General features: G+C 46.1%; 1 protein-coding gene across 1 annotated transcript; it reads left to right on the plus strand.

Annotated features, from left to right (window-relative positions):
* Positions 1-235: 235 nt before the first annotated feature.
* Positions 236-64,460, plus strand: LOC126530656 (uncharacterized). The gene is made up of 9 exons (XM_055070695.2): positions 236-653; positions 13,356-13,557; positions 16,861-16,964; positions 38,725-38,927; positions 40,580-40,748; positions 47,913-48,194; positions 60,953-61,097; positions 62,237-62,506; positions 64,258-64,460. Exons 1-9 carry the CDS (start codon positions 531-533, stop codon positions 64,374-64,376), a joined length of 1,617 nt encoding a protein of 538 aa, XP_054926670.2. The 5' UTR covers positions 236-530; the 3' UTR covers positions 64,377-64,460.
* The last annotated feature ends 40,095 nt before the right edge of the window (positions 64,461-104,555 follow it).

Raw genomic sequence — 104,555 nt, forward strand, 5'->3', positions numbered from 1 at the left:
ACCACCATTCATCATTGCTTATCGAACTTTTTCTGCCTCCGACATATCGCTCGTCTCGGACTTATCGTCTGAACAATGTTAAACGCACTTGCTGTGGCACAAACACGTTTTCTTAAGCCTCAATACCACACGAACCGAATGACTGGAGCCTCCTTAGACTGATATATCCCTAGCCTCCCCCCTTTCCTCCTATTTTTGTGGTACGTACTTCAATGTGTACAGTTTGCTCGATATTTCTTTTCTGTTTTATGATTTGCTGCTAATTTTGGATTATATACCTTCTTTCTTATTTTATTTTGTTTCACATTAATATGCCATGTAACCCCCTCCCCTCTGCAATGCATGGACGCTTCAGTGTATGTCAAATAAATAAATCCAGTCTATGGCTACGCGTCCTTCTGTATACCCTGTTCTGCAAACTTTCTGTGAAATGTTAAATTTCATTTATTTATTATTTGCTTCAAAAAGTGGGTAGTGACGTGCGGCATCTTTTATTCCTTAGTGTGATTTCAACGTGTACAACTGTGAAGATGAAGGCTCGCATTGAAGATAACGTCATCTACTCGCCCTATCCAAACATCGAAATTCCGCTGTGTTCTTTCTACACTCTCGCAAGACAGAGGCTGCTTGTGGATCCCGACAAGATTGCCCTGGTAAGCACTTAATTTCTTTTACATGAACGCAATATAAACAGCACGAGCTTTGCTGCCCTGTATGCCAGTTGTAATACAGAATATAAAAAAGTGTGCGATTTCGTAAACCATATGAGCTAGAATAAACAGTCAGTGAAAACAAGACACCGTGCAATGTACTGGGATGTTGAGTGTTGATAGTGGAAACTGAAAAAATGGCTGATGATAAGATGATGCAGCAGTGCAGGAAGGCAAGCTTGTTGAGTGGGCGTGATCTTTTGAACTTTAATTTGTTTTCTTATATTTACATCGTCTTCAGTATTGTGGCGACACGACCGCCTACTGAGTGAATGCGTCGAATATGACCTCAGTCGGTCAGCTTACCACAGGAAAGGTGATGCAGAAACCGGATGACATATGTGACCCTCAAACATCGGTCTGCGTATCTCTATTTTGCCTTGGCCTAGAAAACGCATGCTCGTAGATAAATGTCTGCATTGGCGTCGCTTGCAATGACCTCTTAGTTGAGTGGACGCCGTAATGTCTGACCTCATTGCGAAAATACGGAGTCCGATAAATGTGCAAGCACTTGTCCTATCTTTCCCCCCGACCCCACGTCCCAAAAGAAGAAGGCAAAAAAGTACTATTATCTATACCACAGACATGTGTGTTGCAGGCGTATGACGTGCGGTACGACCGGTGCGCCATGTTTCGGTGTATTAGAGCATGCTCCTGCGTGGATTTATTAGAATATCTGGCCGGATGTTTGGCCACGTAACTGAAGCTTCCTTATTCTTCCATGGCGGTGCATTGGAACGCAACAGACGGTATGCACAATGTGCAGATGTATTTATTTAAATACTGCAGTACATTGGCCTCGAAATGTCACAGCACTTACAATGTGAAACGCACCGTGAGTGTCGGCAAGACGAAGACTTAACGCAACTTCTATCCTGATCGTCCACCGGAAGATGCACGCCCACATTTATGTAAGTAAGTAGTTGCTATCGCTGCTAACGCATGAAGTGCGTCAAGGTACTGGCCTGGCCGACGGGCCTTCGCAAGAGTGCTTCATTTCTCCTCTTTAGGCATGTGTCCGTGGCCTACATGCCTGAAAAGGTGGAATGAAGCAACCTTACGAAGTTCCTTCGAGCAGGTTTCAGGCCTCCTTTTAAGGCATACATGCATGGCTACGCTGCTCTAAAGACCAAGAAACTTATCCGTGGTTTACCAGTTGGAGCATCGGGTGTCTGAGCATTGCAGACATGGTCTGAAGCCAACCCCTGGCAATGTAGTTACTGTGCAAATATAAGACTACACCTTTTCGAGCCTATTTCGGTGATTTGAGAGGGCGCACCATTAGGACGCCAATGTGAGCCTGCGCATTTAATCGAGGTTAGGTAGATTTTACGTATATCGAAACTATAGAAACAAGTGAGGAACTCCATCTGGAAACAGGCCCCCAGTCTATCCTGTCTTTCCTGTGCTCTCAGACGGTGTTTATTTATGCCCTAAAGTGCTGTAGATGCCTCGTATATCAGCTTCACCTAACGGCACTACGATAAATGTTTCAATGTGTTATTCACTTGAGCATGGCCTAAAAACTCCCTTACATTAACTAGTGCAGGGAGTTCAATTTCACAACTCAAACTAACCGCAGTAGACAAGTACCCGGTACAGTAGTACCTGGTAAAGTACCCGGTTCGAAAAGGTACAGAAAATAACTGCCCTCGCGCCCTGTATTGTAGCCATAGTAGAACTTATTCAAATGACACTTGTGTTATTGCATGGGAGGAGTACTTGGTTTAAAAGCTATACCAGGGATGTTGGGGAGAAGTCTAACGCTACGCTACTTTCGCCGTTTTACGGCACCATAATTTCAGGAACTGTGACGGAAGCGACCGTATCAATCTTTTTAGCGCCTGTTCTCATGTATTTATTTGAGGAAACACTGCGTGCCATCGCTGTAAAGGATTATTACATGCCACGTCATTCTCATGAAAAATAATTATATTACACACAGCTCTGAGGTTAGTCGCTAATAATTGAGTGGGACTTGGGAAAACCCTTGCAAATATTGTAGGAGTTTAATGTCAGCAGTTGCCTGATATATCACATTATTCCGCTTGTGATACTTTATAAGATACCCTTCACAGAACTGCATAAACCATTTTGGTGTGGAGTTAGGGATCTGTAAACTTCGTGCTTCTATTTTTTAGCTTTGTGGTTTCGTCAATACTTATAAAAAAGTTGACCTCTGTAATTAGAAATGTGATTCAAGAGTTCATAAAATGTATAATCCTTTGTAAACTGCGAGAAACCTCACTTACATCATTATTTACCTCATGAAATAATCATTCTCTTTGAATTGTCCTTTTAAAAATGGGAAATCGTAGTCAACTTCGAGCTTTAAAGCTCCCTGCTAAACTTGCTGACTACAGCCGTTTCAGTGTCTTCTTTATTACTTTTATTACAGGAGTAGAGGGCTTTGTGGCTTCCTAGCTGTTTCGCCGATTTTAAGTATAAAATTGATGCAGGTAAAGTACAGCAGCCGGTCACAGACCGTAAATATCAGCCAGAGCAGGTGGTTTATTTCTACTAGTTGACATGACTGTTGAGTAGACCTACTACGTATTATGTCATTACGTTTCCGCACATGCGACGCCCATTTTAATAAAAGAAAGTGCTTCAGTTATTTTCCTGCTTTCCCTGTTTTAGTAGCGTGTACAATGAACTTTATTCAAAAGAACTCAAATGGGGCTCCAGTACCCGAACGCAAGAACCTTTCGAGCGATACATTAAGAAGTGCCACGCTGGAATGCGCTGTTGCGCAATGTAACGCTCGAGCATGAGTATGGTCAGGCAACGTCCAGCCTATCCAATGTATACATATTTGCATGACCGTGAATTGCAACAACTTACATTGCCTTTATTATATATGGAGTCATTAGTGAAGTCGGGTGTTTTAACCCGGCCGTGGTGGAATCATGTAGTTGTGCGGGGACTGCAAAAACGCGCGTTAATGATCATGAGGTGATCAAAGTAATTTCGCAGTTCCCCACTAAGGCCTACCTGACAATCGGAGCCTGGTTCTGGCAGGTAAAATCGAAGTGTTTTTATTTATTGATATAACGTGATTATGTCATTTACCCCCACAAATTCGTAGAAACCAGCAATCTTAACTTCTGTTTTGTCAATTTGGCGGAGTTGCTGAACATTTTAAGCAAGGAAGAGGCAACATTGAACTTTCTGCCAAAGTTTTTTTTTTATTCAATGTTAAAGTGTATGCCAGTATTCAGTGATTGCAAAAATATATCACTTAAGCTTAAGGGAAGAAGATGAATTATTTTTTATTACATGTAATGTATTTACTGCCATAAATTGGACGACAAGTGGCGGTGGATACTATTATGTCAGTGGCTTCGTTCTCAAAAACCACTGTCGTGCTTATGGAAGATAATCAAGTGTCTCTGTTAAAGGGGTACGCACCAAATGCAGCCTTTTCATGCCGTGTCCACTAGCAATGCCACTGGCACATGATGTCTCGCAAGAGTTCTTCAGACTCGTTGCTGCGGCTATGGTCACCATTAGTGACGCAGTTCCGAATGTTTTCGCTAAGGCCCATGTTTAAGGAATGAATGTGCCGTTTTCACACCAGCAGCTTGAGGCTGCATTGGTTACCTGCTGGCATTTTCGTCACCAAGAAAAGCCGCATCACCCACGTTGTTATACGCCACCTTGCACGTGGCGCACGCGATGAACTGCTAAGTACCGCAATGAGAACTGGCAAAAGTGCCTCGTTTTTAGACAATTGAATTCGAGCCGCTTGATCCCCATTCTGAGATCTACGAATTCTTCGCTCGAATTATCATCTTCCCAGCATAGGCAGAATGAAGGAAAGAATGATTGTTCCTCCCTTGGAAGGTCACCTAGAGCGTCTCAATATCTGCCCTAAGGTAATGGCGGGCTGTTGGAGAGCTCGCTCATTCATCAACAACGTTATTGACTTCGTTGCCTGCGCCAAATAACAAAAGTCTCAAGTGCCACTCAATGGAACATTTTCTCGATGTCAAAACAACGTACCACGACGTCGCTCATAAGGTCCTACTCCGCTTACAGAAACTTGCTAATTTGTTCACCGGGTGTATAATTGGATACGGGAATATTTTACTTAGAGGTGCTTTTCCCGTTAGACCAAGCATGGCGCAAGCGCGAGCACTACCTCTGCTGCGGTGTACCACTGAGTGGGGTGTACAGCATACTTTTCAATCTTATCCTTGTAGGGCTTTCTGAGTACTTTCTGCAGACAGTTAATACCTGAACATGAATTTTTCCGCCTGCGTTGACTCGCCATCAGTTGCGGGCCAGGCTTCAGCAGGCAGCCGCCATAAAGGCGACTTATTCCTGACGACAAGGCCAAAATGTGGGAACGGAGAAGTACGCGTTCCGTGCGTTTGCGCGAACATAATTGTTGCATACCATTTCGATCAACCGCCAACCTGTGCCCTATGTTAACACGCATGGTCTCCTGGGTGTCATCGTGGCGCCCCCAGCGTTTCGTGGAGCTCCCACTGCGTTTATATACGGAAGGAGTTATCTGCCATTACTAAGGTATTTGAATTGTTCTGCAAAAAAACTTTGGCTACACCTGTGCATTCTTCACTGTGGTTGTACAAGACGCTCTTCCTGGAACTCCTACTTCCAGTCTGCCAGTCTTGCCAAACATTTCTAAGGCGAAAATTCGCGCTATAGTAAGTATACTAGGAGCACGTGTTAGGCTACCTCTATGCACAACAGCACCAGCAACAATCGCCACCGTGAAAGACCAAATGAATTAGATACCCGTAGCTGTCGAGTCTCTCAGAGAGCACATTCAGCCTCTAAGATTCCCCACCATCACTTACCTTCTCCACGACCAGAGAACCCTCCGGTGACATTTTTACTAGCAATTTATGTTTATGAGCAGGGCATACGCACAACGCAGGCACCTGTAACGAAACCTCCACTGCTCTGTGGTGGCTTTCGCTACCGCAAGTCAACCTAGCTGTTTCCGGAATTGAAGGGAGGGCCAATCATCCATTGCTTGCTCTAAAGCAACTTACGTTGCTATTACTGCACCGAATGTACTGATACCGCGTAGATTGACAATATACCGAGAATTCGATCTCGCCTAAGACCTCAGCAGCCACTTTTGTTGTCCTAATAAAGTTGGTCGCCGTAGAACTCAACGAATCCCACATAACGACGTCTACTGTGGCACAAATTACAGGCATGCGGGTCGTTACTGTTGAAGCCACAAAGGAATGGGTCGTGTTTTATGATTTCCAAATATCGCGCCACAGATTTTTGTCTGCTTTACATCAGATAACATATGAGCAGATGGTAGCCGACATCAGGCAAATAAACCGTCATGATCTGAAAACAGGATTCGAATTCAGCCATCACAGCTTTCTGGCTGGCTGCGGCATTGTCATCAATAACTCTGCTCGAATAGCTGCCCAGTTTGTCCACGAAGAGACCCAGGCGTTTGCAATACCTTTGGTGAGGACGAATGCTTCGCGGAAGTTTCGCCTGCTCGGCCTCAAAAAGGTACAGTTTACTTGAACTCTCCGAGTCTCTCTATTTTCCGACTGCGTAAGTTGGACCCCGCACTGCGGCTACAAATGACGCCTATCCTTTTGTGCAGCGAGGTTACCTCGATTTACTATAAATGGCGGACCGTGACGGATAACTGGTTGGCTTCCTTTATGTTCATAAATAGGAATGTATCATATCGCCTTCTAGGCTCTGAGTCTCGTTCTTGAACAAAGCAAGCACTCTTGGCAAACTTTCGCAGTAGTTCGTCCTGTGACGGTTCAAGAATTTCTCCTCTAGCGCCGCCGTACGTATGCACCTGTCTGGCCTCCTAAATATTATCAAGTATTTCAGGAACAAATCGAACATAAACGAGGTCTTCTATTATTTCGCACACCTTTACTCGGGATACTCTCCCGCAATGACAGCTCATTTCTACCCCGTAAAAGCTTCCGTCATCTTCGGGGCCCCCTAATGGGCTTGAGGAAACGACCGTCCGGATGTTGAGTCTCAGCTGTCACATCTGGTAGATCCACTGCTCGTCCGCAACTGACAATCAAAGAACTAGTTTTTTAGCCTCAGCAGCTTTAGCATGCGCTATTGGAGCTGAATTACAGCGGCTGGGAGTAACGGAGCTGTACCCAATATATCATAATTATAGCGATTTTAATTGTACCCGATCTATTTACAGAGCCTCAAAACAGTGCCGTATTGTTATTTTTTGTCGCCTACATCCCTGTACCGAGAGTGAGTAATTTCAGCACTTTCGGCCTCCCGTGGATGTGGCAGCCGTGTCTCAGGCTCCCTCTCCGGAATCGAACCCTGATTCTTCATTGCCCGTAACAACCAAAGAACGCGAGTGACCTAGCATCAATAGTTCATTATATAAGACACGGCAGACAATTGAAAGAAACATCGCCGTCTCGAGGCCATGCTATCAGCAGAAAGTCATCTATAGACACCACAGAAAACGCGTCCAACAAGATTGTCCTTGGTCAATCTAGTACCAGTCGACCAAGAGGATTCACGCTCACAGATTATATCAGCTGTAGAATGGCCACAAATGTCGAAGTCGGTAGAAAAGATTTAATGAACTATAGCGGATTTAATAGGCCATTCCCAATTCGCCCAATTGCGAGACACACTTAAATGTGAATGGCTGAATGTTTGAGAGAAGTATATAGAAGCGAAAGAATGCGATGAGTTCGAATTCGGTTTTGCTTATCGTAAGCAAGGAGAACCGCTTCGTTATGTACGCCCTTCCGCAATTACCTACTCAACTACTAGATAATAATCTGCCTATGGAATTTATTAAAATACGCTCCGGTAACTTAATATATTGCTACGCTTGCGAATGTCCACGACTAGTGGCTAAATATAGGCAGTTATTTTTTTTTCTTTACACAACGCAGAGTTTTTGAAATCGCCTGTGGCAGATAGCATAATTCTTGATCTTTAGTTGTATTATTCAAAAAGACGCCCATTACATGCAGAAGAAATGAAAATGCATAACCAACGAATTAAGCGAAATTTGGTAATTAGCCCAATAATTATATTTGTGGCACATATAGTAATTGAGGAATTGTAGCCCGCGAGATCGCAAGAATTCTCATGCGACGAATTCTTAGGATGACACCTGTTTTGTGCAGTTGACTCCCAAAGCGTGCGTAGAAATGCATAACCGTTCCAGGTACATATCCGCTTCAATCTATAAAAGTACATTATGTTCAATGATAACCGGAACAATGGTCCACTTCTGTGCCAAACCTGATGGTAGAAATGGCGGAAATACTACCATTTTGAAATTTCGTGCCAAGTGGATATGCCTTGTGTAACATAGCAGCGGCAGCGTAGCTGCCGTCATGCAAGAAGGGAGACGTTGATGACCCAGTGGTTAGCCGAGAAGAACGCACAAGTGTTTAATGCACGTATATATAAAGCAAAAGGGGAAAGGGAAAAGGAGGAGTGAACATAGAAAAGAACTTGTGCGCGCTGGCAGTGTGCAGGCGCCAAGTTCTTTACCACATTTCTTCCCTCTTAAATACGCTGCACTGGCTTGCGGGATCTTGTGGAGCGTCGAACAGGTTGCATGGGTACTTGGTCTGCCCCGGATGCCACGAGTGTTGGAGCAGGTATCTGGTGGTCCAGGTCTCGAAACTCTTCTTGGGGTGAAGATTCTCCCGCGTCGTCGGGGCTCGCGGATGGCTCTTGGCAGAGTGGCGGTGCGCTCTGAGTACGGTCTCTGCTGATCGAGCCTGGGTCGGTTCCTGGTGGTTCATCTGGAGAAGATTCAGTGCGGGTGCGCACTTGGTCGATGTGACGCCGCACGATTGCTTGAGGAGTCTCCACTGTGACCATCAGTCCTACCGATGTCGCTGTTACCCGTCCTGGTATCCATTTACCATTTCACCCGTAGTTGCGGACACGTACACTACAGTCCGTTGGAGGCAAACACTCGTCGTTTCCCTTTTTAGAATTAGACACAGTCGCCGCAGGGAAGCAGGTGTCCAGGCGCGATCGTATCTGGTACCCCAGCAGCATTTCCGATGGCGACTTTCCGGTTTTCTGGGGAGTCCTGTAATTAAGCAAAAAACGCATAAGGTTATGCTCCAGCTTTCCGCGTCGCATCTTCCGGAGACCACCCTTGATTGTCCGTACTGCCCTCTCCACCACTCCGTTTGATTGCGGGTGATAGGGGGCGGTTCTTAGGTGTGTAATGTTCCTGTCAGCAAACGTTGCAAATTGCTGGCTGGTGAACTGAGTTCCATTGTCGGATACGAGGGTTCTTGGTACCCCGAAATGGCTAAATATATCCCGTAGGCAGTCAATGGTGGTTGCCGAAGTAGCCTGCTTCAGCGGCACTGCTTCTATCCACTTAGTGTGGGAATCTACTACCACGAGAACCATTTTACCTTCTATTGGTCCTGCAAAGTCGACGTGAACCCGCGACCATCTGTCCTGCGCTTGAGGCCAATTTAACGGCGGGGCCGCTGGTGGCATAGGCAAATTGGCAATGCAGTTCTCGCATTGAGCTGCCGTGAGCTCTACTTCGTGGTCTATGCCTGGCCACCAAAACAAGGACCGCGCAACTGTTTTCATTGCCGAGGACCCCTGACGCGTTTCATGCATGCAATAATTGTAGCAAGCGCTCACGCGCTGCGACAGGTATGAAGACACGGTGTCCCCAATAGAAGAGGTTGTGTGCCAGAGATAGCTACAACTTGCAATCAGCAAAGGGGACCAAGGAAGGGTCAAGTCGCCCTGCGCCTTTCGGCCGCCCGTGTAACACGTTTTGCTTTACGCGAGCTAAGGTTGAGTCATTGGCGGTCGGCTCCTTCAGCTCACGTGTTGTGACTATCCCTTCATCGAGGCTTTTCAAACAAAATACGTACTCTTCAGGGTCAGGTGGCGTGACGAGATCGGAGCCCTGCAGCGGCAGTCTGCTCAGTGCATCCGCATTCAGTAGCAGCCTTCCCGGAGCATATTCGAGCTTTTAACGGTAGCCTCCCAGCTAGAGGGCCCAGCGTTGGATGCGAGCTGCAGCTATGGCAGGCGTCTGGCGGTCGGGCCTCAGCAGTCCTAGAAGTGGGTGGTGGTCGCTAATGAGGACGAACTCTCGACCTAAAAGGTAATCCCGGAACTTAGTCACCCCAAAAACAAGTGCCATTGCTTCACGTTCCAATTGAGAATAATTTCTTTCGGCTTTTGTCAGGGTTCGGGAACGGAACCCGACTGGTCTGTTGGTGCTTCCAATTCTGTGAAAAAGAACAGCGCCTATACCACGAGCGGATGCGTCACATTCCAACTTCAGTTTCCTCGGTGGATGAAAATGCACAAGGACCTCTGCGTCCTTAAGATGCTGCTTTGCTTTAAGAAAGGCAGATTCCTGTGATAACTTCCACTGCCAGCGTGCGTTTTTTTCTAGCAACTGGTACAATGGGAACAATGTATCTGACATATTTGGCAAAAACTTTGAATAGAACGAGATCATACCAAGGAACGAACGCAGCTCACTTAGGTTTTGGGGACTAGGGGCATTCATGATAGCATCCACATTCTTCCCAGTTGGCTGAAGGCCGGTACGATCAATACGATGCCCAAGATAAGCGACAGATGGCTGGCTAAATTTACACTTATCGTATCTGAGCTTCACACCGTGTTCTCTGAACCGTTCTAACACCATTTGGAATCGAGCTCCGCACTCGTCAACCCTTTCCGCGACTAGAACGTCATCCAAGTAAGCCTGAACGCCAGGTAACCCAGATAGTATGGTATCAAGTTTTCTTTGGAAAATTGCGGGAGCCGAGGAAATGCCGAACGGAAGCCTATTGTAACAAAACAGGCCTTTGTAAGTGTTGATAACGCAAAGCTTCCGAGAGTCTTCGTCCTAACGCACCTGGTTATAAGCATCCCGCAAGTCGAGCGTACTGAACAACTGGCCTCCTCCTAATTGCGCAAAGATATCTTTAATTACTGGAAGTGGGTACTGCTTCGTGGCGCAAGCAGGATTTAGAGTAGCTTTAAAATCACCGCAAATTCTGACCGAGCCATCTTTCTTCAGAACGGGTACAATGGGCGTCACCCAATTCAAATGCTTGACTGGCGATATTACACCCAGCGACACTAACCGGTCAAGTTCTTGAGATACCTTCTCACGTAGAGCATATGGAATAGGTCTCGCCTTACAGAATTTGGGAACAGCGTCGCCCTTCAGCAGGAGGCTGGCTGGTGGTCCCTTGATCAACCCCAAGGTTTCCGCGAAAACGTCCTGGTATGTGTCGCAGATGGCATGGATTCTGTGACAGTCCACTTGATTCGCCGTGGCCTCGCCTTCACCCGTCACTTGTAGTACCGGAACGCCCGCTTGTTCCAGGAGCATTAGCAGGTCTCGGCCGCACAAGCTTGGTCCGGGGCAGTCTAGCACTACAAGGGCACAGTTAACAGAAATATCGCGGTATTTCACACAAAGTTGAAGCTCGCCCACCACCGGAAATATTCCGTTGTAGCAGGATAGCTTCACGTGTGAAGGCTTCAAGCTTGGCCAGGATTTGTGATGTTTATCAAAAAGCTGTCGCGATATTACGCACACCGGGGAACCAGTATCTACTTCCATGGATAAATCCACGCCTCCCCAACTAAACGTTCGCCTAATTGGTGGCTGAAGAGCATTCTTTCGTGCTGACGCCAACGTCCAGATGTGCGCACTATCGCTGTTGTCCTCTTCTGAAACGGCGTCTTCCACCGCCAAGGCTTTCGCGCGATGGACTCTCCGATTGCTGGGAACACCGTTACCATTGCGGCTGCGACACATTTTTGCCAAGTGACCCCTCTGACCACAAGAGTAACATAGGGCTTTAGCCCATCGACAGCTGTTGCTGTCGTGTCTAAAACTGCCACACCTTCCGCACTCCAGTCGCCCTGCGCTTTCCGCGATTGATCTCGATGGTAGCTTGCGATGTGCTTCCACTTTAAGCACAGGCGGTACGTCTACGAACATTGTCCTGGCGTCTTTTTCGGCAGTTTCAGCGGCTATTGCTGTCGACTCCGCTTCCTCCAGCGTTAATTCCTTTGACAGAAGTTGCTTTTGCACAGCCTTTGAACGCACGCCACAGACAATTCTGTCTCGAAGTAGCCTGCTCAGCGAGTCGCCAAAATTGCAATTGTCTGCTATGCGCCGAATTGCGACGAAAGAATCATGAATGGTTTCATTCTCCTGCTGACAGCGGTTGAAAAACTGGAAACTTTCAGCGATTTCGTTGCGCTTTGGGTCATAGTGGTCATTTAACACCCTGACTACTTCGTCATAGCTTAGGGCATTGGGCTTTGCAGGTGCTATCTTTCCCATTAGGATTTGGATCGTCGACGTGCTAAGTGCAGCCACTAGAAGTGCCCTCTTCTTAGAATCCGAAATGGCATTAGCTTCAAAATACGCTTCCACTTTGATGAGGTAAGGCTTCCACTTATCTGCGACGTCGTCGAAATTCGGAAGCATGTAGGAGGCCATCGTGGTCAGCGGTACGGCTGTCTGCGGGTACTTAGCGTCGGGTTCTGCCTTGACTGCGTGGGTGCCTTCCTGGCTCGTCGCCACTGTAACATAGCAGCGGCAGCGTAGCTGCCGTCATGTAAGAAGGGAGACGTTGACGACCCAGTGGTTAGCCGAGAACAACGCACAAGTGTTTAATGCACGTATATATAAAGCAAAAGGGGAAAGGGAAAAGGAGGAGTGAACATAGAAAAAGAACTTAGCGCCTGCGCATTGACAGCGCGCACATGACGCGGCGGTTTGATACCACAGTTTACAACACCTTGTATACTCGCTGCATACATTTTCTAAATTACAACATCTGCAGTAAAGTAATTAGTTATTTTTTTCCTATTTAGCCGAGTATGCATGTCGGTTGGTTCCGATACTAATGTCCACCTCTTCGAGTAATGCAGCTCAAGTACTTTAATTATGCTGTCTGCCACAGCTAATTTTTAAAAATTATGTATAATATAAAAATTCGTTCTGTGTGTAAAACCGCAGCCCTCACCGCTTCAAAGCCCATGCTAACAGGTATCGAAATCCAAAATACAGGTATTTTGTGAAAACACAGTGATGCCCCTTTCCATCGCGGCACACAACCGTTTTTTTGTCAAGGTTACAGAGCCCACACACCCTAACCGCGCCCCATTGGCAATTTAAACGATCAGTCACGCGTTCTCAGGATTTGGTGTGAGCCCGCCTTTCGAGGATGTAAGCGTTGTTCTTGTAAAGCCAGTTGAGAGACAGCGCCACCCTTGTGAAGCTTGTGTTTTGTCTTCTTCCACACTAGCGCTGGAACCACGTATCATAATCATCTATAGTAAATTGCAGTCATCCTTTTGTACCTTTTCAATGGCAAGTGCCTTGTAGAAAGCCCTTTTTGAAGCAACATTAAAAAGTAAATAGTGCTATTGAGCCACGAAAATCTGATTACATGTCGATCAAAAAATGTCGCTGGTTCCGCAACACTTTATAAGGAGCCCCACTAAATCTTGCGCGAATGTAAGGTAAATAAATGTTGTGCTCCTGAAAAAGGCCTGCAAGAATATCAGAAAAATCTCGTGGCTTTGGAGGAGGCCACAATGAGACAAGGCGTCAGCTTCCCTTCTTCCAAATACCTGCAGGTTGGTGATGGCGTGACCCTCACGCGTGCTCAGGTGTTGTCTAGCATGGAACGCTACGCTGTGGGTTTCCGGCAGCATGGCGTGCTTCCAGGGGACCGGGTGTGCATTCACATGGACAACGGAGTAGAAAACCTGTTAGCCATGTATGGCTGTGTCCTGGCTGGAGCCACCATTGTGTTAGCCAAGACCTCGCTCACGGAACGTAAGTAGGGAAATTATACGGCGTAAATTTCCAGCGTATTCTTTTTACTAGACACATGCTTTCTATACTTGCTGTCTTAAAGAGGTGTCGTTGGAAGCCATTTGCTGATGAGCGCGCCAGGAAATATTTTGGCAAACCAATGCTACAGCTTGTACGAAAACTTCATCTCATACGCTAAATTGTTGATATGGTCAAGACCTTTATAAGAATAACCCTACTCCACATTGGGCTCGTTCGTTCCAGTTTTTTTTCCTAGCAGACACACTCTGTTACCCTTTCAACAGCAACATATTCAGCTATACGTAGCTCCTTCAACACCCGTCTATTCAAGTGCGTAGTCACCGGAATTCCCTGAATGTGTCTTGGAGGGAAATTATGTTGAAATTATTGAAGTGCTACGATGGCGGGAAGAGTGTTCCAGGGTATTTAATATACAGGAAATTCCAGGAGAGAAACGCTTGGAGGTGGAAATTGTGCTTTCAAAAATAAAAATAGAAAAAGCAAGTCAGGAGCTTAGCTTATGTAGTGGATGCATGGTGAGTGACTTCAAGTATCGAGCGATCAATTCCAGCAAGCGTTCAACTAGCGCTCCTTATCAAGGGTACCACTTCTTTCTTATGGAAATTGTGCAAATTACAGTGTTATGGGATGTAATTTCTTCCTTGCTATTTATCTATTAACAAGAACAACATTATTGTAGTAATGAGCTTGAATATGTGACATTGTTTACATTACAAAAAGGCTGTGCAATAGATGCCATCGTAGCGGCGATGCACATATTAATCAAGAAAGTTCGTAAATTTTATGGAAGAACTGCCGTATAAAACAGGTGAAACCCGGTTACCCGAAACAATGTGTTAGCTGCTGCTAAAATATTCACACGCACTGACATGCGCTGACACGTGCTGGTCCTGTGCTCTTCCATGTCGTTTTTCTTTTCTTTTTTTGACGCTATGTAAAATGAATGACCCGTACCAACTAGGTCGCACCCAAAACCTTTCTACTCATATGTTATCGCTGCTTCTATCTGTTGTCCACGTTCTCTCCGAACCGTCTGTAATCTGATTGCGTCCGCAACGAGAATTGTGCTGCACCTTTTGGAAGCCGCGCTGGAACCTTAGACGAATCATGTATAGATAGCCGACGTGATTGAACTGCAGATAAGATGTTGCCATCATCAATTGAGCATGATGCCAAACTTGCGCTTTAGTGTTACTTGCTTTTCTGTGCTCAACATCAACCTGCAATGCACACTAACAATTGTGCGAATGTTTCTTTATTTCCTCCTCCCGACAACATGGCAAAATGTTTAAATACCGTTCACTATGAGAGGTCCAATGCTGTGATGAGTCAGCAATCTTAATGCAAGAACATTATATGTCACATTAGCTAGAAAAGCCGGCGTTGTCCGTAACGAGTGGTAAAAAAGATCATAATTAGTGACGACCTTAGCGTCTCATTGTTAGAAGCTAACAAACAAATACACCAAGGACAACACAGTCGAAATTACGTCTACCTAATAATTGAATTGAAGAAATGGTATATTGATGCAAATGAATGTGGATAAAAAACAACTTGCCGCAGTGGGGGAACGATCCCACGCCTTCGCATTAAGCGTGCGATGATCTAGCAATTGAGCTACCGCGACGTTGTTTTCCCATCCACTTTCTGGGGTATTTATGTGTTATTACAAGCAGTGCTAGCCAGCGCCGCCACTCACAAATCTTGGCTGCGGAACATCCTTTCTCTAGCAGGCATCACTAGTACGTGATGTTTTTTTAGTGAAAGCAAGTGGTGAAGAAACCCACACGTGCTATTTGAAGCTATTAACCTTGCCAGACTCGAGACCCTGGTTATGTAATGAACGACAAGAAAGGGGTTTAGCGAGGCGGTCCATTTTCAATATTCATATAATAAGAACCGAACAAGCAAATACACCAAGGACAACACAGGGGAAATCAGGTCTACTTAATAATTCAATTAAAGAAATAATATATTAATGGAAATCAATGTGGATCGAAAAACAACTTGACGCAAGTGGGGAAAGATCCCACCACTTCGCATTACGCCGCTCGAGGCACTTTGCGTGTATTCGCGGACTTCTTTCACGCTCGGAAAAAAAAAATGTTTGGCACGTATTGAGTAACATAAGTAACTATCGGAAGTTTCTCGCGCTGCTCTATAATTTGCTAATTCACACTTTTCATCCAATTACCAAAATTCGCAAGTTGATTAAATAGTTGACTCATTATCTTATTAGGCTGATGCAAAAACTAATGTGAATATCTCCAAGCGACGGCAAACAACATCACCTTGATTCTGTTGATCTAAGTAACATTTGCATATTTCTTAATTTTAGTTCAAGTGAAGTGAAGCACCCTGTATATGTAGCAGTTTTTATCAGCCGCGCTCTTGGACGCAAAGTGTTAACTTAAAGCGCAGCTCTTAGGCGCCCGGTACTGTGTTGATCGTCGGTTTCGTCGGCGTCCCTCAGCGTGGCCGAAAGAACGAGCACAGTGAAGAATGAAAGAGCGAACGCGGAGTCCAGCGGTGGATGAAAGACGGCGTGAGCGAAGAGAGTGCGAGGAGAAAATGGGAAGTGGTAGGTGCGATGGCAGCATGAGGAGGAAAGCGGAGGGCGAGCGTACGGCGACAAGGTGAGAAGGAAAGTTGAAGGCCGCACTAGACATGGTTCACGGCGGCGACGAGGCATGCGGCGAGCGTGTCTATTGATACCTTATATGGAAACAAAGCGCGGACGTTGGCTTCGGGCCAATTTCACATGCGCTACAACCCTTGCGCCGCCGCCGCCGCTAGAAAATTCGCTCCACGCGAGCCACGCGTTCTCGTGTCCAGGCTTTCATTCTGAACAATAAGCAACACAACCGGTAGAATTGCTTTTTCACCGGCGGCTGCTAAACGAGCTGCCCGAGCAAAGGCGAAACCCCGCTACAGAGAGAAACCTGTCGGTCAGAATAAAAATGGTTGTCATATTATATCAGGGATTCAAAACACCTGAAGAGCTTCGCCCAAAATTTACATTACGTAGTATCCTAATCATCGGTGAAATATTTTGTCGCTTCTGCCTCCGTAACTTTGCTACGACCTTTAATAGCTCATTAACAGGCCACAAACGTTTATATCTTTGCCTTGTGACCCCGTCAGAAAGCAGCCATCGCACACGGCACTCTTACCCGCCTGCTATTTATCCGCTGAACAATACGCAAGCCACTTTGCGATTCTGGAAGGTGGGTAGTGACGCACAACTGGGGATTTGTATGGCGATGTGTCGCCTTTTTGCAGGAGAACTCCGCTATCAAGCAGAAGACAGTGATTGTACGCAAATCATCACTGAAGAGCAGTATACAAGGAAGGTCAAGGCAGCAGTTGGAAATATCAATATGAAAGTAAGTACTCACGCCTTGAAACTTTTACTCGCGTGCTTATTTTTGAAACAACACTCTAAAAACTAAGGGAGTGCCGGGCACTCTCTTTGAGGGAGTAGCTGCTTGTCCCATATTTCACTCTCTTTTCGAGAGTAGATCGACCCTCTTTGAGAGAGAGTAGGTCAACTCCTCCTGACAGAGTTTTGTTACTCCACCGCAAGGGATTGCTAGTACTCTTCCGCAGAGTGATAATACTCTTCCCACAGGGAGTGCTAGTACTCTTCCGCAGAGTGCTAATACTCTCCCCGCAGGGTTAATAGTACACCGCCAGACCGAGTACTTCTACTCCCCCAGAGTGCTTGTACTCCTTCAGAACAGAGTGCTAGTACTCTTCCCAATACCCTCTTAGCCAAGTCCTGGTCACGCATGCAGGCAGGAAATCAGATCAAATTAGGGCCGCTGATATACTGTTCCCTAGGCGGCTCCTCAGAGACACTGGCCCGATTCCAAGCGGCCTTCAGAATAGGCGTGAGCAAAGTTATGCAGGATTTTAAAGTCATTTTTTCCTGGCTATTTGCTGCCTACCGTGAGGCGTGACTGGTCTGAAGCGGCCTATGCGTATGCGTCACGAACGCCACTGAGGAGAAAAAAAAATCGAATTAACACTTAATCTGCAAATATCTTCGCAAATTTCACAATCAGGAGTCACACAATCTAATTAGAATACAATTGTCAAGGGAATCATAAGAATCACAATGCTCTATACATCATGTGAATTCGAACCCGCGTACACTCGCATTTGTACAATTCAAAACGCACATGATAACCATTACACCACAGCGCCGCCACGCCAAGTCGTGTTCTTTTAGAGGTTATATATATACCAAACGTATTTGACGAATCGGCTGTGGTGGGTGGGGTTTCTCTGCAATGTGCTGTGCTGTTGTGTACTGGAATACGTGTGCGTTTGCATCATTTCCATTCCTTGCTACGACTAACGAAGGAAGACAACGTAGACGACAACGTGAGAACTATTCACGGCTTGTCGTCACCGCAGGAAAATAACAAATGTGCCGTTCAGCTCATGATCGAGTGCTTCTCCAGTCCATGTTCTCCAAAATACGCGGATACAAAGTATTGCGCCAACCATCCACGTATGTGAATTTAATTCGCGCGTATACTGGTGAGCAACTGCGACGCCAGTACCAGGCATTTCGACGTGCCTCACGCTGCCGTGTAGGCGTTCTTTTCAAGTGCATTAGTTTAGAGTTTGGTTCAGTCCGCTGTGAGCTGTTGTCCTGCATTAGCAGCGGATCGTTAGCGTTTTGAAGCGCATGCATTCCAGCATTTGGAGACTGCTTATGCCGATAGCCGCGTCAAATGCATTGGCACGCATGTTTAAATGACTAATGTGTCCACTTGTTACGCGTGCACTGCCCGTATCCTGTGGCAGTGCTCGTTCTAAAAGCTTCGAAGACCATCTACACTCATGCGTGTGTTCAATTTATATATGCACAGGATGGACTTGCCGGCTAGTTGGTTGAGCATTTTAGAAGAAACAGCGCAACACAAGGACGACGCAAAAACATGCCACACCACGAAGCGCTGGTGTGGTTGATGCTTTTTTTCGTCCTTGTGTTTGCGCTGTTTCTTCTTCCACGATACACGCACACCACAGGTACGCGAAAGTTTAGGAGCATAAGTGGTTAACTCTGTTTTCCCCGTTTTCTCTCAGTGTCAATGGCACAGTGCGTTGCCCGGAATTGTGCACGCTTACCCCCATATGCAGACATGCATCATAACTTGAAGCCCATGCTTGACTTGATCTAAACGACGCAAGTCGTGAATGCACCAAAAGAAAGGCAGTGAGCGTCTTGGGGGACGTTCGCACCAGGCGTCGTTTATATCAAGTCAAGCATGAGCTTTGTATTAAGATACATTTCTGAATACGGGGGCTAGACATCTGCTTCTTCCAGAAAATGTCGAAGAAACGCCCGCCAAAACCAGGCACATTCGTAAACTTAACTAGGCAATACGAAGCTCCATAGAAAAAAAGAAGAGTGGTATTAAAAGCTTTCAGTATTTTTCTTTACTCCAAAATAATTGCGCTCTCGTGGCTTCACTGTACAGAGATAGTGCAGCGTTAGCTAGAAAGCATGAATTTCCTACCTCCATGCCAAAATAAGCTTGTAAAATTATTTAGGTGCTAGAATCCAGGGTTTGTAGCGATGCTTGAAAATCCTTTATTTCTAAAATGCCATTTTAAAGGCATTGAAAACCCTTGAATTTTCAGAAGTACTGGAAAGTCCTTAAACTTGTACACTTGGCTAGACTTAGCAGACATTGCCAAGCGGTTTTTTTCCCATCTGTGACACTCTTTCACATGTCCCAGAAAATTGTCTCTGGAGGTAATAAAAGGAAAGCGACATCCTTAAAGTTGAAATTACAAAGGAGCTGCAGATACCAGTTTTATGCACATGGAACCGGCGACAAATGTGCTTGGAGGAGTAGAAGCAGAAAGCTCAACAGTTGAGGCATTCGAAGAGAAGCCGTGAAGAGTAAATTGAGAGCGACAGACACAATAAAAAGAAATTTGAAATGACTATTGCTTATTTGATGGTGAAAAAAGCTGAGGCAACAGATGACATCACATACACTGTCAAACCAAACAGTATTCAAAAACTGCAAATGTTGCAGGTCCAAGTAGTTAACTGTGCTATTGCAGAAAAACTTTGAGCGCTTTCTTGAAATCCTTCCTTACCCGCCGTGGTTTCTCAGTGGCTATGGTGTTAGGCTGCTGAGCACGAGGTCGCGGGATCGAATCCCGGCCACGGCGGCCGCATTTCGATGGGGGCGAAATGCGAAAACACCCGTGTACTTAGATTTAGGTGCACGTTAAAGAACCCCAGGTGGTCGAAATTTCCGGAGTCCCCCACTACGGCGTGCCTCATAATCAGAAAGTGGTTTTGGCACGTAAAACCCCATAATTTAATTTTTTTTTTAATTTGAAATGCTTCCTTGTGTGCGTTTAGTGGTGGGCGGTGAAAGGCAAATTAGCAGTCTTTCAAATGTTTGAAATCACAGAAATGCGATTTGTTTTGTTTTCTTTTGTTTGCATTAAAGTTAACGGTGTTCTTGAACAAGTTATTGCCAAACTACTGTCCAAACTACTACACACATTGCACGAGGTCCTTGAAGTTACTGTGTCGGGGCCTCGAAAGTCCTTGAAAACCATTGAATTTTTTTCTTCAATATTGCTACGAACCCAGAACAACTGTCATGGAGTAAAACCTTGGCTGAACAGGGGCTTATACGCAGAGCACAGGAAGACTAGAAATGCAGTAGTAGGCATGGAGGGCCCTGAAAAAAATGTGCCACATCCGCTCGTCTGCCTTATGTTTCTGCACCGACTGTCGCATTTTTAATAGAAGTGCACTTTCTGTTCTACTCCAATAAACGCAACATTACAAACTCCAGTGTGGGGCAGTCCTTCAGCCAGTAGAGAACTTTTTCTGTACATCCGAGTCAGCTCTGTCATTTTTCCAGCATTGTAGTACAAGATTTGTTAAACTGGTTTAGCAGAATATGAGCAGTATACTCTTAAATTAGCTGTTTATTTGTATGCACATGTTCAGGTCCTCAGTTTGGTTGCATGACAAATTGCCATACCTCAATAGATACAAGAAACAATTTTATTACAGTTTAATAAAATCCAAACAGTAATAATCACAACAATATAATGACATACATTTCTTTTGGTACGTATACAGCCCATGTCTTGGCAGTGTATAAATTCAACTATACACCGCAAGTACTGTGTCCTGACCGCTATTATTCACATGTGTAAAACCATCACAGCAATTCAACAAATATCACAGTAATTAGTGACATACACTTTGTAACTGCTTTACATGAGCATAATGTATACAAATGGTCCCTGTGTACCTACACATGACTAGTGCCACCCGAGTACTATTACTCACAGGTGTAAAACCAACAAAGCAGTTCTTTAAAAAATATCACAGCGCTTAGTGACGTACATGCTGTAACTCCCTTGTAGAAACTTAATACAAACACGTGAGGACACAGAAAGCTAGCAGTGGGCATACATGGGAATACCACCGCCTCAATACTAATTCACAAGTGTAAAACCAACCAAGCAGTTCTTTAAAGAATATCACAATGCTTAGTGACATACATTTTCTAACTAGCTTATATAAGCTTTATACAAACATGAGAACATACACAAAGCTAGCGGTGCACCCGCATAGAAGTGCGGCCATCTGAACACGATAATTTGCAAGTGTAAGCTCAACAGAACAGTTCGTTATAGTGACGCACATTTTGTAACTGCCTTATACAAGCTTAGTGCAAGCACAAGAATGCAGAAAAATATAAATTAAAATCTTGCTCTATGCATACACAAACAGATCAACACAAATGGTAAACACCGCTTTGAAGACAAATGTGACTGTGGCAAAGCGCAGTGCTGTGCCGGTTGAAATTGCCACCCACAAAAGTATTGAGCAATGCTTAAACCACCGGCAATAAAGTGCTGAAAGACTGCGTCTCTAACGTAACTATTTTAATTCAAATTTCTTGAATATAGGGCTCGCTTGCAGATAAGGCATCTGATCCAACTGACCTGATTTTACACCTGCTACATGCATACAATGCACTCAGATATAACTGGTAATAATAATTATAAAAGGCATTTAAAAACTTTATAGTATGATGAAGATGCATGACTAGAAAAGTTCTGTCCCCCTCGTACTTGTTAAAAAGGTGTAAGTACGACACATGATCTTTCTTTCCTCAATTTTTGCATTAATGGACAGCCGGGAACCTCGAACCGACACAAAAAAAAGATACTGCTATGTTAATAGTGTTATAAATAATTTTTTGTGAAAGCTTTTTTACAGACAAGTTGCAGTCTCGTTTCTGGAGGTTGAGCTGTATCTTGCAAAATAACTTGAAAAGTGGTCACATGGGAGCATGACACTATATAATAATGTTAGTTTCAGTTGACTCTCTTGCCCTACAAGTCGCTGCTCACTGTGGCCAGTGATGCAACAGCAGTGTCTGCGTGATTTTCATCACACTTCTGTCCTATGCCATTCTTACCAGAATTGGCGGCACATCGATACCCAAATTTCGATAGTGTTGCTTTCTCAGGTGGTTGCTTTTGATTTGCTCAATATCAGTTGGCACTTCAGCTGCATCAAACTTCTTTTTTACCTCTTCAACAACAACATCAACAACAATCTTATGACACCTGTGTTGTCCTTCTAGTTGCCTACAAAGACCAGTCAATCTAGCAACAACACTGACAGTCTCTACTATCTTGTAATGGGGGAGAGGTGTGTCCCACCATGTGTTCCACATTGTTGTCACTATGTGGGCTGGCTGGGGAGGCAACAACTGTAATATGTTTGCATTTGCATGTATTAAAGTGATGCTTGTACTGTGTTATAACACCTAACTTAGTCTTGCACTTGCTGCACAATAACACTGGCTCACAGTTGTGGTGAAAAGCTTCTGTATGTTGAGCAAATGAGTTGTATCCACTACAAAAAAAGTCAGTGATAGCACACATGTTGCTCTACCAGGCCTGGTGTGGTTCCTTCTGACACTGCTGCTGATGCTGACGCGCTGCTGCTTGCCTCGTACACTGTTGCAGCTGCAGTAGACATGGCAGTCTCTGTATCTATTGCTGCCGTGTCATCTGTCATGGTAACTTCCAAGTGGTATCGGGCTCACTTCTGCAACAGAGATTTTGTTTGCCCCTTGAGGACTCTCATGATCAGGGCCAATAATTTCGTAGGCATTGTCTCCTGCATCGAAGAACCAATAAGAACAGCATGAATTAATAAACATAGCTCTATAAAGTACGGACATCAAGACTTGACCACAAGCTTTGCACATAAGTGACCGGGCTTAATGAATAATACTTGCAGGAGTTACACAATTGTTTGTGTATATTACAGTAAAGCCTCATCAGAAGATATTCAAGAGGCACGGGAAACATGTCTCTCGAAACCAAACATTTTGAGACACTGAGGAGCCAGACTAGATCACTTTATTATGCATCATCACTAAAGTATGTTTTGATATATCTGAAGGAATAAATGCTCAGGGTGGCTTAAAGGGCCCCTAAACCACTTCTCGACATTTTTTTAACATTTCAAGTAAACACGCGTATCGAAATCAGAATGCCGTCACGATCGACGAAGCCAAATGCCAGAGTGCGTAGCACTGCCGGAGCACCACAATATGAAGAAAATGACCCCGTGCGCCTCTCTGGACCTATCCTGCACCCCCCAGTTTGTCCTGACGTCACCAGGCTGTCTCTGATGATGTCACCAGTTTCCGGTGCTGTCGATTGGTCGAACGAAAGTGTACGACTGCCGGCAAGGCCTGCAAGCAAATACACACACTCCTTCTTCCTCGTCGCGTTGCGCGCGATGCCATTGTGGGCAGCCAATGGGGGCAAAGAACAGAAACGCCAACAGAAGGGTCTCTCTATGAGGCTCTTCAACACGAGTCACCATACAGTTCCGTTGTATTAGCGCCACCCCTCGCAGGACGACGGGCCAGCGCGGCAGCAACAGAGCTCGTTGGTGTTGGCCTGTCCCGTAACATTTGGAGGTGTACTAGGCAAGGAAAAGACGATACTGTCCATATGGCGTGTACCAGATGAAAGAGTAAAATGAGTGGGGACTACTTTCCGATAATCAAACACACGTAGCTCCACTATTACTGCACCGTTTCGAAAAATTCTCGTGGCTACCTGCTCATTGCCTTATTGTGTAGAACTGCAACACCGCAACTAAATTTCAACCTCGGTGGTTTAGGGGCCCTTTAAAGAAGACATTCACAGCTTTTTAGTGACTGTAGATTGTGTTAGCTTCCTTCACAACTTCTGGAATTTAAACACTTCACTTTGCAAGCCTTGTTGCTCACAGTACCTTTGAGGTGCTCTTAGACGCTCGTCAGCTTCAACTGCCGACACTTTCTGCCCTGCACTGTCCTCATTGCCCTCCTTTTCTGGTTAATGCTAAAAGAGACATGCGCGATTGACTTGTGTAAGGATTGCGTTATCTTTACGCCCTTCGGAGCACACAAGGTGCACAAAGTGAATGTGTCTGGGTTGTGTCCCTTCGAAGTAGTGAATACTTAAAAAGTCATCCTTAGTAACAAAGGTGTCTCTTGTATACAGTATTGTTAACGTGGCAAACATCGGAAAACCAACCAAACCATTTTCAGATGTCTCTTACAACCAAGTGCATCTTGTAATGAGATTCTACTGTACTGAATATTTTTCAACTATGGATCATCTGCATGTACATATAGTCACAAAGACATGTTGTGTGGAATGGCGAATCGGGAAACAGTTCGTACTCTTACTTTTTGTCCCTAACATAAGCAGCTGATAACAATATGATAAAAAAGCAGGCAATGAGGCTAGAATGGAACATAATCCTTCAGCTCTAAACAGATTTTTGGGCCCACATCATTCCCTCATATGACATAAGGAAACAACTTGATTGCAGTAATGGCTGCATGTGATCTGAGTTGATTGAAACAAACTATACGTAAGGTTGTCCTGTATGTAATTTTATCAGAGTGCTTTTTAGATGTCCTGCTGGTGATCCTGGCTGCGCGATGCTTCTCATGCTTTTTGGCACGATTCCTTTTTTTCCACTCCACTTTTTTTCAGATTTTCTCCCCTTTCCCTTCCCCCTTGTGTAAAATAGCACACTTGAAGTATCAAATCTGTTGAACTAATGTGTGTATCAAACCTGTTAACATGTGTGCTTCTCTGTGGTCTGTGTTGTATTTTTGCGCTGCACAATTCAATTCAAGATGAAAGATGGAACGTCCCTGCCTTTAGTTTAATTGTGTGCGTGTGTGTGTGTGTGTGTGTGTGTGTGTGTGTGTATGTCTCTCTCATGTTTTGAAATATATGTACATTCAGGAGTGCCTGCATGCCCTTCTCTCCTGCTCCAGTGACGAAAAGGACAGCCTGTTTATGTACCATAGTAAAAAAATTCAAAGGTTTTCGCTGTGCCCATTACATCCCTTATCATATGGATCTGTCACAATACAGAGTAGCAGTGGTCCATAATACTAGCCCATCCCAACATAACTATAAATTAACACATACCGACATGCTGCGAAACAGCTGTTGCAAAGCCGCTGGTGAAGGCAATTTCCGCAGCACTGCAGTGGTACAGCCGAGTTCCACCTGTATAGTGACAAATCCATATGCGTGTTAGCAACTCAGTAGTTGCTGATGGTTTCATAAGCTTTACACTACAAAATAAAGTAATCTAGACAACTTTGTTGGAACACATAATTAGGACACCACTTAAACACTAACACGATTAATTGCCCCCAATCTCTCACTCACTAAGGGATAATACTACTGAAACATCGGTGGAGAGCTCAGATTAACACAGCCCATAAAGGACAAGCGTTCTTTGAGGAAAACAGCTATAACAGCGGTTAGTTTTCTTGATCATTTTATGTGGTAGCTTTGATTTAAATGTCATGCAGTACTATAAATTACGAAGTGCCGCATTTCTAGCAGCAGAAGGCGTCGTCAGGCTCATGGTACAACAGATTTTTGCACTGTTTGTCAGTGAGCCGACACATACAAAGAAAACCGAATTCACACATACATATACAGTGTCAAGTGCACTTCTCCTTCTGAAAACGCAGCCACCAGTTCCAATGTTGCTGAAAGGAAAGGTTATATAAAGCGCGAGACTGCATGGAACTGCCACTTATGACTGTAAATGTATGGTCTGCTGATTGCAGAGGTAGTCACATGCTATTTCTAGTCTCTTTTAGAAGCATTACTAAAGGATGAATTAAAATCGATTCTTAAGTCACGAATTTCACGCATCCACAGTTTGGTTAAATAACTTGTGAGAAAAAGACATGTTTACCTGGAATAGCAACCTTTTTTCCTGCTGCAAAACTTTCCTTCGAATTAATGAAATAACTTTGCAGCGTCATAATATATTGCTTCTCGCAACTACTTACCGGCAGTGGCGAGTTATAGTGTTTATATCCGACTCATTGGGCCACAATACTGCCAAACACAAATGCTTCACGAACACGAGAACACGTCCCTCGCAGAGAATAGCAACCATATATGCCTCTGTGAGACATGATCGCACCTTTGTGGTCAAAATGTACATTAGAATGACATCAACATCTCATTAAAAAAAAAAGCCTCCGTACAAGGCAGCCGCCAACTGCATAATGTGAAATTGCAACTGATGTCCACTTACTGATGGCCTGTGTTTGAGTCACTTTTGGCAGTTGACTGGGTGCTGAGAAATGCACGTCCTGGGTTGTCCCTGCAAAACATACAGGGTTATGTCAAATGTTGAAAATATATATATGCCGGCATTTCATCAGTCGCAAAACAAACGAGTAAACTAATAAACAACTGTAATGTAAACAGAGTACACATCATAAGATAGGCTGTCAACTGTGAATGCATTACGCAAAAAACCTAATGCATAGGAAAGACTATATGTATACACACGAAGCTGACACACAATTTAATTCGCTCTAGGTTCTTCCGTGCAGTATATTCAAATTATTATGTCTCGTGGTTAGAGCAAAATTAGTGTAAATTACGAACTAAATTATCTACCCTGGAAACTTTTCTTCAATATGCACCTGTGCGCGCTTCGAACGAGTAGCGTTGTAAAATTTACGTACATGGCATTTAACATAGTTCCAGAACACGGATTTCCTTTGCCCTGTGTCGTGTACAGTGAGCTACATATATCTGCCCCCCCCCCCTTTTTGTACTAGCCATACTGCGTGCCACTGCACCTATACGCACGTCAATAAACCTCACGACACAGAAATAAAAAAAGCGCCAATCACGCATGCCTGCATGTTGTAGTGGGCCTAACCTAACCAAGCATTGGCTGTTGCTTTTTATAGTAAACACAGGCACCGTGCTCATTGCAAGTATGTATCATGTCGCTAAGCAAATATGCAATTTCATTGTACCACTATTTTTTTATCACATGGATATATCTGTTGAGAGGCAAGACAAAAAGCAGTCACTTCTCAGAACTAATCAGCTTTCTTAAAACACATTTTTAACTTTTCAATGACACTTGCTGCTATGTGTTTGTCTCCAGAGAGCATACTTGATTTGACTTTCCAATCAGAGACATTACATAAATATACCATGTTAAGATGACTGCCTGGAGCACGTGAGAATTTTCATCTTCGTGTAACATACTGTATCTTGATTTTGTTGACATTTGGTCAAATGGTACAACCAATATACCCACATACTAGTTTTCTTGTCCAAATAACATGCCAATGTATTTTGATTTTTTGGCATTGGCTCCTCTGCACTACGTGAAGTCGCGCTGCACTGGCTCTTTCACATCCTCGTGTCCTTGCAGCTGCCTTCTTGCGTTATATAAAGCGGGTGCCTGAAAAATATCGTATGCAAAAGTCAACACAAGGGCATGGTGCAAAACAACATCAAGACAGTCAAGGCCATGGCAATAAAAAAGTCTTAGCTCTTAGTCTTCCTAGTGAAATGCATGCAAAACGTCCAAATGACTGCAACAGTCAACTGCTAAACTAACTTCAATTTTTAGATTTAAGCAAAAAAACAAATAAGCCACAGTTCATCCTTGTTTTTCATGAATGTTAGAATACTCCTGCTAATGAATAGAATATTGGTCATTTTCAGACGTCATAGGTCTGTCATGAGTCTGGTGTATCGCAAACACCACTTGTGACACATCCTAAGCACGTGCCCAGTGGCCCGTTACCATCCCTGGTTGTGCCACTGCTGAAGCCATAATTTGAGGATTATAGCTGCAAACATGATGCTCAGTAGGGATGAAAATATTGTCCTTCAGCTCAATGGATATATGGATGTGCCTATAAAAAAGGGCAACAAGGCTTGTTATGGCAAGCTTACCTACATTTCAATACTAACAAGTTCACTGCGGCCTGCATCTAAGCTTACTAAAAGGCATGAACTTATTTTCATGCATGAGGTGCGCAGTGGAGTTCATTTTTGACAGACCCGACTACTGCTGCAGTTTGAAATCTAGCATTTTAGATTCTTGTAGGCATGTAAAAGTTGCAGTTAAACCGCTGTTATTAGTTTATTACACCAACCTATTGTTCTGTGTACGACAGACTGGTAACACGGAATTAAAGCAACATTTTATTTTGATATTTTATTTCTCTACTAAATATATTCAAGCGATAAACACATCTTGATCTGCCATGCTATAGCAAAATGCACACATTGCGCTTGTAACCCCCAGAGGAAGGCTGATTTAGCTGTTCATATGACATAACTCTGACACGCCAACTCATACTAGCAAATGCACAGGCATGTCCAAAACAATAAGCGTATGCAAAGCGCCCCTGCAATTGTAATTCCACACAGCAGCCGTTATATTCGATGCCGATGCCTAACTAGCTGCTCGACAATTCACCGAGTTCGTAGACATAAGCATCCTTTCAGTTTCGCACCGTGCACGAAAACCGCAACAGGAGACAAAACCAGACCTATAATCACACCATTTCAACATGAGCAAAAACAGTTCAGTCTTAGGGATGAACACTGTGAGAGCGATTTAGTGCGTGACGGCGACGAGCGACGGCTTCGAGCGACAAAACGGGCCGTCGCTTGAACAGCTGGCTCGGTTCTGGAAATCTAGAAATCGTCGCTCGTCGCCCAGAAGTGCTATGAGCGACTAGCCAATAGCGCGAAGCCGGAACTGGATGTACATACATTGCTCAAATACTACCGATTGTCGCGCGGAACGAGCAAATGATTCAATTTTTATACGTGCAAGGATAAGAACGTACTGCAAGACCTCCGGAAATATTTTATGCTACTTTTTATAGTAAAATACATCAACGTAAATTACTAAAGCACGCGTCACACGTGACTGCAGCCCTCATGCCGGCAACACCGGGGAGGCGTCGCTCAAAACCGTCGCTCGCACGGAGTACGACTTGTAGGCGACGAGCGAACGCGACAGCCATCTCCGTCGCGTCGCTTGTAGCTGCCGCGCGCAAGATCGCTTATATGGGGTTTATACTTTTTTCAGCATAAAACATGGATTCCTCATGCGTTTTCAGTAAGTTCAAGATAACGCGCCCAACTGACCTCTTGCAGCATTCAGCTGAATGCCTGCGGCAAAGTTTTTAACTAGCACTGGTGCTGCACGTAACTTCAGTGGTCGCAGATTCCCCCTGCGCGAGACACCGTCAAGCGCGCGGTTTATTTATGAAAAAAAAAGCATGCTGCCAGCAAAATGACGCCTTCTGTTCTGTGATTCCGTAGTTCAACAGCGTTCCGTACACAGTAGACTGCCAAACTGAATAAATTTAAACACACGAAACGCACGCTAATCACGCTCCGCATAGGCTAGGAATCACGGGCTGGTGAACTAACCATATTAAGCGTCCTCTCGCCTGGTGTCTTATTGAACATACCACAGTTCTGGCAGCGTTTGCGATTTTTAAAGCTCTTACGGACAACGGCAAAGTGATAAAATCACATGCAGTTATCGCGACGACTGGCTTTTTCGATTGACATCGAGAGACTGCGCGTACGCCTAGTCCTTTGTCAATCGCGTCGGCTAAGCGCAGCGACGACTTCCTGGCGATAGCATGATATATACGGAGAATGTGCACCTAAGTTAGAATTCACTTACCGTGGAGGATTTGTTGTTATATCCAAGGCATGACGAACGACTGTCGTGTTTTCGTGGCGACGCTAGATGGCAGACACACGATCTCCCTCGGCTGGCCTTTGCTCGCTGCACGGTTCACCTTTCTCCGGTGCTGTGTTGTTCCGCGATCTTGAGCGCGCGCGCGCGCGGTGGAGCTACTCCGAGTGAAAAAGTAGAGCGCTCGCTACGCGTTCCTTTGAACTGCGGCGGCCTGTTCTCTTAGAAGCAAAACGATGTGTTCTTTGCTCAGCGTGCATGAATGATACATTGCCATGTTCGGGGCCAGCCACCTACAGTTGAAGCAGAAGATTACGCTACGTTTTGTTTTCTATTGCCGCAAGCGTCTCTCTTTTCTATTGTCGCAAGAGTCTTTTCACTCCCTCTCTCTGAAGGGGAGAGTGGAAAGCACATTTCACTCTCTCCTTGGTGACAGAGTGAACAATGCATTTCACTCTCCTCGACATTTGGCGAGAGTAAAACGACGCTTTGAAGAGTGAACCGGCAGCTTCACTCCTGCGATACCCTTCCTAGTTTTTAGAGTGAAGTGCATAAATGCTTCTGTCCGGTTCAACTAAATAAAACTTTCAAGTTAAAGTTCAGTTTCACAGCAAAACGGTTTGGTTCCGGAGAATATTAGCGGTTTCACCTCTCGTTCAATTTAACATGACAACATGAAGCTCTCGCTTACGCATAGAAAATAGTTTTCAGTAGTGCAGCTTCATAAGTTTTCTAGAATAATTAGGTTAGTTACAAACTTGTAGCAAATAGAAAAATAAATTTAGTTGTAGATCACATTTCTAGGCATTGTATTCTACACCTGCCAGAAAGTCTGGAGACTGCAAATCTCAAGAAATTTGCATTTTTTCTTCTTGTCAAATAGACTTGTGGGCGGTAATCGAGTCTATCGCATATGCGCGCGTGTTCAACCAACGCATGAAGAAAATTACACATTGCACGGCTGTGCCAGAAGAAATTTAAATTTCAAATGGCTGTGCTCTCTTCATGTTCCCTACCGCCGGTAAATCACTGTTAAAATCACTGGGGATTATCATTATGATCAGCTTTCATATTTATCGCTGTGATGTACCAATTAACTGTGCATTGAGTATTAAAGGGCGTCATCTTAAGCCTGGAAATTTTTGTGCCACACCTAATTCTGTACCTCCATGGACGGCATCTATTTTCTGTTGGAACCGGTTATATCACCTTTATTGGCAAACATTCACCTGCTCCTCAGTGAATGGCAAAGGTGACAAACATGCTTAAGCAGAATGTGTAAGATACGGTGGCATCATTGGCAAACGGCAACACCTGCACAATCCGGTGGAAGCGTATTGTTCTACTTGTTTGTTTGCTGTGGTTTTACAGAGGTTCCAGAAGTTACGTTCTTCAACACTTTTGGTCGTGTTCATTTGTCGAATAGTTCGTGACCGGCTCTAGTTTACAGCAATGTATAAGAGCTCTCCTATTTAGTCACGCCAGGCGTGATGGGCTTCTTGGGACAAGTGCTAAAGGGATAGGTTTTAAGTGCACTCGGGGGAAAGAGCACTCGGTCGAAATATGTCTTTCCCTTGTAATGGAAGTCTACCTTTATTATTTAACCAGTTTAGTAGATGTGTGTCCATTAGGGATCTATTCTCTGCGAACTGTGGAATTTCAAAAACAATTGTAGTGACTTTCAGAATTGCGAAATTTATTTTCTATAGGTTTAAAGACAAATGATACCAATACAGAGCGCACGAAAGTTGAGATATTTTAGGAGATTCTAGAACGTTATAGATGTTCCTTCAAACCGCGCCTTCATCGGGCGATACTTTTACCACTCCTGTGAATCAATTAAAATTATTACACTCATATTTCGTCTTCGTGTATTACGAAAGTGAGAGGGCAAGCGAAACATTTAAAGACCAGTACATCTGTTTGTAGGATATTTCGCTGGGGGAGTATACTTTGATGACGACGTAAGCGCACCGTCCAGGGCGGCTGCCGGAAGTGGTCGTGTCAGCGAACACCACCTGCAGGAAACGCATCGGGCTCCAGACTGTCTAAGGCAGCGATTGTATCCATGTCTACTCGTTCAGCAGCGAGGACCCTTCCCATGATGATGACTCCGAACTTGTGCGGAACCGAAAGGCGAAGAGAAGGAACACAAGTTCCTGTCCGTCCTCCAGTACATAAACTGTTGGGCCCACCTGGAGCGCCGAGGCCAACACCATCCTGGTTGTGCCTGTGATATTCAACAGTAATATGAAGCGGCTTAATAGGCAGTCTGCCTCGACTCAGCTGGAGACCATGGCGCCGTATGAAATCACGGACATAGTGAATACCCGCGAAAATGTACCAGTCGCTTATGTTCTGCATGCGGGTGCACTTAGCCCTCCGCGCAAAGTAACAGATCTTGATGGCATGCAGTGGAACTCTCACATCCTGCATGGCTCTGATGTCATCACCGGTGTCATATACGACGTTGACTTGGTGATCCTCAGCAATTACTCGTCGCTTCTGGTTAAAGCAGCGAGTAGTCGTGACGACATTGTTGATTTTGTCCACCTGGGCAACTCACGTTGCGTGAGGATTGGGTTCAAGGGCAATAGTCTTCCGTCGACCGTTAAGATAGGCCAATTTCGACATCCTCACCTGCCTTTCATTCCGAAGCCTCTGCAGTGCCTAAAGTGCCTGAAACTAGGACACGTCAGCAGGGTCTGTGAGGGAGAAAAAGTGTGTCCCCTCTGCGCTGAGTCATACGCCGTTGATAAATGTGTAACCACTGTCATGAAATTTCCAAGTTGCCGCGGAACTCACAACGCTTCATCGAAGGACTGCCTAGAAATTAAGAAACAAATGGATGTCTTAAAAGAGCTGGCAATGGATAATTGCTCTGATCACGAAGCCGTCGATAAAATTAGGGAGCGGTGCTCCCGTTGCCTACGTTCTTCAAGAGAAGCTTCTACGGATATGACACGTATCCCACGTCCACCATCACCTCCTCCACTGCCACCACGGCAACGCATATCAGAAAGGTTTACGAAGGACAAGGGCGCCGAGAAGAATACGGATACCGAAGCCTGGTCCGCGATGACAAAACGGCAACGCCACACAGAATCACTGTATTCCGATGGAAGTATACCACCCCGGGCATCTCCAGCTGGTTAATTGACTAAACAGTATCGGCAAGTTGTTGTGATGGTGCAGTCACTAATGAATACGATTCCAATTCTACTGAATAAGCCGACAGCACAAAGCCTATTGCAAATTCTGCATGCAGCGAGTCTAGAACTTGCAAGTCACATACAAGCACTGTGGCTCCCCCAATACTATCTTTTCGCACTGAAGTTAGAAGTGCGACGAATTTTAAATGGAATACCAGAGGCGTGAAGACTCACGTCTCAGATTTGCGCCAAATTGGCTTGAAGAATAATTTTCAAATAAAATTTATTCACGTACTGAATCTATCAACTCCTTACAGATTTTCTCCTCATGGGAGGAACAGAGCCACGTCCTCATTTACTGCAGAACAAACTTGATTTATCTTTCGCATACTGTTCAGCCTCATGAATACAACGAATACGTTTGCCTCCGCATTAGAAAAGAAAGCGTGCGCAGCTTGCACTAGTGGTGCAAGGCTGTAGTCAACAGCGGAGCTTGTGATCACTAGCTCTTACGTAGCTTGCCCAAGTTATTTGTACGTTTTGCGAGAATATGAAAGGTTTGGTAAGTTGTGAGTAGGCTTGGCTGAGTCGTTTCAAGGCTCTCTGAGGTTACGTAGCCTTGCTTAAGTTATTTCTGGGTTTTGCACATTTATGCTAGGTGTTCCTAAGTTGTTGTTTCGACGGGCTTTCCGCTGGAAGTTTTCGAGCAGTCGCAGGCTGGGATCGCTTTCTCGGCAACGTCGAGCGTTCCGGCGCCGACTGTCGCGTTCCCTGGACTGAAACTCGGTATCCTCGAATCGCCGTCACCTCTTCTCTGCCGCAGCTTTGGCGCGGTGCTCCGGCGCCGCATAGCTTCCTGCTTGGCAGTACAGCGCTCTTCCTGGTAAGCCGCTTCTTCTTCGGGCGTGCGCACTTTCTTCGGTCTTCCCATGGCAGCAGCACGTACGCACTAGTAGAGGAGGCGAGAGGTGTGTCGCTGCGCGAGCTGTTCTAAAGCCACCTAAGTGGCATTGGCTGTTCCGAGTTTTTACTCAACTGTGACGTCACGACTCCGCCCTACGCGCGTGGTGCGCGAGGAGGTTACGTGGCTCGGTGCTCTCGCAGGTGATTGCTAGGCAACGCGACGCGGCGCACAGCTGGGCTGAGTTTTCTGGTAACGCGCCACGGCGAAACTAAAGCTTTAATAGCTCCGCAGTTAAAACAAAGTCTCTTTCACTCTTAATGGTTGTAACGTATCCCCATCAAAGCAGTTTCACTGTGAAAGATTGAAATACAATTAAACTGGTGGCCTCTGTTCATCACTGCGGACTCAATGTGCACCACTTGCTTGGGGAAGCACCAAGATAAACTTTAGGGGATGGAGCGTTAGCTCGTTTATCTCTGATAATGATCTCTGCATCATGAACAATGGTAGCCCGACGTATTTACGTAAAACTGCTTCCTGGACTCAGCCATATTGTCTCGGAGCCTCTGATCACGTTAAATGGTTTTTCGACGTCTGCACTCATGATAGTGATCACATTTCCACCTGCTTAAAGTATAATAGACTCTTTCAGTTTTTCCCTCGTGGTCTATTGAAGACTCTTGACTAGACTGTTTATTCGCTAATGGAATAAGCATGTCAGGGGTATTTCATCGGCGGTGTCGACGACGCCATTGCAGAAGCAATGAAAACTGCCCAGTGTTCATTATCGCTGACGTCAAGCCCAACGGATATCGACTAGAGAGACTTCGTGCAATTCGTCGGTGTGCAGAACGACAATAAAGACTCACCAAATCCATTTATAATATCAGAGACGCACGACACATTCATAAGAAATTCAACATTCAACGATGCATTCAACAAACTATAGAGTGAGCGATGGAAGACATTCTCTGAATCACTGGACCCTAGCAAGCCGCTTTCACAAAACTGGAGGACAGGCCATGGTCTATTTTCCTCCACGCAAGAACGACACCCATTCGCAGCTTTGGCTAACTATCTTGGCCTAAGTGAGCTTAGGGGTTCGGAGGAATTCTGTGGTAGAACCCCTAGCAAGCCTTTCAATGCAAACCTCGACGTGAGGGACCTTCCTGCGGCTCGGCTAACAGAAATGGACAAGTCCTTTACCATGGGAGAACTCGAAGCTCCCCTGGCGGTTTCCAAACCACCCTCCTCACCAGGCACTGACGGTGTCACCTATTCTGCCCTGGGACACCTTGGACAAGAGGCAAGAAGAACGCTTCTGAACAAGTTCAGCAGCTCATGGCATAGAGGTAAAGCTCCCCAGCTATGGAAGTTAAGTCGACTGGTATAATGCCTAAAGCCAGGAAGATCTCCGTTTTCAATTGGCGGAATATCGGTCTATCGCTCCGGCCAGCTGCATCGGAAAGGTGATGGAAAGGATGGTCCTTGCACTTCTAGAGTGGTATCTGCAGCTTTGCACTATCTACCCCGCTTCTATGGCAGGCTTCTGTGGGGGGTCATTCCTCACTTCATAGCGTCATTGATCTGAGAACATTTATACAACAGGAGAACAGTCATACGCACATATCAGTTGCACAGTTTCTCGACGTGAAAGGCACGTATGACAGCATCGAACATGACGCCATGATCAACCCCCTAGAGACTATTGCAGTCGGCGGCCATATGCTTCGCTGGTTATCCCACTGCATATCTCGCCGGTCGTCTTTTGCAAAAAAAAAAAAGAAGAACATGGCCAGCAGCTGAATATTACACGTAAAACACTGGGCCACAGGAAGCAGTATTGAGTCCCAGCTTGTTGAGTGTGACAGTCATTCGACTAGGTGAAGATTTACCTAAAAGTATTTACGTCTAGATATACGCAGTTGAAATTTGCCTTTGGACTTCCTCAGTCACTCGCCTTCAGGTACGCGTACGATTGCAGCGGGCGGCAAACTTGACATCTTCATGCCTTCAAACGCAACATTTGACTGCATCGACCGAGAAATGTGCTTTGATACCATTCACATGTAAGTCTATTACGCCATACCCAGTCTCCATTGATGGGCACATTATCCCATATGGAAAGACTAATTTATTCTTCGGTATAATAATCCATCGAAGCCTTTCCTCGAGCTTTCATTTCACGTGCCTGAAGAAAAAAATGCCGTCGATTGCTCAGGTACGGAGCTTCATGTGCGGGAAAATATGGGGCAAATCTGTATACTCCATGCATCAGTTGTACAGAGCTCTATTCCTAGAATATATAGGAATATATATATCCTATTCCTAGGATATATATTCCTAGGCGCTGGTCTTCCAGTGTTGTCCGGTACGTGCAAGTCAAATGTATCCTCATGGGAAATATGCAGGGCCAAGTATTGCTACCTGTTTAGGACTTCCTGCTGAGCTCACCAACGATTGTGCTCACCAACAATTGTCCCATTCAAACATACGTTGCTGTGGATTGTCTCAGCACTCACAGCCATCATCTTTCCCGCGTCCACAATCACCACTTGGCGTTCTTGCCCTGGCAGAGGCCTCGTGCCATGTTATCTGAGGTTATCGCCGCCCACTGATAATGCCTTCCATCAGGATGGCAATATCAGTGGGTGGCGATATTGCCTTCCCGGTATTGCTTTGCTACTGATGGCAATATTGCCACCAGTAGCAAGGCCGTAGTTCCCCTTGGGTTGTCTCCAACAGCCTTAGGTGCCCCTAAGTATACCGGGTCTCCAGAGGAAGGCCTATCACCCAAAAAGAGCTCCAGAACAGATGATGCTGCTATTAATAATTCAGACTTGCTGGGATCGAATGCATGTTTATACTAATTGCTCGATCTCATCTACCAGCTCTTCAAGTGCCGTTGTAATTCCGCCTAAAAAAACTAAAATAAAAATCAAACTGTCACACATGAAATCATCAACGGGGGAAGAGATTTCTGCCCTGCGTGCTGCCGTCAAATACCTCCTGCAAGAGACACCTCAAAAATTGATCATCTTTTGTGACTGTAAAGAAGCACTTCAGAGCTTGCATTTTGCCCTGTATCACAGCACTCATTACCAGCTGACATTTTAAATAATAGAAGAACACCGTCAAGTTATCGCTAATAGGCATGAAATTATATTCCAGTGAATACCTGGACATACCGGCATTGGTGGTAATGACCTCACCGGCGAAGCCACCCGGTCTGCCCATATGAAAGGTCGTGCAGCACGATGTTGAAAAGTGTAAAGGAAAAGAAGCGTTGCTGCCAGTCAGCTCTGATTTACAAATTGCGTTAACTAGTGCTGTCATGATGTTTCATTGGTATGTTGTCCTCAAATACAGACGAGGAGCGTAGAAGCCACGTGAACAAATGGACATAGTACCATGTCTATGTTCATGTGCGTGCTGTTGTCCTAGTCGGTATGCGGTAAACTAGTCTAACGATCTAATTTAGAGTTCTAAGGTTTGGTGTCAGTCTATTTCTATTACGGTGCGTTTTGGGGGTTTTGCTGAACGCAGTTGGTTGGTCTATGTGCAGTAGACTGGAACAGCATAAAAGACAGCATATATAATATAGACAACAGACACAGCTCTGACCTATTGGATGTCAGTAAGCGTTGTGTCTGTCGTATACCCTATCAGCATCACCTTTGAAGCTGTTGCATTTGTTTCACTGGTACGCCCAGCGTTTAGGAGTGAGTGAATGCGCCTCTACGAGTGGCAGCCAACGTGTGTATGAGTACAGCTATCATGCATTGCTTCATGTGAGGTACTATAGAAATATTTTTGAAACTTCCCTCGAAAAGGCGCCTTGCTACAGACCGAACTTACATGCTTCTCGACGCGGAGCGAGGGATCCTGCGTAGACATGTGATGCCGAACGACCGTGCAAGCAGGTTAAACCTCATGTATGTTTTCTGGCTGACACCCAGTCTAGCCATCCAAGGACCATTTTCTTCGTTGTTTTCTCACGGAATATTATAATCTAAATAAAACAATTGATAACTGCCTCTTGGGTTTTTTGATATCTTGATTTACACACTGAAATGCTGGTTTCACGTTACCTTGTTCAGTGTGCGCACTCTATTGGCATGGTCTGGTTTATGTTCTCTATACTAATACGTTGATAATGTTTCAGATCACTTTCATCTAGGCGTTTCCCCTACCCTCGCGATCTGGCACTGTGCTGCGTTTCAAAATCTTTAGTACAGCTTTGAATCCGTGCATTCTAAGTGAATATTCGATCTCTCGAGACTGCGTGTCTTGAGAAGCTGGGTTCTAAGGTAGTTGATGTGTAGTTAATGAGAGAAACAGCCGTTGAATTAAGCCGCCAGGTCCCTCTGTTAGGTCTCTTACGCCCATCTACAAATAAAGTGTGTCATGGTGTGATTACGTCTTGCCTGTACGCAAAGTGAACGTGAAGGGAATATGAGATTAGCCCGGCTGAAGCAGTGTGTAGTTCACTTTTTAAATAGCCACAGGGTTTTAGTCGGTATTTTCACGTAAAAGTTATACGTACACGTGTGGCTTCTTCTTTGAATGGTGTAACTTGTATTGTTCGTTTATAATTTGATCTAAATCCTATATCGGAACATGCTGATTCGCTTTGCCCCGTGGCTTGCCAAACAGCCATCTATAAAGAAACTAATTTTTCTTCGCATTATTCTAGTAATTCCTAGTGTGTACACTTTGTCCTTCTTCGGTAATGCGCACTACGGGTCAGCATGAGGGACGTCTTTCTTCTGGACGTGACCAATACACCTATGTGCCATGATGTCTTCGTTACCTAGCAACCAACAAGCGTTGTTTGAGGCAGTATTCCATAGGCTCGCTGTAAAGGTAGTGCCGAGGTATATCGATGGCGTTTAGTCGTATCCTGTGAGCGTTAGTTGTACAGACTGATTTTATATGTGATAGCTCATTCTCGACTGCTCTCGAACTTGCAGGCCCTCTTTTGCATGGGATATGCAGCCGGCTTCGTGTCAGCTTCCGAGTTTTCGAAGCTGGACGAGCAACAGTTCCGCGAGTACCCCATTGCCGACCCTCGGAGCACTGTGCTCGCTGTATGCTACACGTCTGGAACTACGGGGATGCCGAAGGGCGCAGAAATCACGCACTACAACTACGTAGCGTTCTTTTACACGGCGAGGTAAGACAGGTACTCATATTTACAGACGACAAAGTATTAAGATGAGGAACGCTACAGATATTACAGAAGGCTATAGCGGTTCCATTTCTTAACACTTGGTAGAAAATAGGATAAGAGGGAAGGGCGTAAAGCAGCAGTAAACCCGCCCATATTCGGACAAGAGAGCTATGATTATAAAAGTATTAATACTGAGTATACAGTTGTGTGCATCAATTCCTTCACGTCGAAGGAGCCAACAGAGCTTTAGCTCAGATGGTCCATTCGACGAATAAATAATAAATACGAGGCAAAAATAAATAAAAGAATTCCCGTTACAAAATAAAGCCGCAGAATTTCAACGGTGAATTCAGCTTGCTAGCCAGCTGTATGCCATTTCTTTAGAAGGGAAACGGAAATTCGAGTGGTGTTCTAAATCCCTAACAGTGCACCTAGCCAAAGAACTACCTGTGAGTATACATGCAGGCTGCTCTCGGGAAAACTGTGAAAGAAGGCGTAGGCTATTCTTTGAACAACGACTGTGTAATTTACCAATCAATGAGTAACGCTAACAACCAGGTCACACCGCAGTGCAACGTAAATGATATCCTAAACTGATGCAATCGATGGCTATTGGTACTCAATCCCAAGAAATGTAGAGCAATGTCTTTCACTCGTTCTGGTAACCCTCCTTCTTTTTCGTACACAACGGCTAACAGTCGCATTGAGACAGGTAATTCCCTTAACTATCTAGGTCTATCTCTCAAGATCTTATTTGGATTCCGCATGTGTCCAACATCATGATATCATCTCATCTAGTAACAAAACTCTAGGTTGTCTCAGATGTCATTTACGAAACTCCCCTCCTCATCTCAAACTCATTACATATACGTGTCTAAACGACCTTACACTGGAATATCCGTCAGCAATTCGGAACCCTCATCAAATTTTTACTATAGATGCACTAGAGATGTTGTAGAATCGTTCTATAAGGTTCTCCCTCTCCTCGTATTCATACAACATAAGCATCAATTTATTAAAGCCAGAAACAAGTCTGCCCTCCCGCCCTCCTTTGCTGTCGCCGTCGCATTGCATGTTTATCCCTAATTCACAAATTATATCGTAGTGCTCTCAATCGGATACCTTACATCTTACCAGCAGCTCGTATATCACTCCGTACAGGTCGTTCCCTAAGTATTGCTTTCCCCCGAACCCATACTCTCACGCTTTCGTCTTTTTTTTTTTTTTTTTTTTGATGCACCACTGTAGATTGGAACAGCCTTCCGCGCATGATCATGGCCTTCACCAACCCCCACGCCTTTATTAATGCTGTAAGCGCTCACCCCTCATCTTGAATGCCTAACGTGTCTTCATTTTTGTACACCCACCCATTGTGTTTATACCCCCACAGTAAGGCCTTGAAGGTAATAAAGTGAAAGGGACAGGTGAAATTTCAGAAGTTTGTTGTCTGAAGAAGTACCAGTGGCGCAGATTTCTCTCCTGAACAGTTCCCTCGAGTGCAGCTACTTGGGTGACGTACATCCCCCCCCCCCCTTCAATATACAAAAAATCATCTATGGTCTTCCATAAACAACAAAGTGATAGGTAGACATCTTCGAAGTTCATTTCAACGATCATTGTACTGACATCCGCACTCGGTGTCGATTTTTGTGCAGGTTGCACCTGCCGTGGGGGGAAGGAGACATATTTTTTGGCTCGCTGCCAATCACGCACCAGTCCGGTTTGGTGTTCCTTATGACACCTATACTGGATGGTGGTAGTTGCGCTGTTGTGTCGGCCAAACTTACGCCTACGGAAATCCTGGACACTGTGGATAAGTACAAGGTAACCAATTTTTTGAAGTACTGATTTTGTAAACGCAACCATAAAATTGTCTGTCACATCGCTCTTTGGAACATATTGATGTCAACGCATTTTAATGAGAAGCGATGCACGCACATGCAGAGAACATTGTGCTTTGGATATCTGGTTCTCGCCCATTAATTTTGCACACCTGAAGTATTCGCGTGAATATTCTCCAACTAGGATATTTGCTCTTCTTTTCGTTGTTGTGGAAACTTGAAAAAAAATTCTGAACACTCCGTGCGGTGCGAGAATGGGTGTTTTGGATGCCTGGTTTAGCGGAGGCAATGAATCCACGTTTTGGCAGGTTGAAAACAGTGGACTGGCTTTATTCGAATGTAAAAGCATGTTTTCTGAGTGGCTTCGGTGACAGCCTAGTCGCGCAGCCACCGTGACTCCAAGAAAGGACAGGGGGCAATGACCACCATGGCGAGGCAAGGAGTGGCAATCTGGATTTCCTCGAAGCGTGCACAACGTAGTGACAGACGGTCGCTAAAAGGGCACCTCTCCCCCTAGAATGCCGTAGGCTTAGCTGTGCACGGAGGAAGAAATAAAGGGTTAATATTCAAGATAGGTTGGTGTAAAGCGGTCACACAGCACTGTCTCCTCCTTGCCGCGAACGTCAATCTTCAAGTTTTCTTTGAACACAAAACCAGATAAAAGAGACCTTCATAGGATGGAGTCAATGGTGGCGTGATAAAGTCTTGTTGCAGAAAGGCGTGCGTGGATGTCTCCATTGTCGACAAGCTAAACACAGGCTGCCCGCGGGTGATAGAAACGGGTGTAGACCGAACCTGGTCGAGCCAGGAATGTAGCCTATAAGAGCTGCACAGCCGCTGGCTGATTGCCTTGCTGGGTACCGAAAAACTGGCCTCGTATGCGCATTGCTGACCGAAACAACATCTCCGCTATACTGACTTGGAGTTCATCCTTGATTATTGTTCGCAACCCCAGTAATAACACGGTTAGCCTTTCCAGCAAGGGCTGTCTGCCGAGCGTGGGTGTCAATGGCGCCTCCACTGGCCGCTGGAGACGGCCAACCATGCCGTTGCTCTGTGGGTGGTAAACCGGCGTGTTATGTAGGTGCGTGCTGAGCGGTCCGCCAGGGCCGAAAAAACCGAGCTTTGGAATTGCCGCCCTCTGTCAGTAGTTATGCTCAAAAGGCAACCGTACCGTGACACCCACATAGCAAGAAATACTTCCGCCACTCTTTCGGCCGTGATGTCTTGTAGAGGCGTCGCCTCAGGCCATCTTGAGCACCAGTCGACGCACGTGATAAGGTACCTGAGCCGTGATGAGGTACGGCTCCCTGGCGTTAGAATAGCTGCGCCGCTCAACACGTTTACCGGGTCCCCCTGACGGCTTGGCAGGCTGTTTGAAGGTGAAAAATTCAGCGCATAATCGAGGACAACCCGCAAAGAGACGAGACAAGCACTGGCGCTGACAAACAACTGATTGACAGGCTCGGCAACTTCTTGCCCAGCTTCGAACATCCTTGTTGATCATTGGCAGGACGAACTGCTCTGTGATACTCCTCTCTGTTGCTCTGATGCCGGAATAGCTTAGCCTGTTTAGGCGGCCAATCAATTATTGGCCGCCTAAAGTAATGGGGCACGAATGGGCGACGAGCTTCCTGGGATGTGTCTCACGTGACCAATGTCATTATGTACAGAAGCGGCACCTCCACAACCTGGAACGAGGAACCTTTTCGCGGGAATTTACGCAGCTCAGATGCGTTATGCTGAGCAGATGCTGGAGCTTGGAATTCGACAGGGCCAGAAGGCAAACATCCGATTCACCACAGTGCGTCGGCTGCCTAATTTTTGGTCCCATAGATATGGCGAATGTCCGTAGAAAATTAAGAGATATAGGAAAGTTACTGAAGCTCAAGTTCTGAGTATGAGGATCTGTTCTTCTTGGAAACAAACCTTAACGGCTTTTTGCCGCATGTTTTGGTTTCTGCGAGATGGGCGCCGAAGTCATGTATGTGGGGAAGGGGATATTGTTTCAGAGTAGTGAAACTACTCAAAGCTCGACAAACACCACAGCGCGGCCAGTTGCTACTGTCCTGCTTTGGAACCAGATTAAGAGGTGAAGACCTACTACAGGAAGGACGAATAACGCAGTGCTGAAGAATGTGTTCAAACTCACGGCGTGCGTCTTCTAACCTGCGTCCAGTGGGCCTCCGTAGCCAGGCGGCGACAGGTGGGCCGGTGGTGGAGAGATGATGAGTCACTTTGTGTTTTACAGGTAGCGCATCGTTTCGGGTCTTAATGAATTGCGGGTACTCAGCAGGTACATTGTATGTTTAGACCGGCTAAAACGTACGGAGCACTGATGAGGTGAGGTTTGACTGCAGTCGAAGTACATCGAGGGATGTCACATTATCCTTTAGGCACCGATTGTGAGCATTAACATCCAGGTTGAAATAGGTGAGGAAGTCCGCTCTCACTATGGCGAAGCTGACTTCGGCAATCACAAGCACCTATCTGTAAGAGTTCACCTAGTGGACTCTTGATTTCGGCCGCTGCTAATTGGCTAGGGTCGTTCGGCTCCTCCTGTCTCGTACAGCTTCCAATCAGCAGCGACCGAAATGGACAGTCAACTAGGCGGTCTCTTACAGAATACCCCCCCCCCCCCCATTCGGGGTTAAATATAGTCCGACGCGGCGTGAGCGCACGCATATTTTACGTCACATTGGCGACAACAACAGCCTCTATAATTTGACCTATGGTTCGACGGACTGGCACAGCCAACCTAACACGACGCAGCCAACCTGCTCTGACGCACCCGGTATCTGCGGAAGCTCGCCCATGCGCCCATAACATTGGACTATAAACGCCCCTTATGGGCGTTTAGGTAATGTGGTCAGATAATGTGGTCGAGATCTGCGCGTGGCCTATTTTGCAGCTCTGTGTCAAGGAATCAGTGTAGACGTGATGATAAACTGATGCTGTATGAATGTGCGCGTCTGTAGTAGGCGCCGCGTGGTCGATTGATGCTTGTTGAGAGACTCGTCAGGGGTTGGGCATTGCAGACGGACTTTACGGTAGTACGTGATGATCTGGGTATAGGTGATCATACGCTCGCGTGCGTAGCTGCACAAGGAGGCTAAGGCCTCGGGACCGAGGGCTTGCTGATGGTGAGGCCGTCTGGAAAGCCACTGGGCCGAAGAAGAGCGACGTACCCGGAGGACGCTTGCTCGGGCAGCGTCGTAAGCGGCTTCGCTATAAATTAAATTAGGGGCTTTACCAGCCAAACCGCAGCCTTATGATAAGGCACGCAATAGTGGGAGACTCCAGAAAGCTCTGTAGCTTTTGCACTGCAGATGCCCTTGTGGTTATAGGGTGTGTCCGTCAACAACTTCCAGGAAATGTTTCCAAACTTTTATTTTCTTAACTTGCTTGGTGACAAGCTTTAGCTTTCCGGCAGAGATCTTATCTCTTAAAACAGCTGCATTCTTCATGGTGCCACGTAAGTAGTATACAAATAACGAACTATATAAAACCTGTAACCAATACATTAAAAGCATCAGCGCTCTCGGACGAGCTACGACAGAACAGCCAAAGCCTTTTTTCCCTCTCTTTTTCAGCAGATGTCGACGTTGGTCTCACGTTACGCACGAAGCAGTTCCTCACAGGAGTTCATTTATGGGTGGGCCGCGCTCAGCGAATGCTCCGCCTAGCCGGCTGTCGCCTAGCAACGGAGGCCCCTTTTAGGCATGCCATTGATGATTGTTGAGCTTATACACATAGTGTTCGATATCTCTGTTGAGTAGCGCGATGCGTCTGCGGAGCTTACACTTGTGTTTCGGATGCTGCTATTGCCTATGAAATTCTTCAGAGGCCTCTAGCATATCAAGAAGTCAGTTGTCGAACTGCGGTAGGCCAGCTGCTTCAGAGACACTTTGGTTGCTTCCCGGGCGTCCTCCAAGAAACCGGTAATCCAGGCATGAAGAGTTGGCGGTGGCCGTCCGCAAGCATGCGCTGTGCGCGCCGTGCCCGAAAGGCATCTCAGTCCGCGAGATTAGGTAATTTTCTAACTCGTCTACTAGGACCGGCCGTGATATGAGCCCGGATAATGAATTGGTCACTGCTGACAGTGTGTCCCGCATTGAGTCAATCTGCCGCCGCAATATGCTTGTTCAAGGTTAGATACGGCGTAGTATCTCTGGAGACGCTGTTACCAATGCGCGTTGGGCTGGCAATGTCAGTGAGCACGGTGTAGTGAGGTTGCTAGGTGCCTGTCCCCATCTGACGGCCGTTCCATCTCTTGTAGGGTTATTCCCAGGTAAGTGCACGGTCGTTAAAATCTCCAACGTCAGAGAGGAGGAAGGCTTGAGCAAAACGACCCACTACCGTGACGAGGCGGTAGAAGATATTGCTGCAGTCTGGAACTGCTCTACAGATTGAGGATACACTAGAGGAGATGTCGAGAAAAAAAAAACTGGAGGAAGCTTAAGCGTCACGTTTAGGAGCGGAACGCGATAGCATTCAAAGATTCCTCGCTGCTTCTTACGCTTCATGGCCACTGCAGCTTGTGTAAACGTAATCTTTACGGGGAAACGATGGTGGTGTATGCTATGCAAGTAGACGAGCTTCCTGGTAGAAACACGGTCTCTTGCATAGGCCCGGATGCGGCGGAGACGAGCGCCATCTGGAGGTTTTGCAAGGAATAGGGCGCACCGCTTCGTGCCGCCCGAGATTTGCGCCTGCCTCGGACGCTGTGGCCGATTTATGCTTCGTAGAAACGGGGGAAAGGGCTTCGTTTTAGTTTCCGCGTAACATAATTATGTTTTCTCGTATAATAAAATTACAATCCGGTGCTATCACGTCGGTAGGTTGTACGTAAGTCGTACTTTACGATTTCTTGACGCATTTTAGTTTGAGAAATTTGTGTTAGTTCAGTGCCTTCCTTGTACAGGACGAAGTGCCCGTGTGATTTGGTGGGCGTGGCTGGGTTTGCATGGTTCGGAATCATGTTTGCCGAAAAGCCGGTGGACGCGGAACGCCGACGCCGGACTGGGGACTATGACACCGTAGTTTTCAGGGTCACGGGACCCTTAACGCTGTCGCGTAAACATGCGCCTGGCGGTCCTGAAAGGGGCGCGCTGTATGACGATAATTCTTCGGTGGAGGAGTGTGGTGAGAGATGGCTGACGATTGGTAGTGTGCGCGTGGGATGTGCTAGGTTGCATAAGCGGTGTTTCATCGTGGTCATGAGCTCCTGAAGGGCCATGATATTGGGTGGTCTGTGTGACGTGAGCGTAGGAAGACGCTGTTGTAGAACTCATCATTTCCGTGAGTAGCTGCGGCAATTCCGCTTCCCAAATTTGGTACGTAGGTGAGTTAGTTTTTGGGGGCGGAAGCATCGTCAAGACATGAGTGCGATTTCTTGAATATGGCTCATTTAAACCGGTTGGAGCATTTCTCAACGTCTGTCATGCGTCGTTCGAGTTTCTTATAGAAATTACGACATTATAAGCGAGCTCTGAATGTTGCTGTTCTTTCTCTCCTTTGAGCACTTAAGTCGCGGTGGCAGTGGCGGTCTCCTTGGCCTTGACAGTGACCTCTTCGAGACAATGTTCAACGGTTGCGCAGACTGTTTAAGCTGATGGCGTGGAGGTAGCCGTGTCCATGGAGCTATTCGGTTTTAGAGCAGTAAGCTTAGGCGGGTGAAAAGTGGAATCGTAGTTAGGTATGGCACTCGCGCGCTCAGTGGTAGGTGTAGTTTTCTGGTACACTTAGCTGCTGCTGAAATAACGTGTTCTCGCGCCTAAGGTCTTATTTGTTGGAGCGCAGTACCTGACGTTCCTGCACGGCAAGTTGTAGTGCTCAATTGCCTGATGCCGGAGTCGAGGGTCTCGTGGATGCAGCAGTCGCAGTTACTAGTCGAGGAGACATTGGGCGATCATGACGCCAAGCGATATAGCGGAATGTGTCGCTAACAAAGCTTCTCTGTAGAGTAATACAGATTCGACTTATATTAAAAGCTATTTAAAAAGAAGCTTTCGTGAAGCAGTACAACTTGCATAGTTGTATAGCTTTCCTGAAGATAGACAAATTATCATCTGCAAAACGTTTAACTCTAGGATCGGTAAACTTTATATTGCACTATGTGTCCCCCTTAGTTTACTCCGCAATAAAAAAACCGATCAGGCCAAACATCGAAAAATTATCCAGAGAAAGCTTCGTTAGAACAAAGTGTTTGTGCGTTTCAAGGCTGTCGTTTTATTCATCAAATCCGGGCACCGTTCGGGAGGATTCACAGTTAAGTCCATGTGCGAGGATGAGAGGCCCCCACACTGTATGTGTTTTCTAATGGAGTCTGCTGCATGCGCGAGGGCAAATCAAGAAGGCCAGAGGCTTGATGTGCGTCACCTTGCGCCTAATTCTGGAGGTTACGTTTTTCACTCAGCACTGCGACGCATCTGGACTAGTGGGGAAGAGCTCGCGTAACCTAACGTGGCGTGTGGTTCTCCAGCCTCTTCTATCCAGCCTCTCCAGTAACCACTGGAGAGGCTGGATAGTGCTAGAGCATCGCCAAACGCACACGCAACCCGCACGCCTTATGTTCGAGTTCAGCAGAAGGGATTTCCAGGTCCAAAGATGAGCCAGGAAGGCAGGTGGCCTCAGGCTTGCTGTGCTCCCGCGCACGTACAATTTTAAGACACATAATCTGATATTCTCAAACGCGGCTGAGCTTAAATGGTGAAGCGAGTGGCAGCGCGCAACAAGCTCCTTAGACGAACACGCGACCCTGCGGTCCTGAAAATTCCACAGTTGTGACAGCGCGTGCTCGTGTTCATTGAGTTGAAACTGTTGCTGTTTGCAACTGGAAAAGTTACAATACGCTTTCTTATTAACTTAGCGAATGCTAGCTGTAATTCACACGGTCAATAAGTTTACAACATTACTTCGTCTAATAATATAACACAACGCTATGACTACGAATGCCTCGCATTTCCTGCGATACTACGGCTTTTGTTCTAATCTGTCAGCCTTCGCATTCTTTCAGCTGCTTTAGAATATAGTGCTTTCAGAAAATATATCAGCCGCGTAGTGTATTAACAAAGCTGCGCCGACATCAAAAAGACTCACATTTTCTACGCCCCCATTTCTCTTAATTATTTTTATCTCTGTGCAGTCGACGGCGGCACTGTTCTTCCCGTCTCAGATCCAAGCTATCGTAAGTCATATGCGGCGCACTGGAAGGACGATGCCCAGCATACGAGCAATCGTCGTGGGTGGCAGTGTGTTCTCAGCTTCCGCAGCCGATGCAACGCGTGCAGCATTCAGTGGCCTCAAGGTCCTGCTCAACATGTATGGAATGACGGAATCGTGCGGCATTGTTGCAGGTCAACCGAAGACGGGTGGTGGCCAAACCAATGCTAGTGTTGGCGTTCCAACAACCGGTATTCGGATAAAGGTACGCTACTCTAGAAACTTGTGAAGCAAAACCAACAATCATTCTTGTTTTAATATTTGTTAGTACTGCGAGTCTGTACCGGGTAACAGCTAGCATTAGGCATATTGCTATAACGTTGCACGGATGTTTCACTTCGTGAACCCTGGTTTCACGCAAGCATAAGGTTGCTATTCCCTTTTTGTGCATTGCGCGTAGCAGGTTTGAAGAAGCTTTGAGTGTGTGGGTGCGGCGCTTTTCTCAACCCTGATGCTTTATTTTTGTATTTTTATGTCCGCTTTTCTGTATTTATATTGTGTACAGTGCCTTCTCCTTTTCACATTATTAACTTTCCCCTTTTTCTCTGCCAGAATCAGAATCAGAAGGAGAGTCAGTTTTATTACAGATAAAAATGGGTATAATTACTTGATAAGTATATACAGAAGGAGGTCCCGTAGTTAGAAACTGAAATGGGATCTCCTGTGCATGATGACTAGAATTACTAAAAAACAACAATTGCAACATGTAAAATTTACGATAACAAAGGTTTTAGGAGACAAGGCACAAATGAACAGGAAAGCAGCAGATGAATGTATTAAGCAATAACAAGGCTTTGTATTAGTCAACAAAAGGTGAAACTACAAAAATAGCTTCTGGTGTCTCCTGGGCGCGCCATGCCTCCGGCTTTTTCCACACTTCTTCAGCCTGTGCCCGGCCTGTGGCAACGAGATGGGGTCGCTTGACTCACGCTCGCTCTACCACCGTTTACGTCGCCGCTGTATCCTTCTCGCTAGGCTTCTCGATCACGAGACGAACCCGGCACGTCCATAGCGCACGTACAAATCGTAGCAACTGCTACAGGAGGTCAACCCTGCGCGCCTCCCCCTACCTTCCTCCTCCGCGACGCATCGCCCCCTTGCTCCTTCACTGCTTCGCTCAACGCCACTTAGACTTCATTCTAGGCGTCGTTTCGTTACCGCGTGCTCAGCAGCCGCCGTAGGAGGACGGCGCCATGAGGTGAAGTGAATCGCGCGCCGGAGGAAGTACAGAGGACCGTGCTCAGTGCGCTTCTCCGTACTTTCTGCGGCACGCGATTCTATTCACCTCATCGCGCCGTCCTGATCGGCCGCCTGTTTCCCTGCCGGTGACGCACACCTATGCCGATTTCACAGGCGGGGCATGCACGCTTCCGCATAAAGTAAATCTGAACACATCTGGCCTCCTTGGCCATCGCACAACCTAGCAGCGACGCGTGTATTTTAGGCGACTCTCTTGCTCTAGGAACCCCAAACGCTCCTCGACGTAGATTTGACGATTTTTCCACTCTAAATGTCGACGCGCTGAACGTGGTCCGTAGCAGCTCAGCCATCACCTGTTACCGAAACGAATGGTCCCTTGTACACGACGAGCGAGCGCTTTTCCTTCTGTGAAGGCGCAAACTAGGCATGCTCTCTACTGTTCACTCAAGCTGTAGACCCGTATGCTGCGACCGTTCAAGCTAGCGCACGATGCACTCCGGTCTAGCGGCTCCGGTGGGAGATAGGGCCTGTTATAATAATGCCCCACCATTCAAAATGCGACACTGCGCTTGCGGACCATGACGTAATTATGCAATTGAGCTCAACTCACGCCCCCCCCCCCCCCCCCCCCTCGAGCTCTAGCCTCGATGCAGGCGCCCTCCTTCCAAATTTGCGCGCCAGCTAGCGCGCCGCGACGCACCCTATCGACATCAGGCACTCCACATCATCGGATGGAGGGCGCTGCAATCAAGCTTAATGTTGATTGGTAGCGGTACGTCACAGAGCGACAGCAACACAGAGGCTCACGCCCTATCCCATTTTCGACCACATATACTGTTTTTCTTATATTCTATGTGGCTGACTTTCACTACATACTCTTGACATTATCAGGTACCATTTATTGCCACTGTCGTGTTCACACGACGTCTACAAGTTGCCTAGCGAACCGTTTCTTTCTAAAGGTGGTTGTGAGATACTGAGATACTCCATTTCTGTCTAAGTCTACTAAACTAATCAAAATTGAAAAATGGGTGAGTTGGCCTCGGAGCATGGCTAAATCCCAAGCGCGAACTACTAGGACAGAAACCCAGGCACAAGAGAGGACAAGACACGGGGGTACTTGGAAATGGAAGTTCATTGGAAGGTTAGAGATTATGTAAACCCAAGTCATGAAACGGCACAAAAGCAAAGATAAACAAAACAAAACACAAAAAAAGAATATTAATAGGTGTTTAACTGGCCAAAAAAATTTCTACGTTTTAGGTCGTATTTAAAAAGATATTTCATTGCCATGAAGCGCTATAAAAGTAAAACTGACACAAGCTGCCCCTGTTTCCTTTATCTCGTTGGTCTCTACAACTCCTTTTGCTGTTCGATCTTTGTGCTCATGAATGATCGTAATGTTGTCAAACTTCGGTGTGCATTTACCATTTGAATTGCAGTATCTTACGTGCATTCCAAAATGTGTGGTCACAATCACTTTGGGGAAGTTAGAATGGTCTCTCATCCTAGCGTGAAGACATCCGCCAGTTTAGCTCGCATATCTTTTCCATGTGTGAAAGGCACGAAATGAACCATTGAAGTTGAGCATGAGACGAAATTGTTTACAGGAGTAGGCACAGCATCCAGACTTATTGCTTATATCTGCTGTGAAGTTGCTCGATCTTTCACTACGCCTGCGTACGGCTGAACAAATGGTGGCGAGCTCATTCTTTGCAGAGAAAATGACATTTAGGCCATAGCGAGATGTTAACTTTTTCAACATATGCAACAGACAGTGGAGATAGGGGTTGACAGCAAGCTATTTCTTCTGAGTCTCCCTAGCTTCATGTTTACCCTCTTTCATTTCACGCTTCTTTAATCCTTCGATCATTTAATCGAGCTTTAATCCCTGATGCAGTTATGACGGCGTTAGCGACACCCGCCATTTGGAGCCGCGCTACTTGCCTTGACACGCTGTCGCCTACTTTATGGAAGCACGACTTCAACAAAGCATTTTTTAGGCTATGGAGACCTATACCATTCTTGATCAACTTGGAGTGGCTGGAACGAAAGTCCAGGAGAGGCGTTTTGGATCTGGGCTGGTATTTCCAGCACAGATAGTCAGGCTCGAAGCATAACTGTACGTTCATAAACTGAATTCTAGATCATCTTGCCCTCTCACACGAGAACTTCGACCCCATTCCTTGCTCCTTGAAAAGTTTCAATACGTTCACCATCTCTAGAAACCGCTCATTTCCCTTAACAAGAATCAGGCAATCGCCGGCGTACCGAAGAATTTCCGGTATGCCGACGTGTCAGGTGAGTAGGGGAGTCATGGGAGTTGCATGTCAGGGCACCTAGCCCGGCTTAGTATGTCAGGGTTCCTACAGGCCTTCATATCCGCTTCGGGGAAAATTGCACGAAGGATTAAAGAAGCCGAGAGTTTCTTTGGAACGGAAAGGAACGAGTTGTTTTTGAACAGATTATTTGTAAAGGGTTAGTCGCAGACAATACGTAAAGATCGCTTAAGATTGTGCTAGCTACTCAAACAAGGTCGTCCTTGTCCATACCTGTGAAAAACAAGCTAATGCCATCCACGTGTAATACATACTGGATCGACCGATTTATGCAAACAATGTGATTATCATTAATAATAAAATGTATGGGCCCCAATATACTACCATGTGGTACACGTTGTGTATTTTTTTGCAATCATAATGTTTTGTGCTTATGGCTACAGATTGTTGCCTATTGTTTAGATAACTCGTAAATAAATCCAGTGAAATGTCTCGAACGCGATAATACGGTCGTTTCTGTGATACAGTTGTGTCGTTATTACGGTCGAATGCCATTCAACAAGTAGGCCTAGAGTAAGTCTTGTGTCTCGTATGTTGGCTAATATGATTTACTTTTGCCCGTAAAAATGCTCTTTTTCAGACCTGAAACCAAACAGAACCGGCATGAATATTTAGCGGAATTCAAAAAAAGATCGATAATTGACAGAGTAATTTTTCTATGGGCTTTAAGAAGAGGGGCAAGATAGTTGTGGGCCTGTGGTTAGTGAGGTCAAGGTTGTCCCCTCCTTTGAAGACCACTGTAACATTTGTATTCGTCATGCGCTGCGGCAGAGAATACGTGCTTACAAATAAATTGTAAATGTATGTTGTATGTGCGACCAATAAGTAGACCACAACGTGGTTTTATCTTGAAATGGTCGATATCGCCAGAGTTTCCTTTTTAAAGCATTATAAAAATATCTGCAATTTCATATTCGGTAGTGGAAGAAAGAAACACCGAAGGAACAACTGGTGCTGGCACGACATGCATCGCAGCGATGCCATTGACACAGAGCACTAATGAAGTGAGATAATTGAAGTTCTCGGCAGCTTTATGTATTCAATCACTGGTTGAAGTTTCTTCATCATTTCAACTAGCTTTCTTAAGGATGCAATAAAGCTAATTTACTCCACGTCTTTTTAATCGCTGTAACACTTTCAAACATGAGAGGATAATATTTACACTGTGCTTGTCTACGAACTTAGTTGGGCCATTTTTAAATTTCTGCAATGATAACAATGTCTATAGATAGCGAGGCCACAAAAATAATTACAAGTTATTTTGGTCTTTTATCGTTTTATGCAGTTCTCTTGTCCCCCATGGTGTCCGTGAGCGCTTTCCATTTTTTCATTATTTCGTATAAGAAACACCGCTTGTAGTTAGAAATACCTACTTCCCTAAAGCTTTGGCATGCTGCGTCCACTAGTGAGCAAAAGAAGACCCCGTCCCAGCTCCCAGCCAGTTGCAGAGAGTTCATCTCGGAGATGAGAAAGAAGAATTCGCAGTTATGTCATGGCATCGCATATTTGGAACTGACTTGCATTTCACATGGCACCTATCGGCAATTAGATATATAGGTAAACGATCACTGAGTGTTATGTTAATTGTACAACAGGCGGTCACGAAGTCGATCTGTAATGAAATGGTCTATTAATGTTGCGTCATTTGTTGTTATGCGATTTGGTTCTAGTATTGTGTTTGATAAGAACTAAAATAGAAAAGCACAGAATACTCAACCTTTTTGCAGGTTTTAGCATGCATGTCAATGTCAATACCACCACTTAAAACTAAATGAAAGTGATGTGTGTTCATGTAGGAAAACATGACACCTACACGCAAAAAAAAAAATGGCATTTACATTCCCATGGCAGGACCTATGCCACAAGGAAAATAGAGTTTATGCATTTCAAGCAAATCACTTAAAAATATACACTTCATAAACATTATTTATCAAGAAGTCCAGAACTGATACCTTGCTTGAAAAACATACATACGCCACCACCTCCTGTCATTGTCCTTTTCTGGAAAGATGCATTGTAACCTTGTCAATACAAGTCATTGTGATGGGAGAGCCATCTTTCGATCTTTGTAAAATTCGATAAAAAGTTTCAAGGAAAAAACAGAACTAGTTCTGTTCGCTGCGCGCTGATTGCTTATTTAGATGTATAGAAATTAGAGAGGAGTCCCGTTTTCAGAACGACTAGTGCTACCTTTGTTCACAGAGAAGTCGGATGTGTCAACAAGACGTTGGCCGTAGTATAATTCGTACACACTGATGATGAAATAGGATATTGCAGCAACAATTCAGCATTCAAAACTGCGAGTGACTTTTTTTTTCAAAGAATCAGCTGAACAGCTTGAGATCAGATAAATTGCGGGAAATGGTATGTCAGCGAGGAAAGCAACGGCGACCTACACTCTACCGTGTCACACAAGAAGGACAAGTAACAGAAATTCCTCTCGTAGGACGGACACCTCAAAATGTTATTACCTGCTAAAGCGAGTTTCTTCTTCAAGAACGCGTAGAGAGAAGACAATGACATTAGCAGACAAAGTTCATAATTTATGTTCCTTCATGGATTCCACTTTTTAAATCCAGCAAGTGAAACAAACAAAACGTATTTTACACCAGTGTAATTTTTTAATAGCGCCGAAGTTATGCTTACAGCACAAAACGGTGACTTCATTGCATTGCTTTCGTGATGAACTTTTCATTCTGTGCACGTCCTCGCTGCTCTCAATTTGGTCTTGGGCTCATTATCAAGCTGCTGCGCTAGAATTTTCCCATCGCAAACCGACACATCCTTTCAGCCAGCCTGGCGCTTGTGCACCCTGGCTTGACTATGAAGTCGTTTCAACTCGCGGCACAAATGATCATTCCCAAACACAGATTATCGCGAATCGATGTCAGGTCTGCTTCACACACATTCCTGAAAACAGTGTCCCTCTTCTGCCTTTGCAAAAACTGCACAACCATGTTCTTTCTGTTTGAGTTCTTTGTAAATGTAGCTTTGTGCTCGCTCTATATCAGCCCCAACAATCTGCAAACCCATATTTTTACCGATATCTATTAATATTGCAACTGCGCCTTCGGAAGAATCACATGGAATACCATTAATTACAAGATTTAATTTTAGATAACATTGCTCAGCCTGAAGTATTCTGCCTCCATGGTCTGCTACCTGTCGTTCAGGATCAGAGCACCATCCTTTTAGCTCAGCGTATCATGTTTTCGGAGCCTTGCTCTCAATCTTCAGTTTATCGCATTCCTTTCCACCTGTAGTTAAATATCTCTTCGCGAATGTCTCGCTCGAAGACTTCCTTGAATTCCCTGAACACTGTCATAATTCGCGCTTTAGCTAATCAAACAGTGCCCTCACATCTTTCGACATCATAAGAACTGACTATTAGACAGCTAGCGAGAACAGCGCAGATGGCAGAAAGTGGCACAATGGCAACGTAGTCAGCAGTAAATGTAACTGTCACGCGTACGTCAGCCCTTGGTACTTTCGCTTGAGTATGCAGAATGACCGCATGGACGCAAGTTTCGATACCACGAGAACATTCCCTGCATTATGAGTATAAAGGCGCACACTTTACCATTCAACAATTATTGCGCACAGAATGAGTCCTCTTTAATTAGGTGTCGTGTTCGACGCCCCCCCCCCCCCCCCCCCCCCTGGTTAAGCTAGGTCTATGGGGCGATCGTTTATACCCTAACTTCAGGGTGCTTACAGTACCAGTTATGTCCATCTCGAATGCCTTCGTCGCCCGGTCTGTGATCCGTCGTCGCTGCTGTCCAGCGTCGCCGGTGCCCCGTTGAAGTGACGAAGGCACAATCGCTCGAGAGCTGTCGTGCTCCGGCAGAGCGGGAGTTGTGCTGGCTGGCGCTGGTGCGTACTGGCCCAGCTCATGTCCGTTGGCTGGATAGTGACTGGGTGCAGGAAGCCTTCGCCCGTCCACGTTCAGCGGCGCAAACGCTGATGTGTCTTCACGCGTAGGTACAGGCCAGCGGTAGTTTTGGACCCGGTGGTGGGCTGCTCGCCGAGCCTGGTACTCGGGCGGGACCTCACTATATCGCCACGGTACTGGGGCAGGACGTCTAGCCGTTTTCTCCCCGAAACGCTCCGCCCCGGCCACCACGTGCTTCTATGCGCGCGCCCCATCTCGAAGAGGGCGTCTTGCCTTTCCATTTTTCCGTTTTCCAATGTCTTGTCTGTTTTTGTTCGTACCATATCTTTCTCTTCCTCTTCTTTTACTTGTACTCGTTACTCCTAACCATGGCCCCCTATTTTTTGTGTTTCGCTCCGCGAGAACTTCAACAATGCTTGTTCACCTCTTCGTTTTCGACGGGCAGCACGCTTCACTACACCATCGCGCAGAGCACGTTAGTTCTCGTTGATTCTCAGAAACACGTCTATGTCAACAACAGCACTACTCCCAAAGTATTGTTGCACTCTTCGAGTGACACTTCTCTGGTTATCGATAGCACCACACTACTCATAAAATTGGCACCTCCGTTGTCTTACTTTTAATATAGTACATGAAGAAGTTATACTCTTGTAGCAGGAGGCCCCAGGACATGACTATGGCAATCTTATGATTTACCCGTTATAGGTACTCCAGTGGCTGATGCTCAGTCTCGTAAACAAACTCAGTCCCATACAAGTAAAGATGTGGTAGTTTCCTCGTATGTGTATCCGCACGTTCATCGTCTTTGAGAACGACTTCGGTGGATTGTTGCTTTGTCCTAGTTGCGATTTTTGTACCGGTATAACTTGAAAGGGCATCTGGGCTATCAACGTTTCTGACCCCTCGGACATTTCCAAGAATGACGTAGTAAACTGGCTTTTTAACACAAAGGGCTTCAATCGATCCATAGCAACAAGTAGTCAAAAGCAATACTCGCGCCACGGGAATCCGCTGTACCGTCCTATTGGCCAATCGAACTTGAGTTTCTGTACCTGTAATGTCAGTTTCCGGCGCCATCAATTGCCTTACAATAATGGCCTCGTGTCTGAGTACAGATACTTTTCATCCAGTCAGTATTCCCTCTACCACTGGCATCGAGTGTGGGCCGCGAAAGAGACAGATTGATACTTACGTCGTTACACTGATACTTCTGGAAAGCGGTAACATCGGGAAATTCAGGAGCAAAGCAGCAAGACCATCAACTAACCTGTCTTCATTGAAGTGTGCCACTGCCAATGGTAGATGAGCAAGGCAGTAGGTGAATACATGATGGCGGCCACTCCTGTACGTTACCAGGAAATTAAACTCTTGAAGTCCCAAAGACCATCGTGCCAGATGACGGCAGAAACACTTTTAAGCCAGCATAAAAACGGTGTTTGGTGGTGATCGGGAATAGACAACTTTAAATATAACAGCAAAATTTCTGAACAGAAAAAAACAGCCGCCAGGCATTCTGGCTCCGCGACAGTGTACTTTCGCTCATAATTGCTGGGACGACTGACGCAAGCAACATGTTCGACGTCGTTGTATCCTTGTACGAGCACTGCTTCCATGCCTATCCCACTGGCGTAAGTATCAATATTGGCGGGGATGGATGGGTCGAAGCGACGTAGTATAGCGCTCGACGTAAGAAGTAGTTTGGTCTTATATAACGATGACTTGCTCTCTGGTGTACAAACGACGGGTATATCTTCTTGCAACTGACAGGTTAACTGATGTACTATGTCCGCGAATCTCGGAAGAAACCTACAAAAGTATGAGCATGCTAACCCAAGGAAACTGCGGAGCTCTCCTGCAGACTGCGGGGACTTGAAGGTGATGACTGCCTCAATATTCTGTTGGTCAAGTCGGACTCCATCCTTGTTCAGTTGTCCAAGAAGCTATGCCTGGCGCTCACCAAACCGACAATTCCAGGAGTTGAGAATCAAGGCAACGTTCTTCACGCAATGCAAAATCGGGATAAGGCAGGTGTTGTGATCTTCATACGTACCACCGAAAATAATAACATGATCCAAGAAACACAGGCATATTTCCATTTTATTCTCCGAAGTATTGGCCGCATGAATCTCTCAAAAGAGTCGGGCATTCTACAAAGCCTGAACGGTATCACGTTATATTCTGAGAAACCGCGTGGTGTCACAAATGCGGTCTTCCCTCTTTCGACGGGGTCTATACGAATGTGAAATAAACTCACCTTAAACCAATCGACGAAAAGGAGGTTGAATGCAAGTGGTTTGTTACGTCATCGATTTATGGGAACGCGTACACATCTTTCTTTGCTACCACGCTTAGCTGCCTATAATCATTGCAATGCCTCCGAGAGCCTTCTTTTTTTCTTCAGCAGCATAACCTTCGCTGTTTATTGGCTCGAGAAAACTTGCATGGAGTTTCTCTTTAACATCTCGTTGCACTTGCTCTGCAATAGTCAGTCCAGAAGAAGACACTCGATAAGGCTTGTGCCCAATAGGGTGAGCTGAGCCGGACTCGATCCAACGGCAAACGCACAGTGATGGACCAGGGGTAAAAGCGGTTTATTGGGAAGTTGGTCATTTCTGCGTGTTGACTCTGTTTTTCCTACACGATCTACCTAATAATTAATGTGAGATCGACTGATAGGCAGCCGTCTACACTGGCAACAGACGTAACATTTATGAGTCAGCAAAATTTCGGTGCGACGCACCGCGTCTTCAGCATCTCAAAAGTGCCGCAATTACGTATAACGTCAGCAACTGAGTTAAGGCTCTTATTTCCGGTGAGGAAACTACAAACACCCTCGGCGATTCCCTTCAAGAAATGGGCAAATTTATATTCCTCTAACATTTCGAGGACTGACCATTCTGGGGAGCTTCAGTCTGGCTTCTATATACGCTGTGCACACATCGCCCGGAACTTTGGTTCTTCGAAACAACGTCTGCTCTGTCTGCTTCTTCGCGACGGAATCGCCGAAGCACTCTCTTATTTCCGGAATGATGCGAGCCCATGTTTTAAGCGTATCATCATGCTTATCGAACCACATCACCGCCGTGTGCGTCATGAATGGCAACATCTGAGAGCTGACTTACTCCGTCCCAGTGGTAGTGATTCCACAGCCATTTGTTGTCTTTGAGCCAATCGTAACATCCTCGCCGGACTTGCCTACGTAAAATCGAAGCTCCATGAGGTGCTGGCGTGGCAACGAACCCGCTCCCACGTATAGTGGCACCGAAGAGGCCGGTAGAGCTGGTAAATTCCTGGCTCCATTTTAATTGCATAACATCTCGAACACCACTGGGAATGGAGACAGTGAGGCAAGGCCATAGTTTAGGTGAAGATTTGTCGGTTGGAGTACCGTGATGGCGTGGTCAAGGTATGCCGCCACCTCCACAAAAACTGTTAGATAATTGGTTCTTTATTAACAGTAGAAGGCTGGCAGAGATGATGAATCCTGAAGATAGCCGATGAAATGCTGCGGCTCATTGCAGGGATTGTCCTCGTCCTCTGCTCGACCATCAGTAATCAACCGCAGCAAGAATAGTTATGTGTGTTAATACCCTGCATAATTAAAAGTAATTAGAGAAATTTATAACCTTCCCTGAAATAAAACCGTGACCTCCGATGAAAATAAACAGCTGCTGCGCCCTGAAACACCCTGTTTAATCATATTGAGAGCGTTATGTCCTGCGTAAGTATACTTTCGTGCTTTGCTCGTCGCGCGCGAGATACAAAAGTTACAGTGACGTATCACACGTGAACGCGCTTGACGTGCTAGCGTATGGGTGCTATAGTGCACACGACGCTATCGGCCCTGAATGCGCCTCAAGGCCTAGACTGTCCGCAAGGCCGATCCTATTCAAGAAAGGACTCACGTGGACACGCCATATGGAGCAAACGCCAGAGTGGAAACATTCACTTACTAGCTAAATTGCCTAGCATGCTGGCAGTGCGCACAGGCTAGCATGAAAACTTCACATTCGATGACCGCAGACACTCGCTGTCGAAACGCTGGTATGAGGAATCACGGTAGTAGCAGCGACCGAAGTGACCTTTGTGCTTTCTATCGCTTCAATGGAAACTGAGCGGCCAGTATACACCGCACGCAAAACTGCGAGCGCTGGGCCCGCGGTGACTGCGCCCCCGAACGAGACCGATTTTAAGATAAAGCCCGCGCCACCGGGTACAACCGTGCCGTGGGGCAGTATGGTGGTACCGTTCAGTATTGCATGGTGTCACAGTGGTAAGGGGAGCTTCCTCGCATTCTTCCCGCGTGACAGCTAACGCTTTGAGACGCGGCCGTTGAGACGCTGACCCTCTGCTCGCAGCGTCTGGAATCAGAAGTGATGGTAGGCGCTGCACGTGGTTCCTAGCGCGTTGCTTGAGGAAGGGGCGCTCAAAGTACCGGTTGGCTTCTGCGTATGCGTCAGGCATGGTGGAGTGCCTTACTATAAGAGAGTGCAATGTAGCGCCGCAAATAACCACCTCCCAATGCATGCTTAACGTATTCTTGTATAGTAAGCCTCGTTGGTTTTTCACAAATTTTTTCGTTATCCGTTAGTACCAAACATTGAAGCAACGCATTTTCAGGCACATTCATGTCATATTTCGTGTTCAAAGTTTTACTTTGAAGGGTATGAAGAATACTTAGCAATTTATTGCTAAGTAATTCCTGTTTTGAAATTTCAGCGTTGTTGTGGCCCATAGTGCTAATGAAATGTTCAGAAGAAATTCGCAGGCAAATAGGAGCAAGCATGTAGGCCTAGGCGCCTTTCTGCTTTCCACGTTCGCTTGATTCTTGGCTTCAAACACCACCGATTTCAAGAGCTGGCAGTTACACTCTCGTTTAAAATGCCGCGAGATTAGCAGCCTGTGAGCCTCAAAAGTAGCCGTTTCTTAAACAAGATGAAGCAAATAATGCGGCCCACGGGTGAGTGGTGCCGAAAACACTTTTCCACGCACGCCAAACTGCTAGGCAAGCCTCTCCAGGATTCATATAAGAACGTCTCTGTCGCAGTGCTGACTGGGCTCATAGAGCTTATATTAACCTGACGATTTGCCTACATTTTTATGACCGGCGCAGTTTTTAAACTTTTGGTAACAAGCTAAAAAAAAACAATGTTATTCACTGTTTTCTAGGGAGCGCCGTTGTTTCTTTGCTCCAATTGTCACACTGAGTGCAAAAAACATCAAAAGTTCCTCAGGTTTACTTCCAGCGTTTCTCCCTTAAATATGTATCCTCGCGCATGATGCAAATTCCTTTTATTCTTTCAGTTAAAGTGGTATTGTCCGATTTCTGCTCATCTTTTGCGAGATGGCACTTACACATGAATTTATAAAGCAGGCTTATTGTCTCACGCCTTGTATTTAACAATGAATGAAAAAAAGATACTCGTGCATCGTCATGGTACCAAAGTGATTATACAAGACTGCATATCGACGAAGTTTCATAATAGATGCTTTCACATACTACATACAATCAAACGACCTTTTAATTCGCAGATTGTTGACGCGTACACGCGTCGGAAACTTGGTCCCCACGAGACCGGCGAGATTTGCTTCCAGTCATTGTCCATGGTGAGGGGATATTACAAGCGACCGAAGGAGACCGCCGAGCTTTTCGACGAAGAATGCTGGTGTAGGTCAGGTAGGCAGTGTCTTAGCTCGGCACTTTTGATGGCCCTGCACTTTCAATAACATCTAGGCATTCGTTTAAAAGTGTTATTGCAAACGTGCCCAGCTTTCTGCGTTTCCGAGCAAATGTATGTAAGTACACCAAATACTGCTAAAAGTTTCGAATATTTCAGACTTTTAGGAATGTAATGTTACGAACATCGAGCTTTTTTCTAACTCACTTATCTGTCTTGCCTTTTGCTGCACAGGCAACTTGTATAACATAAAGTGACAATACATCCAATGTTGCTTAGCAAGATGCGCTGTTGGGCAAGTTGGTTCATTGTATTTGGAAAGATTGGACAGGCGCGGAATTGCGCCTGTCCCATCTTCTTCCTTGTGATCGTCTAAAAAGCGCATCCAATCTTTCCAACTACAACCTTGTTGATCGGCTACAAAAAATATGGTAATAGTTTAGATACAAACACATCTCATAAGACTTAATTTTAAGAAGAAGAGCTAATGTGAGACTTTTTTCAATCTACTTAATATACGTGCGGACATCGCAAACGGTCTTACGATATTTAGAGCATGTAGCTTTAGTGGCACAAACAGGACCGGACGGTGCTGCTGGCTGCTGTCAAGCGGCTCCGCCTCAGTATAATGAATTATTGGAATGTAGCCGATAAAATGTTCGAGGTTTCTGACAGGGTGTGGAAATATTCTTGCAATCACAACCTGTAAGACAAGCTGTCTCCGCATTCAGTTCTGCAATCAGGTTCCGCAACGATGCTAAACTTCAAGTCCGGAATATCAGAAACAAAGTGTCTTTTGCAGACGGGAAGTGTAGAATCTATAAGCTCTACTGCTGGGACGAAACGCAGAAAGGGGAAAGGCACTCAAGGCCCTGTGAAGACGAGGGAGTGAAATTCTATGACGATTCTGATACTGATAATATGTGCACCTTTCCTTTTCCTTTGTAGTGGGAGCCTTGAGGCATAGTGAATAAAAGTTTATATAAACGGATGCAATCGCTGATCATGCTGAAAGCGCTGCAAGGCCCTGTAATTAGAGTCGTGTTCAGCGTAGCATTTAATAAGCATGCTGGTTGCTGCGAAGGCCCAATCGTCTGAACAAGGCCTCCTCGATATTATGAATATTATTTTGGCCCAGGCGACGCAGGCTACTACGATGAAGACGGTCAGCTGTACATTCTCGAGCGACTGAAACAGATGATCAAGTGCATGGATAATCAGGTCGTCCCCGCAGAGTTGGAAGAACTGCTACTCCGCGAGCACGCACTCGAGATCGCGGAAGTTTCCGTGGTGGGCCTTCCGCACCCTGACTACGGCGAGGCGCCGGCGGCTGCCATTGTCCTTACGGAAGAAGGCAGGAGGAATGACCTGCCGACGCTCGCCGAGAGAATAAAGGCCACGGTTGCCAGTGAGTTGTTTGTGGAGATGCTTGGACTATTTTATGCACATTACCGTCAGCATTAATGCAATGCTTTATATGCATTATCTGGCTGCTAATATCCGTGATATCTGACAATCAGTGGGGTGGTATAGAATCCTGATAGAGGTCACAGCAAGACGACAGATTATGCTTTGTCTATGTCTCGTATATCTGTTTTGATTTTGCGCGGTAAACGTCTACTCATTCATAGCGAGATAGCTACTGTGAAACCGGTAAATGCACATCATACATTTACATATTTCTGCTTGTACTTCAGTTATAGAAACGAATGTTGCCACTGCACGCAGAGAACTGTTACGATGGTTGATTCATTCCTTCATTACCACAAGCGTCCAATGTGTTCCGCACTCACGCACACCATATCATAGCCTCGCTTTCTTCCACTTTATAGGCTTGCGCATGGCTTTCTAATGCTCCTATTAGCAGGTGCTAGATTATTTTCAGGATATCCTGCGCCACTAGCAAGTTGTCCCCTAAAATAGCAGACGTTCTATAATGAATAGATTCACGAGTGCCTTGAAGATCCGTCGGGAGCAGTTATTTTTTTCTTAATCTAATTCTAATTGCTTCACGATGTTTACGCGTCTATTCCTACAAATACGAGAATAAAGTTTTATATATCAGGTGTGCCGGCAGTTGGGCCAGTAAAATTAGACTAGTGCTATAACTCAGCTAATATACGTAGCCTATTTCATAGGTAAAACATTCGCAATCATCCATGACTCGGTATGACTGTTGAAGATCCTACACAAGTGTTATTTCTTTCTTTGTCATCTTACCAAGTCCACTAGCTAGAACGGCTTGTTACCGCCTTCGGACAAAAAGTCCAGCAAATAACGATAATTACTGGGCGCGTAATTATCACAGGATGCTTCTAAATACGCACATGCGTGCTCGCATATTTGGCCACAAAGTTGCACCGTTGTGACCATTAGGGCGTGGCTGAAACAAACAAAAGAGCGAGTAGCCCATGTCTGGCGTAGTGCAGGTAAGACTGGTCCACGAGGGCAACACAGCACCTGTTTTCTGCTGCTAAACTATATTCCCTGACAAATGCCTATATACAACAGGTATAATTTCATTACGCAGCGAAAGGACATGCTTTCTATATTTTTCTCTACAATTGCCCCTTTCACATACCCCATCTTCTAAGTTCAGCTCTCACCTCCGTGTTTCATAAAAAAAAAAAATACAATTAGGCTATCCAGAAATATCATCTTTATTGCCTCGGAGTATGAGCTATTTGTTTTGTGAAGTTTAACAATCTACAACCTAATGTGTGAAAGCTTCTTCCGGTATTATTCATCCGTCTTCCTACAATACGTTACCGTACCGTTCCACACCTCTAAACTTGGAACTCTGCTGAGGCGCAAAGAGCAACGTATGACAAATGAAAGAATGTGAGTTGCATAGAAACCTTCCCATTTTAAATGTATGATGCGCGTGGCCAGCGATGGACTGAGCACATCATTCGCACTGCTTGCGGCAGTGTGATCTATGATACACTGGTACTGTTGAAATAAACTAAAAATGATAGTAATTTGGAGCATAGATTAGAAAATCTTCATGCTGTTGTTATATTTCCCTTCGCTTTTGTGCCACTTGCCTTCAGTAGCTAGGCACGGATAGCGCTGCTTAGCATATCGCTCGCTCATGGAAAATGTGTGAACCTACAGATGACTATGAGTAATGGTGCATGTTCCTTTACTACCTTTCAGGTAACCTTGCTGTGCACAAGCATCTGTACGGCGGCGTTTATTTCGTGGATACTTTCCCGAAAACGGAGACATCAAAAATCAACAGATCAGCCCTGGCTCGCTCTCTTCTAAGAGCCTAGTCTCTAGACTTTAGGCTTGTCTCTTGCCGAGTCCAGGAATGTATTTTTTTTTTTCCATCAATAAATCTTTTTGTGTCACAAGTGCTTCCGACTGTTCCTCTAGGGCAGACTGTGGATATTCGTTGCGCAACATTATAAGAATATGAATTATTCATGCATTAATGTTCTACTTTAAAGACATAGAGACGTCGTTGTAATTTTTGGTCTGGCGGTCAGTGCACGAGTAACAAAAAGACCCAATAAGACATCATTTGAAAGAAGGACTCTAGTAGCGTAGCAGCAATGAGTCGGGTAATTTTGAAGGAGTTAAGATGTCGAGAAGGAGTCTGGGGTGCAATACATTGGGTAACTGGAAGGTAGCGGCATGTTATTTCAAAGGCCGTAAGCCCCACTAGCTAAATAGGCGTCGTTATGGCGGTATAAAGAAGCGGCGATATCCTGCGTGGCTGAGGCGTGAAAAAGGTATTCTGGCGTTTGGAAATTGAAAAAAGTTGGTGAGGGTGTTTAACAAATATATATAATAAAAACACGCAAAAAAGGGGGGGGGGGCACACCGGAATAGGAGGGCGGCATGAGTAGAAGCGGGCGGGGCCAGGTGTACATGGGAAAAGGGGCCCTACCGTTGATATAAACGTAAAAATATCAAAGAGACTATTCAAGTGACTGGCAGGGTTCAAAAAATTCGAAATTGGGGAATAGGTGAGGTTAAAGGGGAAGGATTAAGGTTCGCTGGTGGCACGATGTGTTTTGTGCCTTGGTTGATTATATGAGAATTTCAGATCTAAGTTACCGCTTTTAATGTTTCAAAGGTGCCACATGCCAAATTAATTCCCGTCGGGTGGAGGCATTTAAACTTCTGCATGCGATATGAGTGCATATATTTCCTTTCGCGAGGTGAACGGAAATTTGTTTGTAGTATATAGAGCCTTGTTTCGTCGAAAATATGACTATGCTTATTGAAGTGGCTGGCTACTGTTTTAGGTAGATTGTGTTTTGTAACTGCGTGGTGGGCGTTGAGTCTTGCATGAATTTGTTGTCCAGTCTCACAGTAGCAGTGTTTGCTACAAGGGGCACATTCTAGACAGCAGACTACGTTGCTTGATTTGCAAGTGAAAGTGGACGTTACCTTGTGTAATTCGACGCTGTACTTTTTACTGTAGCTGAACACTGAATATGTTTGCATGTAGAGCCACCAGGCGTGGTCACAAGAACAGCTTCCCAACTTCGTCTTTGTCCTTAGTTTGGCATGCACAATTATATCCTTAAAATTAGTGGTGGTGCCTGTAGGGAGCTCTGAGTGATTCCGAAAAAAATCTAATTACGTTTCTGGGTGCTCGTGAGAATTGGGTAATATTTACTGATGATGTTGTTCACGTTTGGGGGCGCGTTTGATAATTTAGTAGTAAGAAGAGGCGTTGTTGTACTTTTGAACCTAGGGCTAGGCTAGAGGACCTCGGCTCGATCGAGTTTGGTTGTTTCGGTATAGGTTTTGTGAAGGGCACTGTTCGGGTGGTTCGTGTTTGATAGGGTTTCTTTAAGGTGATCCAGTCATCTATGTAGTCTTGGTTTTCAACAGAGATGCGATGTAGTCGTGTGCTTGGTCTTTAAAGATGCCTTGTTTGCAATGTCTGGGATGGTGGCTCGTATATTCTAGGTACAATTGTTTGTCCAAAAGTTTCCTAAACAGCCTTGTCTTCAGTGCCCCATTGTCAATGTATATTGTTGTGTCCAGAAAGTTTGTGCGCTCCGTTGAAGATCCTGACGTGAATTTTATTGCTGGGTGAAAAGGATTTAAAAATGCTACATATTTATGTAGACTGTCTTCTCCGTGCTCCCATATTATGAATATGTCGTCTATGTATGGTAGGTACGTGTGCGGCTTGTCGGTGCAGCGTGATAGAAAATATGTTTCTAGAATCCCCATAAATATGTTCACGTAGGTTGGTGCAAAAGGCGTACCCATGCTTGTCCCATGTATTTATAGGTAGTAACTCTCCTCAATTTCGAAGCAGTTATATGTTAGAACTAATTGTGTTCATTGTGTAATTGTTCATTGTGTATAGAACAGCGTTTGTTTTATCGAAGATAAACCATCGGGGATCGCACTGTTGGTGTACAGGGCCATGACGTCTGGTGTTGCGAGAATTATGTTGTGGGGCAGTGTGCCTTTAGTAATAATGTCCTCCATAATACTCAGCAGGTGGGGCGTATCTTGTACAAATGACGGAAGTGCTTTTGGCATGTCACCAAGGAAGTCGTTAAGGAATGTGGAGATGCTCTCTGTCGTGGTGTTGTTGTTTAATACTGTCGGGCGACCTGCGATAATAGCGGTGTAGAGTTCAGTGGGTGGAATTAATTTTTGGAAGGAGCTGGAAATGCCCCGCAGTTTTGTTGCTTGGTTTAAAAAATTTGTATTCTCACGATTGTCGCAAAAATGAGACCAGACAGCTGCATTCGATGCGAACAAAATAAAGATACTTCCTTCTTTTTTTCTCGTTATTGCTTTCTTAGCGCGCGCGCCTTTGGAGCCCGCCATCTTCTTCTTTCTAGTCTTGTTCGCTCCCATGAGTTTCAAAAGTTACCGGCCGCAAAACGTTTTCTTCTCACCAGTGGAAGCAACCTTCAAGTATGTGAAGATGTTGAACGAGTCTTCCTTTCGTTTTTAAAAGACAGGAGTGCGGCTTCGCGTCGGCTCCAAAATATACTTCAATGACTTTAGCCAGTTTCCAGAAGGATCTAGGAGTGCGTACGCCGATCAAAACGTCATCTCCTTGGTTCACTGTCATTCCTTGCTTTCTTGCGTCACACTGCTCTCTCAGTTCTTTCAGATATTCCCTGTTCCATTTTTTTCACCAAGCTTCCGTGATTTTTTGCTTATTTCTCCACATTTTTTTCTATACTGACGCTTTTTTTTCACTTTCGGTAATGCCTTTATTCCTATGCTTTTCATCTATTATATCAGCCGGCACAATAGGTAGAGGTTCATCCGGTTCGCTGTATACATAGGTCAATGGTCTGTTATTAGGTACAGCTTCAGTTGTTATTTTTTGCATCTCTTCTTTTGGTAACAGTCTTTTTCCAATAACTTTCCTCATTGCTGATTTCATGCTTCGTACCATCCTTTCATAAAAGCCTCCCCACCCAGGCGCTTGTTCTGCAGTGTACTTCCATTTCATTTTATCTCCTTGGCTTGTTCTTTTCCTTGGCTTCCTCTAGTTCTTTATACATACGATTGATATCTCTGTGGGCCTTCTTGAACGTCCTTGCGTTATCACTGTAAATGGTGCAACCTAACGCTTGTCTCACTGTAAATCTTCGGTATTCATGTGAGAATGCTTCGGTTGTCGTGTCGTCCACAAGATCGAGATGTACAGCTCGTGTAGTAGCACATACAATATTGCAACATACTGTGTTGTAGTGACTTTCGTTGCGTCTTTTTATAAGTAACAGACCCGCGAAATCTACACCGATCACTTTAAATGGTTGTCGCTCGTTGATTCTGTTAGCAGGAAGTGGGGCTGTTTCTTGGTGCAGCAGTCTGGCGTCAAATCGCGGGCACTTTAGACATCCATGAGTTATCTTCTTCCCCAGCTGTCTTCCTTGTACTATCCAGTACTCACTGCGAAGCTGTGATAATGTGACGCTTATTCTTCCATGCAGCGTGAGTTGTCGTTATCTGTTCATAGCTACATTCTTGTTTTCATCAAGTTCCACATTCTCTTTAAATGGGAGTCTGACAGAATATCGCTTCCCTTCTAATTTTAAGGGCCTGTTGAAGTGCTGAATCACTTCCTCTTCTCTGCTGTTTTTTCTTTCACGGCACTTTATGCCTACAGTTTCAATATCCCAGAAATTCCGGAGTTGTGTCTATATTTCAGAGTTATCCACGTTGACGTCAAGCACGATTACGGTTGACTTCTCCATTATTCTTGCTGTTATCTTAGCTTGACATTCTACTGTTCAACCCAATATGGTTTCTGTTGCTGTCAACCTCTCTTCTAGTCTTCGGATCCCACCTGTCATTACTTGCCAATACTGGTCCGATCCAATAAGTAGTCCGATTTCTAGGCATGATGTGCTTCTCCATAAACCGTCAGCCAGCTTGAATCCGTCCTTTTCATACTTCTTTAGCGGTGGTATAGGCAGGAACGGTGATCTTTCTTTTGAAACTATGTCTACCTCCAGTGCTTCTAACAACACTTCTTCACTACTGTAGGCACTTATCAGTGTAAATTCAGCCGAATTCATGACTCTTTCATTTTGACCTCCTCCGAATGAGCGTATCGTTCGTCTTTCTTTCCCTTTAACTTTACAGCCAAGTTTCTCAGATAGGCTTTTCAGTATGAATGGTCTTTGGCTGCCAGTATCCAGCAGAACGCGACAATATCATGACTGCCTTCTACTTTCTGCTAATGCAACTGCAGTCTGCAGAAAAACATTTGATCAGAGGTTCATAAACTGGCAATTAGATATTTCCTCTTCCTGATTTTCAGTTGCACCAGGAGTAGATGCTGTACACTGTGCTATCAGTTCATTGCTTCGGCACATAGACGTCGCATGCCATTTTTGACATATCTTGCACCTGTTGTTTGCCTGACATATTTTCGCAGTCTGGCGAGGCCTGGTGCAGCGGAAACATCCGTTTGCCTCTTTCAGCTTCAGTTTCTTATCTTCATAAGGCATAGTTTTCCTATAATCACCAGTAAATGAGTAGCATTCTCGCACAATATGCAAACCTTTGCAGCTGTACATTGCAAATTAACCGTTCTTGTCTGCTGCTTACTCTCAGTTCTGTTCCCGTAGCCTTCTCTACTTTCTGTCGACAATTCCTCTCTGCACTCAACTTGATCTTCTACGTATTTTATCCAGCGCGTGAGGATATCTTCTTGACGTAAGGCCCCATTCTGATCTTGTGCTAAAGATCTACTGATCACTTCTCTTTGTTTTAACTGGAATCCAATGTACAGATCCACTGACAAAGCTCTTTTAAGGATCCGAAGCAACATCGATGCATAGGACTCGCTTTTCAATCCTAAGGATTCCAATCCACGCATGTGCACTTGCACCTTTTGTGACAGCTTTCTTAAACCGTCATGGTCGTTGTAGCTTGCTACTGTATTCAAGTTAGTTAGTTCTTGCATATGCATTTCTACCAGCACGTCATCTTTTCCGTACTTCTGCTTGAGCAGATAAATGGCATTCCCATAATTACTGTCGGAAAACTGTAGTGCCTACACGGCAGCTGCCGCTTTTCCGGTTAGTGATGACAGAAGGTACCTAAACTTTTTATTTTCCATCAAGCCGGTTCTTTCGTGTACAGCTGTTTCAAATGGCCGCCAAAATCTCTGCCATTTCATTTTATCGCCATTGAACTTCATAATTTCTAGCTTTGGCAGCTTCGCTATTGTTGCTTGCTGCGATTGTCTAGCTTCGCCATTAATGTTGTGTTGCTCCTTCGTTGTCTCCTGTATTTCTTGTCGAGAAAGGCACGCGTTGATGCGGTGCAGAGCACTTATTATTTTTAACTCGTACTCAGGGGTTTTCGCAAACTCCGCGTCAGCTGTTTCGGATGTTATGAACCGCTACATCTGCTCGTCTGCTTTCCTTAGCGAGTCTGCATTACCTCTAAGCTGGCTGGCTAACAGCGATATCGCTGTAGGTTTCTGATTTTGCTCTAGTTTCTTTTCAGCATCGCTGACTAAGTTTGTTATTTGTATCCTCAGCGTTTTTCGCTTATTCAAAATCACTTCTCTGTTAATCTTGAATAACTGAGAAGACTTCTGGTCGCTTACAGATTCTAGTGGCGAGACGTCATCTGAGTCTTGGTCGCCCTCTGTGTCCATGCGACTTCTTGCTGTCGATGTCTCGCCTTGCTGCTGTTGGTTCGCCTTTGGGCCTCATCTTCATCCGTCTTCTGTGGCGAGTCCGTCGTTCTTGTGGTCCGTGGCCTGTCGGAAGATGAGCAGCCGCAATCCTGGTCCCGGCACTATGTCGCAGAAACGAGACGAGACAGCTGCGTACGATACGAACAAAATCAAGATTCTTCCTTTTTTTCTCTTTTTTGTTTTTTACCGCGCTCGCCATTGGAGCCCACCGTCTTCTTCTTTCTCGTCTTGACCACTCGGATGAGTTTCAATAACGGTCGTATCAATTCATCAGCCAAAAGTGATTTCAGGCTTTTCGTAATTGTCAGTGTGTATGATAATGTCCGATCGTTATCAATCTTACGGTAGTGTTCTGGGTTGTTTAATTGTTTGTAAGCCTCGTGCTTGTATTTTTCTACTGGCCAAAAAAACTATACTTGCACCCTTATCTGCTTCCTTAATAACAATGTGGCTCCAGCAACTAAGATTCGAAATGATACGACACGTTATCCCTGGCTAAAACCTTCATACCACAGTGTGCTATTCCACCTGTCAGCCCCTTGTTTCATTTGGTATTTTCCTGCCAGCTGAGGATGCGAGAACAAGGTAAGTGCCCCTTGTTATCGTTTGCCCATATAGCAGTCCTTGGAGACAGTCAGTACAGATACCTGAAGGAACACTTTGCACCAGGCCCACACGCGCCGTGCTCAATGGGGAGCAAACATCAGATGTTCTCCCGCTAGTTGGTGATAAGCCAGTTGCTTTCACACACTTCATTATCAATGTAGGCACAAACATCCTCGATACAGAAAGCACCGCGGAAACGATCAAATCTTGGAAAGTCATAATATAAACAATTCAAACCGCTCGCCCAAACGCGCACATAACCATACCAACTGCCCTGCCCCACCCGCCTGCAGAACAAATACCGCCCACTGCAAAGCCACCTGCGATGGGAACATTGTGCACCATCTAGTGGTAGCTTCATGTGCGCAATGTTCTTGCCACTTAAGCAGCTGTGCATGGCACGACCACAGGGGCCCTATCTGGAGAGCGACCTGAGATGGGGTTATTGTCCGCCAACTGGCGACAGCTTCGTGTGCGCTGTGTTCTTGCCGCTTAGGCGGCTGTATATGGCACGACCACGGAGGCCCTCTCCGGAAATTGACCTGCGATGCGGATATTGTGCGCCAACTGGTGATAGCTTCATCTGCACTGTCCTTGACACTTAGTCGGCTGTGTATGGTGAGACTACGGTAGCCCTAACTGGAAAGCGATCTGCGATGGAGATATTTTGCGCCAACTGGTGATAGCTTCGTGTTCGTTATGTTGTTGCCGCTTAGTCGCCTGTGTATGGGACGACCACGTGGTCCCTATCTGGAATGCGACTTGCGATGAGGAAATTGTGCGGCGACTAGTGATAGCTTCGTGTGCGCTATGTTCTTGCCGCTTAGTCGGCTGTGTATGGCACGACCACGGCGTCCCTATATGGAAAGCGATCTGCGATTTGCATATTGTGCGAAAACTGGTGATAGCTTCATGTGAGCTGTCTTTTTTTTGCCGCTTGATTTGCGTTGGAGCGAGACGCGCGGACACAATCTTGAAGGTGACCAGGGTGACCAAGTACGGCTGGCCTAAGCAACGGCCATGAAAAGGCAAAACGTCGTATGTCATCAGCCTGCGTAGGAAGGAGGTCACACGCAATCATCTTGCTTAGTTCGTCTGGCGCAGAATTGGACGGACCAAACGTACCTGCGGATGATGGTGCAATTTCCGCGTCTAGTACGGATATTTCGCATTCAAATATAGGTTACATGTGAGGCAGTGACGTGCCTCTCGGGATAACTTGCGCTAAATAGTTTAACTATAGGAGAGGGAGTGTGGTCCGGTAGTCTCCATCAGTAACTAGCATATTCGAAATAGCGGCGTTCCTTTCTAGCACTACCTGAGGACATGGACACAGCACTGTTGCAATCTCACCGCTGGCACCGGTTGTTGCATCTGGTTCGCAAGCCCCTAGGGTAGCGTTGGCCTGGCGGCCTGGGGCACAACTGGAAGCATCCGAAGGTGCTGGGAAAGGATGAGACGACTGCTAACAGAACAACTTGTTTATTCTAGCATCGCAAAAGAGCGGCCGGTCAGATCGACCGAAGTGGAGAGACGGGAGAGCACGTTACTCAACGGAAGAAATCGGAGCCTCTCTCTTGGCGTCCGGGGGCAGCTGCTTTTATACACTCGGAGTTGAGGGCGAGAAGGAACGCCTCGATAGAGGCGCACGTGACGGCGCCGCTCGGGCACGTTGGGACGAGTAGGTGACGCATCCGCCGGGCCGGCGTCGGTCAGACATCCTCGCTTCACACTTGGGGAGCTCCTCTCCCCGGCTGCCGCGCCTTGACAAGCGTGAGCACCAACATGCACACACACACACGCGCGCACACGAAGACACGTGGCATTGAAACATGCCTGGACGCGCTTGGCGGGGAGGCATTGCGGCAGTGCTGAACGGGCCAAAATATCCGCCGCTTTGAACGAAGCCCCGGCGTCCGTCGCATCCGCGCCGGCTATACCGCGCGTCGTAGGCGAAACGTAACAGACCGCCCCGCCGGGAGAAGGAGATCCCGATGGACAGGGGACTGCATCCGCTGTCCGGAGGGATGTCGGTCGATGATGCTCGTAACCGAAGCCGGTCGTCCCTCGGCGTTTCTTGAGCGCAGCTCACCGAGAAGGCCTCGTTCTCACGTTCAGGTTCACACAGGACACTGCAAAGTGACTTCGGGAGAGTTGCCATTTTTGTATCTCGTTCCCAGCAAGCGTTAGAACTACGCCGAAACTCAACCGCTCAGTCAGCAAGCACGGCACAACCCTCACTAAGCCCTGCCAGGCTCTTTCCCCTTTTATACTACTGCCTAGTTCCTTACAGTAGTCTAGCAGCACTCAGAACGCGTCCACAAATTCGAAAATTGCACTAGAAAGCACGTCATCACTTTGAAACACTAAACAAAAGCAATATGTTAAAAATCCTGCCTCAGGAAGAAAAACATCAGTAACAAACAACTCTGAGGCTGATTCCTACGTTAGGAGCTTCGACTTAAGCCATCGGCGTTACCGTTGAGACTCCCCTTTTTGTAACGCGCTTCAAAAGAATATTGTTGCAAAGCGAGGCTCCAGCGCAGGAGGCGGCCATTTGTGGAAGAGATGGTCTGCAGCCATTGGAGAGGGCAGTGATCCGTCTCGAAGCATGCGAAGCGGAGATCGCAGCGAGCGACCGTACACCAGCTCAGCTCGCGAAAACCCCGTAGCCGCATGCGGTGCGGTCCTCAATGCAAACATCACCCCAGGCAGACACAGCTCCCAGTCAGTTTGTTGTTCAAAACACAATGCTCTCAACCCGCGCTTCATGACGGAGTGGAGCTTCTCAACGGAATTCGACTGTGGGTGGTACACTGAGCTGTGTAACAGCTTTACCCCACACCTTTCGAGAAAAGATGTCGTCAAAGCGCTAGTAAACACTGTGCCCTGATCTGATTGAATTTCCGCAGGAAAACCAACTCGCGCAAATATGGACAGTAGTGCATTGACTATCTCAACTGAGCTGAGTTCTTTAAGCGGCACTGCTTCAGGGAACTTTGTCGCTGGGCAGATCACAGTCAAAATGTGTCTGTACCCCGTGGTTGTTACCGGCAGAGGTCCCACTGTATCAATAACGAGCCGCCTAAAGGGCTCCGTAATGATAGGTACCAACTTCAACGGCACCCTCGATTTGTCCCCTGGTTTGCCCACCCGCTGACAGGTGTCACATGTCCTCACAAAGTGGTCTGCGTCCCGAAAACACCCTGGCCAATAGTACTCTTGCAAGAGACGGTCCTTAGTTTTCTTAACTCCTAGGTGTCCGGACCACGAACCCCCATGCGACAAGCGCAACAGATCCTGACGGTAGCACTGAGGCACGATCAGCTGATCGAACTCCACTCCCCTGCGGTCTAGATACTTCCGGTACAGGACCCCACCTCTTTCCACAAAACGAGCATTTTTCTTGGCGATACCTTCCTTGACATTGCAGCGTATGTGTTCTAGGCTGCCATCCTTTTTTGCTCGGCTATCAAAGCCGACCGGCTGACTTTTAGCAACCTATTAAGTCCGTCTGACGTAGGCGCGATGAGAAAATCTGCAGATAGCTCTTCTAACTTTCCCGTGTCGGGCATTTCCTCTCCAGTATCTGGTGCCTTCAGCGCTACAGGCTTAATTTTGTTCAGTTCAGACGTGCTCTGAATATCAGCTTGCTGCACCTCTGACCCTTTTTCATTGTTCGACAACGTCGGCCCCGCAAATACCGCTTTTGCAGCGAGCTCCCGAACTCTCGATGGGGTTAAGGCCTGAACGCTAGCCTCACCAAACAAAAGCCCCTTCTCGCGCAGGAGGTGATCGGACCTGTTCGAAAATAGGTACGGGTACTGGGGGGGCAGCATAGATGACACTGCGGCCGCCGTCTCAAGTGCTCCGAAAGGTCCTTCAATAAGCACTTTTGCTACGGGCAGACACACGCTATGAGCTTCCACGGCTTGCTTGATCCATGCGCACTCGCCCGTGAACATATCGGGTTCTACGTAAGAGGGGTGAACTACATCCATTGTAGCTGCGGAATCACGAAGCACTCGGCACTCTTTCCCGTTCACAAGGAGGTCTCGCATGTAAGGCTCGAGAAGCTTCATGCTCTCGTCAGTGCTGCATAATGACAAAAACACGACTTTTGTTTTTGTTTCCGGACACTGCGCCGAAAAGTGACCCGGCTTCTGGCACGTATAACACACGCGCGCTTGTCTCGTTTCGAACCGCTTTCTGCGTTTGGCTTCGGCTGCCGCCGTTTCCTTACGTTCGGTCGGACTGTTTTCACTCACATCCGCACTACGTGTGTCCCCCCTTGCTCTCATGGGCGTGAACTTTGGCCTCTCAAACTTCGAGCCAAATTCACCCTTTTGAGCGTCCTTAGCTCCGCGAGCCCGACGCGACACAAACTCCTCGGCTAGCTCGGCGGCTTTAGCCACCGTACTAACGTCTGGCCTATCCAAGACCCAGTACCGCACGTTCTCAGGTAACCGACTATAAAACTGTTCCAGCCCGAAACACTGCAGAACTTTTTCGTGGTCACCAAACGCTTTCTCTTCTTTGAGCCACTCCTGCATGTTTGACATAAGCCTGTAGGCAAACTCTGTATATGACTCACTTTTGCCTTTCTCATTTTCCCGAAACTTCCGACGGAACGCCTCCGCTGACAGCCTGTACTTTTTTAGCAGACTCGATTTCACTTTGTCGAAATCCTCTGCCTCCTCTCTCTTCAAGCGAGCGACTACGTCGGCCGCCTCGCCGGGTAACAAAGTGAGCAAGCGCTGTGGCCACGTTTCCCGAGAGAACCCCTGCTTCTCGCACGTTCGCTCAAAGTTAACCAGGAACAAACCAATGTCCTCTCCAAGCTTAAACGGCCGCATCAGGTCAGTCATTTTGAACAATACTCGTTCTCCTGCACCGTGTGCCTGACTTCCATTACGAGCGCGTTCCATCTCTACCTCGAGACGCTTCATTTCCAAAGCGTGTTGACGGTCGCGCTCTTTTTCTTCCTCTTGTTGCTCTCGCTCTTTCTGTTCTTTACGTTCGCGCTCATCTTTCTCTGTCTGTTCCTTTCCTTCACGCTCGTCTTTCTCTTTTTGCTCTTTAAGTCCGCGCTCCTGTCTTTTTGCCGTCTCCCTCTCCTCAATGGTCTCAAGGCATTCCGACAGCTCGTCATCCTCAGCTTCTAACTCAAGAATAGCCCTTAGCAGTTCTGGTTTTTTGAGTTTGTCTGAGACATCCAGACCCAACTCTCTTGCAAGCTCCAGCAATTTCGGTTTGCGCAACGACTTCAAATCCATGGCTGCTCTGAATGCTGCTTTCTCTACTGCCTACTATTGTCTTGCCGCAAACTAACCCGGCAGCAACGACAGCCACAATTACCAGCTCTGTTTCTGACACTAACAAAAGCCTGGCAAAACTTAGAAGAAGAAAGTCCCACACTCACCAAACCTCGCAGCCCAGAATTCAGCGCAGTCGTTCCGCTGCAGGCAACCAGTCATCACACAGGGCTCGTTGCACTGCTCCCGGATGGTCGTTGTGCTGCTTGGGATACAGTTGACCGCATATCTTCGCTGCTGGCCTCCGTTGTCACGATCTCACCGCTGGCACCGGTTGTTGCATCTGGGTCGCAAGCCCCAAGGGTAGCGTTAACATGGCGGCCTGTTGCACAACTGGAAGCATTCGAAGGTGCTGGCAAAGGATGAGTCGACTGCGAACAGAACAACTTGTTTATGCTAGCATCGCAAAAGAGCGGCCGGTCAGATCGACCGAAGTCGAGAGACGGGAGAGCACGTTACTCAACGGAAGAAATCGGAGCCTCTCTCTTGGCGTCCGGGGGCAGCTGCTTTTATAGACGACCGCACGCCAAGTTTCATCCTAGACGCCAGCGCTCGTTTCTCCCCTGGCGGAACGATTTCATCTCCAACGGGTGTAGGTTTCCGCCGCCGCTTCCGTCGGTCGCGCCCGCGTTCAGTTCGCGCTGCGCGCGAAACGTCTCTTGTTTGCGACGGCGCCTCTTCGGATGACCGGAAATTATTATTGTGTTGTTAACTGTCACGACAGCAATGTAAACACGAAAGGGTTGATGCCACCAGTGAAATTCTGCCGATTCACAAGAAAATGGTACGGAATAAGCAGACGACACACATGGATTACTGCGGTGCGCCGAGCGAAGTAAACAAGTGGAAAACGAAGCGAGCTCGTTCATTGATCACTCCTGAGTGTATGACGGTTTTTATATGTAACCCACATGAATTTAATAATTACTCGGTACATAATCCTTTTATTCATATAAAAACTTTAAGTTGTTCGACGAGCGCTTGTCCTGTCTTCTTTCTCGTGTTTCGTTTATGTGTGCGCTGCCCAAGAATGGAAACCACTTCTGTTGTATGCGCTAGCAGTGGCCGAAGTTCACGCGTGCCGAGGAATTGAATATGTGCACGATGCATTGAACATGACCGGAGTTCATTCCCGCTTCACCACTGCACCGATCGATCGAGTTGCTGGACGATACACGCCCGCGTCTTGGTCGCGCCGGCATTGCTGAAGCAGGAATGATTACTAATACTTTCAACTTCCGTCTCTTGAGCACTGTTAAAAAATGGCCAAGCTGTCTACACTGCTGCTTCTATTCCATATTGTAGGGGACGCACTAGTTAAAGTTGTGTTCGCATGTCATACTTGTGCTATGCAGCGATATATTTTTGAGAGCAGCATTCCGGGCAAGTTGGTAATCCATTACTTAAATGATATTGCGCGACAAAAAACGACACGGACGTGAGAGACGACACACCAAGCGCTTGGTGTGTCGACGACATGCGCTTGGTGTGTCGTCTCTCACGTCCGTGTCGTTTTTTGTCGCGCAATATCATTTAAGTCATCGATATATTTTGTTTATTTCCGCACAGTGTCGATGGAAGACCGTTGTCGCCATCAGAGACAACACGGATTTGTAGCAAACATATTGTGAGAAACTGCAAAAATGACTTTAGCTCGTATGTGCCGTATGTATGTGCCGCATCGTATGTGCTGAGGATTTTTCCGGCGGTACATACGATGTCGTTTCCAATCACCTGCTCAGCGTCACTTACATGGTTACGCAGACGCTGCCCTTTCGCCGCATTGCAGCCATAAAAACAATCGTCAAGCGTACCGATCTTCTTAAAGGCAAATAGAAGCGTGTACAGTCTGTTTCACACTTAGGGAAAAACTCGGAACGTATTGCATCGCGATGCGGCAAGCAATGGAGTCGTGCGGTGGCAGCAGCTCGAGCAGGCGCAGACGCTCGAGGGGCGGAGTCGTGATCTGCGTCGTCTGCTACGGCGGCGCGCGCTGGCCGCATTGTCGGGAAGCGTGCTACTGTCAGGGGCAGTGCACGTATATTTCTTAACTGTGTGTGCTACCGTAATAAGCAGCGACAAGACGCACTAAGATGTGCGCGCAACGTGTTCAGTCTTTGTTTGACTCGAAAGGAAAACAAAGCACTCAACAATGATAACTATGGGAGTCGAACACGATGAAACAAACGGATACGATTAAATGAATGTTTCAGGTTCAGACAATGAGCTGGAAATGATTTTTCTCGACAATCATTCGCTACACCAGACAGACTCTGCCCGCCGGCGGGGAATTGGACACGTCACGCACGGAACTTCAGTATCTCGTCATGTCCCCAGCGGCAGCGATGACAGCGCTCATCCTGGAAGGAAGTGAAGTGCAGAATGACTTGATCAAGGATGTGTTCATTCGCAGCACGTCTCAGTCGCTGACGATGGTGGATCGAAGCCTATCCTCGGGCGACTGATAGAGGGGATGGTGCGCCAGCGATACTTTCAACGAGCCCCAGACATTTTAAATGATGTTGGCGCCCGGGGATTGAGGCGGCCACTCCAAGAGAGTGACTGTGCGCTCTTCTAGCAGTTGTTGCACCACACGAGCAGTGTGGATCGGCGACCTATCGCGTTAGAATATGTAGTCGCCTTCCAGAAACGGGCCGTCAAGAATGTATGGAATCAGTACGTCGTCTATGACTGCCCTGCAGCGATGAACTTACCTTCGAGGCATATCAGTTGGCGTCGTACAACGCATAGTAAAGAATACCGGCTCATTTCACGCCGTAACGATGAGATCGGCGCCCTGCAACTGATAGTAGAACGTTTAGCAACAATGCGGCCAGCGCGCGCCGCCGTTGCAGACGACGCCGTTCTAGATCCCGCCCCTTGAGCACCTGCGCGAGCTGCTGCCACCGCCTGACTCAAGCGCTCGCCGCATCGCGATGCAATGCGCTCCGAGTTTTCCCCTAAATGTGAAACAGACTGTACAGCGCCCTTCACGCGCACACACGTAGGCACACACCGCGCGCGGCGCGAAACGTCCCCAAACACGCGCAGTGCAGGAGGCAATCAAGGCAGCGCGAACGAGAGATGGGAGAGGGGTACCACCCGCTAATAGAATTTTGCTTCGCATGCGGCGCTCTCAACGCAGGCGCAGCAGCACCGCTCTCGGTGCCGTTCTTGTCTATACACTCGGAGTTGAGGGCAAGAAGGAACGCCTCGATAGAGGCGCACGTGACGGCGCCGCTCGGGCACGTTGGGACGAGTAGGTGACGCATCCGCCGGGCCGGCGCCGGTCAGACCTCCTCGCCTCACACTTGGGGAGCTCCTCTCCCCGGCTGTCGCGCCTTGACAAGCGTGGGCACCAACATGCACACACACACACGCGCGCACTCGAAGACACGTGGCATTGAAACATGCCTGGACGCGCTTGGCGGCGAGGCGTTGCGGCAGTGCTGAACGGGCCAAAATGTCCGCCACTTTGAACGAAGCCCCGGCGTCCGTTGCATCCGCGCCGGCTATACCGCGCGTCGTAGGCGAAACGTAACAGCACATAGACGCCATCAAGAACAGGATGAACTAATGTTACAGTAGCACACTTGGTGGCTTTAGGTGACAGGCCGATGTCGTCGAAGGAAAATGAGCGCATTTGTATGTCTTGTGGAATGTCGCAGCTCTAGGGCAGTCGAAGCGTAGTTATACCCAAGGCGCAGTGAAAGTGGGCGGATTGAAATGATTACGTCTCTAATCCTAGTGTATTGTCGTGAGGGTACTGTTCCAAAACTGCCAACGGAAGTGGTACACAAATTCTGCGAAATGTGTAGCGCAATTTACGGAATTTGGGTAGATTAATAACACTGCCGATTCTACTATTTCTCTGGTGAGCTCGACATGTTTTCTGGCCGGCGAACGACCGCGATTTAACATAGGCTTACATCCGCGTCGTGTGCAACGTGCGGGAACGTAGCCTGATAATGTTAGTTTTTCAACGTTGAAAAAGTAATCTGCTCGACGCGACTGCAGTGAAAGCAGATTGGACTCTAACTTGCAGTTCGCCACTCGGCCGCGTTTTTTTTTTTATTTTGCCCGCAAGCCGAAGGTTAACGTCATCAGAAAGTAGCAAAGTGCAATTCAAGCAACTTCATTCTAAGTTCAACATTTGGTGTTCGCAGGCTAATGTTTAGAAATTTTAGGTGGCGCTTGTGCTTCGCCTATAAGAGCCGAGCGCGATAGCATTGAAAGATACCTCACTGCTTCTTACGCTTACCGGCGAGTGCAGCTTATATGACCATAAAATGTTCCTGCAAACTCTGGCGGCGAAGGCTGTGACTGAAAGCGAGCTTTCTGGTTGTCGTTTTGATAGCGGTTCCAATGAACCCAGCGGGCCGCGCCACTCTTTGAGAGACCCCAAAAGACAGCCGGAAAATATGGTTTGTTTTAATGTTTCCGCGCAGGAGAATTAGGTTTTCTCGTTTATTCTTATTACAATACAATGTTACCCTGTCTATAGGCTGTTGGGAAATCGTACTTTGCGAATTTTCTGACGCATATTACTTAAAGAAATTCAATCAGTTCGATCAGTAACGCCTCTGGCCCACGCGGCGGGCCTGCGTAGTTTCGTAGATCTTTCTTAGAGGCAATTTTCCGTCAGAATTATAAAGACCCAAGCAAGACCTTGTACATCTGTTTACGCGCTTCCCAGTGAATTAGCTCAATTTCGTGGTTTTCAAGCCACATCCTCAAAGTTCCTTTCAAATACAAGAACATCAGGTTGGCCAACATTACAGTTTCATCCCATCTGTTTTGGTTACTCACACGCTCTTACATGGCCATCCAATATTTCACTTCGACGTTATCGGTGCCACAGAACATTCGTGTGTCTTTCAGATACGCCAGGACAACAGTTGGGGTTGTCGCTGCTAACGCAGGCTCGACCTCCTCCGTGATGTTAATACCGAGGCGATGACCACTACGGGCCTCTGTGGTGTATTGGGGCTATCCCCCGCCTCCACCAAATCGTAACAGGGAAGAATTCGTGAAGCGTAGCTGTATTTAGAGGGTATTTACAAGAACAAACTGCTGTGCCTCTGTTACAATTAGTCTTTTATATCTAAATGACCAAGGAATAAAGGGCACCGGAAAGAGGTGCATGGAATTATGCGCAGCGAATTGAAACAGCACTTCTTAGAGCGATGGTGATTTGCGGTGTTTAGGCCAGGTATTCACCCATGGGCAATTTTTCAGTTTTTCACGCGCACTCTCGAGAGCTCGTTCCCCAATCTTGTAAGCAAGGTACTCGTAAGTTACAGTACAGACTTTATTTTCTGCGGCCACATTGAGAAAGTTTTCAGTGCCTCTGCCAATGTCTTCAAAAAACACAAGGGAAGTATATCAAGCAAAATACGAAAATCTATGTGTAGTGAAGACAAGAAACATTATTCTGTTCATAAGTTAGGTAATGCACCTCTGCTATGTCTCCAAATGAGGTAGCAGTATTTGTAAATAAAATAAAAACATGTGAATTACTGAATAGCACGTATTAAAAGAGTCAAGCCAGCTAGTTCCAAATACTGTATTTGTGCGATGTTAGAAAAATAGGGAAGACAATAGCCCTAAGGTAATCGATAATTTTTTAATAAATGCTGAATTACTTTGGTGGAGCAGTAATAGGTAGATGTAATGCATTACAATTCTGAAAGAAGCCAACAAACACTGACACCAAGGACAACATAGGGGAAATTACTTGTGCTTAATAAATGAAATAAAGAAACGATAAATTAATGGAAATTAAAGTGGATGAAAAAAGAACTTGCCCCAGGTGGGAACCGAACCCACAACCTTCCCATGCGAAGGTTGTGGGTTCGGTTCCCACCTGGGGCAAGTTGTTTTTTCATCCACTTTAATTTCCATTAATTTATCGTTTCCACTGCTGCTGCTGCTGCTGCTGCTCTCGCTGTCTTGCATGCCGTGTCAGTGGGTGCTTCAGAAGGGGTATATGGTATAGCATAGGGACGCGGTAGAAGCGTCTGAGGGCACTCTTCTGCGACAACCTCGTGGACATCACCACAGTGGTCTCTTGAGCTTTCTGGGCTTTGTCACAATGCCCTCTGGAACTGCCTGGCCATCGACGCAATGCCCTTTAAACGGCTGTACTTAAGCGTTCACCCTCCGCCAGAGCATTTCAGAAGCTGCGATGCTTACATTTTACACGCGTGCAACAACCCAGAACAGAGACGGTGCGGTAGAAAGAGGAGACAGATAATGTGCAGAGTAAATGCACTGACGAAACGGGTGAATAATGCCATTCTTCGCTCGCGGAAGCTTCCATACATTGGATGACCGCGCGAGAAGGGAAAGGTAACATCAGAAGGCATGCTTCGTTTTCTGCCTGCTAAATAAAAGAAACACTACTACTACACTGCGACAGTTGTGGAAAACGCAAAAGATTTGATTCAATCTATGATACGTCCCGTTTGAGTTGTCTTAAAAAAGAAATAGGCACTGCGCAAGTTTTAGATGCGGGCAACTGACGCAGTGTGTACAGACGCAACGCCGCTTTATAGCACTGCAGCGCCAAGACGACAACACGCATGCGGTAGTCCAGCAAATCAACACTTAGCCACAATGCGATGTGAGTTTGTGTGGGAATGACAGTGTTTTCTAGCAGCCTACGAACAATAAGGCACAACTGCTCGAGCAAACACGGCTCTTAGACAAACATAAGTGGTACATTCATGGTAAAATTTAACATCACATGACGGCTGTCGTAGGCCGCTGCCATCACCGCCAGATATTGTCAATGAACGCAATCAGCGCAGAAAGCTTCAATTACATCCTTTCTCACAGTGCGTGAAATCTGCATAATTTTTTTATGTTTGGCCTTCCTTTAAATTCTTGCACAAAGAGGGGTGTCGATCCAAAATTTTTGAGATTTCAGTTCTAATTCCCCCTCTTTGTTTCGGTTAATGGCCACTCCGGAGACAAAATTATTGTGATTGCGACTGGTTCAGAACTTTCACTATTGGTTAACGCGGGTTCAAACTAGGGTTGTCAAGTCTCCAGTTGACGCGGCTTGGACAGACGGGGCAAGGGGTAGGGGCTGCTGGCAATGACCTACCCTTTCATTGCCAGTAGCCTCAAGTCTAGACGTGCAAGAAACTTTTCATAATCTTTACTTTTATATGACGTCGATATTTCAAAGAAGGAATACACGGTAGATCTTTGGCTAACAAGACTACCAATGCAATGAACGTATGGTGAAGGGTCAGTGTCTACAAAAGCCTAATCCATAACAAAAACTAGACCACTTCTATGCTTATGGCAATGCCACGGAAGACAAACTAGAAGAATGTGCAACCGAGCTGTCATCATAAAAAGAAAATCTGGTATATTCATTCGTATTTAGGTCAAATAGTGGAAACGTTCGGACATTTCTCCGTCCGTGCGGGTCAAATCGGGACTCGGGACATTTACTCAAATGTCGGAACTATACCGCTAAATTCCGGATAGTTCGCTTTAATAGATTAACCGTTTCCGATGGACCTTCGTGCACCTTCAGTAGGCAGTCTAGATGTGCGATACATTTGTATAACGTCATTATGGTGTTTTGTGGGAGCGCTACAAACCGCTTTTGTTTGCACTCGCCTTGCGTTTTCGAAAAATCACAAGGAAACCACGCACCATACACCGTACTGTATAGGCATGCTTGGAAATGTGCGCTCGTGGGCGTCGTTGCGCCATGTGGAACGACACATCAGCCCAAATTCAATTTCTTCGATACCTTCTGAAGACCGTGCTGACAAATTCCGGTTGTCCCACTTCGTTTTGTTTTGTTGGATAGCAGCAGACTCCATAATGATGCAATAAGAGGAATGCAAAACGAGCGCTGAATAGAACAAGGCCCTTTGGCGTATTCCGAGGCATCATCTAGACCTCCTTCATATCAGCGTACAATGGATACATGGTACCACTGTTGCGCGCATCAGTGCGAAAGGGAAGGCATCATCTTACCCGAATCCTTGGACGTCAAAATTGATACGGGACATAAGTTGGGGAGGGCGCTGATCTTTCTGCAGTGTTAAAGAAAATTGGGCTGAAAGAATGGAGAACTAATTACAATGTAAGCGAATAGCGAGCACTGTTGCAAAGCTATTCGCTTTATTAAAGATTATTCGGTCGATAGTGTTTAGTTCTTGCAGTTAGGACAGATAGCTAGTCAGGACATTATTATGGGTTATACGTGAGCCATGTTAGCCACTGTCGTTTGAGAGGAGTTATATAGGGTGAAGGTCAAGTTATCTAAAGAGCCGTTTCCGAGACCGTGCTTAAACATAGAAAACAATTATTACACTCATCTGACGGAGCCCGTGATTTCTTGAGGTTATGAGGTATTTCGTCGGGAAGAAACTCCTTCAGAAACGCTGCAACAAGCGATCCCGTTTCCTAATGGAAGAATTTTGCGTAGATAAAGGCATGGCACTGAGTCAGTGAGCATTCTCTTTCTGTGCACGCAAAGGAAACACGATTCCGCGAGGCGTATTTCAAACAGTCAGACCTTTTATTTTTTGTTTTTTTTTCGGCATTGCATATACACATTCCCCTGACGTACACATAGCTGTATTATACATGTGCGTATACATGTAAGTACGTCTCCAAAGGACGTAATAATCCGCAGACGATCTTAAACTACTAGAAATACTGAGACTGCCGTAAGAAAGACGCTACTTCCAACAGCTTGTGATCCCAAGACGCTCACCCACACTAGCTACACGGTGTCTGGTGACGAGTTGAATATGTCTACTGCAGTTGCCTGACCGGCAGTTCTGACATTAAGTTCTTCAGCAGAGCAGAAATCGATGGTGGACTACCAACGTACGATTGACGGTACAGGTCGCATGCAAGGTCAAGACAAGCAAGTAATTCCTATAATCAAGTCTCTAATGAAACTAATTCGCGGGTTGATAGATGACATCGGCTTCGAGTGCACTGCAAGTGCTGGACAGTCTGGATCCGGTTCTTGCGAGCCTGAAATAGCAAGCACAATTGCTCTATCGCGTCAGCCGTTCTTCAGACAAGTCAAGGAAGCGTTTATTATGCAACTAAATGCCCGTGGACGGAAGTACCGTATTGCTGATTTTCGCCATTGCGTTTTCACCAATAGATTCCTCATTATTGTCGTATGTGACCCGAACCTAAAGAAACCCGTCCGGATCTCACGCTATGACCCTTATGCGTAGTCGACTTGTAATGAAATCAGTAAGGTGATCTTCAACATGCGGTGCGAACTGAATTATATTGTTCATCCAGTGCTGTCACCTGACAGTAATCAGTATGTCTGGTTGACCATGAAAAAGCGCAAACTTTCATTTACTCTAGTGGGCGCTTAGCTTTCTCCATCAAGTTTTTCGGCAGACAGAGACTGAGTGACATTATAGATGCGACTCCTGGTCCATAGATTGTTGTTGGGGACATTAACGCACATCATTCACCTTGGCAAAGCGTCAAGATAAATTCCAAAGGAAGAAACTTTGTTTCCTTTGCCGGTGACCATGAACTTTGCTGTCCAAACCATGGCACTCCCACATTTCTGAGCGGCCGGAAATACAGTAGTTGTTCAGACTTGGCTTTTGTGTCGTGATGCCTCACTCGCCGCGTCCTTTGGTTCGCAGATATATAAATCCACAGAAACGACCGCATTCCTACCTACCTGAAGATTACAAGCCTTACGAAATCAGTTCCATCAAATTTTAACCAAACAATAGATTGGTCCATGTTTAAATCACTTATGGAAGATGCATGGCACGGAAGCTTTTCGTCCACACTAGAAATTCAGATCGCCAAGGTTATGCAGGATGCTGTGTGTTCATTTCTGTCATTGGAGACACAGATTCTGATGCCTAAATACAAAGCCTCCGTCGAATCCGCTGGTAAGTGTAGCGACTGTACAGACGGACTTTTTTGTTTTACAGCCTTAGAGAGGCCAGAGGCATTCAAAATAAATTCAACGTCGTCTTGCTGTGCTGCAAAATCAATGCTGCAAATCATTTCGGGAGTCTCTCGATCCGCGTAAACCTCTGTCAGTTTTCCGGAGAACAGTTCCCGGACTTCGAACAGCTTCTTAACAGCACCGGTCATTTAAATCTCTAGCTCTCCATCAAGTCCAGTCGCCTTGTTCCAGTCCTCAAGCCTGGCAAATCTCCACTGGACTTGTCATCTTAGTGTCCGATGGCGCTGGTCTTCTGTGTCGGCAAGGTAATAGAGAGAATGATCCTTACATGGTTAGAATGGTACTTGGAATTTTACAACGTCTATCCAGAGCGAATCGCTCGATTTCGACGCTGACGCTCCTCAATAGATAGCGTTATTCACCTTGTAACACATCACCAGAAACATCTGAAAAGAATCACTGCGGCCTTATTCCATGATGTCAAAGGTGCGTACGACAGTGTCGATCATCATGCGATTCTGGACTCCTTAGAAGTTGCAGGAATTAGTAGGCACGCCTTTCGCGGGATAAGCAGCTGTTTGAATGGAATATCTTTCTTTATTTTGACTGAAAACGGACGAGCGCCATCTAGCTATACCAGTCACAGTGTACCGCAAGGCACAGTACTCAGCCCGACCATGTTCAACCTGGTGCTCGTTGGTGTCGCCGACTTGTTACCGCAAACCGGTCAGCTCTCTGTATATGCAGGCGACATTTGCATATCGGCTTCAGGAGTGACACGTGTACAAGTCCGCACACGACTTCAGAAGGCTTCATCGGTCGTGTCAACACACCTAAGAAGGCAAGGCCTCGAACTCTGCCGTGAGAAATGTGCACCCGTTGCCTTCACTTACAAAAGCGATGCCCCGTATGCTTTGCGAATTAACGACCAAACTGCACAACACAGACGAATGCACCAATTTTTTGGCGTCATCATTGATAGGGACTTGTCTTGGAGCCCTAACGTCTCGTACATGGCAAAGCGTTTGGCAGCCATCGTGGACGTTGCGTTTCTCGGCGGGAAGTCCTGGGGCGCAACAGTACCATCAATGTTGTGCTAGGGAATACTTGCACTACAAGTATCCGCAAACTCTAGAGTGTACAAACACTAGCACTCAGAACTTGTCTTGGTCTTCTCAAAACTACGTCATCGATTGCGGCAGCGGCCATTGCCGGAGAAGCTGCTTTGACTATCTGCATTGATACAGATATCCTGAGAGCCCACATATGACACCTGACTCGGATTCTGGCAAGCTTGCTTGCTTGCCAGAAAACAGGCCACATTCAACTTTTTCCGAAAGTATTGTAAGGCATCAGTCCTACTTGCCGTCCCTATTTACGCCTTCTACAAGATTATCGGACCTGTTGTGGTGTGTACACCGGCCGCAAGTGCAATTGACAATTCCAGGCATCAGAAAGAAAGCTGGAGCGCCGTTGCAAGTTTCGAAACAAGCAACTTTGGCACATATTCACAACGTACACGGCAACATGCGTACGCAGTTGGTTCGGTAAAATTAAACAGCTAAGCTCCCGCGGTCATCACCCCGACAAAATCTGAAGAAATCAAATTAAAAACTTCGTGTGTGACCACATCGACGGGTGCTGACCTTGCGGCACGCCGTGTTTCACTTGATTTTATTAATCTGGAACCACTACAACAATGGACAGTCTTTAGTGGCTCCAAGGCAGCCCTTCAGTGCGTACAAAGCCCAATGCGCAACGGACCCAATGAGCAGCTCGCCTCAGAAATGCGAAAAATCTATCATCGCAGCCATGACAAGGGACACAGAATTATATTTCAATGGCTTCCAGGACATTGTAGCATCAGCGGGAATGAGCACGCCGACGAAGCCTCCCGATCTGCACATGAAATTGGTCAACGTATCTTGATTCCGCTTTCGCGAGCGGACGCTGCGGCTAGGCTGCGATTGATGTCTCGAGAATGTGCGTTGCCTCTGTGGGACTCGAATGCTTTCACCGTGTGTTGTTTGGGTTCGTTGTCTCTGCATATACGGATGCACCTACCGGCTGGGTTACCACGACGTGAACAGACCATGCTGTACCGTTTGTGGCTAGGCGTTGCATTAAGAACTGATATGATTTCCTTATTGAAATGGCCAACAGCCCCAAGTGTGCCACAGCAACATCGATGAGACGCTCGCACATATTATCTGTGTCTGCCCGCGATACACTGCCCAGAAACAAGTGCTGTGCAGAGTACTGGACCAGTTGGACAATCGTCCAGCATGAGAACTCAAAGCTTTAAGTCAGTACTCCCACAGAACATCCACCCGGAAGTCCTTACTCGCGTCATTATGGTTCCTGCGGTCTACGGGGCTTCACGATAGACTTCAGGAACGCCGCCCCCTACCACTCTGTAGTGTACGGGGTTTGTTCGGGCTCGTCTCTATTTCTCTGCATCTCCCCCTTCCACTCTCTTTCTCTTCTTATCCCCCTTCACATTTCCCTTATGCAGGGTAGCCAACCGGATCTGTCTCTGGTTAACCTCCCTGCCTTTCTATGCATCTTTTCTATCTTCCTTTTGGCCACTGAGGTTCATTCACGTGCACCCAATTCATGGTATACGGGTGTTTTCGTAGTCCACTCCCATCGAAATGCGACTTCAAAGAGCTAATGACACCGCAACAAGAGCAGCAAGTGATATGTCGTGCCAACTGGCGACTGCGTTTATGATCGTGCCAGGGAACATAAGCTTTCGTTATGAAACAACAGTATTGTGCATTTGTCTGCACATTGTCCAGTTTGCACACGCGTTCGCCGGTTTCGGGTGATCAATATTTTGGGAAGAATCAAGAATTCCACAGCCAGAGAGCTGATTGCAGTGTTTTATATAGTCTCGAGAAGGAACACATGCGTTATTGAAACATCTGTATTTGTTTAACAGCAAAAACAGATTCAATAGCAGCATGTTCTGCCGAAGTAATCATCATGCTCATATTTAAATGGCTAGTTTGCTTGTGGCTTCGTTACGCATGTTTCATGAACTGCTTATATGGATGCCTCTGGCGGAGTTGTACTTGTCTCTGTCAGTACTCCCTCCTCCTTGCTTGTCTTTGGCTCAGCGTTTTTACTTTGTAACTTTTCTTGCTGCATATTTTCCCTCCTTCAACCCCTCCCCCCATCCCCCACACACCCACGTAAGCCAAGTCAGCGCTATGAATGAAGCGCTCAGTCAGCTGCATGCTGCTATGTAGAATCGGATTCACGTTTAGGCTTGGGAGAATGCGATGGGTCATCGTTTTCTCTCTTCTCGCATGCGCCGGGAGAATGCACCAGGGCTCAGCGTTGTGGGGGACAGCGTGAGCTTTACGCCGATTTGTTCGGTCACCCTCTTCTAGTCCTGTTTACTACTATGCATACCTGACATACTGGCTGGGTTACTGCGAAACTGGGTTGGTGACTGGCTTGCAATCTTGTCCGATCTCGTCAGCGCACTGCTATCGTGAAAAATGCACGCTTGCGGTCGTCATTTTGACTAGGAAGTCTGTATGCAGCAGAGTACCCACAGAGCTTTGTGAGTGTTGGACATGATTAAAGGGAAAGGCCACAAAAAAAGTCTACGCTTGTGGTCCCCGTCTTCGATGTGCAATGAGCTCGGAAACAGAAGAGCGTGGATCTCGCAAAAGGTGTGCGTACTTGTTTTCCTCATGTTGTGCATTACGTAAGGTGACAGATGGAGTGTATTAGAAAACGGCGCATAAGGTGGCGCAATTTAAAAGCAAGAGTGCTTTGATGAACTAAATTTATTGATGCCGTTGTCTTAAAACTTTTGTTCATTTTCTAAACTACTGGGTATTGTCAATCAAAACCCATGATTTTTGCGTATATTAGTGCTGAAGTTCTAACGTTTCTTGCGGTTCCTTCGTTAATGTTGCAATCTACTTCCATTCACGAGGCCCTGCACTACAGCGATTTTTCGATTTGATACGGCCTAGAAAACGATTTGCGTTTCACGACTGCAATGTTGTTTGCCTTTTTCTGCCATAATCTTTCGGCAGTGATGTGCGCATTATAAATTTGGATTGACTGCAAATTCCAAACAGATATGTTTATGTGTCTTTATTTCATTTAAAATATCATTATATATATATATATATATATATATATACATATATATATATATATATATATATATATATATATATAGAGAGAGAGAGAGAGAGACGTTAAAGGTCGCGTGTCACGAGTCAAACCCCGCCCATCTATCGGCGCTATGCAGATGGCAACGCAGCATGGACACCAAGTGTTGACGGGTCCACAAAAGGTCACCACCCACATCACTACCTGACAGCCTGAGGCCACCGTCAGGGAGGCCCCCGTCAAATGCTACCGAACAACGGCGCCGACCTTGGGTTCCCAGGCTGCTGTCTGGCGCATGTTCTATACAATCGGGCTTCGGAGGCAGGGTTATTGCGGAGCGTTACGGACATGGCCGTGGTATCGCAACAGATTCGGCGATTGTGATTTGCTGCTGGACAGTCTTCAGACTCTCTAGTCGATTCGCATAGGGAAGGCAACAGTATTAAAAGCAGCGGCTTGTCGAGCAGAACGTGACAAGGGGTCCTGATGGTAAATCGGGCGTTTAGCTTGCTTCTGCATGGAGTAGGCTTCAGTTAGTGGAGCCGTGTAACTAAGACAATACCTCCTTTTCCTTTATTCCTACAACAGGACGTATTCGTCGATGGGATTGCTTGACTCCTTGCCCTAACGCCGCCCTAAGCCACAACAAACTGGTTGACAGCGGTGATGTCGAGAAGGCACTCTTCACGATCCGGGATAGGCGGACCTGTGTACGTGACTCTGGGAGACACGAATTTCGGAAGATCGAGGGAAACTACGGACAGAAGATCGACGGTTGCGGATCCGGGATCAGCAAACCTCCTCTTCGTGGCTCAGGAAAGCACAACCGCGGATATAATGACGTGAAGTTTTGGACGACTCGAGGAAGCTGGAAGGAAGAGCAGCAGAAAACAGGCCCGCCATCTGGGATCGTCGGACCTGGTAACGTGGCTCTGGCAGACACGACTTTTGCCAGCTCAACGTTGGACGAGTGAGCGACTACGTTTTGCCGGACGATAAGGACAGCGTTCTGTCGGGCAGTCAGCTGCGATTGATCACCACCGGGTGTGCGGGCAATATAGGGGAAGTGGTAATCACCTCTATAAAATCATGGATATTACAGTGTAAAAGAAAGAGTCGCTCTAACAGCAGCGCTCCGTACTGAGAACAACCATATGTTACGGAAACCAGAAATTCGTAGTGTGATTGATGAAGTGGGTTTCAATGAAGCCGAGCTCAAAAATGCGGGGGAAAAGTTATGACGCAAAAAAGGAAAAGAAGGACGCAAGAGGACAGAAAGAGCGAAAGAGAAAGAGTGCGAAATGTTCAAAGAGCAGCAGAGAAAGCGCGAGAGGAAAGAACGGCAGGAAGAAAAGGAACACGAGAGCAAAGAAAGGGATGAAGAGAATGAACGCAAGAAAGAAGAAAAGGAATGGCTGATAAAAATTGAGTTCGAGAGGGAACGATGGCAGGCAGAAAATGAGCGCGTGAAGAGACAGTATGAAATTGAGCTCGCGAAAACAATACCGAGATTAACGCGCAAGGTGGATACGGCGCCGCCACAAACGTAAAGCGTGGAAATGACGATGGTCCTTCAGCCACACGAAACAGGCGATGACATTGGTCTCTACCAGATCAATTTTGATCCAAATTGTGAGAGCCGATCATTTCACCAGGACACATGGATGCTTGAGCTGTTGCCGGGAGAAGCCGCGCAGGTCGTAGCCCGTCTGAGCGCAGCCGAGGCAGGCGTGTACGTATCAGTGAAGGCCAGTTTGCTTGCGAAATTCAGGCTCTCCGCAGATGAATTTCAGAGGAGATTTCGAGAGGAAAGAAAGAAGCGTAATGAAACCTTTGTCCAGATAGCATGTCGCCTGAAGGATAATATTGGAGATTGGGTGAGAAACAGAGACGGACAATAGAAGTAAAATGGCAGATTTATGCTGCTTAGTGCGGTGTGATGAGACCCTGATGTATAACGTGTGCCTTTCGGTTAAAGACATTCAGGAAGGTGTGTCTGTAAAGAGTGCAACACAGTTGGCCCATGAGTATGTGGCAAGTTGTGGCTTCAGGCCACACAGCATTATCGCACAATACTATCAAAAGCCTTCCCGAAGACCACAATCATGTACTCGGGGGATCCAAACCACAACGAAAGAGAACGAAAGAGACAGTTCCGCAGACGTAGTTCAGCCATACTAGGAAATCTTTCTGATTTCTCCGACCGAAATTCAGGAAGAGAGTCAAGAGCTGAATTGCGACGCTTAACCCACTGCAGAGAAGGACGAGGAAGCAGCTAGCTCGGGAGGCATATTTAAACCGGAGGAGGAAATTCTTCCTATTCCCTCGACAGAAATTCAGAAAGAGGGTGACGCGCTGGGTTGCTACGCTGAACACAGTGCAGAGATGGAGCATGGAGCAGCTAGTTCGGGAGGCATAGTTAAGCCGGAGGAAATCTTCGCGATTTCCCCAACAGAAATTCAGGAAATTCGTAAGGCTGTGAAACCACCACCGGAGGGAAATAAAGGCGCTCGAAAATGAGCAACAGAAACAATGCTAACAGAAAGAGACGTCACAAATTCAGAAACGCGGCAGGGAAGGAAAGGTGGCCAAATCAGTCGAAAGCCGCTAAACCCGCTGAGGAGCACAGATGAAAAGTTAGAAAGGCGCGTTAGTCGTTCGGAATGTTACGAGTCAGAGTGCAAACGAGTCACATGATGAGGTTAAAAAAGCGACGTTTGGCGCGGAGGAGGACAAAAGCCAGGGGGCAATTGTGTCCGCCATCGTTCTTTTTGAGGTGTTGCCTGTATGACACGGGAAAACGTGGTAGTCAGGCGACGCGACGTGGTGATACCCGGCAGTGCATTCCGATGGAAATGCCAGAAAGGAAGATGGCCAGTCCGAAAGGTATCGGGCGTCTGTAGTAAGGGGAACACTTTACGTGCCTTTTGTATTCCCGGTTTGACAATTTTAACAGGAGCTTTCAGACGACACCCGCCTCGAGTACGGGCTAAGGATACAGTTTTCTTAAGCATAAATTTTGGAAACTCTGCTTTTTCGATATTTCGTTTTGTTTAGCAGATAGGCTTTATTTCTTTTTAGATACACTTGTATTATCAAGTATTGGTTAGTTGTTAGACACCTGTAGTGCCACGCTTGAGTATCAGTTCGCTTTTAGAAATGCTCTTGACATTGTTTCTTTGGAAGTAAAACGCGTTATTTGGAGGAGTGTTTCAACCGGACAATTTAGAAAATGTTACTACAGTCTTTTTGTGCCGGAGATTTCACGTCGGAAGAAGTCGAGCTCGGACAGCTTGGCACTCCCCACGGCTCCGTCCTCTCGCCGACGCTGTTCAACCTGGTGATGATCGGGATCTCTGAACGCCTCTCGAAGATAGAAGGCCTCAACCATACGGTATACGCAGATGACATCATCTGGTGCTCCGTGGCGTTGGACAGCTTTATCGAATCCACTATGCAGGAGGCAGTCGAAACAGCCGTCATATCTCGACCGCATGGGCCTCAAGTGCTCCTTCGCCAAATTGGAGCTGCTGCTATACTGTCCAAAAAGACAAGGCAAAAGGACCAAGAGGTGGAAACCCCCGACCGTGAGCCACATCACCATCCGCACCAGACACTGTTGCCCCATCCCCAATCAACCAACCCACCAACATGTTGAATGGGGATCAGTAACAATCGTGATACGGCGCCCGTAGTGACAGTGGCGGAACTTCTGGACTGCAAAGACGACAGCGAGGCACTTTTCAGTGACGGTATAATTCTGTTCGCCGTTGCGCAACGAACGGCTGGCATAGGCAATGACATGCTCGGCTTCACCAAAACAATGGACGAGGACGGCGCCGAGGCCGAGTCCAGTCGCGTCAGTGGACAATTCTTTTGTGGCAGGGTAGTAAAAATGACGAAGTATGGGTCCGGAAGAGAGCAGGAACTTAAGTTGACGAAACGAGAAATGGCAGTCTGTTGTCCTGGTGAAAGACTTATCTTTGCGCAGCAATGAGGTCGGAGGGTAGGCAGCGTCGGCAAAGTAAGGCACAAAAAGTCGGATTACGAGGAAAGGCCCAAGAAGCTCCTCAGCTACCGTTGTGACTGCGGTTGTCGAAAGCCGCTAACTGCAGCGACCTTTTGTGGGTCTGGTCGCACCCCCGCTTGTCCTGTAGATGTCGAATTACTAGCGCCTCCCATTGGCCAAAGTGACATTTTTTGGAGTTTAAGATAAGGGCAGCTTGTTCAAGGCACATCAGAGCAACGTCCAGTCGAAGGTTCGGCTCTGCAAAAGTGCGGCCACAAATGGCGACGTCAACTCGATAACACAAACCTCCCATTTCAGGCCTAGCAGTAGCTTGTCCATAAATCTTTCAAATAGTGCAGTCGCATTGCACAAACCAAACGGCATGATGTTGAATTCAAACAAACCGTCTGGGGTCCCAAAAGCGGTTTTCTCTGTCAACAGAATGCACGGGTGCCTGTAGCCCGATCGTAGGGCCACAGATGAAAAGTAGGATGCGGAATGAAGGCCGTCGATAACATCATCGATCCGGGGAAGTGGATACACATCCTTTTTCGTCACAGAATCGAGACACCGGTAGTCGAGAAAAAAACCTCCAGGACTCATCTGACCGGCGTCGCGCAAGTGCTAGAGGAGCCTTGGGGCGCCCCCTGGGCTAGCATGTCGTCCGCCAGTTGGGCGATGATCTTGCGCTCTAACGCGGACACGCGGTAACCATTTTGCGTCATGGCATGCACGGACCCCGCGTTGATCCGGTGGCGAGCCCGCGTAATTGGAACGCGAACTTTGTTAGCATTCTGCGCGAAATCAAATAATGAGGCATGCTTGCTAAGGAGTGAGACCAGGGTTTGACGCTTCCCTGAAGACAGTGATTTGTTGATCATCATTAAAAAAGGCGACGAGTCTTCAGGGGATACCGGGGCCAGCCCCGTGCTCTCGCAATTCTTGTGACGTGTAATCATTTAAAGCGCCTATGGTGAGACTGATATCCACTTTAAAAGAGGCAAGTCGCATACCGCTCGGTAGCACAACAGACTCGGAGGCTAAATTTTACGCGCACAGAGTAGTTCTTCTGCAGGTCACAGAGAGGATGCATTCCAGGTACGAGCACACTTTTCTTCACAACCATCGAAGGCACAGACTCAACCATTGCATCAAATGTATCGGCGTTTACACTGCAAGCAGCAACTCGGACTCTGGATAAGAAACGTGCCGGTAAGACAGCACCTTCAATGACAGCGAGAGTGCGTGAACGAGTAGCAGGTTGGTCGGCAAGAGGAGTCACAGTCAAGAGTGGTACCGCACTGTTGTAGGAAATTGAGGCCAAGAATTACGCTGTGAGTCTATTGAGCAAGCACTGCAAATTCGGTTCGATACACGTTATCGAAATAAGCGTTCGTTCGTTTATAGAAATAAACGTTCGCGGTGCACACTCCAAAAGGTCGGAGCAACTATCCACTCACTATCCACTATCCACTCACAGCACGAAATGCATTAGCGTTATGCCGGCAAAACATCACTTTACGACCTAGTCGGGTTTTGAAATACAGGCTGACAACGAACACACTCGCTCCTGTGTCCACTAAGGCCAACGTAGCAACATTGTCCACTAAAACACCGATGGTGTTATGACACATGATGACTGGCGAAGGCATAGGGGCGTGTAGCAGATGATGACTGGCGACCTCACCTCCATTGGTCGCGCCGCCTAGTTTACCGGCGGCGGTGACGTGAGATGTGGACGCGGCGATGGAGACCTGCGCTCGCGTGAAGGCGGTGGTGTCAAGCTCCGCACAGAAGCTGGTGAGTCGCTACGGTAATTCGCCTGGTGTTTTGTCCTACTATCGGAGTCAGAAGGCCAGCGTGTCCCACCGCCGTGCAGCTTTGATTGCTATGCCGATAAAAAGTGCGTGGTCGCTCATAGGACGGTGGTGATATGCTACGGCAATGAGGACAAAATCTGGCGACGTGACCGCGAATATCGTCTTGGACGCAGATGTGGCACTTACGCGACGCACTGAAATTGTCAGTAGCACGATAACTGGCACGTCCATCCCACTCTTGAGAAATTGCAGGTGGTCTGGTTGAGTAACTGTCGTATATCTCATAACTGGGATACGAGTTCATAGTAGGGTTTTGCGCTCTTGAACGAGGAGCAAAGTTGCAGGCGTCTACTGAGGCTGTGGTGATGGTCGTCCCACCGAAGTCGCAGCTAGAAAAGGGATCTCGAACCCACGGAGTCCGAAGGGAAGCCGCCTCACGTCGCTCAAGCTCTTCGCGCAGCAGTTGCCGAAAAACTGACGCAAGGGTGAATGGTTAGCGTGGACCACGTCAACGCTGGCGAAATTGGTTATGTTGGGCAGGCGGCCGAACTTCGGTGTGACACGCCGAGCTTTCAAAGCTTCAAATGTGCGGCAGTGCCGAATGGCGTAACTTACGGAGTCCAGACTGTCTTTCACTATGAGGAACTGGTACACGTCCTCGGCGATTCATTTTAAAAGCTGAGCAACTTTGTCTTCTGGCATCTGAGGGCTCAGGGCCTTGCACAACTTCAGCACTTCCACAATGTACGTCGTGTTGGATTCGCCGGTAACTTAGCTTTGCTGCAATACGGTTTGATCTGCCGCCTTCTTTTTAGCTGCCGGATCTCCGAAGGATTTCCTAATTTCATGTACCAACTTTTCCCATGTCGCCATGCTTTCTTCGTGGTTTTCAAGCCACACAAACGCGGTTTCCTTTGAAGAAGGCAACGCTGTTAACCTGGGCGGTGGAATTCGAGCCACTGAACCGGCTTGGGTGTTGGTAAACGCTCAGCTATCTGTCCACGTCTTCCCCGACTTTTCCGGCGAAGGTTCGCGGTTTGATGTGTGGCTGCAATGGGTCGCTGGAAGAAGGCGGTGGTTTGTCGCCGGCGGAAGCCATCTCTGGTGGCAGACCGGCGATTCGGCAAAGTTTCATTGATTGCGCTTCTGGGGGAGCTTCGTCGTCGTTCTTCGCGGGCGCCGTTGTCTTACCCCGCACCGTCCAACAAAACTGTTACAATGGGGTGCGTTTATTTACAAATGAATTGATGAAAAGGGGCCTTGCCGACACCGAGCTGCTGCAATAGCCAGCGCACACTTCGTTCTCCTCTTCTTTCGTCCATCCTGTAGCTTTAGCGTTACACTATATATATATATATATATATATATATATATATATATATATATATATATATATATGCATATACACATATGCATATGCATATACACATATAGTCATATTCTAAGAAGCCGAAAACACTGACACCAAGGACAACTTGTCACTGTTGTCAGTGCTTGTTCGCTTCCTACCCTAAAAAATTTAACACCCTTAAGGGTGTAAATGACGTGAACAATGAGTGATACCCTTTTGGGTGTATTGCTACACCCCAAGCAGAGGGGTGTAAATTAACACCCCAAAAGGAAAAGGTGTTCATATCACGCCACCTTGCCTATGGGTGTAAAACAAAGAACACCCTTCCTATATGAGTGTAACACAGACACCACCCTTTCAATATGGGTGTAGCATGGACAACCCCCTTCCAAAAGGAAGTTATCCGTGCAATATTTTAGTGTTCACTAGAGCCATGTAGTTAAAGGACAGGCTAGCTGTTGTGAATGCTGCCTAGCCTTAGCTATGATACTACCTTGTTCAGTATGAGCCAGAATGTGTGAGGCGTCGTCATATCGCCCCAGGCAGCGCACCAGCAATGGTCCAACCATGGCCCAATGCTGGCAGAAATTGGTACCAATGTTGGACCAATGTTGGCATATCGGCAAAGTGCAACCCAATCCAATGCTGGCCCAGCGTTAAAGCCAAGATTGGACCAATGTTATGCCAATGCAGCAGCCATTGCGCTGCCAGCGTAGGACCAGCGTTAAAGCCAAGATTGGACCAATGTTATGCCAATGCAGCAGCCATCGTAGGACCAGCGTTAAAGCTAAGATTGGACCAATGCTATGCCAATGCAGTAGCCATCGTGCTGCCAGCGTAGGACCAGTGTTGAGCCATATCGTTGCCATTATTAATGCCAGCTTTGAGCCAATGCCCTTTGCATGACGAATATTTTAGATACGCTGGCTTTAGAGCACGCAGACATTCTTACCGCAGACTTTTTGCTAGCGGCATTTTTTGTAGCAATTGTCCCCATACCGTCTTCCTCAATAGTAGCTAGGAAAGCTCGACAAAAGGTTGTCAAAAGCAGAAGTCATATATGCTTGCAAATAATAATAAAAGAATACTAAAATTGACGTTTATGATAGTTTATTTGCGAATAAATTTTCACAGACAGGCATTTTCCGTGGACCTAGATGGGTGACGCTTGGTTATCTTCAAACAGTTTATTTACAGGCACTGCCCTCAGGATGGGAATTGGGCAAGGTGCCGAGGACGGTGGGCTGGTCAGGGGTTTCAGGGCAGGGAGCTGATGTCGGTAGGTAGGTTGGTCAGTGCTTGGATGACGGAGGGCTGATCAGGCCCCCGAGAACCACGATAACGGGGGGGTTCGTTGAAATTGCTACCACATCCCATAGCGACCTCCCCATTACTTGGAGGAAATGCTTGCACTGTAAAATAAAAAGAAACATTATCAGAGATGTAGGTATGACAAATGTATGTGGCAGCGTTTTCATTTGAAAAATCGCCATACCGCAACAATTTTATAAGTCTGAGCAGAGAGTTCGAAGGGGTGAATCAAGAAACTTTCTTGCAAAAGATTTGTCAGGTAACACTTTTTAATATTTCGACATATATGGCATATATTGTAGAAGGTGTAACATAATATTTAGAACATACATAAAATGCGCAGGATCCGTCCGCCTTGTTTACACGCCACACCTAATTAGCGTAGCACTTTATAATTAAAAAATTGCATCAAAACCTGGTACCGCACAAAAAGCCTAGTTTCAAGCTTTCTAGACACAATGCAGCCTTCGCGCAAAATTTTTAATGTGGAAACCGAGAAGTTCCATCAGGAAACACTAACAAAAGAGGCATTTATTATACGAAAAGAAAGAAATACTGCCGGCTGGAAATAATGCTTGACCTTGAACAGTGAGAAGAAGCGTGGTTCCTCGGTATCACTAGCAGGATCAGGCCGCGCGCGTGGCTTGATAAAATCATAGTCCTGGAATTTGGGTGAAATTCACAGAGATTTACACGTGTTCTACTCCGGGCACTATTCAAAGGCTGCGAATAAAAAGAGCTATGCAATTACAGGCACTCTACATTAGCCAGGCCTGTTTCAGTCATATATATACCGCGTGAGATTGCTTGGGCGATATTGCACCTTACAAAACTTATAACATGCGCAAAACAAATGCACTCACCATTGTAAGATCTATGCTTCTTTGTATCCGAGTTCATCCCGCATCGAAGACGGTGGTCACGAGCGCCGACTTTTTTCCTAGTTGTTTCGCCTATATTAATTCTAACACTCACAAAAATTCGTGGCCACTTTGCTGCGTATTTCAAGATGTAGGCTTCTCAGCAGGAATGACGACCGCAAGCGAGCATTTTTCACGATAGGAGTGCACTGGCAAGAACGGACAAGACGGCAAGTACCCAGTCGGCATGCTAGCAATGCATAGAAGGAAAGAGTGAAAGGAAAGGGTGAATGAAGAAAATTGCGTAAACGCCACTTTCCACCGCTGGACCTAGCCCGACTACGTTTTGGAGTGGCAGCGACGGAGGGAGACAAGGAGGACAATAGTGACCCCGACGCTTTCCCCCTGCTTCCGAGAACACCCAATTCGACACAGCAGCTTATAGCTGTCGGAGCGCTTGACTGATAGCATTGACCAGGCTCACGTGTGTGCGTGGGGGAGAGGCAAGTGGGGGCTGAAGGACGGAAAGTTAGGCCGAAAAAAAAAATCCGGAATGGGCCGTGCCAACTGAAGGCAAAGACAAGAGGTTGTTGACACGGAAAAGCCAAAACGTGCAATTAATTTTTTTTTTCTTTCAAGGACATTGATACAAGGAGCTTACTACACATGCACGAACAAACAAATATATTGGAATAGGAGCATGATGATTATGTCACCGCAACATGCCATGCATGCTAAATAAACAAAAGTTTCACTAATACATATGCGCTCCATCTCGATGCAATATAAAACGGTTCCATCAGCTCTGTGGCACTAATTCTCGATTTTCCTCAGTATCCTGATCCACCAAAGCCGCGGAGCGAACATGCAAAATATACAATGCGCAGGCAAATTCGCAATACCGTTGCTTTTTATGGAAAGCTCATGTTCTTATGCACGATCAATCAAGCAGCGGCTAATTTTATGCGACTTCCCCTGCTTGCTACGTGGTACACTGGCTTTTCTTTTTAGGGGACGGATTTCGGTGAAGGAGAAGTGCAAAAATGGCGGTGTACCATGCATGGAGTTGACATGGGAGAACATATTTCTGGTTCCTTGCGCAGTGTGCCTGTGATCAGTGCGTTAGTTTTCAAAACACGCTGTTCAATCTAAGCAAGTCGTAGAGCACTAAAAACCGACAAGGCGAAAATTGGCTTATTACGGGCCAATGTCCCCCAAAGAAAGCCAACTAGTAACCCATATTGGCAAATCCATACGAAAGTCGGTCCAATAATTCCCGCCTTGTTGAACGGCAGTGCCAATATTGTTTACTGACTGTGTAATGTGGGCCAACGTCGGATCTCTATCAGAATGGCACAGCCAATATTCGCGCCCCGCTGTTAATCTTAGGCCGTCATTGGGCCAAGAAGTGTCAATATGTTTCCAACGTTGGCCCGACCTGACGTGCCGCCTGGGGCGCTTCTGGCCTGTCATGTAGTAGCATATATAACGCGCGACCCTTTCAGGAGAAAAATTTAAGTTTCAAGATCGCAGCAATGCCCACACCCTATGCTTTTCGTCATCTTGCTCTGCAGTGATGGCACACTGCCGGCAGGATGCAGAGCGCCATAACAACGCACGCTGCACTAAGGACACAGGATCTCCCGCACCTTGGTGCACCAGTACTTACCACTCCATGGAAACAGCACACAACCAAAAGCATGATGTTACATTCATTTCTGAAATAATTAAACGCCTTCACTTTTCTTGGTCAAAAATTTTCGTAGCAACACCAGCATAACCAGGAGGGAAAGCCACCATAGTTCATTGTTGTAGCTCATATGGAATGCAATAGAGCGCAAGCAATGCATGGGATGGCGACGGTAACCAGTGCAGTACTACAGAAGCATTCGTTTGCCTGTCAAGCAGTTTTTTGACGTTTTAAGCACATATTTGATACGTGTATTCAGCAAAGTTGTCATTTATCTCCACGGGATGCTTCTACTAGTACCTTCACATGTATAATGACCTAAAGGTAGCACCGAAAGCCAAGGAACAAAGTGCAACAAAGCGCTTCCACTTAGAACAATGTCTCTGCATTCACAAACAAAACTGTATGTGTAGCTGTGCGTGCTGTTCAATATATAAGCATGCACTATTTCCTGAAATTTATGAATGCTCCATTTACTGCCAGTTACCTGCTTATACCCAAAAATTTAGTTTATTTTTCACCACGTGCTTGCACTGAATATACCACAGGCACTGCAAGTTAAGCTACCAGAATAACAATCAGCTAGTCTAAGGTTACCTAATTGAATAAAATCATCGTAAAATTTGTGACGAAATGTCAGAAGAAAAGTATTTATTATTTCATTAAAGAGAATTGGTTACATCAAATAGTTTGCACATTTTAAAAGTAACAAAGGAACGTAAGGAGTAAAACCTTACCAATACAAAGACATAAGCACTGAATAATGGCACAGACTTGTTAAAATAAATAACCTCACTACGAACTATCACATGTTTTCATTCGAAAAGCACTGCATCTTATCATAAAGTACGAAAATAACCGGCCACATAAGAAAGAACAAGTCTGAGTGTGTCTATGTGAACAAAAGGATAGAAAGTTGGGCGAGTCTGTACGGTAACACGATTTTGGATTGCAGCGCAAAGTGACACGTACACAGACTAGAAGCAGACAGGACGAGCGCTAACTCTCAACAAACTTTTTATTGAAACCAAGAACATTATATATATATATATATATATATATATAGGTGATTGCAAAAAACCGCAGCATAAGAACATGGCAAGGTATGAAGACATCAGTTAAACGTATCAGGAAGTAGGGAAGTCAAGAAAGGAAAGAACGAAAGGACAATACTTCAGATTAGTACACATGTTGTGAAGATACTGAAATTCGCATTTTAACAGAGAGAAAGATGCATAGCTAACACAAGTCTCTCCTAATCTTTGATGTGGAATGCCTCGATTATTTCCCGCGTGGTTTGGCATTTGTGTCTTGAAAGAATTTTTGTGTCTTCAAACAAAGTTTTACAACAGCAATTGAAACAATTTGGCACTAGATGTTAAGAATTAGGGTTGTTAAGTGAATGTTTGTGTTCTTTTAGTCATATTAATACATCTGCCGCTCAGTCCAGTGTAAGTCTTCCCGCACTTGAGAGGAATCTGATAAACTATACTAGTGTTACAAGGCACAAAAGTGGACACATGTCTAACGCCGCAATCATCTTTTCATTTTTGCCACCCTGTTAAGGTTTCCTAATAATTATAGGGCACGTGATAGACAACTTGTGGTGGGGGGGGCGAAAAAACTGTTTCTTCCAATACTTCAATCAGCGAAGTATTGTTGCTCTCTAAAAACAATGTCAATGCAGATGATCCAAATATTTTTCAGGGGCAACCGTTATGCCTGAAATCATATTAGATTACAGTTTTTTTAAACACATGATCAGACCATGTTAGAAGTGCTTCTTAAAATCCACCTATTTATATCTCTGTACATAAAGGCTATTAATTAGGTCCCATGCTATGTCATCATCTTAACAACTTCACTTAGTAATACACATGCTGTGATAACATTTCTTTGAGACCACATTGAGATGCTGTACAAGGTGAATTCATTATTTTTAAAATGTAGCTCCTGTTCTTCCCAACGAGAAGAACGGGAACTGAGGGTCACAATTTTTCTTAATCACAGCTGGGAGATGCCTGGGAAAGCACGTGGAAACTTATTTGCAATTTTCTATTTAAATGTATAAATGATAAAGGCAAGTGAAAATGGTAAAAAATAACAGCCATGGGTGGAGAAAGAACCTACAACCTTTGCCTTAGGCATGCGATGCACTAACCACTGTGCTACCAAGGCAGCATTCAAGAGTCCACAATGGCCCCTCAGAATGTCGACGCTCGAACGCGGCCGTAGTACAACAGTGGTTAGTATATCACATGCGTAATGTGAACGTTATGGGTCCTTTCCACACCCACAGGTGGATGTCTTTTCATCCAGTTTCATTTCCCTTGAATTTATCATTTCTATACTTCATATAATAAACTGAAAACATGTTCCTGTATGCTTTTCTTGCCCTCATTATCTGTTGGCTTCTTCCAGTTCTGTTACTTCCAACACCCATGCATATTCTCATCTGGTGAGGAAACAGCTTTTGCATGATGCTGGAATGCAATATAAAACATTATTGCAGGGCCGTGTTACGTAGAAAACCTTACATTGCCCAGGCAAGGTGTATTAATGTAAATCTGAAAAAAAAAATTCCCACTCTAGACAGCAATGCTGTGTACTGCTCTGTGCAACAGGGTTTAAAGAAAACAATTTGTTCAGAAATAAAGCCACCAAACAACGAGGAAATATCAAAACCAGATGAAAATTTGTGCAGTTGCATGGTAAAAAATTTTGTACAGCAACGGATGAAGACATAATGAAGGAAGCGCGAGGATGGTTTATTTTGGAAACACGAGGCAATATACTTGAAAGATGCATACGAGCCTGATGTGGAGAAATATTGTTTATATAGCAGCTGAACTACGAACAGGCCTAGAACACACTGATACAAGGTGTCGAACATGTATATCTCATCGTGCCCTTAAGTCAAAGAAACATGGCTTTCTCATGATTCGCTACACATGGCTGGCTCACACAACTTAGCCGCTTCTATATACGCCTTGTAAGTACCAGGTGGTCTGTGTGACTTGTGCAAGTTTAAATATGTACAAGTGCCACTTAGCTGGACAGAACGAAGGTAATGTCGTTTGCCATCGTTTTGAGCAAGTGAAACCAATTTTTGCATTATTCATAAGGAGATAATTAGTTATTAACGATTATTTAACTGCTCAGATATTATATTCAAAGTAAAAGTGTCAGTGCGAAAATTGTAGAGCATCCTGAAAGATTCCCAATCCAGCTTTCTACTGCTCAATAGGTGCA

The sequence above is a fragment of the Dermacentor andersoni genome, chromosome 4 (assembly GCF_023375885.2).
Source record: "Dermacentor andersoni chromosome 4, qqDerAnde1_hic_scaffold, whole genome shotgun sequence".
NCBI lineage: Eukaryota > Metazoa > Arthropoda > Arachnida > Ixodida > Ixodidae > Dermacentor > Dermacentor andersoni.

Bases quoted from the DNA above. Each gene is read 5' to 3' on its own strand.
- LOC126530656 (XM_055070695.2), top strand. From the start codon at position 531: ATGAAGGCTCGCATTGAAGATAACGTCATCTACTCGCCCTATCCAAAC. The intron at 61,098-62,236 runs GTAGGCAGTGTC...ATTTTGGCCCAG, and splicing joins AGAATGCTGGTGTAGGTCAG to GCGACGCAGGCTACTACGAT. The intron at 62,507-64,257 runs GTGAGTTGTTTG...ACTACCTTTCAG, and splicing joins AATAAAGGCCACGGTTGCCA to GTAACCTTGCTGTGCACAAG.